General features: G+C 42.4%; 8 protein-coding genes across 10 annotated transcripts; 4 read left to right on the top strand and 4 right to left on the bottom strand.

Moving 5' to 3' along the window:
- Positions 1-4,862: 4,862 nt before the first annotated feature.
- On the bottom strand, positions 4,863-5,948 carry neurod4 (neuronal differentiation 4). Its single transcript, XM_070910760.1, has one exon. It carries the CDS (start codon positions 5,946-5,948, stop codon positions 4,863-4,865), a length of 1,086 nt encoding a protein of 361 aa, XP_070766861.1.
- Positions 5,949-14,249: 8,301 nt separating this feature from the next.
- LOC139289216 (myosin light polypeptide 6) lies at positions 14,250-22,870 on the top strand. Of its 3 annotated transcripts, none has more exons than XM_070910763.1 (7): positions 16,756-16,802; positions 17,216-17,243; positions 19,987-20,130; positions 20,303-20,476; positions 20,780-20,857; positions 21,197-21,231; positions 22,294-22,870. In XM_070910763.1, exons 1-6 carry the CDS (start codon positions 16,800-16,802, stop codon positions 21,223-21,225), a joined length of 456 nt encoding a protein of 151 aa, XP_070766864.1. In that variant the 5' UTR covers positions 16,756-16,799; the 3' UTR covers positions 21,226-21,231; positions 22,294-22,870. The 3 variants fall into 3 exon arrangements, with proteins under 3 accessions (XP_070766863.1, XP_070766864.1, XP_070766865.1); XM_070910764.1 differs by having other exon boundaries at positions 21,197-21,244; XM_070910762.1 differs by lacking the exons at positions 16,756-16,802; positions 21,197-21,231 and adding an exon at positions 14,250-14,426.
- Positions 22,871-26,350: 3,480 nt separating this feature from the next.
- c1ql4a (complement component 1, q subcomponent-like 4) lies at positions 26,351-35,606 on the bottom strand. The gene is made up of 2 exons (XM_070910766.1): positions 35,055-35,606; positions 26,351-26,530 (listed from the first exon to the last, which is right to left on the bottom strand). Exons 1-2 carry the CDS (start codon positions 35,598-35,600, stop codon positions 26,351-26,353), a joined length of 726 nt encoding a protein of 241 aa, XP_070766867.1. The 5' UTR covers positions 35,601-35,606.
- A 20,488-nt stretch (positions 35,607-56,094) lies between these two features.
- tmem9 (transmembrane protein 9) lies at positions 56,095-59,829 on the top strand. Its single transcript, XM_070910504.1, has 6 exons — positions 56,095-56,159; positions 56,313-56,458; positions 57,186-57,277; positions 57,462-57,570; positions 58,000-58,131; positions 58,250-59,829. Exons 2-6 carry the CDS (start codon positions 56,366-56,368, stop codon positions 58,388-58,390), a joined length of 567 nt encoding a protein of 188 aa, XP_070766605.1. The 5' UTR covers positions 56,095-56,159; positions 56,313-56,365; the 3' UTR covers positions 58,391-59,829.
- Positions 59,830-61,144: 1,315 nt separating this feature from the next.
- Positions 61,145-80,437, top strand: LOC139289578 (dihydropyridine-sensitive L-type skeletal muscle calcium channel subunit alpha-1-like). Its single transcript, XM_070911212.1, has 45 exons — positions 61,145-61,329; positions 62,821-62,926; positions 65,408-65,547; positions 65,767-65,900; positions 65,990-66,142; positions 66,286-66,491; positions 66,651-66,754; positions 66,869-67,014; positions 67,097-67,178; positions 67,270-67,430; positions 67,525-67,750; positions 67,841-68,048; positions 68,237-68,357; positions 68,892-69,006; positions 69,108-69,207; positions 69,308-69,377; positions 69,767-69,899; positions 70,042-70,171; positions 70,266-70,325; positions 71,070-71,176; positions 71,314-71,401; positions 72,128-72,235; positions 72,338-72,390; positions 72,481-72,627; positions 72,895-73,096; positions 73,224-73,382; positions 74,184-74,294; positions 74,377-74,460; positions 75,115-75,162; positions 75,734-75,760; positions 75,856-75,981; positions 76,079-76,144; positions 76,269-76,360; positions 76,437-76,596; positions 76,744-76,871; positions 76,989-77,085; positions 77,800-77,902; positions 77,997-78,098; positions 78,195-78,328; positions 78,600-78,725; positions 78,842-79,050; positions 79,133-79,197; positions 79,390-79,436; positions 79,527-79,601; positions 80,129-80,437. The coding sequence occupies exons 1-45, from the start codon at positions 61,145-61,147 to the stop codon at positions 80,435-80,437; spliced, it is 5,553 nt and encodes a 1,850-aa protein (XP_070767313.1).
- A 1,633-nt stretch (positions 80,438-82,070) lies between these two features.
- Positions 82,071-92,059, bottom strand: smc1a (structural maintenance of chromosomes 1A). The gene is made up of 26 exons (XM_070910220.1): positions 91,861-92,059; positions 91,035-91,223; positions 90,788-90,900; positions 90,133-90,336; positions 89,579-89,817; positions 89,198-89,456; positions 88,600-88,740; positions 88,432-88,514; positions 88,220-88,319; positions 87,649-87,756; positions 87,364-87,549; positions 86,757-86,936; positions 86,451-86,597; positions 86,138-86,275; positions 85,897-86,013; positions 85,704-85,810; positions 85,461-85,602; positions 85,208-85,353; positions 84,953-85,106; positions 84,753-84,860; positions 84,377-84,533; positions 84,092-84,246; positions 83,804-83,955; positions 83,626-83,695; positions 83,392-83,502; positions 82,071-82,996 (listed from the first exon to the last, which is right to left on the bottom strand). The coding sequence occupies exons 1-26, from the start codon at positions 91,967-91,969 to the stop codon at positions 82,916-82,918; spliced, it is 3,696 nt and encodes a 1,231-aa protein (XP_070766321.1). The 5' UTR covers positions 91,970-92,059; the 3' UTR covers positions 82,071-82,915.
- A 524-nt stretch (positions 92,060-92,583) lies between these two features.
- On the top strand, positions 92,584-95,725 carry ribc1 (RIB43A domain with coiled-coils 1). Its single transcript, XM_070911175.1, has 7 exons — positions 92,584-92,782; positions 92,955-93,172; positions 93,282-93,396; positions 93,682-93,800; positions 94,403-94,639; positions 95,313-95,479; positions 95,644-95,725. Exons 1-7 carry the CDS (start codon positions 92,584-92,586, stop codon positions 95,723-95,725), a joined length of 1,137 nt encoding a protein of 378 aa, XP_070767276.1.
- Positions 95,726-98,615: 2,890 nt separating this feature from the next.
- l1cama (L1 cell adhesion molecule, paralog a) lies at positions 98,616-115,452 on the bottom strand. The gene is made up of 28 exons (XM_070910344.1): positions 115,323-115,452; positions 114,083-114,097; positions 112,242-112,344; positions 111,556-111,758; positions 109,966-110,088; positions 109,397-109,567; positions 107,829-107,943; positions 107,324-107,508; positions 106,518-106,649; positions 106,285-106,431; positions 105,841-105,952; positions 105,323-105,483; positions 105,071-105,230; positions 104,636-104,760; positions 104,379-104,480; positions 103,681-103,878; positions 103,522-103,592; positions 103,198-103,423; positions 102,959-103,074; positions 102,363-102,579; positions 101,876-101,998; positions 101,509-101,685; positions 101,288-101,401; positions 100,999-101,148; positions 100,436-100,567; positions 99,501-99,573; positions 99,339-99,350; positions 98,616-98,877 (listed from the first exon to the last, which is right to left on the bottom strand). Exons 1-28 carry the CDS (start codon positions 115,450-115,452, stop codon positions 98,616-98,618), a joined length of 3,855 nt encoding a protein of 1,284 aa, XP_070766445.1.
- Positions 115,453-121,391: the final 5,939 nt, after the last annotated feature.

Raw genomic sequence — 121,391 nt, 5'->3', positions numbered from 1 at the left:
TCTCCCTCCTCCACCTCTTAATGTTCTCCCACGTTTCTGGCAGTATGGCATGCTGCCTGCTCGCTCTCTCAGACACTACGGCCCTCCTACCTTGGCTGTTTTTTGTGCCCTCTTCGAAAGGGACCTCCATCTGTCCCTGCACTCAGCCTATTGTGGTGTCCCAAAGCCCAGCAACTTCCACAATGCAATGGGCGTGCAGGGAGGGTGGGGGGGCAGGGTAAACACGACAGCATCCAGATCCCATTAGAAGCTCTTTAACTCCTACACCCTAATACTCTCAGAGAACTCTGGGAGGAGAAGGCCCACCCCTTATCCTCATGCACACAATGTCACCTTCTACACCCACTACCATAGGTAATGAGTCTGCGAGCTGCCCTCCTTCCTCCCCTCCCATGTACATCTCCTTTCTTTCTTTTTCTCTTGCATCGTTAGAGCAGGCTGTTATATCATTTTTCATTATTTTTCTGCCCATATTAACATAGTTATTTAAACTTTCCATAATTGTTTACAGGGGGAAATGTGGTGTTTTTATTAAAAGTTGATAGAGCAGTGGTTCCCAACCCTTTTAGCTTTTGACCCCTTAAAATGATGCAATGACTGCTTGAGACCCCTCTACACCAGTTGCATTTGTGTACTGGTTGTCATTAGTTGAACCAAAGAGTGATTTTTTTCCTTTTGGTTTATTGAATAATTATTAAAATTAAAATTATCTAGTAATTCACAAAGCAAAGATTACAGGAAAGTCTGAAAAATGTAATATAATTTGGTGTAGCAGATATGTTTTTCTGCCGTCCTATCTTCTTAATCATCTTGTGACCCCTCAGATTTATCTTGTGACTCTTTGTGGAACCATCCATGGATATCATTTTGGAGTTTATAAACGATTGTCTAGTGTGATGTGGTAATATGTAGCACCAAGATCAGGAAAAGTTAACCAAATTTTATTAATTTATATTTACTTGTTCCCACCATGTTGACCATGACCAACTCACCAACTCAATCGTCATCTTTTTAACCTCCCCCCATCCCTACTTCTTCTCATAACGCCAGCCTTGCCATCTTTCATTGTTTTCCTCTGTCTTTTCCCACATCTCTTTCTCCATCCATCTCCTCAGTCATTCTTCCACCAGCTGCTCCTCTAAGTCTAGGGCGTCTCTGTTTCGGGGTGCTCCACCTCTCAACCTGGGCACTCATATCCCAATGCTCCCCACAGAGGCATGTGTGTGTGTGCATGCGCACTGTGGCCCGAGAGGAGGGAGGGGATCACTGTGTTCGCCCCAGCTTAAAGGCAGAGGGATTACCGGCACACAGACACTGATTAAAGCCTTCCAGCCTCCTATGGCCCCATTAATACAATCTTAATCACAATGCTTTATCCCTCTATCTAGCTCCTATGGATCAGGACCTTTTCATTTTAGTGGGAGCCACTCTTGTTTGGCCAGTGGATTAGGTGTGCTGCACACAGAAACTAGAATATATGCACACGAGAGCGAGAGAGACAGCCAACTCTTGTTAACTCAGATTTAGTATTTTGTTTTTTGTTTTATCTTTTTGTGTCAGTGATGCCAGCATCCTCTGCCAAAATGAATTAACTTCAAGATTATCATTTTATGTTGCCATAAAATTGTAAGATGCCATCATGTTGTTGGTATCTACTGCATAATGTCTATAAAAACCACAAAGACCACTAAAGTTTAGGGCTCAAGAGTTGGAGTGCAGCACCATTAACTCTGTGTGGCTGATATTTGACAATGACCTCACTCTCCCAGGGGATTGAGCTACAGGTCGCGCTCCGCTGTTGGCCGTCTCGGCCAAGATGGCATTACAGAGCATGTGCTGCCTTTCCACTAAGAGACCTTCATGTCCTTATCACAGATAAGAGCCACTTGATACACTCAGTGTGTTTGCTGCCTGTACTGTAAAGTGCAGGATTTTTTGTAGCACTTTTTCAGGTATTTTACTGAATTAAAGATAAATGTTCTTCTTTTCACCAGTAAACCTCAAGTTGAATATAAAATACTTAACCTAGAATAATAACATGCATATGTTTTCTATATCTTCCCAAATTGTTCCATGTAACTATCAAACTACCTCTCCACCACCGTGCCCCAATCTCCCAAAACTGTCCTGCATCTCTGTGTTTTGTAATCTTGTATCCAAAGTTAATTTACGTGGATTATTTCCATAACCACCCACTCATGTATTTGGACTCAGGAGGATAATCCTCATGCCCTGCCCCCCACCATTTTTTTGCCGTAACAAAACAGCAAAGACACAAAGAGGGTGTGCGCCAGCTAACTCTGCCAGTACTTTTTCTCACAGGCCAAACGTCTGCCTGTGTGTAAAGCTATGTGTCATTCCAAGCCAAGGCTGACACACAGGAGCAGAGAGGACAAACTTGTGAATGAGGAGCAAGGACCTTAGTCACCTCTTCTGCCCTCTCTTCTCTTTCCTCTTCTCCTTTTCCCCCTGACACACTAATTCCCCTTTCCCTTTCCCTCTCTCGTCCCTCTCTCTCATGCTCTCACTCTCCTCTCTCTCTATTTCTCTCTCTTTCCCCAAAATTGGCCCAGCTGTCCATCAGCCCCCCCGCAGCTCCCCCAGCTGTCTGCCCTCCCCAAACGAGAAGCCCCACAACAATACAGGTCACAGGTCAAGAGAAAGAACAGGCTGCATTCACAATGGACCAGTGGCGCCCAGTAAAACAATCATTCCCTTTTTCTCCTCCACTCTTTCTCCTCTGTTGCCAGGACTGGAAAAGACAAACCTTTGGAGAGGTAGCTGAAGAGGGGGGAAGTCCTCTTGGACAACAGCCTCCGAGGCACCTTCCCCTCCTTTCAACTGCCTAAAGGACCACAATGATAAACACACTCGAACACACCAGCTCTTGCTCTCACCTCTCCATCTTTACACCACGCCACCCCGTTCTTTGTTTATTTCAAGGGCCATCATGTCCTTCAACACGATCATTAAAGTCAAAACTGAGACTTTTGTCATTAGTTGAGTGATATGAATGTGTTAGAAAACTTTCCAGTTTGAGCTGATCTGGAGTGTATGTACTGTGTGTTGAGGTTACATTATTTGCAAAATAAAGATAAATAATAAAGATATCAGATCAATTCATTTATAACATCCATATCCATATGCTGTGTCTCTGGACAGAAATCTGGTGCTTTTCTCTCTTTGAGTTAATGTGCATGAACACTTTGAAAATGAGCTCTTGCCCCACAGTGTTTTGGCATGAGCTAGATGGGAAAATGGGACATGTGGGAGAGAGAGAGCGAACGACAGAGACTCTCAGAGAAAAGCCTCTGTGACACATTCACCTGTTCCCCAGAGCTGTTTTCCCATGGCCCACAACAGCCTCCTGCCTGACCTGATAGACACCCCCGGAGCAAGCCTCTGAATGACATCACACACACACAGTCACTCACACATCCTGCAACAGATCTCTATTGCCCGGCCACAAAGTACTCCTTTATTCCAGCAATTGTACATTTTCATTGGTTGTTCCCATGTTAATTTTTGAAAAATGAAACAGAGCCACTTAACATTAATTTTCTGAATCTGGGATTCTATTTTCACTTTTTTTATTGTTGTGTTTGTGTTTTTTCATATAACGATATGCCTTTATAACAAAGTACTGAGGGATATTCTCTGAAACGTGCTATAATCACAGCTATATATATGAATTCAGTAAAACATGTGACACTGAATGTATGCAAAGGCTTTCATAGGGTGAGTGTGATATGTGAACTGGCATTGATTCCCCTGTTAGAAATTATTACAATAATTGGAACTTAATTTACTTAATTTGGATTTTGTTGTGAAATTGCAGAAAATGATTAAAATGACTCTTCTGACACTCGGTGCCTTAATCAGGGTTTAGGGACTGCCAAAGCAGGAATACTTAAAATGTACCATATGGCAAGTGCAATGTGTCTGTTTTTATGGAAACCTCCCTTCATTGTTAATATTCAACTGGTATCAGCTCTACTGGGACACATGAACTTTCTGTTGAACTGAAATCCACGTTCAGGATGGGAGCATAACAGAAGAAAACACATCGCAAGTATTGTTACTATGGAAATAGCATATAATATAAGAATATTTATTCAATTAAGTGCGAAACAGCAAAATATTTACAACAGTACAGTATGACAAAAATTGTGACACCAAATGAACAAGTACCTGAAAGACCTCAAATAAATAATTTAAATACAGTACAGCTGCCAGTGACTGACAACAAACCAAGAAGACAGTGAAACAAAAACTGTGCTGAGAAAAATATAAAAAAGGACAAGACGTTATCAAAATAAATATTAAATACAGATATAAATAAATGCATTGCTTTTTCTTATGGCAAGAGGGGGCATTGGTTGTAGGCCTCAGTGCACAATTTAGGTTTAGGTTGGATTACTTTTTTGATATGCAGACATGCAGATCTTATCAAAAGTCAAAGGTTCTCGTGTTTTTGTTCAATCCCAACATTTACACAGAAACATCTGTGTAATAATAATATAGTCAAATAATCATTCTGTAACAACTGAGGGGGCAACTTCTTCAGAAATAATAATCCAAATACCAACATATAATCATGACAAAAAAAAAGAATAAATAAAATATTAAAAGTTATGGGTGCGTGTTTGTATCAGGTAGATTGAGTTGAGGTGGTGAGTCTCTCTCTGAGCATTCAGTGCTCTCCCAGAGTACTAGACAACATTAATGCACACCATCTTCTCTGTACAGTCAGTACCACAGCCATTGTTTTTACAGCAGTTTATTCAAGAGCAGCGCTTCTCCCCTGGACAGTTTCATAGCAGAGTCAATCACTGGTCCTCTCAACTGTCCGTGGTCCCATTTCAGATGGCACCCATCTGAGAGGTGATCAGGTGAGAGGGAGTGAAGGAGTCAAAGGCCACATCCAGGGGCAGCTCATAGCGTGAAGCCTGAAAAAGCGGGTGGCTCTGATGCCCCCCTGGTAGGCCGCCAGTTGTGGAAGTAGGGTAATGGTGGGACGAGAGGTAGTGGGCATGGTGGCCTGGGTGAGGTGCGTAGTTCCTCTCGGACTCATGGGGAGAAGGCTCTTGCTTCAGGGCAAAGTTGCCACTGATGCTCAGGGGGGGAGTGAGGGGCCCATCGTATGGTGGTGTGCCGCTGCTGCACTCGTTAGGGGAGGTGTTGTCATATACAGGCCCCTTGAATCCCTTCATATGGAGGAGGTGGGAAGCCTCCAGGGAGCCATAGGGGGGGCTGGGAAGGCCTGGAGACGGGTAGCTGAGGGGATGGCCAGCCTGACCCCCCACACCACCCATCCCCGGACCTCCACACTTGTCCTCCATCTTGTTGAGCATCATCGGACTGGGTCCCAGCTGCAAGCAGCCGGCCACGAGGTTGCTGGTGGGCTGAGACAGACCTTTACACAGCATTTCCATGAAGCCATGGCTCTCTGGGGACTGGCCGCTCTCAAGCACCTCCGACAGAGCCCAGATGTAGTTGCGGGCCAGCCGTAGAGTCTCAATCTTTGACAGCTTCTGTGTCTTGGAGTAGCAGGGCATCACTCGGCGCAGATTCTCCAGGGCGTCGTTCAGCCCGTGCATGCGTGAACGTTCTCTGGCGTTGGCCTTGACTCGGCGGACACGAAACCTCTCCTGTCTAGCTTTGGTCATCTTCTTCTTCTTAGGGCCTCTCCTTTTGGGAGCGTTTTCTCCATTTGGTCCAATCTCCTCCTCCTCCTCCTCCTCCTCCTCCTCTTCTTCCTCCATGTCCTCACTGCCAAGTTCTGTGCAGGAGTGGATTCGGCTCCCTGCACTCAGGCCATGGTGCCCCCTCATCTCTGGGCTTTCCTCTCCATCCTGAGAGCTGACATCCTCCTCCTCCTCCAGCCAGCCGAGGGAGCTCACCAGCTCACTCACATCCCCACTCTTTCCAAATGGTTTGGCCATCATTTTGATCTGAAGAAACACAGCACAAAAAAATCGGTCAATCAACAGATACAATCTCAAACTTCTAATATCTGCTACTCCCTATTGATTAATTGATTAGGGACAGGAACTAGAAGCAGTGACTGGCAACTCATGTGAAATACAGAATGAGTGCTCTCATTTCAGCACTGCAGTGTGGACAGCTCACTCCTCTTACTCCAGAGCTGGTGGCTCTGCCTAACAACATACCAAAGGTACTTGGAAAAGTAAAATGTCAAATGTCTTATTTTGTGATATTCTGATATCAAGGAATAGATGGCAGCTTTTAGAATGAGCCCCCCTCTCGCTGTTGTGCTGTAGTCCCCACAGAGACGCTGTCAATCTGGGACACGACGGGATTTAATCAGCATATAAAGCTCAAAGATTAAATAGGCAACATACAACTCAACACACATGTGGACAAGTCTCCCACATACTGTTAATAACGTTACAGACGACTGGATTTCTCATGGTTTCAACTAAATGTTTAAATCTTACAGAATGAATGCAAACTTTATTAGGACTTTTTTTATAAGGATTTTTTTAAGTGAAACGCAGACCTCGTACAGAGAATATGCTATTGTTTCGATAAGAACTGTCCCAATTAATTATTGTGCACTAATGCGTAAAAGTGGGACAGATTAGTGTAATTTATGAATTCAGAATTTTAGACACGTGATTGTGTCTGGACTATATGATACTGATCATGATTACAAGAGCACCGCAAAAATAAGTTTTAAATGTGCGCCTCGAAGTGCACGTGCTGAGTTTAGTATCAAAAATCTGCTTCACTAATAAGATCTATTCTGGATCTTTTTTCTTAATACTGGACTAATAATGAACACATTTGTTAACTCACCTGTTTGAATTCACAACTCGCTTTGCGCAAAATAAAAAGAAAAAACCTGGCTAATTTTAAAAAGTTCAGAGGGATTAGTCCAGAGTCGTTGTGTTTCTCTCTTCGCGCGTCCACTGGTGTCCCAAACTCTTCTGCTGCGTCAGATTGCCATGAGAGCGCGTGGAACTTTCATCTCCAAATGGCAAGACCGGGCTGATTTCTTTGCCTTTAGCCGGGTAAGCCCCTCCCTCGGGCGCCCCACCCACCATCAACTCATCCAAACGCGCGTGGCGGGCTCGTGGCCAGAAGTTTCACCCTAGCAAATGAGTGAGGGACAGAGGGAGCGCGCGCCCGGGTGCACGTGTAGACAATGCTTTACTCTGAGAGGGTGATAGTCGCAGAAAAATGCGCGCGCACTGGAAAACACTTACATCCTAAATATGTCCATCATAAATGATGCTGAGGACACCTGGTAGCTATATAAAGAACATATCTGATGTTACACCTGCATATTCTTCACCTTTACAAAAGGGTTTCAGAATACTCTGTGACCTGGTCAGAAATTTTAACTGTGTCACTGCATAAGTTTTTGTAATGGCCATCAGAAATAAGGGCCATATTTTCTTTGACCGTCTACAATAGGCTATATGTCGCAGACTCTTATGGGTCACAGATCTCCGTGCAACGCCTGTCCCGATCCTCATCATCATGTTGCGGGCAGAAATTAAATCCTGCATAATAGCCTATATGTTCCTCATAAAAGCGACATTATACATCTCCACACTTGGAAATGTGTGACTAACCAAAAATAAATCCCACTGTTCTGTTTTAATGCCATGTGTTAACTGATCTTAATCGATTGTCTATCTCTTCATTAGTAGGTTGGATTAGGAATTTTTCACTTAATTAAACACAGTGTCGGCCTGGTCGTCGCTGAGTAAAGAGACGCTCTTCCATGTGTGCGCATTTAAGTGATTTTGACAGCTTAGTGTGCAGAGAGCAGGTGTGTGCGTCGTTCACCCACTCATTCAATTGTTTTCTTCCATTTTTAGCGTCATATTCTGCCCCCAAGGGATCTCTGATTATTGAATCGATTGGCGTAATCATGAACAGACAGGTACTTTATGTACGCTTAAAGGCATGACGAGGGAAACGTGCTATATTACTGTAGGAGCTACTGGCCTATCGATGATAGATTAACCGTCTATTCAGGATCACTGTGGGCCGGTTTCCTGTTTGTAGTTCATTTTTTTCTTTATGTTTTGTTTTTATTTGTTTGTTTTTTATAATTAAAGTTGATCAACACATTAACTCTGACATAAGTCAGTCACAATAAGTCAACGCAATATGTGAAGGCCTTGAAACAACTATATGGCCTTTATTGTTTAAGCACTAATCGTATCTCAATATTGAGCATTTTCCCCACTTTTGACAACAAATGCCACGGCATAATAGTCGCCCGCCAGTCCTCGTGCGTGGCGAGCCGCAGCGCAGTGGGGGTCTATTGTCAACGCTGGCCATTGACAGCCGGGGTCTCGCGAGTCGCACGTGCCCCCGCATTGATCCCATTGTGCGCGCGATTGCGCACAGCTGTGCTCGAGACTGAACTTTGCCAACTGCACTGTGGGCTCTCCGTGTTTCTGCGCGTGCGGTATAGGCTATTTCCGCGTCTTGGAAATAAGATATGGTCACGTGGCTAATCGGCAACATCGCGTAAAAACAGGCACTTGTCCAACGATTTATTGAACAGACCCTAACAGATGGCTGGATATAGGAAGCGTTGGGGGTGGGGGCATCTGTTGCTTGGATGCTCACGCGTCACCGCTTGCCCAAGAGGATGTCTCGTGCTGAAACAGCATTTATCCACCACTAACGGCCCTAATCACTCCTGGTCAGTGCACTGGCCACAAAGGCATGTGGACAGAGAGAAAGAGGAGCCCTGTCCTTTGTGTGTGTGTGTGTGTGTGTGTGTGTGTTGCCCCATGTGCACCAGACATTGCATGTGTACAGCAACAACTCCAGACAAATGTGATGTGCCCAAAGCTCCCCAGGTACATGCACCCCTACCCCCCAAACACACATACACTACCCTGCTGTCCCATGAGTGTGAGCACGGCCTCCACCACACCTGCAGCCTGCATGGGGAATTTGAGCCTGGCAGTCTCCCACAATCCCCATCGTTTTCCCAAATGACTGACTGACTGACTAACAGATAGGGAATTGAGTCCTGCTCCCATATTTGCAGTAACATAGATAGCCAGCCTTCTGGAAGAGGTCATGGTGGACACATCTGATCTGAACCAACTTGTGATGAGTTTGCGTGATTTTAACCCGGGTACTATTGAATATTTATCAAACAAATGTACTTTTTAACAAAGTTATGCAGTCTATACCGACTTAACATGTTCCTAAAATATTTAAAGTGTGTATAGGAAAAGATGCAGAAGAACATTGTGAGTGTTTTGTTTTTAGTTTTTGTGGTTAAGATGTTCCCTTTTGGCATGAGCCTAAACAAGATTTTGTTGAAAGATTTGACCAAAGAGTACCAGTCTTATATTAGCTTTGTAAGTGCAGTTGTAAGGAACCCCCTTCCTCACAAAAAACACTGCCACAAGTGAGTTGTCTCTCGCTCTTGTCCCCTGGGACTCGGAGTGGAATAGGAGGGATTCGTGTGCTGTGCTGACAGATGGGTCCTTGTTCCTGTCTTTTTCTTCATCTCTATCTCCCTCTCCCTCCTTTGCTAAAACACAGACACACTCGCACACACCAAGACTGCACGAATACAATAGGAATTAAAGCTCTACACACATGCTCCCTGGACCGCTCCTGAAAGCTGAGCCCCTTGTAGTGATCATAAAAGATGGAGGGAGCGTGGATTTGCGAGAGGGCTTGGCGTGGCAAGGGGTGGGGGTGATGTGGCAGAGGATGGTGAGACTAGGGAAATGAAATTGTATTGTTGGCAAACTAAAATTAAAAGTTTGGTAATGTCAGCCATTTGTATTTATTTGTACACGTCTTAAAATTTTATCTGTAACGCTTGAGCAAGTTTATCCTGTGCATGTGTACTTTATCTGACTGTTTTCAAGTTATTTCCATTTTATTGCTGTGCTTTACAGTATTTGTGTGTGTGTGTGTATGTGTGTGTGTGTGTTAAGAAGTCCCAGGGCTCAGTTCTCTCTATTTGCTGCTCACTGAGGCTGAATATGGTTATATAGCAGACTTTCCTGAGGGAGAGACTGACAGGCCTACTGACTCTGCTGCACACAGGGGAACATCAGTGGTCTAATCATGGACTTTTAACCTCAGTTAACTCTCTTGGTGATAACCGACTCTTCCACCATTGGTTCCTTTTTCATTGTAAAACATATTTTGCAAGAAGACATTTTAGATAAGTCTAAACACTGAATCATTTCAAACTTGGATGTCAAACTTCAAAACTGGTGTTTCTCTTTGTGTGTAAATCAAACTTTATTAATCATGGAGATTACTGTATAAATTGAAGTTTAAAATTGTAAAAAGCTTTCAACTCACATTATATATTTGCACATGAAGACACATGATAGCTGTATAAAAAAGGCAAGTGTGTGAATTGATGCCCCACAGACAAGTGGACAATTATCTTTATCTCCCTGTGTGGGAATATAATCCCATGTTTGACTTCCCACCAGCATATACACTTTTTGGCGAATGGTTTTCCATATCCACAAAACTATGATGTCAACAACGTAGATTCTTCTGGTTCACAAAGTGAGTTTCGATAAGATCTAGTTGTATTTCATCCAGGCAATATGAGCAGATTGTTTGCAGCTTATTCCTCTTCCTTTAGGCTAATGGATTTGGAAGACATTCCAATCGGGCAGAAATGTAGCTACAGAATGGGAATCAGGCCTGAGGGCAATTCTCACTAAGTGGAGAGAGAGCCATTAAACAAAGGTGCCTGTGGTTTCATATTCAGGATACTTTACAACCTCCGTCCCAGGACATCAACAGTGTTTTTGGGTGTGCTGTTAGAGGGGGCAGAAGAGGGGGAGGAGGATCCATCTGCCATGCTGCCGGTCCTCGGGGAGACGGCGTATCCCAGGGGTGTTTTGGAGAGAGAGGGGCTGAAAGGATTACACCCAACCACTAATCAACGACGGTAATCTGTGGGCCCCCGTACAAAATCCTCTTCGATCCAAACAACAATTTAGAACAGAAGATAAAACCTCAGTGTAGAGGGACATCTAACTGATGTTGAACAACCTGACAAATCCAAGGACAAATACAGGTGATTTTTAATTGGGAGAATCAACTGTGGAGGTGTGATTGGCAAAGAGCCATTGTGTCTCTGCGATCAGGTGCGAGTGTCCCACAAGTGGCCTAGTCTGATTCCCAGTGTGACCATTATGCAAATACAGCAACTAGACAAGCCTGCAACATAAATTAGTCTAACGGATAAAAGCATTTCTCTAATCAAATCAGATTGCAAAAGGTTTTCCGTGCATTTTGGTGTATATGACCCATAGACAACAAAATATTGAAACATTTATTTAAGTTTCACATAAGCTTTTTTAATTAAACATTCGATTATTTTATTTTCCAAAGACAGGAATCAGAAATTGCTTTCATTTGTCCGTAGTCTTGAAGATGAACTTCTAACAGCTGATTCCATGCAGTCACAAGGTGAGCCCTGCAGAGCACTTTTCCCTGAGCCTCCCAAAGACTTTGTCACAGCAGGAACCTTCGCAAGGTGCAGCTGCTGAGCTGTTGTCCCGGCAGGTCTCTCCATCCGGTGAAAGAATAGCAGGGAATCAAGTTGCCACTAGTTTTATGGTCCCCTGTCAGTTATGGTTTTGATGTCTGGGGCCTGGGTGGGGTCTGGATCTGGTAGTGGTGGGTTTTAAGCTCCACAGGACTATAGAAGAAGCTGCCTAATGATGGTGCCAGTCCTCCAGGGCATAGGGAACTGGAGCATCCTGGCCTGCATCTCCTCTACCTCCTGCAGTATGCCCATTGGCTAGGCAGCCTCTAAGCTCCCTATCCCCATAGCCTCATTGTTTAGTGGGCCCGGCACTGTCAATATTAAGCCTGGCTAATGTGATCTAGAGGCAGCTGGAGCAGCCCCGATTATTACCATGACACAGCCGACTGAGGGGTGTAATATCATTAAAAATAAATCAGGTGGTTTGGAGATTTGCTGTAGCAGGGGGGACTTTGAATGACATTAGGTGGGAGAACTGCCATAATTTCATTAGTCAGTCGAGGCACCTCAGAGGATCTGTTGAAACATTTCCTTTAAGTTGGAGTAATTGAATTTGCTTTCACAACACTGCACACAAAATGAAAGAAAGGGAAAATGATGACGGTAATTTTTCCAATTAAGTGTCTAATAATTTAAAATTAATTTTCAGACATGTTAAGAACTATGCAGACACCTGGATATCACAATGGGATAATATTTCAATGTCCTAATTACGGCATATATTGTAGGTAATCTATTTGAAAGCAGACATGGAGGATATTCCTGTTGTTATTATTAGCCTCTTGTGGTGGATTATTGTTGCAAATAAAGAGGAAAACGTGAGGCACTGCTAATCTTCTTAAACTGCCTGACACTGAGCTGTCTGCTCGGCAGACTCATCAGCAATCAGCTGGCAAGTGAATAGGCTGACAGCATCTATTATCATTTCAAAAAATAAATAATAAAAAGCTATTCCATATTGTACCTTTATTTTATTCAACTTCTTCTTATTTTGATTATGGGGATGACTTCGTTGGGAGGTCTTTTTTTCCTCATTTTGCAAGTTCGATCCGCTATTAAAGCGCCAGAAGTGCCGTTGGTCTCGCAGCAAGGGTCTTGTGTCGCTATTGTTTTGACGCTCGAGTCGCATAAACGGTGATTTCAAGGCCCATTGAGCGCGCGATGGATTGTGCCCAAAATCCACTGACGAGTGGAGAGCATCGATTATTGGAGGAGCGGCTAGGGGGACGCCAGAAGTTGTAAATCTGGCCTCCAATTTGCACAGTGACGTTACATTTAACAACGAAATAGTATGTGACTCTAGATAGATAGATAGATAGATAGATAGATAGATAGATAGACAACGCATCATCATCGTTATTGTTATTACTATCAATAATATTATTAATACAAACCTGCGATTCAATGAACTTACTAAAAAAAAAAAAAAAAGTTTTATTGAGTTAAAGCGAGTTGAAGCCAGAAGCGTTACGGGGTCTTGCCTTCCTGTTGTGTAATACTGACATCTAGTGGCACTGTTTTGAACTACTGTCAGTGTCAAATGTAAAAGTACTCATTATGTATTGTAGTGTTGTATTAGTATAATTATATTGATTAATTCATGTTTTGATGCATTACTGTGTAAACAGCATTGTAATGTTGTAGCTGGTTGAGGTAGAGCTTTTTTCATACAGTTGGACTTCAATGATATGATCATAATAGTTCATATTTTTTAAGATGATCATAGCTTTTGTATTTTAAATCTTAATCTAAAGAGTAATTATACAAAATAACTATAGCTGATGAATAAATGTAGTGGATCAAAATTTACCTCTGAAATGTATTTTTGTAGAAGTATAAAACAGCATAAAATGGGAATACTACAATTGAAATTGCACTTAATACAGTTGGGTAAATGTACTTAATTACATTCCATTTGTGTATATAAACCACATATCAGAAACTTCAAACTGGGCCACTTGTAGTTCCTTGTGCACTGTTCAGGCAATATATTCTGTATGAAGCACTCACATGCAATTTTCAACCCTCAGAGAACAAAAGTCTAAATTTGGCCGTAATCATGGTGAACCGTTTCACACCTAGTGTCCTGTTCCTCTGTTTCTGAGCATGGAGCATCAGTGTCAGCAACTCTGCAGGAAACAGGAGGAAGAGAGTGTCTGGGGAGCAGAGACAAAGAGAACATGTATTTATTTTAGAACAACCTATTAATAGCTGCATGATAGTTTAATAATGAGACACTGTATTTATGACGCGTCTAACACCTCTTCACAAACATAAGATGTGTCAGTTAGGCTAAAATCTGTGCATTGAGCATGACACAGAAACCCTTCACATTGCTGCTTCACTCCCCCACACACACAGATCTCTGACCCAAATAAAAGCATGTGCTTGGAGTCATACAGCGCAGCCTGGTTCTTTCTATATCTATCACCCTCTTTATTCTACACATGAGCTTTCATCTCTACTCCACCTACGCTTTGCTTCACAAATTCACTCACATGCTGTTCCATACATCCACCTCTGCCTCATCCACCTGCCAGTCCCTGAGCATCATCAGCATCATCAACCTGCTCACCCACCCACCCCCACCACAGGATACGCACAACTGACACACTTTACTTCATAGCTTGATATCTCCTCTCAGCAGCCATAGCGGCAGCTAGTGCAGAGATCTGACACTAGGTTTTGGTTGTCCAGGACATTAGGAATGGCTCCTAAGAGAGAACCCTCCATCAAGAAGTCTCCTTCACCGGTGACCCAACCCAGGCTGGGTCCTCCGTACCCCTGCATCCCTGCGGCTCCTGCAGCTCCAAAACTGGCTCCAGAGCAGAAACCTAGGATGCTGCGTCCCTCTGATTCACCATTTGACCCCAGTACTTTGGAGGTGAGTGGAGTAGCTATAGTAAACTTTTTATGATAAAGCTAATGTGGGACATTCATAAATTAGGACAATTCTGTACAGAATTCTGTAAAATTCTGTAAAGTTCTGTAAAAACATCACATGCTGATTATTTGCAAAGTAGCTTTCTATGATTCTGATGCTAATAAGCTGCCAGCATCAATCTGGAATGAGACAGAATCAAAGAAATGGGGACACTGAAAGTGAGGCACTCAGTCCGTCAGTGGCCTCCTTAGGGAGAAAGAGGCTGTTTCCTGCCACAGCATGTGCTATTTATTCCATCGGAAAGGTCCAACAAAAGAATTGCCTTCTCCATGTGACCTACACACCTGTGATTATTACAAGAAGAAAAACAACTCAACTAAAACTCTAATTTAAAACAGAAAGTGAGGAAATAGGTTCTCACTAGATTAAAAATTCAGAGAGGTTTCACTTGCCCCATTTTTCTGGCTGCAAAAAGAACAGACCTCCCCATACTTCTGTCCTGTGACACAGATAACAGCTTGTGAGATAAGTCAGAGATAGAACCTGACCAACCAGAAGCTTTTGGTTTATTGATCATCACTGACATATTACAGATATAGCACAGCAGCCTATATCTTCGTAGTGGCAAATGTTGGCTGCTTACCTTAGACAAAATACAACATGTAAGGCAATAAGGCATTGAGCAAAGAGCAGGTTACTTAGAAACTGTGTCATTGTTTCATAGTCTGTCCAGCAGCAGATTCTGTACTGAATTATTAACAATACTCTGCATCTACTATTTTTGGAGAGTAGTATGTCACAGCTGAGTAGATGGTGGTGCAGAGCCTTTCAGAATTATGCTTTAAATTTTTAACTGTAAAATACCCTGCCTTAGATAATATATTCTTTCTTGATATGTATATGTTAAAAAGAATCAATAATGCTATTGGATTTTTGGTATGAATTATTATGGTCATCTAAATTTCCCAGAGTCCCATTTCTTCAAACCTCTGAATGACTGGAAATCTAAATTAGTTAATATATTTAATTAAATCTAAAATATCAGTAAATATAGGAATTTAGGAAACTAAGTAGGTACATTGAGCAACGAAAACATTACAAGATAAGTCCAAACTATTACAGTGTTCTCACATCAAAGGCAGGCATAGGTTAATCAGACAAAACATTTTAATGTTAAGATGTGTTGAAGGACTCAAACTCTATATCTCAAACTAGACTGATGCCCACATTAGACTTTGAACAAATATGCTTGACCTTTTTTGGTGCTTTGGCTTTGCTGCCATCCTCATGTGCTTTAAGTGTTACACTGTGTGTGCTGCATGATTTTATGGGGTGAGACTGTCCCATTTAGCCTGCGAGGATATGTGGGCCATGTTAAGACACCCGCCTCTGCTCACAGTGGGACCACAGACATGACAGGAGGCCAGAGCTCCTGCTGAGCAAAAACAGCGCTTTAGCAAGGCTGTTAAGAGATGTGGCATCAGTCCATGATCTCACAGGCCTAAAGTAATCCATCATTCCTGCACGGCCAGACACTTACATCCTTACTGCAAAGCCTAGCAAAGTCATTCACTGCAATTGCATTGCATTAACTTACCCAAATGGGGTCAAAATCACCAAAGTCAAAAGGGATAAAAATCATGTTTTAATCAAAACACATATCATAGGGTCCATTGACTCACTGGTTACCTTGTAAGGTTAAGAAAAGGCTGCTTAAATGTAATTTATCTTAAAGATCCCTTCCGAACATGTTTTAAGACATAAAATACTGTCCAGCATTTTCAATCCAGAAGCAATACATATGAAAATATGGTAATTTCAAAAGTGTAACTACTTGACACAAGATGTCTCGTACTTCACTGAGTCCATTCTCTAGTCCATTCTGGATGTGCATTGAAGGCTTCAAATTTCCCATTTACACTAGTTGTGGTATCACAAAATCATGCTTGTAAGAACATGCCTTAAATACAGAGTTAAGGTGAGCAGAAGAAGCAAAGCAAGAGACGCTTCAGAGTGATAAGGCAGACTGATCAGAATAAGTGACGTTCAGGCCTACTTACCTTTTATTAAATTCATCTCTTAAATTCAGCTTTTACCCCTAAAGTTACTTATTCCGCGTCATCTCAATCATAAAATTAATAGTTAAAGGAGTTTTAGGGCATATAATCCGTGCAGTCACATCACCAACCATACCATAGATCTATATTCCTATATATGGAGTGTGGCTGTTCGGCCTACACTGCTGCTCGGACGTCGTGCGTGCAGTACGTCATGACGCACTGCTGCTAGGTTTTCTCACCCTGCCCTTCTCGGTGAGCCGTCACACATTCTTTGGTTTGCCGACGCCGCGGACACACCTCAGCCAACACAGCCATGGTGGGTTTTTTGTTCCACTCGACTTAACTAGCTTTACCATCGTTCTTGACTAATTAACTAGCTTCTTGTTTAAAGAAATTGGTTTATTTTTTCCCCAAACATGTCAAGTTGCGTTTGAATGTCTGAATTGCCTCGCTGGTCGCTAGCGGAAGTGCAACTTTCGAGAAGCTAATGTTAGCTTGTAACGTTACGGTAGAAAAAGTTAACAATCACTCCATAAGCTAATTAATGTCACAAGTACCTGCGAGTACACCAGTCATTGCTGAATGTGCTGTAGTTAGGGAATACACGGGTAGAGTAAATCTAACTTAACTGAAAAATATCTTGAAAAGCCTTTGAAGTTAACCCAAGCTAGCTTTGCACTGCGCTGCAAAGGGAACCATTTTCATGTAGCCCAATTTCTCTTTGAACAGTCTGACTTCTCGGAAGATCAAATCGCTGGTGAGTTTTTATTTGTGTTGTGCCATATTTCCAGATCCTTGTTTTGCATGCTTTCATTCTTGCTTGGTTCAGATGACACTTTGCCCTGTATCGCCACTATCACCCTGCTCTATACCCGCCTGTCATAGTAGTCGTGGTTTAAGGCTAGGTTTTCCTTCTTAATTTCCGTACTGTTTTCATCACTTTCCACTTGCAACTGCTTGTTCTTTCCAGATTGAATTTAACCTGGATCAAATTCATGGTAAGTCAGTGAGAGGGGACCGCCTTAGCACAAACACTGATGGCTATCTCGGAGTGTTTAGGGTGTGATCTGCATGTTGGTTTTGGATCAACCAAATCTGTTTTAAATGTGAATGAAAGTCGCTTTGCACTGTTGCTTGGTACGTCAAAATCAGTCATATTTTGCATATAACGTTATAATACTTACCAGCTTTGATCGTGTGTTGCAGTGTTTTTGTACGTGGTCAATCATGCATTAGCAGTACTTTATAAAACCAAACATAGCCAAAGCTCATATCCGTTCCCATAAGTCTTGTACTGTTAGACTGCAGTCATCTCTGGTCGTGTCAGTTTGCCATAAACTCTGCTTGTTATCTTCCAAGCGGCTCATCTCAACTAGTGTGCCCTTTTTTGGTGCTAGATACAGTGGTGGATGGTTTTTGTCCTAGGGCTGGTTTGTTTAATCACCGTTGACATAATAGGCTATAGCTACTCTCACTCTCCTCCTACTTTCCTCCACTCCTCTAATACCAAATATGGTGTTGGGAAAAGTGCTCACATGCCAGAAGGGAAGAGGCACATTCCTCAGAACAGGAAAAACTCCACAACAGTGCCTGAGCTTTTTTGGGGGTATAGCTTGTTCTATAACATTAGGAACAGACTGCTGCCCGGATATTGTGTAATCCAACTACATGTCTCCCTGACTGTTAGATCTTAGCTAAGCGTTTTGTTGAGCCTAACAAGGATTCCTCATGTTAGATCAAAGCTACATTAATCAACCTTGCAATCAATGACCAGATTGAATCATTGCTGACAGTTGATAACGTCTAGGTAATTCCCCTTAAACAACAACAAAAATACTCAATACATTGTATTGTGAATGCTTTAGAGGGCTCAGATAGCTCACAGCCTTATTGACTGTTCAACAGTACTGTAAAATCTTGATGTCACAGTGGATTTGGTAGTTGGGGTGACAGATGAAGGTTTTTAAAGTTTTGGAGAGAAGTTGTTCCAAGCCACCTGCAAGACCATTCTGCCAGATAGACTCTGTTGAATCTTTTAAAACGAATAACAAAAACAGTGTGAACTACTGACTCATTAATCTTTTGTTTGCTATCATTAAGTTAATAAAAAATTATTAGAGGTGACACTGGAGTGACATGAACTTTAACTGAACAAACAAGTTGTATAACTGTCACATTGTTTAATCAAATATGTTTTGTTTGTTTGATATTTCTGCATTATTGACTGAACTTTTTCAATTATGCAAAGTTTGTGGTCTTGGTTTAAAGCCTCCTGGAAATTGAAGTAAACAGTTTATTCACTACATTTGTCTTGTTCATCAAGTGAAATTGCCAAACAATTGGTTGGTTACGATTAAGATTTGCCTGCTTTTCTACATTTTGTATAAATACCTTTTTGTTTTTCTGACCATTGGTCACACAAACTAAGCATTAAGGTTAACTTTTAGAATACGAGAGTGTCAAATATACGCCCATTACTCTAATCCAAGAATTTAAAAAGTGTTAAGTGTAATAAACGTATTGTGTCCACTTTTAGGTCACTTTAGTGAAGTACTCTGAGGACTGTTTGTAAATCTGCTGTTGATGTTCTGTAGGAAATGAGTTTACTTCTGTTTAGACATACAGCATTGAGGGTGGTCTTTGCCATGTATCTTTTTTCTTCAAGAAAATAAGATCTCTTTAAACAGTTGTGACCTGGCAACAATTTTCCTTACTTTTACCCTTGTCTTTAGAGTGTTGTGAAAAAATATTCTAACATACTATATAAATATCTGTTTGCTCTGATGCTTTATTTAAGTTATGACTACTTTACTACTATTTACCACTATATTTTAACACATTTCCCTGTAATGCTATTGCTATTTGATATCTTTTGAAACTTATTCCATAACTGTTGCATGTTCAAACTGCAGCAAGGATGTCTTGTTCTCGTTGATGTGATTGTGAAAAAGTCAGACTGACCAGGTGACTAACACAAATATACATAATTTGCTGAATTGAGGAAGTTAGAGGGGTGTTTGCAAACCAGCAGAGTACAGAGGGTTTCACCACACTCTACCATGAAAATGGAAATGGTATTGACATTTTAATTCAGGATTTGAAAGAGTGTTTGAACAAAGCTTGTCCATGCAACATGAGTTTGGGGTTGCCCATAGAAGTGTAAAGTTTATCAATAGATTTATTATCCTGGATTGACCAACTAGAGTTATCTTGCCTAGAGTGGCATTTGAAACCTACACAGGTTATTCAGTGTGGTTCTGTGAGCCTGTCTGCCCACTTAAAAATTCAGGCCTACCAGATCATTTATAAGCTTAATCACTTGTCATAATCTGTGCTTTCTCTAGTCTGCTTGTTCTCATTTTCCTCACAATCTGTTTTCATCTATTTCCAGTTCACTTCCTATCTCCATATCATTCCTCAAAACATGTCTGCGTATCTCTTCAGTTCTACAATAATTCATGTTTCTTCTCTAATTCTTCATGTGTCTGTGTATCCTGCAGAGTTTAAGGAGGCATTCCTGCTGTTCGACAGGACAGGAGATGGGAAGATCAGCTTCAGCCAGTGTGGGGACGTCATGCGGGCCCTGGGACAGAACCCTGTCAATGCTGAGGTGCTCAAGGTCCTGGGTAATCCCAAGGCTGAGGGTGAGAGGAGAAAATTAAACTTACTGGGAGTTACATGTCTTTAATGTGCATAAATCCTTAGTTTGTCAGTATGCTGAAAAACCACAAAAAAAATCTCATAATTCAAATCTTTTAGTTGCAATGTTGTACTCTGTCTTGCCTCATTTATTCTGTTTTTCTTGTCTTTTTGCAGAGATGAACACCAAGATGCTAGACTTCGAGCAGTTCCTGCCCATGTTCCAGACCATCGCTAAGAATAAAGATCAGGGCTCCATGGAGGATTTTGTGGAGGGACTGCGTGTCTTTGACAAGGAGGGCAACGGCACAGTAATGGGAGCAGAGCTTCGTCACGTCCTCACCACGTTAGGCAAGTTACATTTTTATCACCCTTGAATAGATATCTGGATACAAAGACTATTTGTTTTATTCACACCATTTGTATTTTTCCACCTCCAGCTAAATTCTTTTATCCCCGTATTGTATAGTATCAGTGCAAAATTATTTTACTGAAAACTGAATCTGGTGTGTGATTGTATTTTAAGTATTATTATCACTGTTTTTACTTTTAATTTCCTGTATTGTAAGTGTGAAATCCTTTATCACATTTAAAAGATCATAGTAATGTCACTCATGTAATATCAATAAGCGTTTTTTTATGGTCCATTTTCAGGTGAGAAAATGTCAGAGGAGGAAGTGGAAACGCTCTTGGCGGGACACGAAGATGCAAATGGATGCATCAATTATGAAGGTGAGAGCGAAATTTGGCAATGTGGTAATGACACCCCTGCTATGAATTACACTGTACGTGTGTGGTGTTGACATTTGAAGTACTGCAGTTTGAGGTTTCTGTAAATGTTGCAAATGTTTGTTTTTTTTGTAAATCCTAGTAATCTAAAGGCATTCATTGGAAGCACTTTTTAACTACTAAACTGACAGTCACTACAGTAATGCTTGATTTAGTCTTATGATGAGGTGGGTGTCTATTCATGTCACTTTCTACTGTCTGTTATGTGTTCTTTACACTTACCTAAGAGGCCATGTATAAGTGTCAACATCTGACAGTGTGTTAACTCTTCTTCCTCCACAGCATTTGTCCGCCACATCATGTCAGGCTGAGGGCCGGTACGGGCATTTGGTATGCCATGAGATGGCACCTCCAGGCTTTCCTGCGTTTTTAGTCGTTAAATAATCCACTCCCATTAGGCCACCCTAACACTAATCAGCTGTAGGTGTGCGCTTCACGTTGCCAAACAGGAACAATGTGCTGTTGCAAAGTAGATTTGACCCGTAGTTGCCTGTGGGAAAGCCTGGTGGTCCCACTCATCTTTAGTCCTGAGGCTTTGACCCATGTGTAGCCTCCTGCTGTTCTGTCTCTCTCTCCTGCAGCCCTCTGTCTTGGCCCCTGGCTGCAGCATGCCCCTCTGCATGTGTCTGGGACCCCCCCCAGTTTATAAGGGGGTATGGTGGACACACAGGGAAGTGACTGGTCTCATTCAGGGAAAGCCTGGTGGGCACTGTCAAGTTATTTGAGCTGATGGGAGCAGAGATCACAATGCAGCTCTTCTAATCTCATTTGCATGTCATTGGTGCTATTATAATAGCCTTTCTCCTCTGGTGGTGTTAGAGGTGCTGCTCTTTTCACAGACAGATATAATAGATGGTCAGTTCATTACACTGTAGTCGTGTTTTACATTTGAGTATAGCCACCAGCTTTGGGAGAGTGGACCAGTCCCTTTTTCCTACTAACCCAGAGAATTGCAATGAGTTGCTCTTGTGCTGATTGTTTTCTCCTCTGTACTGATGGAAGCCGAATTTGTAGCTGGCTCTCTGACTGGACTGTAGATCCCTTGATCTTCTCCCCTTTTCTCTGCTTCTCAACTAGAGGAAAGCATACAGCGAGGATGGCTTCTCTAACCAGCTCTTCTTGGATCATAGACAATGCCAAATGCTTTGGCTGTATAGGAGATAGAGATGATTACCTCACCTCTTTCTCTCAATACCCTCTTCAGCCCATCTTTCCTTTGATAATGCAGAATATGGGGGACCTGCCTCCAAATGCAGCATCGCTCACCAAAGCTGGATGGGGAGGGGGCCTTAGTGCCACATGCTGTAGTTGGAGTGGGTCTCTGCAAAGATCTCAAACAGGAGTCTCACATTTGTCCCTCTCTTGTCTCTCTTTTACAGAACTGGTCAGGATGGTCATGAACGGGTGAAGACGAAGAGCATCCCACTTTTTTTACCTTGTCACATGTACCCTCTTTTTGCAGTTAGCTTCTCCAGTCCTCCCCCCTCCCCCCAGCCTTTTCCATGGATTAGTTTTCCACATTTAATTTAAGAAGTGCCTTTACATTCCCTACAAAAGCCCACAAATGACCCTGGCTATTGCTGCCAGATCCATTCACATATGTGACCAACTTGTATGCATTCAGGAGTCTTTGTGCTTGCATTGTTTGCAATAACATTCCAAGATGCAGCACTTAAGATGACATAAATTGATAATAATATACTGTAACTATTGATACTAGAGTGTCAATGTTGGATGGGACATTAATATATATATATAACTGTCAGCGACCTTCTGTATCATTGGCTAAGACTTGCTTTGGCTGAGGAACATCTTCTTCCGATTCTGCAGTTAACTGGTATATTCAAAGCCATACTATCATGAGGTAGAAAGAATCATTTCAAATGGGTCCCCATGTTTTTAATTCACCCCAATTTTGTTGCTGCATTTGAATAAATGTTTTTTCCTGAAAACTTATCTTTGTTGTTTTGAACAGATTTGTTTGATTTGATAGTTGATATAAGGTGCAAGATTTGTTACTGCCCTGAATTATTAGGTTTTGCACAACGCATGGATGTTTTTCCATCGACACAAGAGGGCAGTGTTGCTGCTAGAATCTTTTATGTTAATAGGGACACATTACTGTCAAAACATATAGTAAATAATACAAGAGGAATATCTTGAACAGCATTTTTTGAGCCAAATGACTTTAATCATGAGTGCAGGCTGTGGTGCTCAAGTCAATATAAACCATTATTGGCTGCCTGAGACTATTTGTGTTCTCCAGTTGGTCACAGTTGTGCAAACACTCAAATTTTAGCCTAATAAAACATTTGATTTTAGATTTTTTGTGTTCATGCTTTAAATTTTCAGAGAAATTATTTGGTGACAAACCACTAGGACATGAGCAGTAGAAGACTGGCGCCTTCCTGACCTTTTCTTCATTTTCTTCACAAGCAGCCACAACTATTTCCCCTCATTAGGCACCACAGCTAGCAGAGTGTGTGTGTGTGAGTGTGGTTCAGGAGGGTGTCATAGTCCACTGCTGAATAGGTTGTCCGCTAATTACTCTCTGTGTGTGTGTGTGTGTGTGTGTGTGTATATATGTGTGTGGTCGATGGAAGTCAAGGCTATTGATTATTTTAATCCTCCTATTTGTGAGTCTGTGATCCTCGTGGCTCTGCATTCGACAGGGGAATCACTAATGGGCCTCAGCGCAGCCTGTCTCAGACCTCTCCCCGTCCAATTAACTTTCAACTGGAATCTGCCAGGAGAGAGAGCCGGGGGCTGGGCCCAGGCATGGCGCGGCTACATCCCTCTTTCTCCACTCAGGAGCAACAGATTCACCAAATCCTTTAAGTCTAGAATGCCATCAGCTTTACTCTAATTAGACACTGCCAATAATCTAAGATTCGTTCCCTTTAACATGGAGCTGATGTCTCTCTGTCCCTGGTTTAGGAACCATTAACATGGTTACGTTGAAAATGATGGTCACTTGAATAAACTGGTGATGTTAACCGTGTAGAAAACAACACTCAGTGTGGACATATTCATCAACTGACAGTAGTTTTGTATCACACATAGTTGTGGATTGTAAACATTGTTAGCTATGATTGTTTTTGATATGAATGATGCCCACAGTTTCAATATACGTAGTATGAGTTATTTCATACCGTGTGTTTAAAAAAAAAAAAAAAAAGTACAGTCAATAGATCATTCATAAACCTAAAGACTGAATTTTTTTTATCCCAGAAATATTTCCTTTAAACAAAGAGCTATTTACTATTAAGCTAACAGTGAGCTAATTAAATATCAAAAACAATCTTGAATTCCAATTCCTTCTTTAATTTGATTTTTTTTAAAAACACCTAACATATTCAGATTATTTGCACGTAGACAAAGAAAGAGACTAATAGATTGGCAACTATTCTGACATTTGATATATTCTTTGGGGTTTGGGCTGCTGGTCGTACAAAACAAGATATTTGAAGAAGTCACCTTGAACTCTGGGAAATTGTGATGAACATGTTTTCTTTTTCAGACATTTTGTAGACCAAACAATCAATTGATTAAGCGATAGATGGATCGATAATGAAAATAGTTGTTAGTGGCAGCCCTAGTTTGAGTAATAAAATTTAGGAGGTGATTAAGTTTGGTATTTTAGGCTGTTTCCCATAGCACAAATCCCCTCAAAGAGGCTGGATAAGCGGGTGTGTGTGAGAGAGAAGGAGCACAGCATGACTTCCATCAAATCACTATAGAATTATCAATAAATACAGAGAAATATACAAATATTATTTAAGGAAGATTTCGACAAATTCCCTGGATGTATTTCTTGCTATCGGTGGGCTTTCCAACAAATGTTCTCATTCAAAACCCTGATAAAGTTAAGCCTCATTGAACACTGAACCAATTTGGTTTGTTTGTACAACTGACCGCCATAATGTTGCATTTAAAATGTATACATTTTGTAGATCCTGGGTGTATTATAAGCTGAGATCAATACAGCGGTATTAATGTTTGTGTCTTAGACAGTGTCTTAAGACATATTGGAAATCCATGCTGTAGCAGGCAATGGCTGTGGTCAGCCACTGTCGCTTCGATCTCAGCTGTAAGTCCACGCAGCCATGTGACTCAACCAATTCTCCGCAGTCAGTCCAAGTGGTCATTCCAAACAGGGTCATACATGTGTTTATGACTGTTGAACGTACATGACCAAAACAACATGCAAGAAGACAGACAAGGTAGGTATAGATATTTTAATAGCAATTGTCTACTCAACCTATTCAACATACCGGATAGCCCATCCCATGATTACTGTGTTTATACTGTACATATGATGATACTTTAACAGGGTCTCTCAAAAATAAAGTAGGTATGGCAGTGTAATTACAGTAACGTGTCTGTAATGTATTGTACAACATTGAATGTAAGTAAAACACAGCAGTTGTTACTTTTCACTGCCTCATTATCTTACAGTATCTGTATATCCACTCATACCTACTGACATACCCACACACACACACGCACACACACACACACAATATTGTCAATAATGCACTTGGCAATTAAAACTTCATCACACACACAAGTGCCATCCATAAAATGTGTCGCCTTGTGATATTAATATGTTTTGTTTTATCTTGCTGTGATATCCTGTGTCATGATGGAAACAGGAAAGAAAGGTCAAACATCTGTGTTTATTCAGATGGCCCTTATTTTAATCAGTACAGGCCCAATGCAGGGTGAATCACAACAGGGATTAAATTTGTTTCATCTTCACTTCGGGGGGAAATATTTTACAATGATGTGTTGCAAAATATACGCAGGCCAATCGATCAGAGGTCAGTGGGATGGAGAGCGGGAATGTATAAGGTAAATACTGTATAGGTAAAGACTGGGATACAGTAGGTGTGCATTTGCCTCAGCTTAGTCATCTTGATTAATGGCACCCTCAACACCATTATTGCATTAAAAAACAATTAGACTGATGGTGTTTGTTATATTCTAGTTCCCACAATGTTAATATGGAACACATTAAAGTATTTTAGATATTTCAGATCCACAGCGTGCAATTGTTACACGCAACTAAACTGTACCTATTTTGAAATTCATATATGCACACAAAGGGCGCCAATAAATGCAGTTGCTCATGAGGATTGGCTCAAAATCAACCAACTCGACTTAATTCCCCATATCTCTGATTTTCACATAAGTGTGGATCTCTGTGTGTGTGTGTGTGTGTGTGTGTGTGTGTGTGTGTGTGTGTGTGTGTGTGTGTGTGTGTGTGTGCGCGTGTGCACGCGTTTGTGTGTGTATATTTTTCTGTGCACATGCATTCGTTGTGCGTGTGCGTGTCTGTGTATGTGCATTAATTTGCAAACGTGCTGGCCTGTATAAGTGTGAATATGTGTATGTGTATGTTGGTGTCCATTCTCAGTGAGTAAGGATTAGATTTCAGTCTGGGTAGATGAGGAAGCCGGAGAAGGTGCTGTACTTGTTTGTGTTCCCTCCATGGACCTTCCCCCCGTCCAGCTGCACGCACACCTCATCGCCCACGTCCAAATGCAGGATCACACTGTTGGAGGCGTAGTCGTAATTCTGATCAGCGTCCTGAGCGATGGCGCTGGCTCTTACCTGTCACCCACAGAGGACATAGGCATTGACAATTAGAACATGGACGAAACTGAACAAACACTTGCAAATGTCACTGCCACTTACTCAACATCTCCAGGAACTCTGCAGCTCTTTAAAACTAAAAACTACCATATCTCATTCTATGCCTTTATCACATTTTTTTTTTCACTCTGGGTCATGATCAATTATTAACAGCAAATGAGACACTATGACAGTATGACATCACCTCCACATTCATGCTGGATAAACAGATGGATGGAGCTGTGACCTGTGACCCCAGAGGTGGACTGAGAACACAGCCACTCTGCCTCTTATTGATCTGCTGTGGCTGGGGCTCAGGGGCAGAGGATGGAGATCTGATTGGGTTGTGGAGATAAGCAGACTCACTGGGGACAACAGGTTGTCTATTGGGAAACTAGCTCAGCCGAGAAACAGCATCACTACCCACACTAGCTATTGACCTGTTGCTTATGATCCTGGGCCAGCTCAATATGCATGATATTGAGTGGCAATGCTGAAGCCAGACAGTTTCACATTTGCGTGCTGCGTGTGAGTTATTGACCCAGCAGCACTGGATCTTTACTTGTTTGTTAACACATTTAATTGGGTTTACTCATTGTAGACATTTAAATACACATGCCTATATTGAGTTACAGTTGTAGAGGAAACATGATTTGTCTATTTATCATTGTACTTTTAATCAGGTAAGCAGCATACCAAGGATATATCCCTTTTTTTAAACTGGCATGTACATGTAAGGGGCTTAAAGTAATGTAAGTAAGTATGTATTGTAGGTATAAATCATGAGGCCCTTCACGTATAGTATGATTGAACAACAATTTTCAAAAAGTGTAATCTAACAGATAGATAGATAGAGAGTACTTTTACTAAGGGAAATTGCAGAAAAGTATAATCATAACCTCCCATAAACCTCTCAAACAGCATGTATCAATAATTCCGGTGAAGCCGCTCCAATCATCAGACATATGTCAGCCATCAGTGGCCTTGCGTCTGGCTCAGTGTCCATCTACGGTGGGAGCACTCAATCTGTGTCAGCAGTCAGACAAGCCACATCTCCATGACAGTTACAGAATATGATCTGCAACTCAACTACCATCATGTCATTCCCATCACTGGGGCCCCTTTCTCCCCAACGAGCATGCATCAATTTGAAAACAGTCAATTGCTGAGCAACAGAGCCTGAATTACTGTAACTAAAAAAAATACGCCCTCTTCCCCCTGCACCAATTCATTTTGCCCTTGTCCGAGCACATTTCCCACCATCTATCAACGCTGGTGTTGCATACAATTTCCTGGACACCAGCTGTAAGTAGATCTCCTGAAATGAGATGCAGGTCATGGATGCTGCATCCAACATACAGCATGTTGGTGACCAGTGAAAAGTCCCTGTCCACTCTAAACCAGACTGATTAAGTGAGGGGAGAAGTTCACAGCTCTACAACCACACAGTAAAACCTACCACAGCTATTGTTACTCTACCCATGGTGAGGAGGAGTGGGGGGGTCTGACCCCCCGAATTAAGACTTGGACTCCACCAAAAGAGGTAAAAACTACAGGTTGGGGGTTCGAAACATTTATACATTCTTCTTACATGTAAGCGTAAATATCACAATATATTTCTCATATTCATGCAAGACGAATTTTGTAATACGATTTCTCTGAAGCACGTGTCTGTGCTGTACTGTGTTCCCTTTACGTCCTGGAGGAAACATTGACCCCCTGATTGTCATTGTATAATTTGCACTCTGACTCCACCACAGCAGTCTTGTTTCATTAGATTTCAGATTCTGTCGTCAGGGGTGTTGTAAATGTCTATATTTCTCACTGCGGAGCTATTCAGATTTTCTAATTTTAACATAGGATAAGTGTTTACTGTAAGCGGCATTATGTAGGAAAAGTTTAAAAAAATAATAGAATTGAAAGAAACACTGGCTCAGCAGGAAAACAAATGGTGAGGAAGTGAAAGTCAGATACAGTAAAACCTTTTCCTCAGTCTGTCTCGATGTGATAAGACTGTCTGGGATGTGGGGTTAGGGTTTGCCTGCACAAACAACCAGAAACCTGTATACGACTAAACCCACATATATAATTCACTTATATAGTCTGAGGTATTGTAACGTATATATTCTATATAGCTTTTTAATGTCACCTCCCTAATTTCTTTCTCTTTTTTTCATTCAAATAGTTCTTTATCTGTTTTCTTACCTCTTTGCCTTTGTATTTGTTACGTGAATTTCCTCCCAGGTTACTGTTTGTTTCATGTAAAAATCATGCACTGAATATGAATATAACCTGTATGAGACACATGTATGGTGTGCATGTAGATATGCTCATTGAAACTCTGGGTCTTAGAAATTGTGTTCATATACTACTGATTTGCTAAATCAACTGCATTTTGTTGATTGAATCTAAAACATCATTAGTTATTTTGCTCCTGTCAGATGGGGAACGTTGGGACAAAATCTTATCAAATGAGGGTCCGTGGTTTAACTTGTGTCAGTTTAAGGGTCCTTGATGTGGAAAAGTTTGAGAACCACTGCTTTAAAGCCCCAACATAAAAACAAACCAGTCTGTTGACACTATACAATGCATTACATCGTCCTGTGGTAAAGAGGTTGGCAAATCTAGCTAACTGGTTAAATGATTTGTTATGCTTTCATGAAAATATGGTGCAGATGGAGACATAAAAATATTCTAATGTAATCTGACACCTTTATATTTTTATGTTATGTTTTTCAGAGCAAAATCAAAATTCATAAGAGAAAAAAATCAATTTCTCTTACAACAGTTCATAGGCGGCAGGCAGGAAATTGCAGAAAAGTATAATCATACACTAGGTTGCATTCCTAAAAAACCTCCCAAACAGCATGTATCAATAATTCTGGTGAAGCAGCTCCAATCATCAGACATATGTCAGCCATCAGTGGCCTTGCGTCTGGCTCAGTGTCCATCTACGGTGGGAGCACTCAATCTGTGTCAGCAGCCAGACAAGCCATGCACACCTCCATGACAGTCACAGAATATGATCTGCAACTCAACTACCATCATGTCATTCCCCTTTCTCCCCAACGAGCATGCATCAATTTGAAAACAGTCAATTGCTGAGCAACAGAGCCTGAATTACTGTAACTAAAAAGATATGCCCTCGTCCCCCTGCACCAATCCATTTTGCCCTCATTATCCACCATCTATCAACCCTGGTGTTGCGTTCAATTTCCTGGACCCTATCTGTAGGTCATGGATGCTGCATCCAACATACAGCATGTTGGTGACCAGTGAAAAGTCCCTGTCCACTCTAAACCAGACTGATTAAGGGAGCAGAGAAGTCGATCTCCTGAGGCTTCACAACACAACAACCACACAGTAAAACCCACCACAGCTATTGTTACTCTGCTACAACAGTCTTGTTTCAGTAGATTTCAGATCCGTTAGTCCTCAGGGGTGTTTTAAATGGTTATATTTCCCACTGCGGAGCTACTCAGCTTTTTTCATTTTAATGTAGGCTAAGTGGCATTATGTAGGAGAAGTTAAACAAAGATAGAATTAAAAGAAACACTGTTTCAGCAGGAACACAAATGGTGAGGAAGTGAAAGTCAGATCCAGTAATACCTTTTCCTCAGTCTGTCTTTATGTACCAACATGTATACGACGAGGTATTGTAATGTATTCTATATAGCTTTTTTCATGTATATTTTTTTTTTGTTTATTTCATTCAATAGTTCTTTATCTGTTTTCTTACCTCTTTGCTTGTCTGTGCAGTTGTAACGTGAATTTCCTGCCAGAGATCAATAAAGTCTTAAATAACCTGAATAACCAGGTTTGTTTCATGTAAACATCATGCACTGAATATTAATCAAACCTGTACGAGACACATATATGGTGTGCATGTAGATATGCTCATTGCAGCCCTGTCTCGAAGAAATTATGTTTACATACTACAGATTTGCTACATCAACTATATTTTGAAATGAGTGAAGTCAAGTAATTGAGTGGTAATCTGGCCTCTAGAGCACCAAAATGGTCAAAAACAATCAATGTTATGTTCTTCAGGGCAAAATCAAACTTCATAAGACAGTTCATAGGTGGCAGGCACTTAGATATAATGTGACTAATTATCAATACATAGAATGTACGAAATGTATATTTAGCATTTAGAAAAATCGAATTAATTTGTTATATGACCCATACCATTTTGGTTTTTTTGGGTACCCTTGTGTTACCCAATTAGCATAATTAAATACTGAACATAATCTACCCTTTTTTGGGCCCCCATAAGACCATCCCTCACATAATGACACCCATCCATTGTCATCTGTAAAGGTTATATTGTTGTGATGCTTGACATGTGTAGTGACAGCCAATATCACATTTGCATCTTTGGCTGCAGCTGACAGTTGTTGTGACTTCCTATCGACACCAGGCATATGTCATCCTGCTCATTATTTTGGCCAAACAGTGTAACGGAGGGAGATGTAGGGAGACCCCCCCCCCGGTCTTCTCGTATTCTCATGACTTAATGCATCAAAGTGCGGTTGAATTCCATACAACAGAATGATATTCATCACTCAGCATATAAATCGTTTTTCCAATATATGATATATGAATTGGTGCTTCAGCTGATGTTCCTGCACATGAAGGAATAATGCAAGCCATCCATTAATGCAGATACCAGACAGAGAGGCATGAGGGCACCGTGGTGGGATTAGAGAAGGAAGCCGACAGAGGAGATGGATACGGCTGGAGGACACAGACTGATCCGTGTGAACCAGGCAGCACACTGTGCTGATCCTGGAGCTGGAAGGGGTTGTGAGCCGTGAGGCAGGGGCCCCCAGGGCTTGCCTGTGGCTGTCTCTGTCTCCGCCTAGCCCTTTCATTATAGGGCCTCCAGTAAACACGCCTGGGAGCAGAGGGGGCCACAGGCAAGGAGGAAGGAGGAGGGATGGGGCGGTGGTGTTGGGGAGCAGCTGCAGTGTCATTTTCTATACAAGTGGAGCCGCAGCACAGAAGACAGACAAGAATGGACAAAAAGAAGGGAGAGAGAGAGAAAAAAAAAAAAAACAAGGGCCAGAGGGTTGAGGAAGGGGGGGCTAGAGTAACAAACTGATCAAGCAAGGCTATTTTGTGAGACCAGGGAGATGTGGGGGTATATGAAGTCTTGTTTTTATCTGTGGTGCTGTGCTCCACTGGTAATAAAACTGACAGGATTCATTCACTGTGATATACTGACCTCTTAGAGCGGAGACAATAGAAAAGTAGCTGTTAAACTTACCTAAGGGACTCCAGCACACGGCAGGAGGATTGTGGACGGGTGGAGGTGGGGGGGGCGATGTTGTGGAAATAGAATATTTATTGAATAGGTTTTCCCTCTCCTCTGGGAGCCCGGGGATTACATGGCGACAAGCGATTGTAGCATTGAACCGTACCTTAGATTGCTATTACCTGCCGTTCAGTATTACAGTGAAGTCTGCTGCACTTAAATGGTCTAAGCTGTGCACAGTGTGAAAGCGTTTTACTTATTTTAATTACTGTGTTTTATCATGTTATTTATTTAGATCTCTTATGGACAAAAAAGACAACATTTGACTTGTCTTCAACAAATTCTTTGCTTTGTATCCAACTCTTTCTTGACCCCGGCTCTGAGGCTAATTATATTTCACCTGTAGCATATCTATGTCTCTGTACTGGGGAAGTTAATAAAGGTACCGGTCATTACGGCGAGTGATGACATTTTAACACCACTGTGTGAAATAACTTGACCTTTAACTGAGCTATTAAAAAAGTCCATGAAAGGTGAAAAACAAGGGAGAGATTAAATGGGAGCAGAGCCAGTATCTGTTTGTCTACATTGCACATTGTATTAAGAATATTTAATATACGTATACAGTGGGAATATAAATGAGTAGGTGCACAGCACACATACCAGTTAATGAGGAGAAAGGGAGAAGTTCTGTAGAGAAGGTACGCATGACGTATTGCCACCCTTCACAGAATAAAGCATGCCAGCATTAGCATAGACTGTCTTAATAACATTTGCTACCAAGCTGGAATAATAAGTAGCATACAACTCATATATCCTTGACAGTGAATTAGGAATAGAGTGATTAAACATGTTTATAATAGCGGTGGCACCAATGAGAAGTGCATTTATAACTGTTTATTTCGAGCAAGGATAAATCAATTATCAATCATTAAGTATCATAAAGATATAATATGGATCCATCATCTTGGCCACCTGTTTCCCAGCTGTGCAAAACATAGGGTGTAACAGTGTTGAGCAAACATCCACATCATAGATTGGAATTGTACTGTAAGTCAATTGCCATCACATTACAAATATGGAAGCAACTGATGTGTGACCCCCTTCAATCACAAATCCCCTGACTCTGAAGCCCTGTCATGCTGCAATGATTTGTGAAAGTTAGATTGAGGTGTGAGCAGGTAGGCTTTACCGAGTGGGGATTTAGAGAAGGTAATAGGTATTGGATCTATAGGAATCCCATGGAAGCCCTGCCACAGTCAGCACATCCTCCTGAGATCCTGGCATCGAATTACACCACACTCATGTCACATGACAGAAATCCAACAGCCAATGCAGTGTGCCTATTTTAACATCTTTAGCAAAGATTATCTGAGACATACGTCAGAAATTCCCAGAGGAAATCTATTGGTATCCAGAATTAATTCATTTACTGCTTTCAAACTGTCTTTATCTGCAACAGCTGCATAAACGCAGTTTGTGAACCAGTTTTCTCTCTTTCCCCGTCCGGCCTTGATCACTTGTCAAGCCGAGACGTGTTGAGTGGGTGTCCATTGGTCATCGCGCCCGCTCTCATCCTGGCCTTCACCACCAGCCTCCCTGATGCCTCGTCTACCAGCCCACTGTCTCCACACTTCCATTAAGTCATCTATCTTCCTCTGCTCCACCCCTGATGTTCACATCAACCCACTTGTCTTGTTTTGCTCCCCCCTTTTACACTGTCTCCAAGTGGACGTCTCAGCACGTCCCTGTCATGTCAGTCTCTTGTGTTTCATTCATTCTCGCTCGAGTCCCAAATTTGTTGGACTGGCTGCGCAACAAACCCAAGCTTACAGATGACCTTATCTGTTAAGGTGCAAATTTGTGGCTATGGCTTTTTTTCTTTTTTAGAAACCGTGGGCAGACCAAATGTCCAATAAAGCCTCTGCACCTACAGCAATGGTAATGCAGGCCGTTTGATTTTACAGTCAGGAATGCAACCTGTCAGACATAGTGCCGATTTAGTAAACCCATGCCACTGACTACCCGTCTGCCTCAGGGCTTCAATAACTCCAAACATGATCAGGCATGCGGCAGCGCTTCATTTACACTCCATTTTGATCCGCCAGCAGCTCTGTTTGGGTAGATCCCTGTTAGGTGAGACCTCTACTTAACAGTAGGGGGCCATATGGCGAGTGTCAGATGGGCCTGGGTGAGGTTAAATGATTGAGTTGAGTGAAAAGATAATTAATGGAGAATCAATGAACAAGCTGGGGAGGGGTTAGACGAGAAAAGTATAGCGGGGTGTTCAGGGATCTAATCTAAGATATATAAATTATTTAGCAGGCTAAGATGACTTGAATGACAATATAGGACATTAGGCAGGCGGCCTTAAACGCATATTCACCTCTGTGGTCTCAAGCATATACAGTACAGTCAAACGATGGTTGATGAATGAATTTCAACCTTATGTGCAACTATGGTGATGAACCATACTGCATGTATGAGCCTGCATTCGCCTGTGTGCGCTTCTTTAAACAGACCTTGGTACACTGCATGTCTAGAGAGGGAGGTCTGAGAAGATCACATTTGCATTTAAAGTCCTTGATGAATGAATGAATGTGAAAAGCAACTTGAAGAATGTTTCCTGAATTTGGAGTTCTCTGATGAAATCCCTGTGATTTATCCCACCTCTCCTCTCCTCTACCCCCCATCAGCCCCTCTGTCTTTAATTAGTGTCTGGGGAATGAGGTAGTGGATGAGTGGACTGTCAATTTTACATTCATTATTTATTTAGCTGAGGTGTAAACTGACGGGTCCACGTACTGACAGACATTTCTCCTGTGCTCTTTTGCACTTCTGTTTAGGCGATAATCAAGCTCTGTGTATGATACTTACTAATTAGACTGTTCCCTTTGGCGGCGGCGGCTGCATTCTGCCACTTGTCATTTAGCCACAGTACATGAGGGAATGCAAATATCTGTAGCTGTGATTTTAGACTGTATAGCATGAATTCCCCTTAATGAGGAGAAAGATTGCTATTTCATTCTTTGGCTGTCATGTTGCCACCTGCTAAGTGGAATGTGCTCTGAATCTGACAAGCTCAATGTTAGAGAGGTGAATGTGAGTCAATGGCAGCACAGGATGGTCAACAGTGAAAAAGAATCTGTTGCATGGCCGTGTGTGTGCATACATACAAACACATACGTACAGACCCTCTATTGTACAAACACTTTCATGCGCGCACACACACACATATTTACTAACCAGTCCGTTCTTCTTCAGGTCTGCCCACATGCTCGTCCCATCACCACCTCTCATTAGAACATGGTAGGTGAAGAAGTAGATGCCAGGCAGAGGACAGGTGAACTTGCCAGTGCTGGGCTCGTAGTAGTTACCGACATTGGTCACCACATCATCAAATTTCAGTATTTCACTCCCCTCGTGCTGCTTGCGTAGCCCTGCGTAGAAGGCGATTTTGGGAGTGTAGAGCGAGGGAGAATAGCCACCAGGACCTGGACCTGGGGGCCCCTGTGGCCCTGGTTTGCCTGGCTCTCCAGGGGCTCCTCGTGCTCCTGGAGGGCCAGGGATCCCTGGAGGCCCACGAAGCCCAGACTTTATCTTCTTCCCAGAGTAATCCTGGGGTGGTGGGGACACAGCTGTCAGCTCCTGGCCAGGCTGAGACGTAGTGTAGGGGTCACATACCATCCTGCAGCTCCCAAGCATTTCATAATGGCTCCCTGCATTTCCGGTATTTCTCCCTTTGGTTGTGTGGACCAGCAAGGGAATGGCCACCAACAGTATTAGAACCATGGCCACACCTACGGCAGCTCCAATGACGCGTTTCCTGCGGCTGAGCTGTGAAGCGGCCAGCGTCAGGAAGTCCTCTTCCCCCTTGGCTGGAATAGTGCCGGCCAGGATGAAGCAGTATGAGAACCAGTATGGTATGAAAAGATGACGAAAGATGTGGAGAGGAGTGCGGAGAAGACAGTGTATCACTGAGAGAGAACGCAAAATGGCAGACAGCCAAGAGGAAAACAACCAGATGAGAGGGTCCTAGAGAAACGATGAAGATGGGACCAGGGACAAGACACACACCGCTTTACACACCACAATGTTTAAGAAAATAAACACAAAAATGTGGATGTCTCAGATTTGTGGTGACACACTACAAAAAACATAATTTATCTAATGAAGTCTGACTCCCCCTGTTGTCCTCTAGTTTATTTTCAGCATTAAACAGGAACCATGACTGGCACTGAATGGGATATCGTGAAAGCGGAGTCTATTAAAAGTGTGCTGAAATGAGGGCTGGTGCTTATTGAGGAGGGCGTGGAGGTATTGTTTGTTTTCTTGGATGATTTACAGTTTTTTCAAGGAAAAATCTTCTTTCGAGCCCCCCCTACAAAGAACCGGGTTTCACTTCACGTGGACGTCTCACTTAATGCCATGACCGTAAGTGACAAAAGTTCACCACAAATCTAACTCAATCATCTTTTGAATCCCCACTTCTGTCTTGTTTCCACTGTCCACATGAAAAAGGTGCCAATGAAACCGGGTGTGATTTTGATAGATTCCTCTTCTGGCTATATCTGCATCTGGAAAGAAAAGCAAAAAGAGCAAAGATACTCAATAACTGATTTGTCCTTATTCACTCCTTATTTCCTATATAATGTAACTGTAATATTACTGCATTCAATCAAAGAGTGTTTAAAATAAAATGATAAAGATAAATATCAAGATATTATTTTCTAAAATAAAGATGGTAATAATATTTTCTAGTAATGGGCAAAATGATTATAAAATGTATAGGTGATACATGTAAATTACATAAAAGATGTGATTCTCTACAAGGCGCCATGAATATGTTTCTTGTTCAATTTAAAAGTATTCACATAAAATAAACAGGAAAAACTCACCCTCTGCTCTTTATAATCCAAAAATCTTTTTTGGAGGATAAAATGATCCGTGCATCAGTTCAGTCCGCCGTCCCACCAAAATGACCGAAGGACTTTGGACCGCTGGAGTGCCAAATGGAGAGCCGGGGAGCCGACGGGCGCGCAGGAGATGCCAGGAAAGTGGCGAGAGTTTCTTAATCAGCGCTTAAGCCCCTCTTTTCTTTCCAGGTAGAAAAAATGGAGTGTAAATGCCGCCAACTTCGAGAGGAGAAAATACCTGCTCAAACACTTTCTGACGCGATTCCAAAAGAGGGACGCTCCTCAGAGTGGCTGTCCACTGTATCGCTTATCGCAGTGTTTGGTCCATGGGCAGTCCTAGACGACACCTGTTAGATCTCTCTCTCTCTGTCTCTCTCTCTCTGTCTCTGTCTCTCTCTCTCTCTCTCTCTCTCTTACTCCTTTACATCAAGCAGCACTGTTATTTTGCTCTTCTGTGTCTAATAAAAAACTGTAGTGATTTACAAATTTAGGGATATAGAAATTCATTGGCAACCTATAGAACCTATACATCCATTCTTGTTTTTATTCCATTTCAATATATATTTATATATATATATATATATATACCAAAATCAAATGGTAAATGTATTTCACAGCAAACCGATGCAGTCCACACATGTAGGCTAGACTGCACTGATGCCTCCCATCTGTGTCTTGTTAGCCTGACATTCACCTGTTGTTAGAGTCAAACTCTTTGCAAGCATAATGTTTGATAAAGTGTTGCGAAACGAAAGGCAGATGTTTTCATCTTCTGTGCGCCAGGGAAAGGGAGGACAGAGGAGGGTGACTAAGTAAAAGCTGCCTCAGCGTGATGTGTGAGGAATTGAGAGGAGACACTAAATGTTCCCCAGACCATCGTCTGTGTGTGTGACTCGCATCCCACAGCTATAAAGCCTCATTAGTGAGACACCCTGCCCCACACATTGTGCTGCTCTTTTTCCTTTACCTAAAACCTTGCACACAAACATGTACAATGCCTGCACTCTTGTCTACACACACACACGTAAACACACACGCACACACATAGACAATTGCAGGTATACAAAGACAAAGAGTTTTCGTGACATTAGTAATGAAAGGCCATGATTTGTATTCAACATTTTCTCGCTGTTGCAATGGCAGTAGGGAAATAATGTGATGCCATGAGGGTTAAAATACACTTCCTACAATTTTAAGTTACCGCCAAGTCACATTCACTGGTGATCACCTTCCATTTCAGAAACATCTTCAGCTCATATCATCACTTCTTTGGAGTCTTGTGTCACCTGTCTGACAGGGACAATCGCAGATCTGCGCGTTTAAAGTTTCATGGCCGAAGCCGTGGCAGCGAGGGGAATAGGTCTACATACAGTATTGATGACTCCCTTTTCATCAACCACCACCTCCTCGACCTCTCTCTCCTCAGATATGATGACCACTGTCTGGCAATGTAGGGATCATCCGGCCTGATCCCACCAGACATGGAGACGTGGGTAATCACCAGAGTTTTGAGGCGGTTTTCCAGGGATGGGTTGGATTTAGCGGGAAATTGAGGTGGAGGGCGTGGAGCAATGATGTGATATTTCCATTGGGAAATGTTGGTATAGCTGAGCAGCGCAGGGACAAGTTAAATGCTGTGTCAGTCCCAGTTTGCGGGTCAGTCAGTCTGGCTCAGAGGTCCTATAAGCAGCATGGGGCAGATAATCATTGCCAACAGTCAGAGGCAATATGCTCCGGATTGGATTTTTAAAGCCTGTTAAAATATTACTGAGGTGATTAATATTGAAATATGCGCATGTCTTTCAGCTGTCTGTCTCACTCTCTCTCCCTATTCTCTTCTTGATTTGTTCCCCTTAGTGTTCACACTCACCTAAGATTTCAACATTATGCATGTTGATGAAATGTGGTTTTTTTTATTACTCAATGCAATTGCTTTATCATGTCACTTCGCTCTGACTTCACTGTGACGCACACAGTCTCCACTGTCACCAATGGAAAAGAGTGCCATAGGAGAATCAGTACTGGGCTGTTTGAGTTATTAGTTTGTTTAATAATTAATTTCACATATTATGATACACCAAGAATAAATCTCTGTCTTTTGTGCACACGCCTGCATAATTCGAGCTCTAGCTTTTCTCTCTTCTGTTCTGTGTAAACAAGTAGGAGAGGAGCAGGAACTTATTTACAGCTACATTACTCATGTTATATTTCTCCTCTGCTATGGCTGGTTTGTCTGCGTAGTTTCTTGAAGACATACTAATTCTTCAGCTCAACATTTCAATAACTCAATACCTAAAAAAAGAATTTAATGAAATGCATGGCACAAAACAAACCAAATGTTTCTTGCAAGCAGAGTAAAATCTCAGCTATCTCAGTCATATATGATATATGTCACATGTTATATACAGGTATATATAACATATCGTGTTTTGTTTTGAGATAGTGGCCCCATCTCACAATGCACACCAGCCCAGGAAGTGTGACCAACACATACTGAGCATCAGCTCTGAGGGATGATGACATATCGTCCCCAAGAGGCAGGTAGCTGCCGGAGGGCCGTCACTCCCGGGAGACCACTGCTCACGTCTTCCACAGTTAACACTGACAGGAATCCAGCTATCAAGCTCCCATTCTTTGCCATGTAGATTACTCTCTTGTAAATCAATTTAGAGGTCATTAGGGATGTAAAGAGGTGATTTGGGAGCAAGTGAAAAGGGGGAATCTATGAGAAGTGTACAGCTGAGGAAAAAGATGCTGGAAAAAGACATCCACACTGCTACATTTACAGTCATGTCTGCAACCCTTGAAAATAAGGCTGCTGCTGGATATATCAGGTAGTAAAAAGGAAAAGAAAAAGAGGTCTTGCATCACAGAAAAATATGTCACATTTCTAGCAAGAGAATTCAAAGATGAATATGAAGTTTGTTTATTCAGGCCCACTAGTCCGTGCATCACGTTGTTCTTGCACTCTGACATGAAATACATTATGTTCTCCCTGACTTACCTGAGCATGTGTGTTTACTGTACAGTAAGTGTAGATTTGTAAGCAGAGTGCACAGGTGTGGATGTGTCTACATCCTGGCGCTGTGCTGTTTCATTAGGCTCTGATTATGGGGCCTGATGCAGAGTGACAGTGTGCAGATTGAGTTGCACAGCCACTCTAATTCTCTCTATTAATAACAACCCTCCACACTGCTGTCCTAAACCACATTTATTAATCACAATTTGTCATCTGTCCGATGCTCCACCCTCTCCTTCTCCCTCTCTCTCTCAGCCTCCCTCTCTTTAGCAGTGTTCTTCTCAACCTCCTCCTCCTCATCCTCCTCCTCCCTCCCAGCAGGGCCAGTTATCCTCTGCACCTCCCCACCCCCACCTCCCCCCACCCCTCACCCCAGCTCCGTTCGCCTTCAGCTCAGAGACATGGTCCAGCATACAGAGGGATGTTCTCGCTCTCCTCCCTCACACACACACACACACACACACACACACACACACACACACACACACACTCTCTCTCTCTCTCTCTCTCCTGCTCGCTCACTTTAACTGCACTCTGGAGGGAGTCTGATTAATCAAAAGCTCTCCAGCTTTAATTGGCCAAATAACAGTTAACAACTTGGATTGTGTGGATTGTTTTGGTAACAATCTACTGAAGATTTAGTATAATAAATTATAATAAAACAAACCTCAATTTGCAATTACAGTTATGCTCTTTGCTGGAAACACATACAAACCTTGTACAGTGTAATGTATCATTACAGAGATGTGCAGCCATTCACTGAGATAGCATGCAGTGGCTTTTTGGAACACATTGATTCTTTTTTTTGCATTAATCCCAATTATCTGGAATCTCTTTGTACACAAAATGCTGGCATTTAATCAATATGCATGCTGGGATATGCACACTGTATTATTGCATTATTAGTGAGAAAATATCCCCAAAACCAAAATCACATTTCTGCTCATGTCTCAGTCAAATGGCCCTTGACCCCACTCAGAAAGATGATTTATGAGTCAGCCAGTCCCCAGGGTCCTGCTCTGCCACTCCAATTTTCAAACTGCGTTAATGCTTGTTATATTGACACTTTTAGGATATTAATTTACCCTGAACTGCAGTTTCACCTCACAGCAGAACTTTTCTCCTAGTTTGTTTCTCCAGGAGTTACAAATGTTGAGCGAGCCTGATTGGTCACTGCTCAGCGGCACATCTGAAAAGCAATGCTTCCTCCACCACCAACCCTCCCACAACCAAGCGCTACCCACCACAAACCACAGCCCCCATCACAGAGAACCAAGGTCCCTCTACTGTTTTCTTTGAGCAGAACGGGTGTTTGGGGGAAACAGAGGCGATTTTCATGTGCAAATGTCAGTCAGTCGGCTCCCAGCAATCACAGGCCCGTCTTCTCCAGAGATCGGGGCTTGAGACACAGCCTGAATAATTTAGCAGCTCTGTGCCACCGTGCTTTAGGGTCGCAACCTTCTAAAGTGATGACAGAAAGACGTTGGCTGACTTCCCCACCCATTCACTACCATTACCACTTATTTACCGCTCCTGATTCCAGGCAGACAAAGCAGAAGGCCACGCTGGGGGAGAAAAATCATCGCTGTTGTATAAACTCTGTCATAAAGCAGAGCACAACCAAACAATGACATTTTCACAGCATCCCCAAGTCGGTGGCGACCCTCTCCCGTCCCACACTGTGAAATAAACACACCCCGCACACATGATCACCCAAGCCAGCAGTCACAGACAAAAGAGATGATGGACACACACACAGAGAAAAGGTCGAGAAGTAACACACAGCAGGGACAGATGTCAGCGCGAAAACCCTACCGATGTATGAAAGGTGTGGATTAAGATTCAGATAGTGATGGAAAAAAACATCCAAATCTTCTATTTCAGAGGAGAAGAGATTACAGTGATTTTGAAGGTATGACAAGGGAAAGCACGGAGACGCAGAGGACAGAGTGAAAGAAATTGATCCGTCCTTGCGTACAGACACACTCTACATTTCTATCATTCAGAGGGAGACAGACAGCGCTAGGTCTGACAAGGGTGGTCATCACTCGTCTGCAGCGGGGCTCTGACAGCAACATGACGAGGATGAATGAACTGGCCAGCTCTCCCAACCAAGACACATGCTGTCGGAGAAATGATACATTTATCTGACTCATAATTTCTTTCAGTCATGATCAAGTCCTTCGGTTCCCGCGTTCAATTACTCTCTTTCACACATGTGTTCTTTGGTCAAACATCATGCAATGAAGAACTTGAATGTCTTAATTTCGCCTATACGTGACATTTATTGTGACATCTTTTTATCCTGCAGAATTAATTTTTGCTGAGACAATTGCCATTGATCTGTGGTCTTTATAATGCGGCACCAGGTGAAAATCCAAGACACAGCAACACAAAAACAGCATTGGCTGACACTCTGAGCGTCTCCACAGTACAGGAGGATATTATTGGAATGTAAGGAAACAGCAGTGTATTGTGTATTACTGATGCAGTTGGACGTTCCCATGGAGATGTCAATTCAGATAGCCTATTAGTCCAGCCGGCGGAATGCAGGATTGCTAAGAAACACTGGGAGGAATGAACAACAAGTCTTGCTTTTCTAACCTGTTGTCATGCAGCGCAGCAATACAGTCCATCGAGTGGTCAAACAGCATTTATGAAGAGTGTCAACGGGCATGTGGTTTGACCTTGTGTCATAGGTATGCGTTACAAGGGCAGGCAGAGGGAAAGGGAGGACACAAGAGATCCCTCTGAATTATTGAGAGTGATCATTTGGTGACTTATGGTTGGTGGCTGTCAGGTACGGCATGATAAATTGTGCCAAGCAAGAATTACACTTTCTCATTTCTCAGCTGTCTATTTATCTGCCTTTCTCTGCCTGACCACCCCTTCTCTGCTGTGGTCTCATCCTTCTACCTCCTCTGTCCTTGTACAAGTAAGTTCCCAGACTGACGTTTGGGGCAGTTTGTCCTCAAAGGTCCTGTAATGAAGCAGCATGTACGATGACCGTAGTGTTCACTATAGGTTTTGTTATGGTTTTTCAGACACACATGACTCTTTGGATGGTAATGTCGATCTGTCAGTCCATCACTTTGTGCCACACTGAAATATCTCAACAATTATTGGATGGATTGCTATGATATTTAGTACACATATCCATGATTCCCAGAATATAAATCTTAATGACTTTGGTGGTCCCCTGACTTTTCATCTAGCGCCACCCTATGTCTATTTTTGTTTTTTAGTGAAATGTCTTGACAACTATGAGATTGCCATTCAGTTTGGGACAGATATCCAGGGTGCCCTGGGGAGTCATCTTAATGACATTGGTGACTCTCTGACCTTTCCTCTAGTGGCACCAGCAGGTCAAAGTGTTCACTTATCCTGTGAAGTAGCTCCACATCTGCTAGATGGATTGGCAGAAATTTTGGCAGGGACATTCATGGTTTCCAGAGGATATATCCATGGACTATGGTGATCCCTTGACTTTTTCTCTACCTCCACCATGAAGTTGACACTTGTGGTTTTGAGTGAAATCAAATAGATATAGAGATATTTATGTCCCCCTCAGGATGATGTTTCATAACTTTTGTCATTATTGATGATGACCCTCTAGCGCCACCATCTGGTTTAATGTCCAGCACTTTGGTTTCTGACTACAAAACTAATGTACAAATGTACTTTGCGTATATTTTGTGTCAGCAAATGTTATGAATGCTAACATCTTTTCACACTAGTATTGACATTTATCTGAAAGCCTACAGCCTCACAGAGTCGCTAGCATGACTGTGGACACTTAGTCTAGTTTTATTTTCACTTACAACTGAAGCATTTTGCTGACAGTCTCATTCAGAGAATCGGGACCAATGTGCCCCATCAATATTGTCTAACTTGAAGAGCCAAGATACTGTACAAGATTAGGAAAATAAACAAAATAAGACCAAAGAAGTGATATAAAAACTTATTTTTTTGAGAAATCTGAGAAAAAATGATTCAGTGAGGGATATGGAGATGCTTGAAAACAGTAAAAAGTTTTCAGTAAATGATGGATGGCGGGGTAAGACTCTGCTTTCCAGACCAGAGAGGGAAGGTCATTCCACCTTTGGGGGCCCAGCAGGGAGGAGAGTGGTGACCATGTGGAAAGGTGACCAGGGAAAGGAGAGCTAAATGGCTGGAAGTGGCTGGTGCGTACAGCCATGGCCTTGAGGTATGGGAGCATTTGCTCTCAGACCAGCACCAGGTTTTTAATCTAACTACAAACAGCCTGCGGCAGCCAGTGAAAGAACTGCAAGAGGTGGGGGACAAGGGTGATTTCGTGAGGATGAAAATGAGGCAGCGGCATCCTTCTGAATGAGCCACGGGGGCTGGAAGAAGTGTTTTGGACGGAGTAGGAGGAGGGAGTTGCAAGGGAAAGGATTAAAGCTTGAACATGGAGCTGGGTTGAGTCCTCAGTCTGATGCAGTGCACATTGTGGGTGGAGTTCACTTAGCAAATAGATAAACTGATGGATGATGAGTGGACACACGGTGCAGGGACAATCTTGACTGTTAAGCCCATTAAAGCTTAGAAGTCCTCTCTTCATGAATACTAATCTCTCAGGACCATGAAGTTTGTGGTTCTTCAAGACTTGCTTCTCCTTGAGTGGCGTTGTTTTTCTTTTTATTGTGCACATACCAGGAGACCCATTTCCCAATTTCTAATTGACATTCCCTGTTGCATAATGTTTCTAACTGACTGATCAGGTATCAGAGATGGAGTTCTTTGTGTAAATGCAGTCTGAATAATTCATATAGGGCTGTCAGAGAGAGAGAGAAGGGGCATTTTAGAAATCAGCTCGCTAGGCCCCTGACCATGAATAATTGATCTGAACTGATTAAAATTTGCCGTGATTACCCCTCACCTCCCCAACAGATAAAACGCCACACCTGTCTTTACTTATTGTCCCCTTTCTCTCCTTCCCCTCGCTCAAACATGTTTCAATTTACCACATGCGGACACACTGAGAGTGGTGGAATGTACGACACCTTCAGTATTGCTGCTGTTTCATGCTGCCAGTTGGATTTCCAGCAACAAGCGGACTTTCCCCTCTTTCATGTGCATTCGTAGACATGCTCAAGCAGAATTCAGTTCATGTGTTTGTATTCAGAAAACACTATTGTGCTACTGTTCTCTGTTTTCCTGATGAAATATACAATTAATCTATGGTTTAACTGCTATTCCAAATATTAGACCTTGATTAGCTGCTGTTGAAGTGCTAAAAACATTTCTCCTCCTCTTCACCCCTCAGGCAGTGGATCCTCACATAGCCGTAGACTCTGTCTCATACACAACTATAATTGCAACAGACTGTCTGATACACTGTAACACTTGCTGCACATTTGCACATCAGATAACACCCATGCACACAGACATATAGCAGGCTCATTCTGCATTGGGATCGCTTCTCACTGCTCTTAACCTTCAAAGTCCAACCAAGGATGGCACTTAGATCTGTGTTCCAGATCCGAAGAAAGAAATGCGTGACGGAGAGCGACTTGAAGGAGGACTGAGGCAGGGAGCGGGAGGAACTGTGAGAGAGTGACAGCTAATGACAGTAGCTACAAGCTGTGACCTTTACAGCGATCACACAAGCATGACGAACCAGGCTCAAGGTGACAGAGGAACGGGCTACTTTGGAAGAGGATGTCAAGGACAACAAAGCTTTGTGTGTCTGCATTTTAGCAATCATGGTGCGGCAGTGGTAATGGAGATTATAGGTGCACATGTGATCAATAACACTGTAATTTCTGAGAACAATGGTTTACTGTGTAAATGCAAGATAATATGCACTAACATTATTTACCTTTTCAACCTTTATTTATCCATAAAGGGAATGTCAAATGTGCACACATGCTTATACAGGTCGCTATTCACACACACTCATACAAACTTTTTCTGTTTGCCACTGAGGTGCTTGGGAATTGCTGAAGGGTACATTGACAGTAGTCGACAGAGTAGGTTTTGTCATTTCTGGGGATTTGAATCAGGAACTTTCTTTTTGGGGGCAATTTTGCCTTTATTGGATAGAGACAGCTGCAGAGAGAGAGAGGAAAGGCAGGAGAGACAGAGGGGTTGACATGCATCCAGGTGAGCTACCAGAGTACCCCAAAACCTTACATCTTCTAAGGACTCTACGAGTGGTTTTGCATTTTTTTAGCCGATAACCTGCAAATTGCATGTAGCTTAGTTTACAATATTGCTGACCATTTTCTCAAGATTTTTTTGGATTGATTTCCTACTTCAATACCAGCCATTGTTTTACATGAATATCATTATTATATGAAAATATCAATGTGGTGGAGCTTAAGATTTGCATGAGATAGGAAATCCATCACTGCAGACTATTTGTCACCCTTCTCTTTGTCAGGGGTATTTTTGTTTAGAGATGCATTTGCATGCTAGGAGTCTACAGCCATGATAGTGGCCCTGCATAACTGTACTTAGCCACAGCTGTGCTTTAAGCTAAATACAATGTCAGCATGCTAACATGCTCTCAATGACAATGCTAACATGCTGATGCAAAGCAGGTGTAATGTTTACCATGTAGTTTAGCATGTTAGCATGCGAACATTTGCTTAATAACACTGAACACAAAGCACAGCTGAAGACGACATCTTGTTATCTTATCTGTACCAAATGTCATGGCAATGCATCGAATAGTTGTTGAGACATTTAATTTCAAACCTTTTCATTTAAAATCATAAATGTGAACCTCTTGCCACTAGCATGGCTACACAAACAACATTTGTTTCTTGGGAGTTGCCAGCTGAGGGGCAAACTTTTGATGGAGGACACAACCCAATTTACATTTACCTTTACACACCGTCCATGTTTGTTTCTTATTTGTCTTATTTGATTTTTTAAATCTCAAATGTGTGTTGAATGTACATCAGAATCAGAATCAGAATCAGAAACTGTTTATTGCCAAGTAACATACATTACAAGGAATTTGCTGTGGTCTGAAGGTGCTATTGTTTTGATAACAGATAAGTAGAATATAAAAGCTAAAATAAGAATAAGAATAAAAATAAAAATAAGATAAGATAAATAACAACAGTGCAGTGACCAGAATAAAGTGTCCAGTAGGGGGTGGGTGCGTTAATGTAACGCAGGAGGGACAGGGGTGAGGTACGTTAATATAACGTATAAATAGTGTTTGTGTTCGGGGGGGGGGTCAATGTAAGTTCGTCAGGTTGACTGCAGAGGGGAAGAAACTGTTTTTGTGGCGGGAGGTTTTGGTCCTGATGGACCGCAGCCTCCTGCCAGAGGGGAGAGGGTCGAACAGATGGTGTCCAGGGTGGGAGGGGTCGGCAGCGATCTTCCCTGCTCTCCTCAGGGTCCTGGAGGAGTACAGGTCCTGAAGAGATGGGAGGTTGCAGCCGATCACCCTCTCTGCAGAGCGGATGATACGCTGCAGTCTGCATCTGTCCTTGGTGGAGGCAGTAGCGTACCAGACGGTGATGGAGGAGGTGAGGATGGACTGTATGATGGCAGTGTAGAAGTGAACCAGCATTGTTTGTGGCAGGTTAAACTTCCTCAGCTGCCTCAGGAAGTACATCCTCTGTTGGGCTTTCTTGATGAGGGAGCTGATGTTCAGCTCCCACCAGAGGTCCTGGCTGATGATGGAGCCCAGGAAACAGAAGGACTCCACAGTGTCCACTGGAGAGTCACACAGGGTGATGGGGGCGGGTGGGGCTGCGCTCTTCCTGAAGTCTACAACCATCTCCACTGCTACATACTAGGAAAGCTTTTGAATTTATTTCAGCTGCATGTGAAGATAAGTCATTTTTCACACATAGTGAGACACAGATCAGTGGGAAGTCCATCAAAATTAAAACATGTCGCAAAACTCTCTCTAGCACACCAAGCTTTATTCAACTAATGTTGCCTTCATCAGGGTAAGTAACTATTTGCAACTAGATTTTTCATACTGTACTGAAATAAATGAAACCAAATGGTATCTTGTAAGGTAGGAAATCAATTTGAAAATGTATGGTTTGCATTAGAAAATGGTCAGCATTTATGTAAACTATGCAATTTGTAGTTGATGGGCTGAAACAACAGGTGGTCCTCATTGTATTCAGTCACCCAACAAGTCATGGAGGACTATCAGCAGACCTAGGTCATATTGAGGCCTCCATCAAGACGACATCTTAATTGCACTGGTTGTTTCATCACAGCGCCCTCCCTGGTCATCTGTACTCTCAGGTCCAGTCTGGAAATAGGTGTCCACACAGTAGACCCATTGATCTACAGGTTTAAAAAAAAAAGAGGGAGGGGAGAGAAAAAGGAGGTGTACTGTCCAGTTCAGGTCCCTGGTGGAGGTTTTCAAGTGGCTGTGCGCTCTGTCTGTCCTGTCAGCCCTGAGCAAACACCCCATCCTAAAAAGGAAGAAGGGAAAAAAACTCCCAGATAGCATCACACACGGCTGGCCAGGGCCTCACTAGCAGTCCACTTGTCTGCTCTCCCCTCCGCAGAGCCTTCACGAGAGATGGGAGGAATACTAAGAGAGCAGGCATAGATTTTCTGCTGGGGGGTGGAGGAAGAGAGGGAAGGCTGTTGGAGGGTGGTGGGGTTGACTGCCCACATCAAACTCCCCTCCTTTTCTCTCACCCCTCTCCCTTTCTCCTCCTCTCCTTCTCATCTGCCTGGCTCTGGAGGGACCCTCTGTTTGTCAGCCAGGCAGTGGAGCGTCTCCCTCAAACCCCACCTCCTCCTGGTTCTCTGTCTTTTCCCTTTTCTTTCTCAGTTTCTCTCTCTCTCTCTCTCTAAACCTCCACCTTTCTCTTGCTCTGGTTTCCTTGTCTTTTCACAATCCCTGTTTCTTGCTTTCCTCGGGTCTGTTAAACAGGCCCTTCACTACTCCTTTAAGGGGGAGCCTATTGATAAAGTCAATAAAGGCCAGAGACTGAGCAAAATATGATAGAGGGTGTTAAACAGGGTGGGGTAGCTTTGCACCTAGGTGCAAAACTGTGGGAGAGATGATGGGAATTCATTTGTTGCAAAGAAATTCTTCTGCAGGTTGGCAAAAAAAAATGTACTGAATTACAGATAGCAAGTCGGCGAATGAGAGACACAGAGTGACTATTGCCAATAAAGCAATGCAAGGTCTGTGCAGCATTTCAAACACTGTAAAATCTAAAGATTGCTTCCTCATAGGTTGCACTGCGGAAGTGTGTAGCCTTGTAGTGCGCAGGCTGTCACTTAAAGGGGAACTCCACCGATTTTACACATCAAAGTCTGTTTACAGGTCTCAACAAGCACTACTGCATATGTGGAAAAAGTTATATAAAGCCTTTTGTGGCTCCAGAGGGAGCTGCATGAATACTGATAAATTCCCTCAAAAGATGTCACTTTATACAGCGTCTTTTGGGGCTGAAAACTACAAATTTGAAAATGAAAAAAATCTGTGGGTGTAGGGTTAGAAAGAAGTGAGCTTACCAGACCTCTGTAGCCCGCTCCTCATCTCTGCTTAATGCTAGTGGCTTGAGGTTGCATTAGCCGCCACTAGCATAACACACCCAAATCTCCGACCGAACTGTCTGCGGCTGAGTTGCATTGTGGGTAATGTAGGCATTAGGTTTTTCACAAGGAAGACGAATGCATCGCATAAAAAGGATGACATCTCTGGTTCTGCTGCTTCGATTTTTTTAACTGTCCATCATGACTTTGACAATGTTATGAGTGCACCGCTACATCAGTCGAGTATTCAGATCACCTATCTTTTCTTATTTACCCATGCAGATAGTTTTGGTTTTATTTGCCCAGGTTCTGAGATATCTGACTTTGAGATTTCTGCTACTACCCTAAGACAATGGTGATGAGTGGAATTTTGTTTGTGGTGCTCACAGCAACACCTCTTTCCACAGTGTCCCTGTTTTTCTGGATTAGCCACAGACCTCAATGTCAACAGGTTTCACAAGTACCATTTTAGTACAAAGTCATTCTAAGGAAAACTGTTCATCCAGAGTAATGGCAGCATTATTTTTGGGAACACATTACTGATGAATTAATGTCATTTTTCAATGCCTGAGCACCCCAAATAAAATGTATTTCACTTCCTATTTCACTTCCACTGTATTAGGGGGAGGCAGATATCTCAGAGATGGATATCTAATATCCCTGACAAATAGGGGAAAGTGAGAAAACGTGTTTTTGTCATAATTTGGGTAAAGCAACCTCTCAACTTCAGCCTTTCATTTCCCAACCTGAATTGATTAACCCTCATTTTCTCCCTGGCAGACATTCCCTTCCTCCATCCTCACCTCTCTTCCTCTCTTTCCTCTCTGTCTGCCTCCTTTACTCTTCTCTCTGCTTCCATGCCTCCTTTTTCAGGACAAGTCAGCCCAAGCTCACTCCACACGTGGGCCAAGATTAGAGGGAGATCGTGGGGCTCTATTGATTTCTGAAGCTGTGAGATGACAAGTTTCGTCTCAGATGCCCCTGTTTACATCTGACTCACTGCAAACTGCTTGTGGTCTCAGAGAAAGGGAGGTAGAGAGAAAAGGCACCAATATTTCCCTTGTCTGAAGAAGATGGTTACCTGTTATTCTGTTATGCTGTATGTACAGGCATTTATACTCTATATCATCTATGTCTTAAGTATACTATTGTTTAGGTTTGTGTTTGTGAAACTGCCAGGGGCTAGTCCTCTGTGGCACACCACTGAGCTGCCAGGTCAGATTGCAGTAAATGCCGAAACAGAGGAAGGTGAGTCACAGTGGCATTTGGAGGAGAAGGCCCCTGCAGACAAAATTCATCATGCCTGCAGATGTGGCCTGCAACTGGGGCAGGTGGATCACAATCTGCCACAACAAGGGAATCGCTGGAGATAGAGTGAGGGGGTGGCATCGACTAGATCACTGCGACTCAAGGGAAAGCCCCTCTACCATATAAAGACCCCCACAGAGATGACTATGGGCGAGGTCCCTCATGGAGGGATTAGACTTGACAACTTTTTCTGACAAACCCCTGACTCTGTGTGACCTTTGACCGCTTAACTTGTTCCCCCATATTCTTGAGGCAGCTGACACAGAAAGAAGTGTCACATATGATTTCTATATGGGTCTGTTTTGGTGAGACATAGGCAACAAACATGCATCTGTTTTGTTTTGTCTTGATCAGCCACGTGTGTGGCATTTTTATCCTTAAGGATTCTATGCATCACTGGATGTATAAATCAGTCTTACGCTGGGTGCTGGTGTCACTGAAATGTGGACATTAATGGCTGACAGTCTATTGACTGGCCTGCCAAGCCTTGTTAAACCAACTGGCAGCTTTTCCGAGACCAAAGCCTATTGCATCCTTTTATACCAACAACAAACTTCCTTCCTCCCCCGGAGCTATTTATCTACCTTTCAATTCATGTCACCTTTCATTTCTCGCTATTGTTTTCAGCTGTCTTCCTGCCCGACCCCTGGTCTCTCTTGAAAGATGCATGTGGATTTCTGGCAGCTTGCTGGGGTTTTTTTTCCCACCAACATGCCACGATTCTATGATTGGCCTATGAAGCTCTCTTTGAAGCTTCCCTGCATCACTCTAAACATCTTGGGCAACATCAAAGACCACGCATTACAGGGGGGCAGAGTTCAACTGGGAACCACTGCGATTCAAGCATCATCTCTCCTTTTCCCTTTTCCCCTCTTCTTCAAGGGTCTTGTTTCTGTGCAGCGCTGCTGAAGGAGAAGGATAGGGAGCAGAGGGGAAAAGGGGAGGAGGAGGAGGAGGCCGCTTCTCTTCCTGCGTTTGTGTCCATCATGTGTCATGGCCGCTCTTGGCTTTCATGTTCTGTCTGGCTGAGTCTCCTGCTCCAGCGGTCTCTGTTTCCTCGCTGAAAATCTGCGTCCCTCAGAGGCAGGAGACACTTTCTCCTCTGCATCCATTTCAGCTCAGCTCAGCGTTGCTGGGCTCTGCTCTCACCTTGCTGACACCAGCTCCTCAGCAGACACCTCTTCCCTGCATGGGCTCAGCTGGCTGACAGGCAGCTGTCCTTACAGATAAAGCAGGAGAGGACACACACTGTAGTAGGCAGTCACCATCACTGCCTACTTTTCTAACACCTTTGCTATTGCCACCTCTTTGGTTTAGAAACTTCTGGATGCATCTCATGCTAACTCAAAAATAAAACTGTACCTAAAGTGACATCAGGTATTGTTTTTGTGCGTTTCTGTGTTTCGGCAGCTCATAATGTTCAAACTAAACACAGAATACCCCCTTCACCCTTTCATGTCGCTGCTTTTTGCTAACATAGAATAATTATACTCGCTACATCTCAAGTGTGGCTAATTGTTGAGCCTAATATAGAGGACTTTGACTCGAACAGTTTGAGTAGTAGTCCATGTTTGATTACCACGGGAAAGAAAATGCAGTCACAGGGGCCCAAAACAAGCCAATGTCTGATGAAGACAAATGTGCAAACACATGTTGGCAGAATTGCTTTTTGGTTGAGCGTGATCGGCTACGCTCAGGAGGGCGGAACCAGGAGTTGTGATTTATAGTTTTGTGCTGTCCCTGGACCACCACTGTCTGCTGCCTCCCACTACTGTAATTACCATGTGTGTCTATTAGAATAGTCCTGCTGCCCACAATGTATCACCTCAGCCGAGAGGAGAGGAGCGGAGAGGAGAGTTAACACTTGCCAGGGGTAGTCTTGTTATTCAAACAGTGTTCTCTACAAAAGCATGATACACAGGAAGATTGGAGAGCAAAAACACACTGCAGATGATGTGATAAAGGTCAAAAAGAACAATGCTGAAAGGTTGAGGGGTGTATTGAAAAGGGGGGGAATAAGGACAGACACAGGTATCTTCCTACAGTAGGACATGTATGACTTTATTTGAATGCTATAAACTGCTAATATTTCAGCTATACTATCCATAATCCTTCACACTAAAAGCTTTTAAGCCTCTTTGTATTCTGTTATGCTACAGACCTGCCATTTATGTAATTTAGCTAATGATTTAAACAAACACAAGGTTGTTTTTATGTTCTTTTTATGTAGCTTCACCAGAGGATTTCACAATATATTCAGTGTTGTTTTACATTACACATTCCCCAACATCTTATCTGTACACCTCCCGACCACTCTGCTTTTGACTGAAGTCTGCTGGTCTGAATTCAGTTTGCTTTGCCTTGGGCCTTATAGCATCTCCTAGTGGGCAAACTGCCCGCTGTTTCCAGTCCCATGAAAATTAATGCTTTGAATAATATGATTCAGTCAATACCTTCAGGTACCTTGACAAATAAGAGAACTTGACATCTACTGAGCTTGTTTATTAAGTGGATTTCTCTGCAGTGTTTCCATAATGGATCATTTTCCTTTGCTGTTTTATAGTCAGAGTGTGTGCACAGTCCACTTCCCACAGACTTTGTCAAAACATTTGTATCCGTCTGCATCAATTACAGCTTTGTTTAGAGCTAATAAACCATTTTACATAAGGGAACTGGATTTCTTCCCTTTCTCAAATGAATCATTTTTGTTACATCTACCTAAAAAGGAACGGAATCATCTTTTTTCTTCTTCATGAGAGCTCTGAACCGATAATGAGACCTGGCACTGAGCTCTGGTCAGTGTCATTTATGCTGTAATTGGCCTAAGAGTGTAAAGGGCAGCCATGCATCAGAGAAGACAGAAAACTAAGTGGCTTACAATGACAGGACTGAGAGAACGAAGTACAAGTAGATGGCTCGAATAAGTCACAAACTGAGGAGAGTTTATGAGCTGGTTTATGATACAACATGCATTATGGCTACAAAAGACATGGTGAACAGAATGGTTTTATTAAGGGAAGGTGCATATTTTTTAACACGCAGACACTTTTTGACTTGATATATTCTAACAACCAGGCTGAACTCCCTGAAATTGTAATCTCCCTGGATGCTGAGAAGGCATTTGACAGGGCGGAATGGGAGTATCTTTTCACAGTGTTGAAAAAAGGTCCTGGATCCGTCTCCTATATTCCTAACCATAAGCTAGTCTGCACACTAATGACAATCGCTCTGATTATTTCTCTCTAGCACGTGGGACATGCCAGGGCTGTCTACTTTACCCCCTGTTGTTTGCCTTGGTGATTGAACCACTTTCTATTACATTAATGACCTCCCCCTTGTTTAAAGGGGTTGTACGTGCAGGAATTGAGAACAGACTTCTTCTATATGCAGACGATTTATTACTGTTCACAACTGATCCCGCATCTGTTGTTCCTGCTATTTTATCTATCCTGGACAATTTTAGTTCCTTCTCAGGTTATAAATTAAACCTTCAAAAAAGCAAATGTTATCCTATCAATACATCTGCCCTGCATCTTCAACATACGGACTTGCCCTTTAAACCTTGTAAATCTGGCTTCAATCATCTTGGCATTAAAGTCACCCGTACATTACCTAGTCTCTTCTCTGCTAACTTTTCGATCCTTATCTCCAAGACAAAGACTGACTTTCAGAGATGGGCTAGCCTGCCACTCTCATTAAATGTCTGTATTTATTTCAAACTGTCCCTTTATTTTTGCCTCAAAACGTCTTTAAAATGCTCAAATGATGAGCTTCTTTATATGGGGTGGGAAAGCGCCTAGAATCTGCACACTTCCACATCCTGTGCTCGACTCAGCCTCATACAACGTAAGGTATTGCATAGGGCTCATCTTTCCAAATCTAGGCTTTCTGGAATGTATTCAGATGTTGTAGATAAATGTAATAGATGTCATAACACTCCCTGCAATCTAAGTCATATGTTTTTTCTATGTCCAGCACTACATAACTATTGGGAAGGGTATTTTAAAATGATGTCCTCAGTACTCAACCTCAACTTGCAACCATGTCCACTGACATGGAACCCCTAATGAAACATCTGCTCTTAACTCTTAACAAAAACAGATAATTGCATTCATTATCTAAAAGGTAGCTATTTTATTTTGGGTGTGTCATTTATTTTTCAGGCTTGTGCATAAACAATGGAGTGCTTGTTAGGGACTTTTTGAATGATTGATACAAAAAAAAACAATCTAATTTTCAGTTTCTTTAATACATAAAATGTCACATTCAATAAATTTCGCAGAGCCTATCTTGTTCATTATTACAAACATCTGGTTTCCAGATGTAACAGGAAAATCCTTCACCTGAGCTTGTCACTAATTCATTTAGTTTTTCTTTTACAGTAAACCACTAAAAAACAAAATCTCTAATCATGCCAATATTGACGTTTTCTGTTGAGATTCATGAAAATTGAATTTTTCAAATTTCACATGAGTAGCTTCTTACGTAGTCTCCCATCATTCGTAGTCACTAATTTATGCCGCTGTTTACTCGTACAAATATCCCAGTTTAATTAACAATGTTCCAGTAACAGTTTGTTTCCACCAACAAACTAAACTGAGTCTGTTCACACTCTTCGTATACTTGAAATCCCAATACCTCCACGCTATATACGCACGTAAACAAGTTGTTGGCAGCGTTGTTGTGAATGGTTGAATCAAGGGTCACATGAATGATTGAGGTTACACAGAGGATGGGGTTGTGCTGTTCACACTGATATCATAGCTCATTAGAGAAATAACCATGGTCTCAATTGATCTCTGTGACCACAAGCTCAAGTGGTTCAGGCTGAATCTGTGGGGCATTGATTTCTATGGCTTATTAAAGGTATGAGTATCTTACTATACAGAGAGATGTGAAAGCAGGATTACCAGGAAATAGAGGTATTGATTGGGTCAAGAAGCTGGTGCTTATATTTTAAATTCCACCATGGAGACAGGATTTGACATAACAACAGTGTTTACTGAAAGATATGGGAAAATATTCTGATGAGTCATAAATTCCTTGGTCGTGTGTTTAAAAAAACACAGAATATTAATGTTATGTTCTCAAAAATACTTCAAATACTTTACAAACAACAAACATTGCTACTCCAGGTAAATATCACTCTCATACTGATTGAATGGTCTAAGTATAGGGAGGGAGTAATATTAAAGAACAACTCAGTCTAAGTTATTAAACATTTCTGATGCTGCTGCAAGTTTTTTGCATCAATAATGTTTGTTAATACAATAGTAAACATTATCATGATGGATGAAAGGTCCTAATATTGTTTGGAAACAATAAATAGTCTGTCAAACTATTTATTTGCCCCAACATTAGTCCCACTATCCCCCTCACTACAACGCTCTTGTATATAAAACTACATGATATTTTATTAGATGATCAATGTTTCTGTATTTCTGTCCAGTAGGTGGCAGTGTCGCTGCATGTGCAATCTTTCTTCATGTGTGACGACAACCCGGAAAAAGGAAGCCCAACCTGCATTTGGCGATCTTTCTTCTAAATACAGCTAGCTAGTGTGTATGAATGCATAGCAAAAACAAATACTTCAGCTACTATTACAACGTAAGTTAACTGTATTGCTAGTTTTGTTTTATCATAAGTTTGTTTTTAACTGCAGTGTTACCGCAGTGAAGCCCTTTGTTTCGCTGGTTTACTTGCTAACTAGCTAGCTAGCTAACGGCTATATCTGTTTACCTGCCTGTTGTGTTTTGACAGAGCTTTGCTGGTGATTCTGCATCCGTCGTGCAAATCGTCTTGCCTGCGGGAAAATGTCGTCTGGCAGGGAAGGATCCTGGACATTTGCTGTAGCCGCAACAGTGACCTTGTTTCTGCTAGATGCCGTTGGTTTTGCACAGGCGAAGGTGAAACATGCAGCTCCACACCTGATAGATGCTTTCAGAAACTCTCAGTTGTGACACTCATAAACTGGTTGGTGACCATGTGTTCCCTTACTTTTTGGTAGTAGAGATAATGTTATTTTTCGTCAGTCACTTTACTTGGGACATTTTCCCAAAAACTGAATCCCTTTGGGGTTTTTTTTATCTATAATGTGAGTATTGAAATAGTGCTATGTTTGAGCTTCTCTTCTCTTTTTTCCAGTAAACTTAATTGAAACACATATAACAAGTATACATCAACAATATAACTCATGTACTGTATATGTATATGATATTAAAACCTTGTAAAGTGTACAGGTGTTATATGTATCAGCTTTTTTGTTGGTATATTCAGCTGTAGATGAAATGTATTGTTTGACATTGATAATCAGCTTAGAAAAGTCTGAGTTCCCCACAAAAAGTGTAGTTTCCATTTGAGTCTTTCTTAAGTTTCTGTAAATAAAGATTGGTTGGATAGAACCTGTGAAGCGTCTTAAAGGATATCTATTTGGCTTTGATAGGTGCCTTTCAGGCAAGAATAACTGTAACTTTGTGTACATGCCAAATGTTTTGTACAACTCAGTTCTGATAATAAGGAAAGAAAGAAAGAAAAGGGCTAGTGCTATGGGGAAAAATAGATAGCTGAGCTATAATTAAAAAGATATAAGTAAGCAGTTGACTATGTTTGACCCAATTTTCTTCACAATTACAGAACTTCGAGGATGTTCGCTGCAAGTGCATCTGCCCGCCATACAGAAACATCACTGGCCACATATATAACAGAAATGTCTCCCAGAAGGATTGGTAAGAGAAACCCTTTACACTCATTTTGTTTTTGCGCTGTAGAGTAACATAATTAACAATTGTCATTAGCTATACAAGGGTCACAGGGGCTGGAGCCAGTCCCAGCTGACATTGGGGCCCAGGGTGCGCACCGCCCATCTGGTACTGTGAAGAGATGTGATAGAGACTTTGATGTGTTTTACAGTAACTGCCTCCATGTAGTGGAGCCCATGCCGGTGCCTGGCCATGATGTGGAAGCTTACTGCCTGCTGTGTGAGTGCAAGTACGAGGAACGAAGCAGCAACACCATCAAGGTACCGCCAGCTTCCTTTTGGATTTTCCTCTACTTTTCTCATTCAATCTTTACTCTTGAATCATGAGTCATTTAAAACATTATGAAGTCTCTTTTGTTCGTCTGCTTAATCAAAGGAAAAATTAATTTTTGAGAGAAGTCTGCAGTTGTGTCAGTGTGTCAGAGCTGACTTAAGATCTGCTTCTATTGGCGCGCATTACTTATGAAGAAATTTACTTTCTATCAACATTTTTAATATCTAAAACTGAAATTATTTTACACAACAAACAACATAATTGTCACAATAATTAAGAACTAATATAAATAATACAATTTCATTGCAAAATTCTATTGAAGACAAACAGAAAGCAGTGTTGTTAAGGATTGATGCCAGCGTGGTAACTTCAAATCATGTAGTATTTCTAAATGTTTTCCATTCTCTCTGTCCCAGGTAACCATCATCATTTACCTGTCTGTTGTGGGTGCTCTGCTACTCTACATGCTGTTCCTGCTACTGGTAGATCCACTTATTCGCAAACATGACCCCTACACCCAGCCACTGCACAACGAGGAGGACTCTGAGGTAACCATTCAAACAAGCGCATGTGTGCTCAAACACGTACAGTACGTGCATTCATTTCATGTTTCAAGTGTGTGATTTAATTTATTCTTGGTTTTTGTGTGTGTGTGTGTGTGCTCAGGAGATGCGTCCGCGGGTGGACAACGCCCAGGCCAGAGGAAACACAGTGCTGGAGCGGGTTGAGGGAGCACAGCAACGCTGGAAGAAGCAGGTCCAGGAACAGCGCAAGACTGTTTTTGACCGCCACAAGATGCTTAGTTAAACCCTACAGCTGACCTCAAACCAGGTTTAGAGGAGGTAACCTCCCTGAGCTCAGCGCTAGTACACTGTCACCAGCTGCACTATTACTAACCTCTTTGTCATTTCTGTGCACTGCACCCTCTGAATAAGTATTTCCTCACTAAGAAACATTTGAACACACTGGTCTAACAAGCAGATATTTTTTATTTATTATATGTAACATTTCAGGCTAAGTTGCAGTTGTGGAAAAAAAACCTGCATGTTTTCGCGCTCTTAACGGCTAGAAATCATCTCAAATCATTTCAGCAATTTGCAATGCAACAGATTTTGAATGTCTTGATAAAGTAAGAAGCTTTTTCGTCTATGTAGCCAGACTGTGAATAGCTTTCAGCTTCCTCGTGATAAGTTTTCCTGTTAGCTACTTGCTAATTTGGTATAATATCAAGCAGTTATTTCTTGTCGCTTAATTTATGAAGTTACCTCAGAACAGGTAAGCTTTATGTATGTGAATGGTCAGTTTAGCTATTTGGGTAGAAAGACTACCTAACCCTAACCCTATTGCCAAGCATTGCACAATTTCTAGTTTAGCACTAATAATTATTTATTTATTTATTTATCGTTTATTTGTCCCCCAATGCTGTTCATAGTAACCCGGGCATATTTAGTATGATCAATTTTGGGCTTTGAAAGTTTAAAGCTTTGACATTGCTACCTTTAAGATAGCCCCAATATGTGCCTTTTTCTGTTTCTCTCCTTGTATGTGTGTTACAGCAAACTCGAGTGCAAAACTTAGCTCTTAGATGTTAGCGAATCACAGCTTTTAAAACATAACAGATGACAAGGTCTAATAATACATTTTGACAGGTCCTCCTGTGTTTGTATAAATTAAATCTTCTATCTTGAATTTACCAGTGGAACCTGGTTGGTAAACAGCTTGTTCAATGGCCACATTCTTGTCCTGTATTTTGCAGTCGAGTTTGATGGAACATACTTTCCCATGCAAAGAGAGAAATGGAGAACGGGGCATTTAATCGAGCTTCAAAGCCACCCTCGGTTGAATCAAATCTCTGCCACTGGAGAATGTCCTAAATCAGTAAAGCTGCTGATAATGCGGTTAAGTGTGGCAGAATCAGGATGCCTCATGGCTTTGAAGGGCCCTCTTGTGCATTATTATGTGTCAGTGAATTCCCCCTCACACCACTGAAGCTCCCAGTTGGGGAATTTTCAAAACAACAAAGAAAGTCGCACTGACTCACATTACCTCATGCACAATGTGAACTACTGAAGTTTATTTGTCTGTAATGGTTTGTTTTATCACTGAAGTGTTTTTGATTGATTTAAGTATAATTTCATATTTCTGGTATCAGTGTTTTATATTTATATCCATCTCCAGCCTAACTGGAGTATTGCACTGCTCATGTCTATACATTCGGCTTGATGTGAAATAAAATTAAAAACAATGCTCTGGTTGATTGCAAGATATTTTTGTTCATTGCTGTGAATGAGTATATTCTCTTGGTTGCTGCAGAAGTCACTGCTGTTGATTATTGGCACTAGGGGGCGACAGAGTACACAACATGTGGGCTTGCACTCATGTTGTGTACAGAAAAACTGCTTTATCCTCAGATTAATCCTCACATTTGGTGTAGTGTTTCAACAATTTAAACTCTGACATACTGAAGATTATGTTTGAAAGGTCATAAGCTGCTTATTTTATTACCAAAATCACATGTAACCCGTTTCTTTAGGGCTGGGCAATAATTCAATGTTATTATTTATCCACTTGCATTTAAATTGTGTCGTGATGAGACGAGCATATTTTGCTATGGTTTTACAAAATTCTGTGGTCCAATTGAATGATTCTGAGCGCATTTTAATCTTAAACTCACAAAAAGAGGAGTTGAAGTTCTTGATTTAGGTTTATGAAGTAATGCTTAACAGCGCAACACAGTTAACTTCAGTGAACATCAGTTTGATTAGTTTATGTTAATTTTGCTAGCATTTTCTGTATTGTGGCCTACATTGGAAAACTTAAACACCTTCTATTTTACTTTTATAAGCGCTATATAACCATATAAATTAGAACTGCTTAATTGGGGGGTTGAAGTAAAGTGTTACAAACCACATCACCTTGTCTGAAATGTCTTACTGGAAGGATTCCCATGGAGGAAGCTCCACATGTGCAATATTGCTCCTGCAAGAAATATTTCTCAGTTTTGGGTTCAGCACCAGCGTCCAGCAGTAGAGCAGCTGAGTCTGTTGAAAGGGAGGGCAGGTTCAGGAGCCTAGTGGTGACACTCTGCTACTGCAAGACCCCCAAACTGTCTCTCCCCTTCTTTGTGTTCTTGTCTGCCACTGCTGCCCTGACCCAACCCCCCCTTTGATCCCAACTACTCCCATCTTCTACCCCCCCAATCCTCTTAACCATCCCCAAGCATGGCCTGTCTGTGGTTCACAGTCTAAATTTAAACAGCAGAGCCAACTGCTCCTCCAGCCACACTGGGCTCCTGTTATTTCTCCCTGCCGGGGGGGGGGCTTTTTCTGTCAGAGACCCTCAGCCAGGAGGAGAGGCCTGTGGCTCTGTGTGAGGGAGACTGAGTCAGAGGGAGAGGAGAAGAGGGAAGAGAGGGCGGTGGAGGATCGCACACAGGATCGACAGGTCTGGAACTAGGGGGCCTTCGCAACAGGGAGTTACACGGCGCCTCAGTTTGGGATTTTACAGTAAGGGGACACATTTCTAGAGGACTGGGAGCTTGTCTCAGGTGGAGACGTCAAGATGGCGGCCAACGGAGAGGCGGCCAAGCCGGTCATCATGAATGAAGAGGAGCTGAAGAGGAAGCAGAGGGAGAAGCTGAAGAAGCTACAGGCCACAGGGGGAAACCCTCGACCAGCGAGAACCCTCTTCCTCTTCTCCCTCAAAAATCCTTTCCGCAAGGCCTGCACCAACATTGTGGAGTGGAAGTATCCTTTATATCTTACACACACACACACACACACATTACACACAACTCACAGACTTTTGTAATTGTAACTTTTTGTAAAATTAAGAATATATTGGCTTAAAAATGTGGCATTTAAACAAAGGATGTTGCTCTTGAATATACACTTTGTAAGATACTGAAGGTATACAGTTATTGCAGCATGTAGGGCTCTGGTTAAAAACACTGACAGCCATGGTATACAGAAATTAGGTGTCTGCAGGCCAGTGAATTATCGGCCATGTAGTTCACCTGTGGTAAGCACGCCCAAGCCAAGTCTCTTTCAAATCTGTGTTAAGGCGATCCCTGAAGTGTTAAGACTTTTGTTATGTATCTGGCTGTGTCAAAGTCAAGTTTGTAGCCTTCGTATTTTCACCTGGAGAGCTTCTTAAGCTGATCTATTTACATCTGACAGACAGAAACAATTAATGCAGCTGCCCCTTAGTGTCCTGATGACTGACATTCTGCTTTTAATGTGGAAATAGCCACTCTGAACTGCATCTCTGTGAGGCTTGAAGCATGAACACAAGACAGGCTGCTGAGTGATGTTATGGCCCCTATAGGGGGTTTCCTGCTTTTAGCCCGATCTCCATTCCTGGAAAATACGTATTTTACATCCAAAATAGAATGCATGAATCATAACTATCCTGTGACAATAGATGTAATCTTCACAATAGAGGCAGAGTTGAAAAGTTTATTTTATAACTTTATTATAGTGCAAATAATTATACTTTTTCTGAAAAGTTTCATTGAACTTTGTCTCCATATGCTCAGCCAGGCCATGTGTTTTTTACTGCCGTTTAATCACATTGGTATGTGATTCTGTAACACATGTCATAGGTGCTGTGTTTAGAGCAAAATTACAGAAATGGATTGAACCCCTTAAATCCTTCTTATTGTACAAGATGTATATCAAATTCTTTCATTGCTCCCAGATTTAGAATAGATAAATATCTCATAGAACAACCTAACAGCTTTTTTCCCCCCTGATGAGTTGTCTGTGTTTAAATGGTTTGGTCATATTCTTGGGCCGTGCAGCTGTCCCGCGGCATCACAAGGAGACATGATGCTGACCTGGCAGGGGAATTCTCTTATAGAGCCCCCTATGGACGAGAATGAAGCAGCACAGCAGACAAGATTACATTCACTGTGACCGCTTTGCTGCCTACCCGATGGACTGTTATAGGGATGATGTTTCAGGCAGCATTTAGGGGCACTGATCAATGTTAGCAGAGTTGTACATTTGATTTGATTTGCCACATTACATAACAAGAAACACAGAACCACTCACTCGGATAAAAACAAGTGTTCCTTAGCCTTCCATTTTTATTATTTATTGGACACGTACACTCAAATATTATCCTCATGAATTATTCAAGATAAATTGAATCCCTCTGGTAACATTTTTGGGGGGTAACTGGGATGTTACCAGTCCACATGTAGTGTTGTTATGATCCTAAGTTTTCCCATTCAGAACCTTTGAGATCATCATCTTATTGACCATCTTTGCAAACTGTATCGCTTTGGCTGTGTTCCTGCCCATGCCTGAAGAAGACAGTAATAACACCAACTCAAGCTTGGTGAGTATGAAAACAAAGCCTTTCTTTAATGTATGACTCAGGACTGTATGAGGAGCTTTGGCCCGATGGGTGAAGGTTGTATTGATATCTGTTTGTCATAATATTGTGGTCTTTTGTTTCTGAAGGATTCAGTATTTTACTGTGACGAGTAGATGCCTGCGCAGCTGTGTTCAACGCATTAATATGACGGCTTTGAGCAAAGCAGTTAGAAAGATTTAGACACTTCATAGCAAAGGGTTTCAGCTGGTCACTGGTGCACTGAGTGCCAAGCCCCATTTAAATGCTTCCAGGCACAACGCAGTTCTTTATTTGGAGTCCCATCTGTATCTGCAGAGGAACATGTCATCAAGCAACTGTGCTATTAGCGTATCCTCCAACTGTGATGAGTTTTCTCTGATCAGAAACTGGCTACTGAGGAAGACAACAGTACCAACACGCAGGATATGAATTTCCTGTGGAGTCTTTATTAGTTTATGGTTAGAAATGCCCTCCAAACTGGTTAAATCATATACAAGCCTTTAAACCAGAGGCTTGTTACATCTAAATGGAGGAATTTTCAGGGTTTGCATGGCTTTTGTTTTGTTGCTAAACAGACAATAATTTTGCTATGTATTCTGGCAAAATATATACATATATATATATATATATATATATATATATATATATATATATATATATATAAGCCTAAGGGTTTTATGGCTCCTTTCACTCCAAATGGCAGGCGATTCACAGTTCCTCTCATGTTAAAGTACTAAACTAGGTGTTTGACCCTTGGATGCTGCTCGTGTGTTTCCACGTGTTATTATATTTCAACTTCCATAGGTGTGTGTTTACACTGCTGTGAGGACGTGGATAGTGTGTTATGGGTGGATGACCGAACGATACAACCCAGGGATGATCGTAGTGAGCAAAAGATGTATGTTTGCTCTTGCACAGTGTACACATCTTGCCAGTGTCTAGAAATTTGATATTGTATTGACACTGGTGTCGTGGTATTGAGGAGGCTCGTTGTGAGAGACTGGGTATGTGGATCGCTGTCCCTGAGATGCCTGACATCCAGCTCAAATGTCAATATGCAGCAGCAGCCATAGCCAGCCATCGCCTGCTTTCCACTATTCAGTCAATAAACTCTGTACATCACTAGGTTAAGGCTATCAGTCTTGTGGGTACCCAAATGATTGCCCCTGTACCCCTGAGAAATTCATCAAGTCATCAGGTATCTGGACCTGAAAGTGACCCCATTTCTTTAATATCTTTGCTTTGGCCCACTCACCAGCCTCTTCCTAAATCCTTCTTACTTCTTACTGTGCCATTCCTCAGAGGTGAGCGATGTAAGAAGAGCTGGTTAACTTCACCCCCCCTGTTGCTGTTAGAAGTAGGTCGGCCACTGACGCAGGTGGATACGGGAGAGTCCACAAATGTTGCCTCCTTTTTACCACATTCATACTCAGATATTCATAAAATATGATGGTTTGTAACATCGATACACTACAAGGTAGAAGCTCGGCTCTACTTGTTGCCCCATTTCGTTTTAATTTGAGTTTATGTGTTATTGTTAATATATGTATGCAAGGTTGGCCTTGGTTCTAATTGATTAGGGGCTTGGGGACTGCTGCTGGGCGGTTCAGCCAAACATTATTGACCTGATTTGGATGAAAGGGAAATAAACAGCATATCATATATCATTTATAGTATACTTTACCTCAAATGAACTCTCTCTTATTCTGATGATACCTGGGAGCTCTATGATACTGTCACAGCTTCTACTCCTGCAACATTTTTGTTTACATCAGCAATGAAGAGCAAAAGAAGAAGCAGTCTATTCAACGATGACAGTGTCTTATATGATGATGATATAAATAATGCTGCCCTGACGTTGCGGAAATGTTAGTCCCACTTGTGTGCATTCCCTCTGTTTGTTGTCAGTGGCAGTCACTGCTGAGGAAAGCCATACTCAGTTCTGTGTCCGTCTGCTGTGTGTCGACTTTTGTCTCTGAAAATATCAACACTGATTATGAAGACACATATACAGGCCTGATATGCAAACAGATGATTTTATTCAATCACCCTTATGTTTATCTGTTAACCACCTCTGAATTAAGCATTTACATTTTCTGCAAACAGTTTGCTTTGTGTCAGACTGTCTGACAAAGCTCTTACTTATTAAATTGTGGCTCAACTTGTTTCATTAATCACAATGTGACTCGTGGGCCATTCATCTGTTAAAAGCCTCTGAGGTCGTGTTTAATCTGTGGCAAAATGAGCTAAGAGGCTATCAAAGCTAATGAGTTCATCTAATACCAGCAACATCTATTTGTTACCCCTCCCCCTCCACCCAGCAGGTGCTCAAATGCCAAAGCTGTCATTTAATCCAATCATTCTTATGTTTGTATGTCTCATATTTTACTAGGGAACTGAACCTGAGGGTTGTGAGCTTTATATGTAAATGTGATCTCCTGGTTTGTGTTTGTCTTGCTGCAGGAGAGTTTGGAGTATATCTTCCTGATCATATTCACGCTAGAGTGCTTTCTGAAGATAGTGGCGTATGGGCTCGTGTTCCATGAAGGCGCCTATTTACGGAACTGTTGGAACATATTGGACTTTGTCATCGTCTTCATGGGGTAAGATGAGCTCTGAGCTGCAGGTGGATAGCTCTACCAGCAAAGGACACAGCTTCCCTCTGGCCACATCTAAGACACTGCCATTGACACTTCCATTTTAATAGTTGAAAATAAATGTAATATCTTACAGTCATATCAAAACAGGAATATGCCAGTTATGCTATGTTATTCTCATTTTGTAGGGGTAAGCACTTACGGTTGTGTAATCTTTTCCCACAGTCTGTTCACCTTTGCCTTGGATACCATCAATAAGATAGCAGGTGTTCCACTGGAGAAGGGTGGAGGGTTTGACATGAAGGCGCTGAGAGCCTTCAGAGTGCTGCGGCCCTTGCGTCTTGTCTCTGGAGTCCCCAGTAAGAGCCTATTATGAAGAAAGCTTTCCAGACACGCTGCTGAGATTTTTTGCTGTTTGTAATGTTTTGGTTTTACTGTTCACATTCAGGCCTGCAGGTGGTGATGAACTCCATCCTCAAAGCCATGCTGCCTCTGCTGCACATCGCCCTGCTGGTCTTTTTACTGGTCACCATCTATGCCATCATGGGACTGGAGCTCTTCAAGTGTAAAATGCACAAGACCTGCTATTACACTGGCACAAGTATGTATAAAGGGCACAATGAGACACTGTTGCACTTGGGCTTTTTTATATGTTGTCATTTGCAGTCATACCTGATATATCATTGGTATAATTCCCTGGTGCTACATTCAAAATGATATTTATCTCTTCTTTTTGGCCCAAAGATATCTATGCCACAGCAGAGGGTGAGCTACCTGCACCTTGTGCTCAGGCTGGTAATGGACGCCGCTGCAGCATCAACGGCTCTGAGTGTCGGCCAGGCTGGGAAGGTCCCAACAATGGCATCACCCACTTTGACAACATTGGCTTTGCCATGCTTACGGTCTACCAGTGTATCACCATGGAGGGATGGACCAAAGTTCTCTACTGGGTCAGTGGCTGCTTGAACATAATCTCAGTTGTTTTTCAGTTTCAATGTTGGAGAATTGGTGTCCTGGCCACCAAAGCCTTTACATTTGTCTACATTTTAGGTATGTATTATGTTAGGTCTACAGTATATCTTTGTGGCTGACCCAAAGTTGTCTTCCAGGTTAATGATGCCATAGGAAACGAATGGCCCTGGGTCTACTTTGTTCCCCTCATTCTCGTGGGCTCCTTCTTTGTGCTCAATCTGGTTCTGGGCGTGCTCAGTGGGTAAGGCGAATATTATCTTCCATCCTTTCTCCTGTCTGCATCTTGCCTCTTCACATGAGCAAACTAAAAGATAATCACGCGTGCTGTTTTACATTTCTTTGTCTTTCCACTCAGGGAGTTTACCAAAGAGCGGGAGAAGGCCAGGTCACGTGGAGAGTTCCAGAAGTTGCGAGAGCGTCAGCAGCTGGATGAAGACCTGCATGGCTACATGGAGTGGATCACTCACGCCGAAGTCCTGGATGCCGACCGAGAGGGCAAAGGTCAGCACTGTAAACCACCTCAGCACCCATCACATGTAGAGAAACGACTCTACAACTCTAACAACTATTATTCTCTTGTCAGGACTCCTGCCTTTAACCAGTGGAGATTCTGACACAGACAGTCTGTATGACCTGGAAGGCAAGGGTCGAATCGTCTACTACTAGTGAGTCCACGGTTTTGCTAATGTGTAAATGTTTACATGCAATGTTCACGCCGACTGCGGTACAGTAAGCAAGGGTTATTATTGTGTTTAGCCGCCTGGGCCGTCGCTGGAACCGTTTCTTCAGGATGAAGTGCCTGGTGTATGTGAAAACCAAGGCCTTTTACTGGACAGTGATGTTCCTCGTCTTACTCAACACCCTGACCATAGCAACAGAGCACCACCACCAGTCTGACTCACTCACTTCCCTACAAGGTTAGTGATTAATATATATTATTGTGAATATTTTTTTACACAAATTCTATCTTAGCTCCATCTCAATCATCTCTCTCCTCTCTCCTCTCAACAGACGTGGCCAGTCGTATACTGCTGGTGCTGTTTGTCATAGAGATGTTTGTGAAGATGTATGCTCTGGGTCCCAGAGGATATTTCATGTCTCTGTTTAACCGTTTTGACTTCTTTGTGGTGCTCTGCGGCATCCTGGAGATGATCATGTTCTCTGCGGGAGCCGTGGCTCCCCTGGGTTTCTCAGTACTTAGGTGTATCCGACTGCTGAGGATCCTTAAAGTCACAAAGTATGTCATGTGCCTTCAAAGAATCATGTTGCATTAAATTAGTATGATTTAATGTCATTAAACACTTCCCTTCTTCCAACTGTTTTGCAGGTACTGGACCTCTTTGAGTAATCTTGTGGCATCTCTACTCAACTCTGTACGCTCCATCGCCTCCCTGCTCCTTCTCCTCTTCCTCTTCATCGTCATTTTCTCACTCCTGGGCATGCAGGTGTTTGGGGGGAAATTCAACTTTAGCGACCACCGGCCCAGACGCAGTAACTTTGACAACTTCCCTCAGGCCCTCATCAGTGTGTTTCAGGTGAGGCTAGATTCATAGATGCTCTGCTTTAAACTCTTTGCAATGTCTTCTTTGATTTTGTTCAACCATTCTTGCCTGATTTTGATGATCCATGGTGTAAATGAAGTGCACTTACAGTGGCAGCATCAACCCCATCCTTTCATACCTGACATTAATGAATAATTTTCTGCTTTTTAACACACTCTCAGATCCTAACAGGAGAGGACTGGACCTCCATCATGTACAATGGCATTATGGCCTATGGAGGGCCTGAGATTCCCGGCATCCTGGTCGCCATCTACTTTATCATCCTCTTTGTCTGTGGAAACTGTATCCTTCACATACACCCACCATGTCATCTAGGATTTAAGAGTCTACCGCCATGCTAGCTGCCCGGTGACGCTGTACTTAGGCATAGCTGTGCTTTCAGCTAAATGCTAACTTCAGCACGCTAACATGCTCACAATGATAATGCTAACATGCTGATGTTTAGCAGCTATAATGTTTATCATGTTCACCATCTTAGTTTAGCATGGTAGAATGCTAACATTTGCTTATTAGCACTAAATACAACATACAGCTGAGGCTGATGGGAATGCCAATAGGTTTGCAGGTATTTGGTCATAAAGCAAAGGGTTGGACAAACATTAGTTTTAACCTGATAGTGCGCTAGGGGAAATGTCAGGGGATCACAAAGATCAGTAGGATACATTCTGTGGGGACCTTGAATGTCAAAATTTCATGGCAATCCATCCAATAGTTGCTGAGATATTTCAGTCTGACCAAAGTGGGCCGACTGACCAACAGACCAACATTGTCATTCATAGACCCATGCTGCTACGTTTTCCTGAGCTCAGATATCAGATATCCTCCTCAATGTCTTCTTGGCCATCGCCGTTGACAACCTGGCAGAGGCAGAGAGTCTGACTTCAGCTCAGAAAGAAAAGGCAGAGGAGAAGTTGAGGAGAAAGCTACTAAGGTGAATAAAAGAGTACCAAAAGTTTGACCTAAGTGAGATGATCTGATCTGTCTTCTCATTGCAAAACTCTACTCCATTCCCTTTCCTCTCTTACCTTCCAGGTCCAAAATGCCTGACAAGACGGATGAGGAGAGGGAGAGGTTAGCTAAGAAACTGGCAGAGCAGAGAGCCAAGATGGAGGGCATGCCCACCACAGCCAAAGTTAGCGTTGTCTCTGGTTTCATATCACATATTTACTTTTGGCAATGATATATAATTCAGCAGCATAAGTAGCTACAATACATATATATTGTTTTTTCAGCTCAAAGTTGACGAGTTTGAGTCAAATGTCAACGAAGTGAAAGATCCATTCCCACCTGACGACTTCCCAGGTAACACAAAAACTGTGTCTAAACCTCTACTTTTCTGACTCTAATTTCTCAGCGATGTAGTTGTAGCTGAAGGAGGTTACTGATTGCAGAAATCCATATTCATTACACTGGCTGTTTACCAGTGCTGCTGTCTTGGCTATGTTACAGTACAAGTATAGTAACCCCTCATTATTATTAGACTCAGCCGATTCCCTGAGCCGAGTTTGTAGCAGAGTCTAAAGTTAAAGGTTATTTTCACACTACTCTGGTGACTACCATATAAAGTCTGCAACGTGATTCAGTTATTTGCTGGATCTTTGCTTTGTTTTTCTATTCTGTAGTGCTGTAACATGACTTCTACCAGTAAGTAAATCTGTCATTGCACTAAAGAGTTTCCTTTCACGTGGTAGGTGATGACGAGGAGGTTGAGCCCGAAATCCCTATCAGCCCCCGACCCCGACCAATGGCCGACCTGCAGCTGAAGGAGGAAGCTGTTCCATTGCCCGAAGCCAGCTCCTTTTTCATTTTTGGCCCTCAGAACAAGTAGGAACCAGATATACCAACCTGAGAATACAAGATCTCAGAGTGGTTATATTTCAGCGTTTTGTCACACTGTATCATGAACACAGTGAAACGATTGAACTCACTGATGACTCGATCTCTTCTCATATTCATTGGTATCCAGGTTCCGTAAACTGTGCTACAAGATCATCAACGCCTCGTCCTTCACCAACTTAATCCTTCTGTTCATCCTGCTCTCTTCCATCTCCCTGGCAGCTGAAGACCCCATTGATCCCCAGTCCTTCAGAAACAAGGTGATAACCAGGTCTACCACTACATTGGACATTAACTGTTGAAAAAAGATAATTTGATTTGATTTGATAACAACCCTTTGTGCTTTTCCTCCAGATCTTGGCCTATGCTGACATTGTCTTCACATCTGTGTTCACCATTGAGATTGTACTGAAGGTAATGTGCTGTATATTTCATGTTCTGCCTTATTTGGGTTTGACTGGTGTGGTTCTTTGAAGATACCAGATAACAGATATTGATATTTTTGCTCTGAAGCTGATGATATATATTTTTTCTGATATTCTTGATCATTTTGTGCCAGGAATTACAGAAAACAAAACAACTCGGTCTAATAACTAATGTTATTCTTGGCAGAGAAAAAAGCCTCAGAAATAGCACCATGAGTATTACAGGCCACTAGAATCTTCCCTCATGATAATGAAACTGATTTATGTGGGGAGAAGCATGTCTGAGCAGGATGAGGCAGGTTTCTTTCATATTCAGAACCTGAAAGAATCACTCTGAACCTACTTAATTCACAATGCTAGCACTTATTTCCCTGCTGAATTGGACGCTAAACTCAGTGATCTGTGTGTCAGTATTGGTGGAAAACAGACATTGGGACTGCAACTAGCAATTATTTTCATTATTGTTTAATTTGTTGATAATTTTCTTGATTCTTGATTTCTTGAGTCACAATTTCTTGTTCAAAACCCATAGATATTCAGTTTAATATTTTATAAGACAAAGAAAAGCAGCAAATGTTCTCATTTGAGAAGCTGGAATCAGTGGATTTTGGGGCATTTTTACCAAAGAAAAAAAAACAAACGATTGATGATTATCAAAATAGTCTACTAGATTAACATGCAAACGTGTTTGGTTCATTATTCTACGTGTGACTCTGATGTGTCTGACTGACAGATGACAGTATACGGAGCCTTCATGCACAAGGGCTCCTTCTGCCGTAACTCATTCAACATCCTGGACCTGATTGTGGTGGGAGTCTCCCTGCTGTCTATGGGAATGGAGTGAGTAAACACATTGAGATTGCCATACTAAACATAGAACATCCCTAATGTTATTTTTATTTTTTTTTACTAAATTACAAATGTTAGGATTCCCAGATGTACATATCAAGATTGTTTTTGTCATGTGTCGTATGCAGATCCAGTGCTATCTCTGTGGTGAAGATTCTCAGGGTGCTGAGGGTGCTGAGGCCTCTCAGGGCCATCAACAGAGCCAAGGGCTTAAAGGTACAAGACTTACATAAATACAAAAAAATATATAAATATATATATATATATATATATATATATATATATATATAGTAATTCCCCTTCCAGTGGAGAAAGAAGTAAGCACATCCTTTACTTAGGAAAAACTATCAATAAAACAATACTAAAAATACTCTATTACCACTAAAAGTGTGCTTTCAAAATCCTACTTCAGAAAATTAGTCTAGTGGTTCCCAATCTAGGAGTCGGGCCCTTCCAAAGGGTCAGAGATCAATCTGAGGGGTCGTGAGATGATTAATGGGAGAGGAAAGAAGAAATTTGTATTATATATTATATATAATATATAATATATTATATACTATATTATAGTATTATATATTGTATATCTTTGCTTTTGTGAAATATTTGATACTTTTACCTCTTTGGACCTGTGACAAACATCTGAAACGTGACAGACAAGGCGCTGCACCAGACACTGCTTTTTTGTAAATGGTCACAACTATTAAGTTTGGAAACCACTGGTATCTTTAGCAATGCATTGTATTTTATAAGCTTATCAAATGTGTTTTTTATCTGAAACTAACTAGTAAGTATAACTGTTAGGTAAATACAGTGCGGTAAAAAGTACAATATTTCCAAAATGTAGTGGAGTAGAAGTATAAAGTAGCCTAAAATGGAAATACTAAACTAAAGTACCTCAAAAAGGAACAACATTAAGTGGTGATTGTTTGTCTTTAATGACAGCATGTGGTCCAGTGCGTGTTTGTGGCCATCAAAACCATCGGCAACATCGTCCTGGTCACCATGCTGCTGAATTTCATGTTTGCCTGTATTGGAGTGCAACTCTTCAAGGTAAGTTTTTAAAAGATGATGTTGACACCTTTGTGTAGTATGATACTGTAAAGGTTGTATTTCCAGATGTGTTAAATGTGTCACTAATCTTTTCCCTCATAGGGTAAATTCTACAGCTGCACAGACCAGTCCAAAATGACTGAGGAGGAATGCCAGTAAGGCAAACATCTTTCACACATCGTAGGTTACATCAATCAAAACTGTTGTGCTGTTTAATAGTGATCGTTCTGTGTGTCTGCTCTCAGGGGATTCTTCTGGAAGCACATGGATAATTCCCTTCAGGACACAGTGTTGGCTAAGAGAGAATGGCTCAACAGTGACTTCAACTTTGACAATGTGTTGTACGGCATGCTGGCTCTGTTCACTGTGTCCACATTTGAGGGCTGGCCAAAGTAAGCACAGCATCAATTTTGATTTGATAAATTGCATTTCCTATCTGTTTGATTGAGTTAGAAGACAGAACATCTTATTACGAAGGTATTGACTTGGAAGTAATTCCATTACCTCGAACCAGAGATGATAATAGAAGCAATATATCCTTTTTGATCCCATGAATTATACATTTCATCTATACAGATTAGCCTTGTTGTGTCTCTGATCTTTGATCTTTGTTCTGACAATCATCTCTCATCTCTCAACATCATTCCATTTGTTACCAGGCTGTTATACAGAGCCATCGATTCAGACGAAGAAGACATGGGTCCTGTCTTCAACAACCGCGTGGATGTGTCCATCTTCTTCATCATCTACATCATCCTCATTGCCTTCTTCATGATGAACATCTTTGTGGGTTTCGTCATCGTCACCTTCCAGGAGCAGGGTGAGCAGGAGTATAAGGACTGTGAGCTGGACAAGAACCAGGTACACTAAGACCCTCAGAGATTAATCTTACATGATGACAACGTTCCCAGTCAAATCTTAAACAGGTCACTCAAGTGTAGAATGACTCATTATTTTTCTTTGAACCCACCTTCTGCTTCCTCTTCAGCGTCAGTGTGTGCAGTACGCCCTGAAGGCTCGGCCTCTGAGGTGCTACATCCCCAAAAACCCCTACCAGTACAGAGTCTGGTACATTGTCACCTCCTGCTACTTTGAGTACCTCATGTTCTTCCTAATTATGCTCAACACCTTGTGTCTGGGGATGCAGGTATGTAAATGTCATGTTGCAACCTAAAAACATTGAGATTGTACTGAGGCAGATATTATTCAGTGTCAATATTCAGTATCTTTAGAGAGAAGAGAGTCCTGTGTTTGTTATCGCATTTAATTAATGAGAAAGTGGAAACTTTGAAACTGCATTTAAAATATGGGACATTACAACTTTCCAGCAAAATCCCAGACTAATTAGTTTTGGGGGGGATTAGGAGCACATTAATGCTGGGTGCCCTACATATTTCTTTGTCAATTAATTTACGAAACCTTACTTTGCATGCACATTTTTTTTATGTAACTATGGTAAGAGAAGACTGGACAATGATTATACAGATTATGGTACTCAGCCAGTTAATTATGAATTAAAAGTTTGATGGCCAAAGCTATGACCCAAATAAGACACAAGTTGTAATAAACAGGATTTATCCTTTAAAGGCCCATGAAAACCTATTTTCTCAATCAGCTTCTTACTGTGAGTGACAGAAAATAGTGTGCTCATGTAGGATCCCATCATAGTCAGAACACTTTTAGTTATTTCACTTGAAAAGATTCCTGTATTTCTTTTTTGTTTGTTTTTAATCTGCGCTCTTTTCCCTGGGTCAAAGTGGGCGGGGCTCTGTTGGAAAATGTATGTCTTATCAAACGACACCACACAGTCCTTATGAAGCAGAATAGCTATGTTTTTGAGTTGTATGTTAGCACCTTCACTAAAACATTTTGTAATAAATAATAAATAAATAATCAAATTAACAGCTGTAACATGTTGAGTTTAATATTCGCTTTCCACTTTGAACAGCACTGCAACCAGTCGGACCATGTGACCAAGCTGTCAGACACTCTGAACATGATCTTCACTGTGCTCTTCACTGTGGAGATGATTCTCAAGCTCATGGCCTTCAAAGCGAAGGTAAATAATGTTTGTGGTTCAAAGTGTTGTCCTCCCAATACAGTGTCCTTCTGTCTCAGCAATGCTTCACGTCTCTGTGCAGGGCTACTTTGGAGACCCCTGGAACGTCTTTGACTTCATTATTGTCATCGGTAGCGTCGTTGATGTCATCCTGAGTGAAGTCGATGTGAGTACATATGAAAATACGTCGATTTTATTTTTATCAGTTCTAATGAATTCCACAGATATCAAATGATCTTTGCAGTTCCCAGTCCCAGTCAATAGTGTGATTTGAATTGATGTGACTGAATGTGTTTATTCAATGCTCTGACCCAGAAGCATATAACTGCGGCCCAACACCTGATTGGTGCCAGCAGAACTAGCTCACAGGACATGGTCAGTACTGTTGTTGGCCACTCCCACCCTCCTCAGTGCCTTGTGCATTGCCATTTCCATCACCAAACCACCAAAATGTCCATTATTCCCACAATTATCCTCAACAATGTTTCAGTAAAGTTATGTTTTCTGTGTGTTGTTGGAGAGCACAATATTAATTAAGGAAAATAATTTTAGCGTTATTGTATGTGGTAATGCTACACAAACTACACAAAGTTGTTTTCTCTGGCTAGTCACAGTTTCTGTTGCACTGCATTGTCCTCATCTTTTTCATCCACAAACACAAGCTTGTAGCAAATTCAATTTTCTCCATCGAAAACTGACTTCACTTCCTCTCGCTATTCTCCTATTCTTCATCTTCTTTTGCTTCCTTTTCTTCTTCTTAATCCCTCTCAACCCCTCTGTCCTCCACGCACCTCACTCCTCACCTGTCTATCCTCCACAGACTGCCCTGGCCTCCAGTGGAGGACTGTACTGTCTCCATGGCTGTGCTGTAAATATCTGATCTGCACTGCACTGCACTGCTGCATGAGCCTTGCTGTGTGAGCACTCCACTGTGTTCTCTACTAAATTGTACTCTACTGAAGCGTGTGTGACTCAAACTGCTGGTGAAACATCTGTGTTTCTACTGTCTGTCTAATCTTACAGAGCAAATGTAAGATAAAACCTCAAGCTATTCGCTGTATTGTGTTACAGTACGGCTCAATTAGTTTATACACACAGGGTGTAGCCCTCAACACTGACTATATCGGCACAGCAAGTATTAATGATGGCTGGATTTGCTGAAAACGGTTAATATTTTTGACAATGTAGTGTGTTTATATTGTTTATTCCGCATGAGTTGTTCATCTAGTTTTCAGCAACTAAGACCTGGAGGCTTTGTAACTCATCCAAGGTGGAACAAATGTCCCTAATATTAACCCTTTTTTGTGATTGTAAATCAAACCATAATGTTTAACAGTTGACCAATGTCTGCTATGTGCCTCTTATTAATGATATAAAAACTTCTATCAAATATAACTCACGTGACTACAGTATGTCATCTCTTCATCTACTCTGTGCAGGAGACAAATCCTATGCAAGCAATTGCGGTAAGCTCTTTTTAGTATTAAAACCAGTAATGTCTTTCTTTTTTTCTGTTTTCTTTTTATCAAATCCTTTTTATCAAAATTATTTTTGTCCGTAGGCTTCTGAAAATGCCTCAGTTTCCATCACGTTCTTCCGACTCTTCCGTGTCATGCGTCTGGTCAAGCTGCTGAACCGTTCGGAGGGCATCCGCAACCTGCTGTGGACCTTCATCAAGTCCTTCCAGGTCAGCCACACTGTGGTCATCATCATTTTCATTTTTTTTATCTCGATGTTTTTTCCTCACACTTTTAATGAGCTGACTGTTTGGCTTGTGTCTACAGGCTCTCCCTCACGTAGCTCTGCTCATCGTGATGCTCTTCTTTATCTATGCCGTCATCGGGATGCAGGTACAGTCTTCAATTTTAATTTTCTGGATGAAAACATTGTATCTGTAGATTGTTAACATGTTAACATTCTGATTATATGCTTTCTGTATTTGTCACTGGTGCACCGGTTCTGATGACCCTTCAGATCTTTGGAAAGGTATCCTTAGTGGATGGCACCCAAATCAACCGCAACAACAACTTCCAGACATTCCCTCAGGCTGTTCTGATGTTATTCCGGTGAGTATCTCTGTCAGCATTGTTGGGTAAAATGTCAAAAACTGAGCCAAGACCTCACTGTGGTTTACATATCCAGATGTGCTACTGGAGAGGCTTGGCAGGAGGTCATGATGGCTTCGATGTATGGGAAGAAGTGCGACCCCAAGTCTGACTTCCTGCCAGGAGAGGAGTACACCTGCGGGTCCAACTTTGCTGTCTTCTACTTCCTCAGCTTCTACTGTCTCTGTGCCTTCCTGGTGAGCAGCAGCAGAAAGTCAACATTTATCTTTTAGTATCTTTCGTTAGATTTTAATGATCATCATGTGGTGGGAAAAAAAGAATCCTCTTTGCCCAGAAATGTTAAAAACCTATAATTAATTGTATTTTTTTCCTACCTACATCAGATCCTCAACCTGTTTGTAGCTGTCATCATGGACAACTTTGACTACCTGACCCGTGATTGGTCTCTTCTTGGCCCGCACCATCTGGATGAGTTTAAGAAGATCTGGGCTGAATATGACCCAGAAGCCACGTAAGCCTGAACACTCATGAAACTTTACTCTTAATTTATTTATGCTCAGAACACACAGATTCACATTTAAGTGGGTGCCCCTTATAATGAGTATTAGTTGTTTCTCTGGTCTAACAGGGGGAGAATTAAACATCTGGACGTGGTGACGCTGCTGCGACGCATCCAGCCTCCACTGGGCTTTGGCAAGTTCTGCCCTCATCGTGCTGCCTGCAAGGTACAATCAGTCATACACAGGGTCAAAAACCAGGCATATATATATTTATTTTATATATTTATATATTATTTTATATATATAAAACTAAACTAACTATGTTGAATGATAACATTAATAATACAATGAAAACACTGTAGATGGACTTTGTACTAACATAACATACAAAGATACATTTCACAAAAAGAGACCAAAATAAATATTAAATATCCCAAATACTTGTCTTACAATGTCATTTTGGATATTTTAGAAAACAAGTTAGGATTAGATTCAGACCATTTACATTTGCTAATGTAAAATGTACCAAACCAAAATACAAGAAAAAGAAGAGAAAATTGGTAAAAGAAAAAGAAATGACATGTTGTTAAATGAAGTAAAGCATTAATGATTAAATGGGATAATAGACCATTTAAAGGTGGGGTGGGTAGAGTAGTAGCAATTGTTTTCCACATTAACTTGATTGAAAACATCAATACACAGGATTGTGACAGAATTTATACATACTATCTCCCACCCATCAAGGCCCTCTGATGTTCACTTCCTCTCCCTCCTCCCCCCGAAATAATATTAGTAAATAATAATACCGATGATGATGATAGTAATAAAAACGTGAGTTGATAAAAATTCAAAAAGAAAAAAATACTTTAAAAAGCGAATTGTATTTGATTGTTCTGTTCCTCTCTGGTGCCCAAATTCTCTCTCACTTCCTGTCTGCAGCGCTTGGTCGGCATGAACATGCCTCTCAACAGTGATGGCACCGTCACATTCAACGCCACCCTGTTTGCTCTGGTCAGGACTGCCCTCAAGATCAAAACAGAAGGTACAGAGCAACAAAGCTTGTCTTATACTGTTATGGATTACAGTTCATATACATACTGTAATTCCTTTAAATCTTTACGGATCGTTCTGAACAGGTAACTTTGAGCAGGCCAACGAGGAGCTGAGAGCCATTATAAAGCAAATCTGGAAACGCACCAGTATGAAACTGTTGGACCAGGTCATCCCCCCGATAGGAGGTGAGTCTATCAACATAAAGAGTTAGTTACATGTCACCTTTACAAAATACTTTGGTATTTCTCACACTGACAGCACTGCGACTTGTCTGGTTACAGATGATGAGGTGACTGTGGGGAAATTCTACTCCACCTTCTTGCTTCAGGACCATTTCCGCAAGTTCTTGAAGCGTCAGGAAGAGTACTATGGCTACCGGCCCTCTAAGAAGAGCGCCTCGGGCCCAGAGATCCAGGTGAGCAGTCAATATTTATTATAATGTTTAACATGTCTGACAAACATTACTGCATAATAACTGAAAAATTCTCGAGAGATGTCAAGCATTTTTCAGAATAGCATGCTATTGCTATGCTAAGGCTCTTGTTTTTATGCACTTACTAAGCTTACTTCTCTCTTAAGTGTAACCCTACATTTATCCGACCTCTTGCTTTTCTTACACCAGTGCTCAGCTTCATCTTTCCTCTTCTTCCTCTCCTTGCGAACACGCTGCTATGTGGCTTTTCTAGGCGGGTCTGAGGAGTATAGATGAAGAGGTGGCTCCAGAGATGCACAGGGCCATTTCAGGAGACCTGCAGAATGAGGAAGAGATGGACAGAGCTATGGAGGAGGCTGGAGAGGAAGGCATCTACCAGGTGAGAAACACTGCCTGCAGATAAGCAAGTTAAAAGCAGTGTATTCATGCACATATTCAGGTGGAAACCTTGCAGGTCTAGTTGTGATGAATATGTGCTTGTCTTGGTATTTCCAGCGTACTCATGGTCTGTTCGGTAACCGGGTGGACTCATTCTCCACTGAGCCCGCCAACGCTCAGTCCCAACAGATGGCCAACCAGCGGCCCCTCCAGTTCTCTGAGAGCCAGCCTGAGTCTCCACCAAACTCCTCTGCCTTGGTGCCCACCACCGAATTTTTCCCCACAACCGCACCGAAAAGCAACACTAACAACAACGCCTTCGCAGAGTGAGTACCAAAACACGCTCCGAGATGACACACGCTCAGGGTGAACATGTCAGATGGGTGACAATTTTTTGCTGTCTTTCAGGTTTTCATTTGAAAGAGACGGCAGTCCTGTAGAGCTTTACAATCCCAGTGAGGATGCAGAGCCAGGTATGTCAGGAGGTTTTTGGATATCAAGCAATCAATCAACCTTTATTTGTTCAGAACCTCAGAGCCCACAAATATAAACAGTAAGCAATTAATGTTAAATAAAATCTGCCGAATAACTAGGAACCGTGCAGAATGAAATTTCACGTACTTCATATTTGTTCATTACGTTTTTCTTTATTCACCCTTATTTAGACAACCTGCGCTCCTGGAACTTCACAGTGAGAACAGACAAAACGCAGGTAATATTTTATTGAAGGCCGACTCATCCAGCATAAATGATGATGAACAGCTTTTATATAAAATATGTTATGCATATATTTTCTTTGCAGTTCCCTTATGATCCTAACTACGGCGACAGTCAGAGTCTGAGCTCCCTTACTGCGGCTGACCAGCTCGTCCAGGAGGTAAGTGAGGAAGGATCTCTAACTGTCCACCTTTTTTTTTCTTTTTATCACATACTGATTAATTACCACCCCTATCAACAGCAACTTCAAGGGCAACAATGTCACATAATTATCTGGCTATGTATTAGCTGGAAAACCAAGAAGATGGACACACTGACTTTGAGACTGAATCTGTGAGATGTTACATCCAAGTGTGTTTTATAGGGGTGTAGGGCAGATTCAGAAAAACTCTACAAATCAGAGTAGTTATTGTTATTTACAAACCAAAATAAATTTCAGTGTTGAGTTTTTTAGATGTCCATGTCAGTAGTCTGTCTCTCTGCTGTTCAGTGTGAGGAAGGTTAAAATCTCAAACCAAAGAGAAGTTGAATTTCAGGCTGGATTTTTCCTTCAAGTTTCTTTTCTTTTCTTTCAATAAAATATCACATTATTATGAATAATGATTATATAATGCAACAGAGCCTGTGGGTCAAAGGTTGATACATTACCAGTGATAATGATATAATGCATGTTGTTTTCTTTTCCAGGCTCTAGTTCAGGGCGGTCTGGCCTCCCTGGCCAAAGACCCCGGCTTTGTCTCCGTGACTAAGAAGGAAATGGCTGATGCCATGCACACAACTGTAGATGACATGGAGAGCATGGCTCAGGGCATCCTCAGCGAACGCTCTGGCAGCGGCGCCTCTGTCAAAAAGAGACGTCCCATCCCAGTCCTTCCTCCCGCCGCTGCGGCGGCACAGGGAAGCAGCCAGCCAGATCCGGCTGTGAGGAGAAAGAGACGTCCAATCCCCATGATTCCCTCCGTACAGGAGCCGGCTGAGGCCGACTCCAAAGTTTAAGAGGCTGTCACTTGAGTTTATGCTGTTATCTTGTGATTTTAACACTTGCAGGTGGCTCCATCTCACCTCACCTTACCAAGATTGTTGCCTCCTGTGACAACCTGTATCTACCAGCCTGGCTCAAGGCCTAAAGGCAGGTTGGCTCAGGTTTAATATATTGGCAAGTGTGGTTGAAACTTAACCAAAGAGAAACAATATATCTGATGATGAAACATCTTAATCTTCAGATTTATTTAATAAAAACACTAACAGATTGATGCCCTTATTTCTTTGGAGCGTTTGTTGAGGTTATCCATTCCATATGACTTATGGGACAACCATGTGAGTGAGCTGAGTGTCTTACTGAAGCCTCACTGACGGAGGTTTGGATAGTGACCCTCACTGAATACAGAGAGTAGGCAGCAGTTCAGTGAGGACAGTGAGAAAGGACTCCACTTTTCGGGAGACGACAACTGAGTTTCTGTGCGTCCAGGCCCAGAAAAATTCAACTGAGTATTCAGTTCACTCTTAAAAAGGGCTCTGGTGCTACTAAAACAATGCAAGCATTTCTTTCTTTGTTGATAAAGCAGCGTCCTCTCAGTTAGGACTTGCTGTCTTTTATTACTGAGGTTTACTGAGTTTTCTCCTGCTCACCAGTTCTGTTTAGATGGTGTCAGATTTTAAAGAGGAAACATATTTTTTTTTGAAATGTTGGACATAGAGGTACATTTAATCTATAAAGTAATTATCCAAAGATTTAGTTGTATTAAAGTATTTGTTCAATGTAAAGCCCAAGTCACTCTACTGCTATATGTTTTATGTGTTTTCATTCACATAAATATGTCAAACATTTGAGACACTTAGTTTGACCCCTACAGATAATGTAATCTTCAGCATACCTGGAGTATGGTGGATTTAGCTTTATAGCTCACTGGGCTTGTAACACACTTTATTCATAATTGCATTGGCATAATGTATTGCACTTGTCATGTTTTGTGCCTGAGTGCAAAGAGTGACAGGCCTTCCCGAGGTTTTTTTTTAAAAAAAAAAAATTTTTTTTTTTACATTATTGTCTGATCAGCCTGTGTTTTGCTGTCATACATACATTATGTTGCAAGGTTTTGGAGATAGTTTGAGTTAACTTTCTAGCTCAACCGCTCACTTCGAGTCTCCTTCACTTCTGGATCTGTGCCGTTACGGCTGATGTTACATTGGTGTTTTCACCATGACAAAAGAAATAAATCATCCAAAACATTCATCTCTGTGTTAGTCTTCTTTCTGCAAACAAAGCAAAGATTGGACATCTGACAACACAGGCCGTGATTTGGAGATGGAAAAACCCTTACACCACAGGTGAGTTATTCCACTCAATAATAATCAAAACTAAAGCTAAAAATGGCTTGAAATGAGAGTGTCTCACCACCCTGCCCCAGGAGTTACAGTGTGAAAACTGAAAGCCTCTATAAATAGTCTTGCCGAGCAAAGCACAGACTTGTCCTTATGGAATGGTAACTAATGCAACGACATGTATGCTGCATTGTAGGTAAGAACTAAATAAGAAAAAGGATGAACAAAGCTGACAAAAGCAGCACCTGAAATCAGGAAACTGTAGGAGTCGCATGCTTGCGTTACAAAGTAAACAAAATAAAGGAGCTTAAATTATTCAAATTTTATTTATTGAAGCAAAGCAATCAATAAAACAGACCTGACAGAATAGTCTCACGTTGAGTTTCCCCATTCGTCTAAAGCTGATTCAGAATATCACTCAAGGAATATAAAGAGGCTGTCGTTATTCATACAGCCGTACAACCTCAGCACATTTCCCTTGAAATAATGTTCTGGCGACAGTTTTGACAAAAGCTCCATGATCTCATTACAGTGCCGCCAGTTGCAGCTAACTAGGGGTTTTATTTAGCTATCACACACGGGAATGTATCCACCATACTGTAACAACAGTCTCCTGATTACGCTTTTAAAAAAAGGTAGCACATGAAAATGCAAATACATCTTTCAGTACACACAACAGAGGACAGGCAAAGGCTTTAAAGCACACCAATGAAAAGAGGGAACAGTATAAAAGCTCTGAGAACAAAAACTTGTTTCAGGTAAATTTCACACATTTTACCATGTGATACAAATTCTACAGTCTGTTAAAAAGGTTTGAATCCCTCTCACTTTCACATGATTATAATTCATTTTCACTGATTATTATAATCACTCTTGCATGGCTAAATGGAGAAAGGGCTGGTTTGTATAAATGTACATACATCCTGGTTGTCACCATCTACAAAGAACAACCCCCACAACTAAAATAAAACCCTCACTAATTCACTACTCTAGCATAAACAAAAAAAAAAACATAAACATAAAAAACAATAGGAAATAACATGTGGGACCTAATGGATACATGATCTGTGACTACAGAATATGTTAGCAACTCAGAGAGAGGAGCAAACAAACGTCCAACTTGCCAAAATGCCAGTGCTGGGAGTGCTCGTCCTATTCATTCGGATTTGGGTTGGCATCAGGATACTGAGAGAGGTCAAAAGTAAGCACTTTGCTGATGACACAATCTCCTTGCTGTGAGAGGAAGAGAAGGAAAAAATAATTTGTTAATACTTTTATCGTATGTACAGCAGAGTCCAGTGTGCATTTACTAAACAACAGCTCAAGACGCCCTTTTATTATTGGCAGGTTTCTGCTGGATTCTGACAGGATGTTTTAATGATACCAAAATTGAAAGTAGACGTACCAAATATGAGTTATTACGATGAGCAATTCCAAATCTATAATACAACTTTTCTGCCGTATTTACCAAATTATATTTTAGGACTTTTTAATACCACATGCAGAATGAATTTTAATACCCTTTTCAAAGTCATACGGTTCAAAGAATGACAGAACTATTTACTTTCCAACTTCCAACTAGCTTCATGGCTGCATTTTATTTAGTATTTTGCACAAGACAAACACACCTCTGGATAAACACCGATGAGCGAGTCTGCCTTGGTGTAGAATTCCTCCTTCAGAGAAATGACGATGGCCTGGAAGTTCTGCACCGACTGGTCTTTGATATAATTGGCCACCTTGATGGTACAGAGAGAAGTTTGTATTTAATGTGATGAGCAGCATTAATAAAAAAATTGTTATCACATCACCAATTGATAAAAAAGCTCCAGTCACTGATCAAATATCATTTCTGAACAGACCTTGCCAATGTTAGTGTTGTCCAGAGCAGCGTCAATCTCGTCCAGGACAAAGAAGGGGGCGGGTTTGTAGCTGGAGGCAAGCAGGAGAGAAGTTAACAACATTCCATCAATGCAAATAAATACTTTTGTACAAAGACTCATTTTTGCATTAAGACTCTGTACTCCTCCGTTGTTTCACCTGTGAATAGCAAAGAGCAGAGCCAGGGCAGCAACAGTCTTCTCTCCTCCAGACAGGTTGTCCATGGGTCTGAACCTCTTCCCTGGAGCCACACAGTTATAGTTGATGCCATCCAGATATGGCTCCTCAGGGTTTTCTGGGCCCAGGAAAGCCTACAGAAGAGGGACGCACTCATTGTTTCAAACACGATCTATGACTTATGCGTTATCTGCCATTGTACCGTGGCATTGAATTCATGTAGGTCATTGTAAAATTTAAAAAAAGAAAGAAAAAAAAAAGAAGGCATACCTGGGCACTGCTGTTACGTGAGAGGGCCTTGTAGATCTCGTCAATGTTGGTGGCCACGGACTCAAAGCAGTTATTGAACCGGTCAAACCGTTCCTTCTTGATCTGCTCAAAGGCTTGCTTGGCCTTCTTGGCTCTCTTACGAGCAGCCTCAAACTCTGAGGGAACAACAGACAGGAAACCATGAGATCACACAGAGATGACTTCATTAAGAGCTCTAGGTGCTGCATCACTTCCTTTCTCTCTCTCATTTAATCCCCAGCCTCTTCCACCATCCTGCCATCTCACCGTCACTGGTCTCTTGGAACTTGTCCCTGACGCTCTCGAGCTTCTCCATGGCCTTCATGTTGGGTGCGCTGATCCTCTGTAGGATACTCTGCTGCTCATTCAGACGCTGCTGCAGTGTGTTTGTCTCCGCCTTGATCTCTTCCTCCGACAGTGCATCCTGTAGGAAGTCAAATAGGTTTAAGCGCACTTTCATAAGTGACGCTTCGTCATATCTTTGCTGCAAATGGCTCTTTTCCCTCTCACTGCCCTCTTTCGTACATTGTTAAGAACTTTGTAACTGTGTAGAGAAAAGCGCTATATCAAATCTGACGTCACATTTAAATAAAATGAGGGGAGGAGGTCATGGTAAGGTTTTGGTGTCAAGTGGACTAGCTACCTTAAGGTCTTCAGACAGGTTGCTGTAGTCGATCTCTATGAGAGCCTCTTTAGCGAGAACACTGCTGGACGTCCTCTGACTGCTGGACTCATCTGTCTGGGAGCTCCCCTGGAATTGCAAAACAAAAAGAAGGATGCCATTTCCTGTTTAAATCCCAATTGTATAAAAGTGAGAGCCTGTATGAGTGTGTCTGTGTGTACCTCTCCCTGGCTGATATCATCCATTGTTCCAGAACGAAGAGGCAACCTGATATCCTGCATTTTGCAGGCTTGCAGCAAGTTGTGACGGTCGCTGCGCTTCTGCTCCAGTTTGGTCTCGATGGCCGTCACCTCCTTCTGGAGCTGAGTCAACTCCCTTAAAGACACAAAAACAACATTTGTAGCGCAAACCAACTCAAAGGTAATCTTTACATTTATATGACATAAGAAATATTAAAGTTTGTGTGTGTGACTGACTTGTTTGCACCGCCCAGTTTTTTGCGGATCTCCTCCATCTCGTGGTTCTTATCGTTGACTTCAGACTTCTTGGTGAGGTGCTGGTTCTTCAGGTCCTGCAGTTGGGCCATTGTCTCATCAATGATCTTCATGTGTCTGTGCTCCTCCTACAGGAAGAAAGATTTTAAAAAGACAAACAAGTGAGAATTGGCTTGAAGTCAAAATTGAAGACAAACTGGATTATATTGTTTGTTTGTTGTTTTGTTTTTTTTACCTTTTTAAGTCGCTCTATTTCAGCCTCGTCCTTCTTGACAGTCTGCTCCCACATCATGACTTTCTCCTGGTCCTCCTTCAGCTGATTCTTCTCATAGTCTACCTGGATACCCAGACGGGTCTTCTGGGTCTCAAACTCAAGGCTGAAGCAAAATGACGCATGTCAGGTTAGACCACACTAGAAACCTGTGACAGGTTAACTAACAATGAAAGAATACTTGAACTGACATTTCACGACACTCACCGCTTCTTTGCGATCTCATTCTGCCTCTTCACCTTCTCCTCCTCAAACTCTCGGATGTTCCTCACACCAATCTCCTTACAGAATTCAACAAACACCTCATCCTCCACCTGGAAAACAAAAAAATGTATGTTACTACAATGGCACACGCTCATTGACAGCCTTCTAAATGGAGCTCACTTTGTGTCAGTCTGACCAGGTTCATGCGGTCTCGCAGGTCAGTGATCTCCCTCTCACGGGACTGGATGATCCTCTTGATGTCGTTGATGCGAGGGCCAAAGTTCGCCAATTCACTCTCTAGTTTAGACTTCTCCTGCATGACACAAATGAATCCAGTTTTAACGCCAATATATATAATATATTGTATTGTTATATATAATATATATAACAATAACAAACAGGAAGAAGGAAAACACTGAGCTGTAAGCAGGCTGTACCTGCATGTTGAGGGAGAGGTGGCGGGTTTTTGTCTGTTCCAGATCACTCTGGGAGTACTTGAGTCTCATCTGCAGACCGTGGGCCTGAGACTGCACCTGACGCAGCTCTGCCTCCTTCCTCTTGGCCTTCATTTGCTCCTACAAAGAAAAACATTAAGTAGAAAATGGTATGAATTTACTTCAATTGACCATCCATCAAACTGCAGTCAATGACTATAGACAAAAAAACTACTCATATTTTGAGGTTATAGTTACAGAAAAACAGGACCAAAATCACACCCTCCTTGATGGAGGTATTAATAATTTACGTTACCTTGAGCTCTTCTGTGAGTTTTTCTTTCTTCTCCTTGAGCTTGTCCACTGCCTTCTCATCCCAGCGCCTGGCCTTGGCCTTCAGGTCGCTGGCTCCTCCAGAGATGACTCCAGACTTCTGGAACAGAGTACCGTCCAGGGCTACCGTCTGTACACAGGGAGACAAGGGGAGGTTGGGTGGAAGAAGAGACAAAATTCACATCTACGAAATCATCAGGCCAACATGTTAACTTTCCAATCCTTCCATCTTCACGACACATAAATGACATTGCATGTAAAACCTCTGCTAGTGACCCAAATGAAACACCTTGTGTCTGTAAGGTCCCCCAAAAGCGATCCTTCGTGCATCCTCTACGTTCTCGCAAACCAAGGCGTTGCCACATGCATACTGCAGGGCTTTCTTGATGTGGGGAGGCTCATAGCGAATCACATCGATCACCAGTTTGGCTCCTCGAAGCTCTCTCAGTTTCTCATCTGTTGGTTTCACCTTTGATAAGACAAGAGAGAAGCACATGGGGAAATTATTGAAAGAACGATTTAAAATTCCCATTGAGTTGTGTTTTGTGAGTGCCTGATATTGAGGAAGAAATTAATAACCCAAGATGGCTGGCTGTAAAAGCTTAGAGGGTAATTTAATTAGTAGCTCTGAAATTAATGAATACAATTTAAGTGGATTTTCATCAGCAGTGTCAGAGTGATAAAAGATGCTTTAAGGCAAATTCAATCTTACTGGGGTTATTTTATTTGACAAGAGTAGTTCCACTGGGATTAAACACTTCTCACATAAACCTCCTCTTCCTCAGGTTTATGAAAATGTGATGTTTTCATTCAATATTGCCACTTTGATACTGTATATTCTAACCGCTCCAAAAGACTGTCGGGTTGAGCTATTATCTGTACTTTCTAGTATTCACCTCGAGGTAATCGAGAGGAAGGAAGGTCTCCGGCTCTCCTCTCTGCTCCTTGATGTATTGGATACAATCTCTGCCGGTCTTCTCTGAGTCGACAATGATGGCGTCCATGTTCTTGCCCAACACTTTGGTCACAGCAATCTGATACTTCTTCTGAGTGGGCTGGCACAGGTCAATTAGACGACCATACTGAAGAGAGAGAGAAAGCAGCATATTTTTAGTTTATTCAACACTTTCACTAACCAAAATTATGTAATACTGTACTGAATACTATCACAGTTGCCTTACCACAGAGCCAGGGTACAGTCTTTTGATACTCTCCATGATCTCAGCCTTGCGCTGCTGGCGACTGTTTTCCTGCCTGTCGATTCTGGCGTCTCCCAGCTGCTCCATTACCTACAGCAAAAGCCAATAATAACGGAATTCGTTATAGACTTTTTCACAGCTGAAATTTACCCCTGTAAAACACAGGTGTAACTAATAACATTAACAATAGTTGTTAGAGTGCCAGTGCCAGGCCCTGGTATTGTGCATGCTGGCCTACTGGCATGGATTACTGGCACACCCAGGCATCATTCATTTTATTGGTCACACGTGCTTTTCCCTGATATGTGAAATTGTCTGATGTGAGAAACATCTACTGATTCACATGGAGAAATGTAATTTTCTCCTACTCACTTCCAGGGCACAGGTTAGCTATAGATGCAGCTTGAAGTGCTGTGACAAGGTAACGTGCAAACCTGAACTTCAAGAGAACGGAACCTCCAAAAACTACAGCACACTGAAATCATTCACAGGCAGCTAAGATGACACCATTTGAAGTCATTCGCTTTTCTTTCCCTGTGTGCGTATTGAGCACCTGGTTAAGCTCCATGTTGATCTCATCAATTCTCCTCTTGGCCATCTCCACCTCCTCTGTCAGCTCCTCCTCCATGCGCTTCTGCTCGTCGAGTGACTGCCTGAGGGGTAACGGGACAAAAGAGTGTGAATGACGGAATATAATGAAGACACCTAAGAAATCAATAAACTGAACATAAATCAAACAATACAAAAGAAATGAGAGCAGCATACCTGCTGGTGGAAATGTAATCCTCTAATTTCTCAATACGTTTCTGGTTTTCCTCAATTTCACGGATCTTCTGTTTGATTTTGGCCTGGAGAGAAACAACAAAATATATAGTTGCATTCAAATCAATTTATTCTGGCACATGCTAACCTGCCATCGTCATCTTTTTTTACCTCTGTCTCCACTTTCTTCCTCTCCTCCAAGTCCAGGCGGTCCTGATCGGCCTTCTGGTCGCGGTTGAACTTCTCCAGCTCCTGTGCCAGGGTGGCAGCACGTTTACTGGCCTCCTCTTTCAGACGATGGTACTGCTTGACCTGGAGGGGGGAGAAACAGTGGGTCATGCAAAGTCATCTATAATTTAAGATCAATCTGATGTCATGACACCATAACAAAAATTTGAAATGCAATTCACACAAACCAAAACCTGTTTTGCATGAGCTAGCTTTCCAATTATACCACCTTAATGTCAAAAGCTCTAAATGGATTCTGAGAATCCAAGACTGGCAATGCAAATAAATAGTTGTATTGAGCAGTACAGTCAGTGAGGACATACATTAGTATGTTAGTCAGCTGTTTTTACTGCAATCAGTACAGTATACATGACTCCCTGATGAATTACAGGAATACACTTACATATGTTTGAAGGTAAATTTACATGTTTTTTTTTGTTCTTTTGTGACAGCATTTCAGTTTTATCAACTAAATAATTCCTGTAAAAATTTTTTGTAAAACTTTTTCAAAAGATGAGTACAATTATCTAAGATATCAGACCTGGTTTTCCTCCAGGGTGAGGTCCTGGCCCTGGCTCTGCGCCTCCTCCTCCATGCGTTCCTCAAACTCTTGCTTGGCCAACTCCACCGCCTTCATCTCTTTATCCAGCTCATCCATGTCCGCCTTGCGTTTCTTGTACGTCTTCTGGGCATTTTGCAATGATTTGCGCGCTGCCTCGAGCTTCTTGATCTTGTGTGAGGTGTTCTCTTTGGCCTTGATGTACTGTGGCCTCTTTTGGTTCAACTCAGAGTCTTTCTCTCTGTGGGCAGAGTCAAGTGATTAACAAAGCCCTAGGTTTTAAATTACATGAGTTATACAGTAGTTCACCTGAAAAGTACATCAAGCGAGCTGTAAGAAGGCCATCATGTCATTGTCACTTACTTTATTTCCTTCTCAATGGTCTGCTGCTCCCTCATCAACCTGCCCAGCTCCTTCTTCTTGTCCTTCAGCTCCTCCTCTACATGGTCCATCTTTTTACGGTCCTTATCAATCTCCTTGTTCCGCTGGCCAAGCTCTTTGTTCAGCTTCTCAATCTCAGTCTCGTTGTGGTACAGCTTGAAGAGCTGCAACTGAACACTAGCCCTGGCCACTTCGTCTTTCAGACGCTGGTAACGCTCAGCCTGGTGGAATGAAGAGAGGAGAGAGAGACAGACAGCGCGATGAATTAAATTATATGTGTTCTATGTGTATAATAATGGCCTTTAATTAACCAGGAAAACATCTAAATCTCCTTTTCTTGATACTTGCTATTACACATGACAAGATTTCAGTGGGCTACAGACAAATAAGACAGATAACACAACATATGCAGCAAATCAACAATCAAATTACAAAACTAATCCGAAGCATATCTTAACAACTAACCCTTATTGCAGGTCAAGATATTTATATATTTATATAAGATACTGTATTTAGACTGAACACAAAGTACATACCTCCTCTTTCTCTTGCTTAGCTTCTTTGCGCTCAGCAGCAATGTTTTTCTTGCGATGGTAATTGAACTGTGTGTCCTCCTCTGCTTTCACCATCTCCTTCTTCCTGCGGTCGTACTCCTGGGCCAGCTCTCCAGAACGTGAGATTTCTTCAAACAGAGCTGTACGCTCCTTGGGGTTTTTCATGGCAATAGACTCCACAGCTCCCTGGAGGGAAATAAGAAGAGAATAAAACCGTTCACAAGAGCAACTGCCAACACCATGTTACCAGATATGAATTTAACACCAGAAGAATTGTATTTTGGACTCTGCTGTAATTGGCAGAGTCACATTACCCAGTGAAGGCACATGCATGGCTACATTAACCACACCACAAAGAGTACTGGAATAAAAGAAAACAAAGCTAGCCTGGTTCCAGGGCTGTTTGTCATAAGAATTACCTTTAATTATCAATAAGTCAATATTTTCAATTAAAAATAAATACTTTATTACATTTGCGCAATATTCATCTTTCAAATAATGATGAACAACACTTCTTAGCTGTACTGAGATCACTGCAAAGCACAATTGTCTGATAGCCTGTGGCTTAGTACAGAAGCATTATGAAAGAGCACCAATGAATAAATTCTCTTATAGATTTTTAGTCTTTCAGTCTCACCTGGAAGACCAAGAAGTTCCTAGCCTTGATCAGAATACCAAGTTTTTCCAGCTCTTCACTGTATTCAGGCAAGCTCACCACCTTGCTGTTTATGCGGTACTCAGAGGAGGAACCTGATACACACACAACATGCACATTAAAGGGGACAAAACGTCAGAAAGAAGAGCAACATTCATGTCTTTTAATTTCTGGTACAAGTGACAAAATCAAGTTATTAGACAACATGACTGTCAATGGCAGTTCATACCAATGATGACCCTTGTGAAGGAGCGGTCCTCTCCGTTATCCTCCTGGTACACCATGCTGACAAAGGCTCTGTTGGCAGCTGGCTTCCCAACGGGTGCTCCATGGATTAGATCCTTCAGAGTCTTCACACGCAGGTTACTGGTCTTCTCTGCCAACACGAAGCTGATGGCATCCATAAGATTGGACTTTCCTACAATGACAACATTCAGATTTTTAACAGTCTACACAAATCTAATATCAAAGCACATTACACAAATACGAGTTACCAGTTTATTAGGTACAGTGTACAATCTAAGTGTGTCTTCATGACCTTTATAATGTGCAGTTTACCGATTGCCAGAGTTAGTGTCTGTTTAAGTTAGTGTGACGTTGCATTGGATGGGTAATGAGAGACTTTTCAAGATTTTGTCCTCCTCCTATGTAAAGCACATTGAACACAATCTATCTGTGATAAATCATTTTGCAAGAGAAAATGTGATAATAATAATCGTTTACACAGACAATAATATAAAGTTTGATGTACACAACAAATGAATTGATATGCAAACATACAACATTGTACAAGTTGATAGTCACAAATCATAACACAAACAACATTCAAATAAACAACCGCGTGCAGAATGGTAACGTTAAATGGTAGGATAGTTAGTCCGATAGATTGTTAAACTGATGTCCAGCAAATTAAACGCTATGCAGACATAAATTCTATGCACAAACTTCAAGTTGTGATATGCAAGGACAGCGGGGCATTACAGCACTGTTTACCGTTAGCCAATGCTAGCAAGCACTTTGCATTAGCCGCGATAATATTGGCAATCATAACATACCAGATCCATTGGGTCCGATGATTGCAGTAAATTTATGAAAAGGTCCAATGATTTGTCTTCCTTTATACGACTTGAAATTTTCGATCTCTATCAGTTTTAAATAGCCCATCTTCGTTATATTTGTGCCGCTGTTCTGAAAAAAACTGCAATGAATATTAGCTAGTAAAATGTTAGCTAGCTAATGCTAACAAGCAATGTTTACCGGACAAGCTATCTCAAAAACGAAGCATGCACGCAAATGAATGAACCGCTCTGTTCAATCTATTGCTGGCCTATGCATGAGTCACATTATGAAATACATATTTAGTTTAATAATCTAAATAGCTTCATAATCTTCATCAGACAGACGCGATGCAGTTGTGACAACAATGCGCCATTTTACAATCCAACAGGAAGACCTTCGAGCGCGCGAGACACGAAACCTCATAGTTTATCGCGAGATCAAATGGAGTTTGTAGCTACGACCCCTTGGTTGTGGCCCAATGCCACCACTACCGTCAAAGGATGTAAGTTACACAATAAATTATGTTAATTTAAGAAAGCCGTAATGGTTTGTACAGGTAAACAACTCACTGTGGAGATTTAAGTCAAATAAAACACAAAGCGCGCAGCGGCAAATTGAGATGTTACCATGGTTACCGAGGGCATCCAAACACAACAGGATTCGACAGCGAAACAGCTTCACTCACTGAGGTGCCCCAGGCTTCATTAGAAACTGAGAAAATGTACAAAGTGGATTTGCCCGTAGACCAGTCCACAGAAACAGCTATGGAGAGGCGAAGGTCTGCAGAGACGGCACGCAAGGCCCGGATCTTCAACACCCGGCTCCGTGTGATGGGCCTCGACCTTGATGCTCTCAACCAACAGGTCCAGGAGAAAAAACATCAGCAAAACATGGAGATGCAACGGGACAAAGCTTTCGGTAAGCTATGGGCATCAGAATTAAATTAGCTGAATCAAAACCATTATTCATCCTGGGGCTTAAATAGGAATACCCTATAAGAATATTGTCTTAGGCCGTCTCCATTCATGAAATCACCTTTCACCACTAATGAGCATTGATCACAGGTGTATTTATTTTCATTATTTTGCAGATAAGCTGAGAAAGTATCATGATGAAGCCCTGCTGCAGCAAGACATTGATGAAAGAGAGAAGCGAGCAGCTTTGCACTCTGACCTGACCCAATACTGGGCCACTCAACAGCGCGTGGAGGACTCTCGCGATGCTGATCTCAAGTGTGGCCTGAAGGGGGCATCCAGGATCACCGTTCCAGAGGGTGAGCTGGGGCCTGCAAGTATGCTAATCTTTCAGGTAGGCAGGTGCTTGGTGCGCATCAAAGACCAGTGGAACAAAATCCAGCAAATGGTTAAATAAATAATCACACCACCCCTTAAGAACCGTGTCCTTGTTTCATTTACAGGGAGAGGGTATTGGAGAGGAGCAAAAGAGGAGAGAACAAATGAAGGCAAGAGAAAGAGATCTGCGAGCACAGAAGGAAGACAATAAGAGAAGGCACATGGGAGACAAGCACAGAGGTGAAAAGAGACAAACACAAGCACACACACACACTGTAATCACTGATGAGCGAACATGCTGTACGCTAAAGCCTCTGTAAATCACACACATGCTTCATGCTTTCCTGCACAAACAATCACACACTCCTACGCACAGCCCTTACTGCCAGGTGGCATTGATGGATGCTCATACCAGAGAGCCATTCTGTATGTGTGAGTGTCGTCGAAGAGCTTTGTACAATGCGTAATGGCTAATGCAGGTGTGAAAACACACAGTCGGTGATTTCCAGCTCGTGTGTTTCACAGAGATGCTTGTGAGCAAAGACCTGGTGCATCAGGACCTGAAGGGGGTTCAGCTACATGCACTAGAGGAGGACTGTAAGAAAGCCGCCCGCATCGCACTCGACAACTACAATCAGGCTCTGGTACAGTACATGCATGTGCATGCACAGGTTGACACACACATACACACACACACACACACACACACACACACCACCCGCTGATGTTGATGCTCAAAGCAGAATCTGGTGGGGCTTTGAGCTCTGACATGCTGTTCTCAGGTGGGATTTTGAAATTAAAATTGCTAATTGAAAGTGTTAAGTGATGCGTGCACACACTTGCTGCAGGAAGGCGGCCATCACATTAGTTGGTACCAAGCAACATGGATGGTTAAACTGCTTTGATGTATGCGTGGGCCCTGTCTGTTTTTAAAAGCCCCCATTTAGCTACCCCCCTCATTTGCCTGAATGCACTCGGCTGAATCCTCCGTTGGGAGGCATCATTATAAATCCTTCAGGTCATGGTATTTTCCTGACAATTATGTGGTTTCTCTAATAACCACTCACATGCACGATGCACAAGCAAATACAACTGACTGAGTGGATCTCTCAGGAGGACATTCACCATATGGCTGACTCTTGACTCATATTAGAGGTTGGGTTTCCTAAAGCTAATCATCAAGGGAATGATCAATCAACTATCCCCAGATCAGTGGTAAGGCCTCACCACGTCCTGTTCCCCACAGGCTACAGAGCGGGCAGAGAAACTGAAGGAGCAGCGCAGGAGAGAGGAAAGGGAGAACCTCGCAGAGATTCGGTACACTCTGACATCCGACATGATGACAGAGCGTGCAGAGGCAGCGGAGAGACAGGTGGGAGGAGGGAGGCCACCCCGGATTCTGATAGACAAGTGGAAGGGGATGAGACCTGAGCAGCTGAGCGCCATCCACAGGGAGAGAGAAGAACAGCGTCTTGAGAGCCAGGTACTAAAACCCGTATACACAGGGCACCATGAGCGATTCATGGCCAAGTCTCTAAGCCAAATTTGTTGAAATCTGTGGTTCCCAACCTTTTGACTTGACTTTGACTTGCAACCCCTTAAAATTAAACTACAGATTTGTGGCAAATTAAATGAAAAACTAACATTAAATGTATTAGTAAGGTGTTGAACCTCCAGAAAAACTGACGTCTCTTTAACTCTAGCGGAGGGATGAACTTCATTCTTTCAAAGGATATTTCCTGTGTTTCTCCACTAATCTATTTAGATTCCTTTAATTCGTCGTCCATCTCTACGTGTCCTGAGTACTTACATGCACCTCTCTTCACGTGTTGCTCATGTCTAAAGTTTGTGACCAAAGGGGTATTATTCCTTCTCAGATTGTTTAAAAAAACAACAACAACCTTTTAGAGGCCTGAAGCGCTAAAATGATCCAGTGCTTCAAAACAAATCTAGAGAAAGTCTGAGAAAAAATAATTTTGTGTAGCAGAGATTTATGCACATGTTGCAGTTTCTCTGCTTTCTTATCCTATTAACCATCTCGGAGCCCTTCCGATTTGTCCTGCAACCTTTTGGTCAGGTCGGCAACTACTCCTTCATAAGAATACAGTTCCACTCAGGTTCAGCATTTAGACCCTTATTTCATGCCATTTCTTTAGAGACGTAGTGATGCTGAGAAGATTCAGGATGCAGCTTGGGAATGCCAGCTCCTGAAGCTGTCGAGACAAGCAGAGGAGGAGGAGAGGAGAGCAGCAGAGCTGAGGAGAGAGAAGAGGCTTCAGGCAGACCATTACAACATGCAGCTGGCCAGCGAGCAGCAGACACAGTAAGCACTGAACACACACACACACACACACACACACACACACACACACACACACACACACACACGTGGTCAGCAAATGTATTTCGGGTGTACTCTAATGTAGAACTCAGATTTACATATGTATTCACAGTTACTCACTGTGTGTTTATTTGTGTCTGCCCCAGTCAGGAGTACCTGAACAAGAAGCTATACACCAACAAACCCACCAAGGACTACTTTTATCAATTCAACACCAGCTCCCGCTGACCCCCACACACCTTACCCAGGCCTGTCCTCCTCTGACAATGTGCTAATAAAATCGATTGATTGTTATACTACCACTCAATGTGAATTGAATCCTGAGTAATCAATATTTGCTGCTTATTCTGAAGTGACACATATGCATTGATTTTATTGGATGATACTGATGACAAAAAAGGGACCTTTTTTTGATACAGATTGTTCCACGTACTTTATTTTTCAGTCATATATCCAGTTACAGCGGTAGATTCATAATGCAGTTACAGTTATATTGGCCCGATATGTGGTACAAGTCCGCCCAACTCCTGTCCTTCACCCATGATACACAAAGATACCATCAGTCCCATTGTGCTAATTGTGCACCCAACACACCACAAAGAGGCAGTGACACATACTCCCTACCCCTCCTTTCTCTCCTCTCCCCTCCCACTCAGGCATTGTTGTTCAAAATCTGTCTGAGTTCTGAAGAAGCTTCACTAAACAAACCAATTCACTTTTTAAAAGGTTTTTATCTTTTAACTATAAAACAGGGGGGGAAACAACAGTGGAAAAAGCAAAGGCCAGTGTCCCCGGCTTTCCCCTCGACACATGAAAAGCAAAGAGTGAGTGGCAGTCGAGTGAGTATCTGTGTGTGTACACTCATTCCTCATTCAAAGCTAACATTTGCCCCCAAACACTGACAAACACAGATGTTTAGCAGCAGATAGTCAAGTCGGAATATTGGCATATTTTGTGTCATTCACCGCTCCTGTATGAAAATAGATTTTTTTAAAAGCTTTATTTGTCCTGAGTGTGTCTGAATAACCAACAACAGGGAGCTTACACACACCTCCGTCAGTGCCACTGGCCTTTTTAGACATCCCGTGTACTTTACCGCAGGGACTGTCAGGTGATGTTTGGCCAGTGTCAAGCTTTTTATTTGAATAGGGAGAACTGAGGCAGCAATGTTGCATATAGGAGCTCCCTGCGGTATGCACAAACCGGCTCGCCGCATCCCTTTCTCTCATAACTGCATCAGACAAAAACTCCACAGATATTCACTGCGCTGCAATGCATTGCTGGATGGTTCTGGGCATGAATGCAATCTTAGCTTTCATTGTAATGTAACTACTACTACTATCACTAAGTGACACTAATGTACATTTTTTTGATTTTCAAATTTTGAAATGCTTGCAAACATCTACAGAACAATGTGGATTTTTTTCCCCCCTTTTTCTTTTATTTTTTTCCCCCCTCAACTATGAACTATTTTTGCACAGCCAAATCTCACTGCAATCATTAGACAAAAAAGTTTGAATTCATAGCAATAGTACAAAGAAGAAAAATTACAACTTGCAACATTTTAAAATTAAGTTAAGTGGTTTCAAACCTGCACATTTTTCACATTTTTTTTATATCAAACATGGTTGGGTTCATCAAAACAATCTTTAAGGGTTGTATTTACATTCTGTGGGGAAAAAAAGCTGTCCGTTCAGGTCTTCTCATAACCACTGTTATTTCTCCATTACCTTAGATTGTTTTTAATCAGTAGCATGTACATACAATGTCTTCCCAGCTCTAAAAAGAATACATTCTCTGTGTTTGATGTAAATACCAACTGCTTGCCTTTATTATACATCAACTGGCAAAAATCATTACGCCTGTCTGCAATATCAACTTGCATTGATGAGGGTCTGAAAATAAAACTTGAGAGTGTTTGCCCACAAGACTCCACTCTCTGATCTGTAAATATATATAAATACTGCTCCTCAAACAGTTTGCGTAGTATGAGATGGACAGGTATGAAAAGATTGTTAATTAGAGACAACAATGTTTTTAATACAGTGTAGAAAGAGACAAAGACAGATACAGAAAGCTACACATAGGTCTCGACACAAAAAAATTACAATATCATTTCCAATAATGACATTACACTTCTGGTGGGAAGGCGAGAGAGTAATGACATCAATCTGGTGCTCTATGCAGACCCAGCAGGCACAGGAACTTATAAGGAGCATGTACATATCTATAATACTGTATTATGGCTAAATAGATAGATGTAGATGCAGCTATATACACCAGATGCTACTCAGCATTTTCACAGCAAGTTCCCCTTATGCATCCAATGTTATTTATAGTAAGAAACTTGGCTTCACTTAGTTTCAATGAAAACATCTTGATCTATGAAATATGTCAGCAAAGAGCAGTCATGAGTTTTATATAAATAGCGTAGAAAATAATATGAAAAAAGTGATGATATAAATAAAAAATGGCAGATAACGAAAAAGTGAATGTTTTGTATTAAAACACATCTTTATAATTAAAAAATGTCACTGGCAAGTACAATCTGAGACATCAAATGGCTTTAGACGTACAAAATCATGTGCGAAATAATATAAGGCATGATAAATATCTACGATTCTTTTGACTTTTGACAGCAGCATGTGCTGTCTGTTTCCCAACACTAAGCTCTACCATCATCCTCCTCCCTCAATGCACTACTCTCCATCTCTATAGGACCATACCTACAATCCCTCTGATATGTCTACCTGTACAACATTCTGTCTTTATCTTTCTATAGAGTTGTCTGCGGAGAGAAAATAAGAGAAGGAAGGGAGAGAAATGAATGTTAGTCATTAAGATATGTTGTAAACTACACAGATAAGGGGGGGGGCGGGTCAGAGGACACCTTCAGGTCAGTCAGACTTGTATCACATTGTCCACTACTTTGGACACTCCTTTGGTCAAAATAGTCCAGTCGATCAGATGACTGCCAGGTGCATCTGAACAGTCAACATATTGATTGTGTGTTAGTCGTTAAACTACAGATCAGCAAAGTCAGTAGGGAACAGGAGCGTATGGGCACATGTGTGTTGACATGTTTTGGTCTGATGGTCCCCGGGGGATGTGTGGCGGGTTAATCGAGGATGGTGACTGAGTTGGGCATGCCGTTGGAGGCCGGGGAGACAGTGGTGGGGTTGAGCGGGGAGTTGTCTGGCAGGCCATGGAGCGCCTCTGGACCCTCGCTGGGCCGACTGAACTGGCTGGCCAGAGACTCATCCATGTTGAGCTCCATGGTTATGGCACTGCTGCCGTTGAAGTCCAGGTTGTCCTCGCTGCACAGCTTGCTCTCCTCGCACAGGGACGGCTGGCTGGCCGTGTGCTTCTCCTCAAGGTCGCTACATCATGTGAGAGCAAAAAATATTATCGTAAATCTTGTGAAAAATTTAAAGCAATCAGATTACATCTATATTCAGCAAGCTTTTTCTACAGCCTACTAGACGCCAACATGCCAGCTGAAAATACACAGTACTAGACCTGCAACGATTAGTTGATTCATTTCTCAAGCGAAAATGCCGGACAAAACAAGACCGTTGATGAAGTCACCTTGGGCTCTAGGATATTGTGATGGGCATTTTTCACAGTTTTTTTAATGTTTTGTAGACCAAATAATTAATCGATTAACAGAAAAAACAATCGGCAGATTGATCTATAATGAAAATGTTCGTTACTTGCAGCCCTACATAAGACATTACACTATGATTAAACCAAATATTACAGGGAAGTCAGTAGGTAAGTAAGGCGTTGGCAGGGATAATAAATAAGTGGGTTTGGGATAGCAAATCACAACACGGCATACCTTTCTAGAGATCTGCATAGCAGGGGCAGGCATTAGGGAGAAGAGGGACAATGAAGGGAACACAGAGGGTTAGGAAGCCAAACAGTGCTGAGGGAATCAGGGCTGTGTTAGGAGTCAGAATTCAAATGTAGAAACATAAAGTAACGTGTTCAAATGACAAACCTGTACTCTCCAAAAGTCTCATCCTTCATAGGCCGTGCTTCTGAGTCCATTGGACCCTCTTCTTTATCTTTCACTGAAAAGGAGATTATTGAATTTCACTATCAGTAAGATCTCAACCATGTCTCTCTCTAAGCCACTGTCTCAGACATCGATAATGACATCCTGTCACAGAGCGAGAAAACACCAAGTGGAAATAAAGAAGTTTGTGTATGTGGAGGAAAACTATGGAACTATGAATGTTACTGTTGAAATTCAAAACAATTTAAATAATTAATCATTCAGAATGGTCGTATTTATTATTCAATTAGTCCCTGCTTTTATCACAGACAATTAAGCCTACTTTAAAAAGTTGCCAGCCACTTGTTTCTCCCTCACGTGGAAAGGGATGAAAGACCAGTCAGACAGTGGACCGCAGGTTGCAGTTACTCTCGTGGTTTGTGATTATTATTTCACAGTCCTTTTCGGGGCAGAGCCTCTGATACTATCACAGTAAGGAAGTGCAGGCTTGGAGGTATGTTTCGCTATGTGTTTGATGTGAAGTCTGCAAGGGAGAAGGTTGACCGAGCGAAAACTGGCCAATTGGAGTTGGAGCCACTTTAAACCTTATTTTACTTGTTTCCAGTAAGAATAATCTTGTTTACTGTGGTGTATTCCTGTAACTGCTTGGCTTCTTTTTCAACCACAGTGTCCTTTTCATCATCAGACAGCTTTATGGCTCCAGACTGTCCAGTGTTACCCACAAGGCTTTTTTAGAGTATGACAGAGCAGTTTTCTAACGTTGTATTGTTCTTACACACAGGCTTAGAGGGAGGAACCAATGTAGTATGTTCTTCCTCAACTATTTTGTCTTCATCAACACCAAACATATTCTTTCCAACAGTTCAACATCTCTACTGTTGAATGTTTAACACTCATCAAGGTGGGGCTGCACTTGCCTGAATATTTCCCCCCTTTACTCCTCTTGATGAAGCAGAGGATGAGCAATATCAGCAGCAGCAGCACGATGGCGCTCACAAGGCCGATGAACCAACCCTGTGTTGCAAAGCTTTGCTGCACCTCCATCACTCCTTCAGAGGGAATAAAAAAAGAGGGAGGGTGGGAAAAAAGAGAGAGAATGTTTTTTTTGTAACGGGGAAGCAGGATGAAAGCACAAGAGGAGTGGAAAGGATGAAAAAGATAGGAGAAACAAGATAAAAGAGGGAGCAGAATCTAGAGCAAAAGAGACAGAGCATTATGTATTCTGACAGGGTGGCATTTTCACTCGGGAACCAAAGAATACAGAACAATACTCCAAACAAACACGAGTAATGGATCATTTCATATGGCTAACCAAGCTCTCTTTTCACATAAGTCTTTGAAAGCACTTCACAGGCAGTGGAGGGAACTGCAAGACACTCTCTGTAGGATCAGGCTTTATATTTAGATGTGGGAAGCCCGGAGGAGAGAGCAGAGAAGATGAAAGGAAGAAAGATGAATGAAGGCAGAACGCTCATAGTACCTGTTCCTTCTGTCTCGATGTCAGTCTCCCAGAAGGTGGCGTTGCTGTGGATGAAGCGTAGGTGATAATGAGAGCCAGGAGTCAGGCCCTGGAGCTGGTAGGCAGACAGAGAGGAGTTCACCATCTCTGTCTTCTTCCATTTACTGCCATCTGCAGAGACATGACATGAACCTTGATTTCCTTTTCCTCGTTTTGGATTGTGAAACTATTCCCGTGATGGATTAATCGTTTTAAAAGGTTGCATGCAATGAGGTTTTTCCCTATGCAGTTATTAGTGTATATATTATACCATTTTTGTTGAGGTACTGGATCTGGAAGCTAACATTCCTGTGTCTCTTCTTGGTCACCCAGCTGAGGTTAACTGAGTTTTCCCCTACAGACAGGCTGATGTTGACAGGAGGCGCTGCAAGACATTTGGACAGAGGAATCAAATTCTTGATCTAGTACAACCTGGTCCCATATGTGTCTGATCTGTGATGGTGAAGAGCGCGGTATATATTGGCTTTGTACCTCCATCCAGCGTGGTGGCACCCTCCCTCATGATGGGCTCTCCGTCCCCTTCAGCAGTGCGCCCCCTCAGGTAGAAGCGGTAGTGGCTGTGACGGTCCAGGCCCTTCAGGGTGAGGTGGGTGACTGTGGGGTCGTCTATTGTCTCTACCTGCATGGGGCTGTCATCACTCTCCACAACTGATCGCAGGACAGCAAAATAAAAAAAACATTCAATCACAACTTGATCTTCAACACATCGTTATGGGTGACACATTGTTCTGGGTGACATGTGACTGACTGATGAGCATCATTAGGAGGCTATCCTTTTGACATTTTTCTAGTGTTATTGATTTAGCTGGTGTGAACGATGGGTGTAAATGATGCTCACTCTGTTGGTACTGCAGTAGATATCCAATGAGGACTCCATTGGGCTGGCCAGGAGGCATCCAGTGGAGGGTCATTTCTGTCTCTGATGGGCTGTCTAGCATCAGGGACATGGGAGGACCAGGAACTAGAAGCAACACAAACGGGCCTGATTAAAATGCACTCAGCTTAAAAGGCATTTTATACTATTTTGATCTATTATCACCTACATTCCCTCAGCACTTGCCTGCTCAATAATACCCACCCCTGCATCAATTTTAGTTTCCTTCTCTTCCCTGCCCTCCACCCAGTCATTATATGGGTATTAGTGTCATTACCTTTGTTATAACCCACTATCCATCCCTCCCTTTTTCCCATCTTGCTCCATCTTTGTCTCTCCCTGTCTGTTATTAAACCCTCTTCACCCTCTTTATCTGTCACCTTCCACCATTTCAGCCATGTCGCCCCTTCCCTCTTCCACTCTCGATTTTTCCTCTCCTTCTCATTCTCACCTCCCTCATCAGTCTCGAAGGGCATCGTCTCAGAGGTGGGTCCCTCTCCCTTGCTGTTGAATACGGAGACGGCCAGGTCATAGTTGGAGTATGGCCTGAGATCACTGATCACCTTCTTCTCCTCGTTGGCCCCAGTCTCCACCACCACAGTACTCTCTGACTCCCTGGCCCTGTGGTGTCGGTGGTGGCCCTTGGAGCCGGTTCTGGTCAAGTATATCTGGAGCCCCCAAATCAGTCAGAGAAATGATGAAAGAGGAAATCATGGCTTAGTTTCTGGGTCACATTTGAAATTTTTTTTCTAAAAGCAGTTTGAAAAAGATAAAGTGTGGCTTAGGTGTTGAGTGGAACATGCAACAAAGATCCAAAAGAGAGCAGAAAAGAAACAGTTCAGCTAGAGTGTGATACATTGTGAAGGTGAGATCATCCAAAACAAAAAAAGACTCTATTCTTCACAACCTTGAAACTAAAGAGAACTCTGAAGCCCTCGCCAACCTAAAATCTGGCTGCCTCTGCTGTAAATCCAAAGTATGTATTATTCATGAGGACAGGGGCTGAATATGTTAGGCCAAACATAAGAGGAGATACAGGATCAGTACCTTGTATCCCAGCAGGTGCCCTCTGACCGTCTCTCTGTTTATTGCTGCCCAGCTCACTCTGATGGTAGTGCAGTTCATTAATATAAGAACCACATTCATTGGAGCCTCCAATGGAACTGAGAGACAGTGACAGATAGGAGGGTGATAGGTGAGAAAGAACACCAAGTAGAAATAATCCCATTAAAAGAAAAGGGTATTGCTGAAAAACTGCTTAGCAACTGTTTTTATGAATATTTTACCATCTTCTCCTGAGTAGCCAATGACAGGGTCTGGCTCAGGTCCCTCCCCTTTCTCGTTGACAGCCTGAACTTTGATCTCAAAGGCAGAAAAGTTGCCAATGTCATTGACCGTGAACGGTGGTGTGGTTGTGTAGTTGGTGTGCCAGTAGGGCCCGCTGCCCACCACTCGCCTCCACAGCACCCGGTACTTGAAGTTGGGTCCATTGTAGTTACGTTTTTCCATTTCCTGCAGTGATGGGAAAAGCAGTGAATAAGCCACAAACGCTTTTTAGACATTTGTTTATTGCTGCTTCAAATAATTGTGCATTCAGGTGACAGACGTACCTCCCAGGCGATGACCAGAGTGTCTGGGTCTGTGGACTCACTCCTAACATCTTCAGGATTATTGTCTGGAGCTGTGATTGGAAAAAAAAGGTCAGTGTAGTGTCATTTGGGGTTCACCTTGATAATGAAACCTTGTGGTTACAAAACACTGGCTCTAACCTTCAGCAGGTGTGTTGTGGATTTCAGATGGCTTGCTAGGGTCACTCTTGCCCACATCATTGATGGCAATGACCCGGAAACGGTAGGACACGTAGGGCCACAGAGATAGGCTAGCACGCTCCTTGTTTCCTCTTACTCTCTTCAGCCCTTCCCAACCCCTCTCCTTCGAACCTTGGTCCTCAAACTCAACCACATACTCTGCATAGAGAAAAAGAAAGAGTCAAGGATGTATGGAGAAAGACAGGCAGTAAACAATACGGAAGCAATAGAAACATAAACACTCAGGGGCGATAAAGTCTTACTGAGACACTTTGCAAAAGTCTGATGCTGCAGATCAAATAATAATCCTGTCCAAGTAATGAAAACAGAGCAGCCTTTCATTTTGCCAGAGGGAGATAAATGATATGGGTTTGTTGCTCTGAGTATTGGAGTTAGACAAGATGAAAAGTTTTATGTTTGCCTTTGTGTATGTGTGTCTGTGTCATTGCATGTCCTCATCTAGTGGCATGAATGAAAAAGTCGGGATTGCAGCAGGAGAAATTACACATTTTCTTAAAACACAAAAATCTAATAACTATCCATACAAAAACAGTTTTAGCATTAAAAAGAAGAAAAACAGAGGAAGAACAGGCTAGATGTGTGCAGATGTGTATGTTTGTAAGTGTGAGTATGTTTGTCTGTGTGTGTTTGTACTAAACCTAGCACAGGGCTGTTGTGGTCATCTCCAGGAGTCCAGCTCAGAGTGACTGCACGACGCTTAGAATCAGTGATCTGGAGGAGGACAGGAGGGTCTGGACGATCTGAGGGGGGGTGACAATATTATTACCACAACTGCCTGCACACTACACATTTAGACAAATAGGTCTCTCTAATTTTGAGAAAAATATTTTTAAATCACTGCATATATTGCCACTTGCTGGTTTGTGAGCATACAGTATATGATTAATGATCTTACCACATAAAGTGAGGGTGCTGCTGGCTTCAGCCATGTCCAGCTTAGTGATGACCTGACAGGTGTACACTCCCTCATCATCTGGTTCCACATTAGCAATTATCAGGTCTGGTCCTTCAAATGTGTATCTGAGGAAATATGGTCATCATTGTTAACCTCATCATCTCGTTCCTCCTATCATCCTATTTTTGTCACCATAGTAACTTATTTATTTGTTTGTTTATGTAACAGGGATAATACAGATAAACATTGTTACATGGGAAAAGGAAATGTGACAGATGTAATATATAAAGGGTGTAAACACTGTTCTTGGTTAGGCTTTGAAATTCAGGTTAAACGACAAAAAACCCCACAAATGGATAGAATAATCATCCTGTCATTCATTCAACATTATCCTCATTATCGTCAGCTCTCTCAATGTATACAATTTAGTCTTACTTTTCGTCACTGTGGGACTCAAAGAGCTTCTGATCGTTCTTCCTCCACTGAATGAGCGGAAAGCCGAGTTTGGGGTCAACAAAAGCCTGACAAGTGAAGATTGCTGTGTTTCCAGGCTGCACCTTCAGAGGCTGTGGAGGTGACAGGATCACTGTCCTGTCTGGAGGAGAAAGCAAGGAAACATACAATGAGACAAGCTGCATGAGGTGCAAATAACATCAGCTGCTAAGGGGCGCATAGTGTGTGACTCACTGAGCACTTCCAGCTCGGCACTGATGGACAAGTTGCTGTTCTGTACAGAGCAGGTGTAGAAGCCCTCGTCGTTGTGGGTGACATTAGAGATCTCAAGCCCCCCGCTGGTGAGCGGGTTAACTCTGGAATCCGCCAGAAGGGAGGAGGTGCTGCCGCTCTCCCTGGAAAAGACACGCACACACACAAAAACACACATTAGAAACTTGGCAAGCAGAGTAAAAAATAAACCTTTTCAGCTACCACAGGGGCTGATGAATTCACCAGTTCAACTGCCACTTTGCCTATTTCACCAAAAAGAACAAGGCCCAGTTGGATACCTGCCACACAAAATTCATAGTCACAGCCCAGATGTAGCAGCATTTGGCTGTTAATTTATGCATATGAAGAGCCACCTACGCAACAATATCACCTCTGTGAAATTTGTTATTGTGAAAATCTGTCAGACAACACACTAGAATACAAGATAATGCAATGCAATAGAACACAGTGGAATAGAATAAGGTGGTTATGTGCCTCACCATATGACTTTAGGTTTAGGAGAACCAAAGGTCTCACACTCCAGTAAAGCCTTCTGGCCCTCTGTAAATGTGTATGTACTCCCATCCTCAGTCAGGATCTGGGGAGGCAGCTCTGAATCAACACACACAAAGAGATGTGAGACACACACAGACATACATGCACAAAACTCTGTTGAATAAGTAAATGGTAAATTATCTCACTTATATAGTTCCCAAAGTGCTTTACAGCTAAGTCTCATTCACCCATTCACACACCGATGGCGACCGAGCTGCCATGCAAGGTGCTGGTCTCCATCGGGAGCAACTTAGGGTTCAGTGTCTTGCTCAAGGACACTTCGACATGACCGATCGAACCCCCAACCCGCTCTAACCAGCTTTACCTCCCATGCGACAGTGCTAACCACTGTACCATCATGCCGCCCATGTACAAAAACAAACATTCACCAATGACGTAGACGTTGGTGTTGGTGAGGATGGTTCCATGCTTGTTGGAGGCCCGGCACTGGTAGATGGCAGTGTCTCCAAAGTTGACATCCTTTAGGATTAGAGCTCCGCTTACTGTCAGAATACGTCTGGAGTCTTTGTCGGTTGCTGTTAAAAAACACACAGTCAGCACACGCACAGTATTTGAGGTTGTGTTTTGAGGTATGTATTTGCAGGTTGGTCTATGCACTGACCTGAGATGGGGGTCCCATTGATGGTCCAGCTGATGGTAGGAGTGGGGATTCCATCCGCCTGGCAGTCTAGTCTGACAGTCTCACCTGGGGCATATAACTGACTGACAGGCTCTTTGGTCCAGTAGGGAGCCGCTACAAGAGACAGAATCTATTAATTACAAGCAAAACATTACATTCTTAAGTTACACAGTCTCTCTCAAATGATGCGTTGATAGATAGCATATAACGTCTTCTTTTCTTTGTCAACAGAAAATTATTTGATTGACCTGGGTGTTGAGGTATGTATTTGCAGGTGGGTCTATGAGAGAAAGTCAGAGAAAGCCTGTGAACCAGGGCACAGCCTTTCTCTTAAAGCATTAAAGAGCTGAATGTTAACAGCTAACGAAAGATGCGATTGGGTTGCATTATGGGAAGTGCAGGAGTTTGGACTGAAAGTCAGGATATCTTTGCCTTTGCAGCATCCCTTCTGACTAATGTTTTTTTTTTTATCTGACTCTTGCTAGTGCCCTAATGTTATGAAATTGCAATCCTAAATCGATCGAGTACTTTTTAAACCTTTATCTAAGAACAAAGGTGAAGAATTCACGTAACTGGTGACAGATAATGATTTTGCATCAGTTGCTAATTGTGTCATTTTTCTTGCTCTTGGCTAAACTTGAGGAATACAAGATTCGGTAATGTGATCACCTATGAATCTGGATTATTGTAGTTACCATAATATTGTAAAATCACAGTACATGCTCAGATTAACCTAATTTCACATGCAATATAGTGTATATGTGTGCATGAGTGTGTGTGTGACGTACCTTCCACAGTGACAGAGTAAGTGTGTGTGGCCTTCCCTTGAGGGTTCTCAGCTATACACTGGTACTCGCCTCCGTCGCTCTCGGAGATATTACTGAAGCGCAGGCGGCGGTCGAACAGATCTTTAGTGGTTCGGGATTCAGACAGCTCGCCGTCCTTCCTCAGCCACGACACTCTGGGAGTTGGACTGAAGAGGAGGAGAGACGGGAGGAAGAGGTGCAGCAGGCATGGGGAGGATGTAGATGGAGGGATGCAAGAAAGTGAAAAGTGAGATGAACATGGACATGAAATGAAGAAGGCAGGCAGAGAGAGAAAGAGGGTGGAAAGAGAGGAAATACATGAAAATGAGAAGGCAGCAAGAAGTAGATAATGGAATGAAAGGAGTGTAGGGAGGTGGGAGGAGGGGAAAGAGATGGATGAGATGCAGGTAAGATTGATTAAGAGGAGCAGCTCAAGTTTTCTGATTGATGGGGGCAGAAACACACACATGCACACACACACACTCACAGGCCTTGGACGATGCACTCAAGCTCCACGGTCTGGCCCCTGAGGGCATGGTAAGTGCTGTGGCCTCCAGAAGGTCTCATCATGTGGGGCCTCCTGTTCCGCAGTACGGAGTTGGCTGGACAGAGAGAGGTGGAAACACAAAGAACAAGATTCATACATATGTATGGGTAATTTTCAAATTGCCGTGCTGCTGACACAGCAGCCACTTTAGAGACTCTGACACACACACACACACACACACACACACACACACAGATGCAGGGTGTGGAATCGTGTGGAGAGGAATCTACTTTTCTAACAACACATCATCATACAGACTTTCTACACACACACACACACACACACACACACACACACACACACAGAGGTCTCATGTTAACATGTGCTCATCTTTCTGACCTCTAGTTGGTCCACAGATGCTGGCAGCCACATCTCAGTGTGAGCTGCATCTCATTACCACTGGGCTGAGGAGGTGATGGGTCCCCTGCTGGCTATAGGACCAGCTACTGGACATGGTACTGCTTTTGTCAGCGCAACATGCCACCACATGGAGGTGAGTTGACTTTGGTTTAATTATGGGGCCTCAGTGGTCCTCAACAAATTGTTGTGCTAACTATTTATCATACTGCATGTGCCAATTTTATATACAGACCCATTCTGTATTTCACTGTAACTGTTTTCTCTTAAATAAAGAAAAGCGGTAAGAAGATTGATTTTTAAGGGATGTTATGGTCAAACTGTACAGGCTCTATTTCAAAATGTATGTACTTTACAAAACAAAATGCAGGTGTCAAGGACAGTGCACATTTAGGCAGCATGGCTCTTGGGATGGCAATGCTGGTTTGTCAGTCGGTCAATCTTTGGCTCAGACTGAAATATCTCAACAACTTGATGACTATGAAATTTGATACTTACATCTTTCGTCCCCAGACAATGAATCCTACTGACTTTGGTGATCCTCTGACTTTTCCTCTAGTGTCACCATGAGGTTGACATTTGCAGTTTTAAGAGAAATGTTAGCTATTGGATGGATTGCCATGAAATTTGGTTCCTCTCAGGATGAATGAACAACTTTGGTGAACCTTTTCATCTAGCACCATTTTTAGGATTAGGGTTATGTTTATGATCAAATACCTGCAAATGAATGACATTCCTATCAGCCTCAGTTGTACTTTGTGTTTAGTGCAGTTAGCATGCTAACACGCTAAAGTTGGTAACTGTGTCAGCATCATTGTGAGCGTGTTAGTATGCTGTCATTAGCATTTAGCGCTAATCACTACTGAGCCTAAGTACAACCATCACATTATTTACTCTCATGTTTGACATTTACATATAATGCAAGATATGGCCTGCACCTCCCATCGATTTAAATCTTTGGAAAACGTTTGGACACGTGTAATGTTTTTGTTTTGTTTGTCATATGGTAGTACCATTATTGATGGAGGTCACTAAACCCATCACACTTAAAATCTGAATGAAAACAGTCTTAGCCTAAAGAAGCATTTCTGGAACTCAGTTCAGTTCAGGTCAGATCAGTTTTAGATTAGTTGATCCAGAGCAAAACTCACAGGGTATGACAGTCAGAGTGATGGGCTCCTTGGCCAGAATGGTGCGCGTTGTCAGGTACTGGACATTGCAGGTGTAGTCATCCCTGCTGTCCTCAGTTGTCAAATGGGCAAAGTATAGGTTGCCATCCTTCCCCACCACCACCCGCTCACTTAGCTGGATATGGTGTAGTCCTGTGGAGAGAGGGAGAGAGGAAATGAGAAAGAGAACAGGAGAGAAAATGATGACAGATAGAGGCAGCAGACAAATGAGAAACAGGGGAGAGAAGCTTAACAGCAGAATAACATAGTGAGAGGAAACAGAAGAGCGAGGCAAAGAGATACAGCAGAATGAGAGAAATCGAAAAATTATGATAAAGAGACGTAGGATAATAGGTGTAAGAATAGACTCTGCTCAGACGACAAAAGGTACTGAAGACGTTTTCATTAAAAAAACAAGGATAGATAAATGCACAAAAGGATATTCTGGACATTGAGAACGAAAAAAGATTTTTTTCAGAAATAAATAATCAACAACTATGATGGGATAAAAACAGGAGGAGACAGGAAGGATGGAAAGGTGATGTACTCACTCCAGTCCATCCAGTGAATGATAGGCTCCATAGAGCTCTGCGGGGGGTTACACTTCAGAACAATACTGCTTCCCTCTTCAGACTTCACATTAACCTTTTTTTCTTTCTGCTGGGATGGGGGAGCTAGAGGGAGGCAAGTACACACCTGTTAGTCTGCGTAGATAAACACGTGTACACAACCACCTGTACACACATTCACTGTGTCCTGTAAAGATTCCACATCACAAGGCAACTTAAACACACAGCGCAGTGGATAAGGAGAATTATTTATAAATCCCCATTTGAGGAACTTTATGGATTTGAGGAGACGCGTGCTCAGAGAAGGCGCCGGCATGTCTTTTGTCTCGCAGATGTAGAATGACGTGATTTGTGAGTCATATGTGTTTGCTCTTCCTCCTCCCCTCCTCCCCTCTGCTCATTGTTGATAACCCCACAGGAGATACTGAGGAGTGCTTCACATGACATCAACTCAAGAGCGTTTCTGGGGAAACCGTTGTCAGGGAAACTGCGAAAGGAAGGAGGTCGCCCAGGGAGAGAGCCAGTCACACAGGTGGATGGATATACAGAGGTGCTCTTTACTTTTGCCCAGGGGCCCATGTGTGTGTGTGTGTGTGTGTGTGTGTGTGTGCTTGTGTGTACGAGAGTATATGCTGATTATCACGTTATTGCATGTAATTATATTCCGGGTGGCGGTACTGGGAGCACTCGGTGTGAGCCTCCATCTGCTAACAAATGAGCTCTCTATAAAGCAGGGCGAGGAAAAGGTTTATGCACTGGCTCCGCTCACAGCTTTGTAAATCGCTCTGTTATTGCTGATAAAACCAACAACAACACAGCTCGCTTCTAATCTGGACCTCGAAGGCATTTACAGGAGCGCCAACACTGAAACTGACATCTATAAAAGACATGTAGCTCCTCTAATGTGATGCAGTTTGTTTGAAAACATATCAGAGGATGTTTGATTAGTTTTGTTTGTTATTCCAAATGATTACTGTTGTTAATTTCTTCTTCATTCCCCAGATGTAGGCGATGATTCGATGATGGAAGGAAACTCCGCTGATACTGACTTTTCACATAATACTCATATTTGCATCAAAGATCAGGACCAACAGGCATGCGCATCTTAACCTGGACAGCACCCGTAGCCGAATCAGTACTGCTGCCCTGAACACTGTTCAAGCTTGTCTTTTATACCTTTAGACATACATGGGGTCCTACTATAACACACAAGTCTGTAAACTTCCGTTCCCCAGAGCAGGGTCAGGAAAAGAGACCTCTCAGAATGACCTTTCACATACCTTAACCTCTCAGAGATAACCTTTCACATATCAAGATCTCTCCTAAACAACAATAGATCTTATCTTTATGGGCCCCAACATCTGCTAGTTGTTTACCTGGAACATTGCATACATGGCAACTTTGTACTGCATATCCTTTTACGAAAAGACTACTTTTATGATTAGTATCAAATAATACACATCATTACAAATCAGCGAATACTGACTGAGCAAGATGGAATTTGAATATTCAAAGTCTCAATAACTGGTCAGAGGATGCTTTAGGATTAATCAGCCATCAGCTCGTTCTTACCGTCAGTGTTGAGCATGGCCTCGTTGGAGACGGCTGTCCCCAGCTCGTTGGATGCGTAGCAGACGTATTTGCCTTGGTACTGCTTCAGGGTGTCCATAGTATTACTGAGTGTGTAGAATGCGAATGAGCCAGAGCGCTCAGTAACCTTCAGCTCTGGGTCACTGCCCGGGTCAAACTCTTCTCCATCCTTTGTCCATCGGAAACTTGAATATAGAACAAAATAATCAGTAACACTGGTGGCAGAGTGTTCACTCAAATATCAAAGTCAAAAAATAATTTCCATGCCTTTGAAAATGCTATTTTTTTACGTCACTGAATTTGAATTGCTGCAAAATGTACACGAGATGCCCCGGTGGGAGTCATAAGCTTGTGCTGTGTAATTGCGATATTCATCTTTTCCTTGGCAATTGGAGCAGTTTTCCACTTCAGAGCAGCTAAGACACTCTGAAAAGATTGCTCGAGGGCTTAATGACATTTATCCCTTGTTGAAGTGAGAAATCTGACTGGGAGAAGCTGTGCGCTCATGTAATACTAATACGTAGATGTCAGCTGAACAAGGAGAGGGAAGGTCACTGTTCTCAGTTGTCTAAAAAGATAACCAGCGGCTAGACTCCTCCATGACTAATACAGCATCTTCAGACTATATGTGTTTTTGTGGATGTGTGTGTGTGTGTCTGCTGACTAACATGGGTGGAGGGTTGCCAGAGGCTTCACAGCTCATGACGAGGTCTTCAACGCTAAAGACGGTGACAGACTCCGGCTGTGTGATGATCATTGGAGGCCTCTTGACTGCAAGGACCAAAAACAGAGTTACCGCTGTCATAATACCAGTTATAAGGCAGGCGTGCATGTGCTATTGCACACCTACACGGTTTAAATAGATAGAGACCCATACACACACTCAGAATAGTGCCGCAGTCTTCACATGACCTGCTTTCATTCTGCATGCTGCTGTAATAACTCCAGCTATGACATATACACATATATCACCCTATCGCAACACACAAATCTCCATGGATATTGGTAATGGATTAACAAAAAGCACAGAATAACCAAAGATACCACCCCATTTTCATAGTTTAACTATGCTGCCGATAAGTATATTCAGTCAATATCACTTAAAAAGACTCCCAGGAGAAAGAGATGAAATGTAGGCCGAGGAAAATAGTGTGAGTGAGAGAGCAGGCAGAGAAAATGGGTTGAGATGAGAGGAAATTGATATAGCATAATGTAAGAGGGAGAGTTCATGTAAAAGAGATATATGCACACACACAGTGCTCCCTGTGAGGCTGAGGGACATGGAGAGGGAGGGAAAGAGTCTGTGGGGAAATGAAGCAGGGATTTCGAAGGAAAAAAAGTAATGACCACCAGAAGAGGTTTCTCTTTCTCTGTCACCACTGTCCGTAACAGCCATAAAGCAACAGCCATAAAGCGAAGCCTCGATAACACACTCATAAAAACCAACATGCTGGGATTTGGTGTGACTCCTGTATTGAACCAGCATGTTTGATTCTCCCACATGTTTTATGGCTCATGTCAAGTTTTTATGTTCTGCTTTTCAATACTTATAGACAGAAATTTAAATCCTTTTCTCCACAGCTTCAGTAACTACACGCAAAGGCTGTTTGCAGTGAAATAGAGGTCACAGATTGATACTTGTTGGTAGAGTCTTTAATTTGACTTTAAGGGAAAGAGACAGAGCCCGAGTCAGAGATGAATTTACATTATGTAGTACAGGACATTATGTATAATTTATGATAAAGGAGGACATAGGATGGACGGGGGGGCTGCGGTAGATGAAAAGAAGGCGACAGAGATGGAGAGCTGAGTGGACAGGGGAGACGGATGGAAGTGCAGCAAAGAGGGAGCACATGCAGAGCAACAGAAAAACAGAGCAAAGCGAGATGGAGATAGAGGGGGGGGAAACAAACAAGGGGTCGGTTCACAGAGATTCAGAAAGAGACGGATAGGGAGAGTGAGGGAATTTAATGAAAGAATTCCCACTGATGGAGGAAATAAGCCCATTTCCTCAGCTGATCAAATTGAAAGTCGGGCTGGGGGCGCTGCTCCATTATTGGCAGAGGAGGAGGAGAGGAGCCGGTGCTTAGTGCTTTAACTCCTCTTTATTTCTCCCTGTCTTTGATCTGACAGCCCTGCTGCCTCCTTACAGACAGCAGCTCCTCACACTTCCTCCTCCCTGCTCCTACAGGGATTTCACCTATCGGGAGCCAATGAGACTAAACACACATACAGGGAAAAAAAGGCACACAGACACAGGTTCACAATACAACACACACATCCTCACATACAAATACACACACATGCACGATAACACACCCTGAAACAGATGCAAAAACATGGACATACAAGCATAACACTGCAAATGCTAGATTCACTAAAGTGCAGCAGAGTTTTACTGTGTGCTGGATGAAAAATAACATCTCTGGCATAATGAAAGTGTTTACAATAAGCTTTGCCAGCACCTGCATTAAGACAGAAAGACATCAATAAAGTTAAAAGCACTTACGATCACTTATGTGGTCTGTTAGTCCACAGTGGTGGCCAGAGAAAAGGCAATGAGGGAAAAAACATTTTAGTTACAGTAAACAAGAAGGAGAAAGCGAGAGATAGTTAAATACATAGACAGGCTGAAAAACAGGAAGATAGACAGATAGATAGATAAATAGATAGATAGATAGATAGATAGACAGATAGTTTCACTGATAATTGTACAACAATTATGATACATGGACGATAAAGCAGTGTAATGTTTCCTGTAATGGAGCGTAGCTTTTAACCTCAGCCTCCTTGACACAGATTCTAAAGCATCTCCTTTATTGATCCTGATCACTGCCTCAGTGACTCTCATTGACATGCCAGAGGCTCGCTAATTGAAAGGCAGGGGACACCTTGACCTTTTACATCTTTGACCTGCTCCTCCTTCCTCCTCCTCATCATCCTGCCTTCATCCTCCTCGGCCACCTCACCTCGGTGTCAGCTCGCCCCTTCGGGAATTAGATTGGGAGATTTACTGCATTTCATCAACATTTACGGATTACGCCTGCGTGAGCACATGTGTGTCCGAGCGCGTGCAATTGCTTGTTTGCACTCACACTTTTGAAGTCTGTGTGGGCGGTGAAGGACTGTGACTCATTGCAAGTAGTCTTAGATAAAGAGTGAACAACAAAAGCAGCAGTGGAAACAATATTCTCTCCCTCTCCATTGGAGCTCTGTGGGCAGGCCGGCAGCAGCAGAGGAGATGAAGATCAATTTCCCCGCAGCTACACAAGCTCAGCTGTATTTCTAATGCCCACATATTGCATCGAGGAGGAGGAAGAAATGAGAGTGAGTGAGGAAAAACCTAGCTGGATTTTTGTTGTATAACTCAATTGTTGATTAAATTACTCCCCAATCAGATTCTGGTTTGCACCAAGGAAACCAGATCAATAGTGGGACTAATCAATGCAGTATGAGGGGATCAATTAGAAAGTAATTAGACACACCACAGGCACAGATGAGTGCTAACCAAAGAAACCTCAGACAGCGTAGTATTTGGAGCATGTATAGCAACCCAACCCTGAATATTGAGATTAGTGAAAGAAAAACATGTTCATTCTGCTCATTTGCACTAATTAATCATGATGAAAGATCATTAATAGTGCTTTGATGTATCAACAATGTAATTAACACAACAAATAGATCTTTGAACCTCATGGAAGCATTCAGCTACCATTGTTATCTACGGTGCGATATGAATCTGTACTCACAGTTGGAGGGTATGTGTATGGCTGCATGGCTGGGCTGGGCAGCAAGGGAGAGGAGGAGGAGGAGAAGGGGGAGGAGGCGGGAGGAGCACTGCCCCCTACTGCCAACCTGCTGTCGCTGCGTGTGAGGCATTGCTCACTGTCCCATCAAAGTCCCACCTGCTCACACACACGTACAGTAAAATGCACGCAGAGGGCAACCTCTCACACACACACTTTGTTTCTTTTCCAGGAGGCCTCGGCTTTGCCTCGTATGTCTTTGGTCCCTCTCGTTTTTTTCCCCCCTCTCTCCTTTCGCTCTGTTCTTTAAGTCCGGTCCACGCCCTCCTGCTGGTGTCTCCTCTGTGAAAGATAAAAGAGAGGGGGGAGGTGAGGGGGAGACGAGAGGAGAAGCGAGAGGGAGGGGCAGAGAGGGGCCATGTGTCAGAATGGGAGAAAAATTACCCTGCACCATGTGGTCAGACCTATGCACAGACGAAGACATGGAGTTAACACACCAATCAAGATGCGACAATACACATCCCAACAAAAAAACCCTGATATGCCTATCTCTGAACCTGTTCTTGCAAAAAAAAAAAAAAAAAACTCCATTTGGTTAATTACATGACCAGTGGCACATATGGAAGGGCCAGTCAGCAGGACAGATGGACAGAATACCACAACAAGAAGCTGAACAGAGCCTCCCAGCTCCCAGATGGGCTGTGGACAGACAAATGCAGATTGATGAAGTGTCAAATCAGATAATGCGCAAGACAGACAAACAAATAGTTGATAATTAGGTTGACTGGTTGGGACTGCGCTGCATGAACTGAACAGTTCATAGTGTACTTGGGTGATAGTGCTGTGATAAGTGTGCGATAAAGATGCTATCAGTCATGGGGAGTGAGGGAAGCCACCCCTGCTAGGAGTCTATCCGTTCTCCATCTGTACCCTTGGATCCGGTCCTCGCCACAACATGCAGGCTGTCCTCCCCCGCGGCACCACGTGGCGCAGCCCGCTGACTGTTTACACTACTCAGTATCACACACAAAGAACTGTCATAGCACACCATGATTAAGACGTACATGTGAGACAAAAGAAAATGGCGATAATAGAGAGAGGTTGCTTGTTTGGCAGCTCTGCAGTAATGGCAGCCTGATTGAAAGACTTTTGGCTCTGCATGCCGCCGTTTGTTGGCAATGTCACAACGGAGTGATGGGTGACCTTGGAGAGTGGGGGAAGGTCAGAGAGGGGAGGAGATGAAGATGATGGAGAAGAGTGGTGTAGGAGAAGACGACAGAGAGTGGCAATTATCATTCTTTTTTTTTTTTATCTAGTGGGTAATGGCTGGCCAGTTAATTACTGTGGATATTTGGGTGTCACTCACTGAGAAATCTATTGTAAAACATCTTAAAAGAGAAACAGGAATAAGGGATTTGTCTACATCAACAAAGCCAAATTAGATTAAATTAAAGACCAAAACAGGAGCTGAGCCCTTAATAAGGCAGTTTAAACTAACAGCATTAGGATTAAATGAGCCATTACACTAACTTGCTCGCCTTGTCAGAAGAATGGCACAACAAGCACACAGAGAGGGAGAGGAGGGAGGGGTGAAGTGGGTGGAGGACTTTAGAGGAAGATAAAGAGGAAATGTAGGTTTGAGGAGGAGAGCAGAGAAGAGGGAGGAGAGAGGCAGAAGTGGAGGTGAGGGAGGAGAGAGGCAGAGTGAAGGAGAGAGGGTGAGAGGTGATGGGAGGAGTGGAGGGATGTGGAGGGAGGAGGGATGACAAAGGGTGACAGCTGTGACGCTAATCCTACCCATCCACTTGCATACATACACACACATGTGCAAGCTCCTCCAATCAGTGTGCATCATTTGTTCACTTTCTTCTTGTTTCTCTTCTTCTGCTTCTTATTTTCCTGTCCTTCTAACAGCCGCTTTAGTTTGTCGGTCTCTGGAGACAGGGGGCCAATTACAGTGATCCGGTCTTAAACCGGCCTCTCCAAAATGCCATTAGAGGCAGATGAATGAAGCGGGTCTGGTTGGGGTATTAGTACTGCTGTTAATGTGATCTAAGGTGGGAGCTTGCCTATCAGCGCCCCCTCCACAGAGATGGTGAGGGAGAGCCGAGTGGAGCAAAGCAGGACGCTGATTAATGATGTGGCGCGCCTTAGCTTGTCATGCTGCCAATCACAATTCACCAAGGGGAGTGTGCTGCACATGCCAAAAGCCGGTGCACACACACTCAGAGACATACTCGTGGGGCAGCAAGACACATACAAAGAAGCTTGTAATGCATGGATAGACCAACAGAAAGGAAGGCACAGATACACAGACAGACACACACCTCGAGTGGTCTGGCAGAAGAAATCAGACAGATAAAAGGGCATGGTCCAGCGGGCTCCAGTCAGGAGGTAGACCTTGCCAAAGAATATTCTAGTCATGTTGAGAAGGAGCAGTAAAGGGGAACACTATAATGGGTTGGGAGGGGTGCGCAAAGGAAGGACTGTGAGTGAGAGAGAGAGGCTGAGACAGACAGAAAGAGAGAGGTAGACAGAAGTGGCATGGAAGGTTGCCATGTACCACCCAAACATGCTGATAGCACAAGCTGCTGTGGCCTGACACACTTACACGCACACACACACACACACATATACACACTTCCGAGCTGTGTGCACAGCACAGAGCCTCGTGGCGCTCCATTATCACAGGGGAGAGACACACTGACATCGAAGCAGATGCCTGATTTCACCTCTTCAGGGTGTCCGCTGTGCAGCTGTCAGCGATCCAATCCCAGCCACGTTACCTGCTTCATTGGACGGGGTCAAAGGTCACACTTGGGATGGCTGCTTGCAGCTGGGCTGAGATGACCCGCCAGTGTTTTCTGAGTGCTTTTAAAAACTATTATCACCGCTGGGATGTCAACAGGCACTATCAGAAGTCGTTCAATCACAGAGAGATTGCAGAGTGAGCAGTGCTGCGGTGAGATTTGAGGGCGTGGTCGTTTTGTTTTTTTTTCACAAGAAAAAAATTAGCCGCCAACAGGCCATGTATCAAACAAGCCAAATCGTCAAGTCAATTTTGCAACTCCTTATATTATTCATGAATTCCTGCTTTGAGGCGTTTTGCTTACAAAAACACAAATAACCCAAGCATTTTGAATTGTGCTGTTAGTGTTGCTATCATTAGTAGAATTTAATTGCTGCGCACCATTGTGGTGTGTACCCCCCTTGTCATCCATTAGACAGAAAATTGCACCCCTCCTTCCTCCGCAAAATGTAGTAATTAGGATTAAGTAGACATGTTGGGCGTTGCCAAGGACTTTCCAGTGCTGAATAGGCTCTCTTATCTGTGGAGGAGGAGGGGAGGGCAACACACACGATCAAACCTCAAGAGTCAAATGATGTTGTGAGTTTCACGCATATTCTGATCCCCATCGTGCAATCCACCCACATATACATGAGAGACTTTTACTGTTTGCTTCATATCCTCACGTATCCGTGTGAGGAGCTGCTATGTGTATGTGAAGGCAGCCTTGTATATTTTCTCTGTGAGTCATGCAAATATCAATACTGAAAGCTTTTCTGTACTTTGATCAGATGCTCTGCTCTACTGGATTTGTGTGTGTGTGTGTGTGTGTTCAAACATGTGTGCAGGTCTTGTGTCCTGTCATGCCTTGCTTTTAAATATTAACAACCTCCAGCTGTGAAGATGTGTAGGGGGAGAGGATGCGGGTCGGAAGGAGGGGGGGAGAAAAATAAATGAATACATGCCCCCCTTTACCCCCTACTCTTCCCCCAGGGTTCCTCTGTCTGGTGAAACATCAGGCTGAAAAGAGACGGACGGAGGGACAGGGGGAAGATGGAGAGATTCAGACATAAACAAAAAGAGTACTCATTGGATTGATGGGCATTACAGGAGAAAGGCAGTGAGAGATTATAAGGGTCAACGGATAGTAAAAGTGGGGGGGGGGTCTGAGAAACAAGGTGATGCTGGTGGGGGGTAGATGATCAGGCCCCCTACAGAGTGAATTATTCATAGAAATCTCCTTACTGTCGGCACAATTTGCCCTAAATTCACCCAAATTCATAATTCATTTGCACCCCACGCCATACATTTAGTTTGCTCCCAGACTGATGCTGTCCATCTATACCTGGTGTGACTGTCTGATTCTCTCCTTCACTCCCCCTCCCCTCTTCCTCTCTCTGGCAGGGTCATACTTAATGCATGAGCCTGTTGCAGTGAGACAAGTCTCAGACCCACTTTGTCTCTACAGCAGAAAAATACCACAAATCATGTGAAATAATACTGGCTACCTGTTTCCGCCCCGCTCCACAATTCACTTCGTAGCGCAGACGTGTCTTTTATCATTTACAGCAGTGAAGATTGCATTTCTTACGAGTCTTTCTCACGTTTTCTCAAAGTGTTTCTACTTAGGAGCCGAGCCTTATAATAGGAACTGTCCAAGAACGATGAGTGCCAATTTTCCTGTCACCTTTTTATCAGGCTTCTCGTCCCCCTCTCTCAGCCCCCTTGGTAGCTGACACTAAAAGCTTTCTTCAATTCCCCTCCGATCACTTTTCACAGTACATTTCCTAGTCCTCTCCTTCTCTTCTTTCTGTACTCAAAATCTTTTCTCTCCATCAATTTAATAAACTGCTGCGGTAGCGCTTGGACAATGGGCAACGCGGCTGATTAATTCAATATTCGCAACTTTAATGGAAAAGGGGCTTCATGGCACAGTGGGAAACCAATATCTCCCTCATGTCGGTACTATTTGTTTAAAAGGCCAAGTAACACGTGTTTCAAGACCGATGATCCATGGTCAACTCCAAATGGAAATTTACCAGTCGAAAAAAGCTAATCTGGAATCAGGGTACACAGACAGCACATTTATCAATACCACTATTAGCATAAGCTTGGCTGGTAGATACTTTGCTACTCCCACTAGTGTCAAATGCGGTGATAGGATGCACACCATATTTTCCTCATTTTCTTTTTCGAAGCCCCCCTCCACGTGCTGTCAAGGGTTAGGGGTTAATATTGGAGTGACACAAAGCTGGAGAAAATAAAGGTTGTCAGAGGAGCCGTGAGGGCAAACGCCCACTCTCTCTCTATCCTGGTTGCCATGACAACAGGGTCTCCACGCAGCCCCCCCCCCCCCCCTGTACATACAAATTCAGTTATTCACACACATGGACACTAACGGGTTTGCGGTATCACTTACATATGCGCACGCACGTACACACGCTCACTCATTTGCTGGCACACACAGACAGGCCGTCCCTCAAACACACACACATACCCGCACACATTCATGTTTAAGTGCAAATACTGGATGTCTTCACATCTATACTATGTACACATACTTAAACAGACATGTGGGCACACAAAACATTCCAGAAAGTGTTAAGTTACTTAAAGATTTATAAGGTGAAATCATTTACAGTGAAACTGAACAACTGAAAGTTTAAAATACAAAACAGGAAGTACAAGATTCCCAAAGTCCTCCACAAATCTCTACTCTCCCTCTCTCTCCTTTGTACACCAACATATGCACGTACAGTCACCCCTCCTATTGCCAAGACTGCAAAAGCAGCTACCTCTGGCGTGATTTATTTATTGATGTTTTTCCCCTTAAGACACAATGGGAATGGTAGAATAAAAAGAAGTGGTGAATAATTCAAGAAGAAGGGAGTGGACTCATTAAGACATCCGTGAGGGCTGGAGAAAGATGGATGGAAGGAGGGACAGAGGAAGGAAAACTGACAAAGAGAAAGAAGGGCAACACCGGCGGGAGATCAAAGGGGAGGGGGTCAACAACAAAAAGTCTGAAAAATTCATAGAAAATGAAAACAAATAGAGAAAGAAGTGGGATGGAAAGAACAAAAACAAAAAAAGATGGGTAAAAAAAAGAAGTGTAAATGACAGATGTGAAAAGAGAGGGATCTGGTTGTGGGATCACTGTCCAGTAAAAGCTCTTTAACGATCAAAATCAAGGGTGTTACCCTAATGTAATAGTGTATCAGATTCCCTGTATGTGTGTGCTTGTTTGTGTGCATGTGAGTCTGTGTGTGTGTGTGTGTGTGTGT

Source organism: Enoplosus armatus, chromosome 8, assembly GCF_043641665.1.
Source record: "Enoplosus armatus isolate fEnoArm2 chromosome 8, fEnoArm2.hap1, whole genome shotgun sequence".
Taxonomy (NCBI): Eukaryota; Metazoa; Chordata; class Actinopteri; order Centrarchiformes; family Enoplosidae; genus Enoplosus; species Enoplosus armatus.
This window is presented reverse-complemented; position numbering and strand designations above follow the sequence as displayed.

What these genes read in the sequence shown, in the direction of transcription:
- neurod4 (XM_070910760.1), bottom strand. Translation starts at nt 5,948, where the DNA reads ATGATGGCCAAACCATTTGGAAAGAGTGGGGATGTGAGTGAGCTGGTG.
- LOC139289216 (XM_070910762.1), top strand. Translation starts at nt 14,250, where the DNA reads ATGGCTCCTAAGAGAGAACCCTCCATCAAGAAGTCTCCTTCACCGGTG. An exon ending in CTCGGAAGATCAAATCGCTG is followed by an intron (nt 17,244 to 19,986) that starts GTGAGTTTTTAT and finishes TGTATCCTGCAG; the next exon opens with AGTTTAAGGAGGCATTCCTG. An exon ending in TCACGTCCTCACCACGTTAG is followed by an intron (nt 20,477 to 20,779) that starts GCAAGTTACATT and finishes GTCCATTTTCAG; the next exon opens with GTGAGAAAATGTCAGAGGAG.
- c1ql4a (XM_070910766.1), bottom strand. Translation starts at nt 35,600, where the DNA reads ATGGTTCTAATACTGTTGGTGGCCATTCCCTTGCTGGTCCACACAACC. An exon ending in ACCTGAAGAAGAACGGACTG is followed by an intron (nt 26,531 to 35,054) that starts GTTAGTAAATAT and finishes TGTGGGTGACAG; the next exon opens with GTAAGAGCCAGCGCCATCGC.
- tmem9 (XM_070910504.1), top strand. Translation starts at nt 56,366, where the DNA reads ATGTCGTCTGGCAGGGAAGGATCCTGGACATTTGCTGTAGCCGCAACA. An exon ending in AATGTCTCCCAGAAGGATTG is followed by an intron (nt 57,278 to 57,461) that starts GTAAGAGAAACC and finishes TGTGTTTTACAG; the next exon opens with TAACTGCCTCCATGTAGTGG. An exon ending in ACAACGAGGAGGACTCTGAG is followed by an intron (nt 58,132 to 58,249) that starts GTAACCATTCAA and finishes GTGTGTGCTCAG; the next exon opens with GAGATGCGTCCGCGGGTGGA.
- LOC139289578 (XM_070911212.1), top strand. Translation starts at nt 61,145, where the DNA reads ATGGCGGCCAACGGAGAGGCGGCCAAGCCGGTCATCATGAATGAAGAG. An exon ending in TTTGTCATCGTCTTCATGGG is followed by an intron (nt 65,548 to 65,766) that starts GTAAGATGAGCT and finishes CTTTTCCCACAG; the next exon opens with TCTGTTCACCTTTGCCTTGG. An exon ending in CCCTCATCAGTGTGTTTCAG is followed by an intron (nt 68,049 to 68,236) that starts GTGAGGCTAGAT and finishes ACACACTCTCAG; the next exon opens with ATCCTAACAGGAGAGGACTG.
- smc1a (XM_070910220.1), bottom strand. Translation starts at nt 91,969, where the DNA reads ATGGGCTATTTAAAACTGATAGAGATCGAAAATTTCAAGTCGTATAAA. An exon ending in AATGAGATCGCAAAGAAGCG is followed by an intron (nt 85,603 to 85,703) that starts GTGAGTGTCGTG and finishes ATTTTGCTTCAG; the next exon opens with CCTTGAGTTTGAGACCCAGA. An exon ending in ATGATATCAGCCAGGGAGAG is followed by an intron (nt 84,861 to 84,952) that starts GTACACACAGAC and finishes TTGCAATTCCAG; the next exon opens with GGGAGCTCCCAGACAGATGA.
- ribc1 (XM_070911175.1), top strand. Translation starts at nt 92,584, where the DNA reads ATGTACAAAGTGGATTTGCCCGTAGACCAGTCCACAGAAACAGCTATG. An exon ending in CAAGTATGCTAATCTTTCAG is followed by an intron (nt 93,173 to 93,281) that starts GTAGGCAGGTGC and finishes TTTCATTTACAG; the next exon opens with GGAGAGGGTATTGGAGAGGA. An exon ending in GCCAGCGAGCAGCAGACACA is followed by an intron (nt 95,480 to 95,643) that starts GTAAGCACTGAA and finishes TGTCTGCCCCAG; the next exon opens with TCAGGAGTACCTGAACAAGA.
- l1cama (XM_070910344.1), bottom strand. Translation starts at nt 115,452, where the DNA reads ATGCCTCACACGCAGCGACAGCAGGTTGGCAGTAGGGGGCAGTGCTCC. An exon ending in CCTAAACCTAAAGTCATATG is followed by an intron (nt 105,484 to 105,840) that starts GTGAGGCACATA and finishes TGTCTTTTCCAG; the next exon opens with GGAGAGCGGCAGCACCTCCT. An exon ending in CCACAACAGCCCTGTGCTAG is followed by an intron (nt 103,879 to 104,378) that starts GTTTAGTACAAA and finishes TTCTCTATGCAG; the next exon opens with AGTATGTGGTTGAGTTTGAG.